Below are 119,024 nucleotides of genomic sequence, written 5' to 3' on the forward strand. Positions count from 1 at the left end.
CCTAAGTCGGAATCGACTTGAAGGCAGTACATACTGAAGCATACTACCTTTTCTTATCTCCTAATTCTCCTGCCATCTCTGTCCAGTTATTCTCCCTCTTCCAGCAGAGATGCGGCAGGCACCCTCTCACTTTTGACTTCCAGGCGTCTCTTGAAAGCCTTTTTATGCAGGCAGGCCGCCACAGCTATTCAGTTAGCCAGTCATTGTAATGATTATTTGTATTTTTTATGTTTATGTTTCTATATTGCTGTGCACTGCCCTGGTACTTTGTGAAATGGCAGCATCTAAATATAAATAACACATATAATAAAATGTAGAGGGGGGGGGAAACAAGTGAGTGAACCCTGTGTGAAAACCAACCTAGTGAAGAGAACAGGGCCAAATGGCCACCTTCTTCATGTGGGGGAATGGTTGCCTCAGGAATTTGCTTTTTAATAATTCCCTTTTCCTTTTTCTTCTAACAAGAGAAAAAAGGGAAATTTTCCTTTCGTTTTTTAAAAGAACATTTCCGAGGTAACTGCAATGCGTTGTGGGTAATCTTGACCCTACCCGTGACGGGAGGCAGGCACACTCGAAAGGAGATGAAAGACTGCGCACGCGCAGCAAATTAACGTCCTTCGCCAGAGTTTTTACTTTCTTTTTTTTAAACTCCCCCTCCCTCTGGACACATACGTCACGCCCTCCACCCTCAAATAGGGGGCGGAGCCAAGGTGGTGGTGGAGGGAAAAGCCTGGTTGAGACGAGGGAGATGTCACCGACGGCCTTTAAAGGTAACCCCGCCTGCTCGGATTGGAAAACAGCCAATCTGCCCGAAGCCGCCGCCTCCTAACCACACCCTTTCCCCTTGAGCTCTGGCGCCGTGACGCCACCGCGTTGGCGCCTGGCGTCACAGGCCGGCGACGAGCTAGAGCCCTTAACAGGGCGCGACCTGCTTGGGCCCGCGTCGTGCATCGGGAGGACGGGGAGGAGCCGGAACCGGGATCGCCCCGTTTCCGTTTCCAGGGCCGTCCGGTTCGCTTTCCGCTTCCGGGTTTGCCTCCCTATTCCCCCCTTCTTCCCTCTCCAGGTCCTCGGGCTGGGCCCGGGATGGCGCCGCGGCTGCAGCTAGAGAAGGCGGCCTGGCGCTGGACCGAGACGGTGCCGCCCGAGGCCGTCACGCAGGAGCACATCGAGGCGGCCTATCGCGTCGGCCTGGAGCCCTGTCAGCGCGGAGCCTGCAGGTGCGCGAGGGGAGTGGGATGGGGGCGCCAGAGGCTGACCCGTTTGGGCATTGGCCGGGGTCCCAAGGCCACCGCAAGGGTGCCTGCCCCTTCCACCCGTCCCCCTCCCCAAAGGCCGCTCTCATTCCCCCTGTGCGCGGAAGCACTGCGGCTCAGGTGTTAGAGCACCTTCTTTGCACGCAGAAGGTCTCGCGTTCAGTCCCTGGCAGCGTCTTCTGGTAGGGCTGGGGAAGGGTCTCTGTCTGGCCCAGTAGTGCAGTGGCGAATTCAGAAGTACAGGGACCCTTCATGATAGTCACAGCCACGCTGCATGTTTGTTCGTTTGTTTGTTGTTAGGTAGAGAATGGAATCCTTGTTCATGCCTTCTTCCACAACAACTGATGTATCTAGGAGCTAATAAGCATGAAAGGGGAGAGTCTTAGCTACTGAAAAGAGACTTCTCAGTGGCTGACTTACTTCCTTTCACTCTGATGGGGTGCAGACAGCAGGAAAGGACAAGGGAACATTTTAGAAGACTCTCCTCAGTGGCTAACACATTCCCCATGCATGCTGATTGGCTCATAAGATGCTGGAGACAGGGACCCTGCTCCCAAAAAAGTTAGGAGTCTAAGGCACCCCCCAGACAACTGCACCCTTGCTGTCTGCAGTCTTTGAGAGTTGCTGCCAGTCAGAGTAGACCAGGGGTTCCCATACTTTTTTCTCCCATGGGCCACTTAAAAGTTCCTGAGTGTCTTGGTGGGCCACTGAACGATATTTCTGCTTGTTGTAGCAATTATAAGTCCGCAGAACTCAAACTGTAATACAAGAAATGTATTGTTATTGTTATGTGCCTTCAAGTAGATTACAATTTATGGCAACCTTTTGAATCAGCAACCTCCAATAGCATCTGTTGTAAACCACCTTGTTCAGATCTTGTAGGTTCGGGTCTGAGGCTTCCTTTATGGAATCAATCCATCTCTTGTTTGGTCTTCCTCTTTTCCTGCTCCTGACTTTTTTTCAAAGCATTGTTGTCTTTTCTAGTGAATCATGCCTTTTCATTATGTGTCCAAAATATGACACTCTCCAAGAAATAGAACGAAATGCAATGTAAGAAACAAAAGAAGCGATAAGAATAAATTAAAAATCAATATGAACATTCAGTGAAGTCAGTGTGTCCCATCCTCAACCGCAAATCCACAGATGTGTCGCAGACCACCCAGATTAAGCTTGCGGACTGCTGCTGGTCCACAAACCACAGTTTTGGAACCCCTGATGTAAATGACACTGAACTAGATGGACTGAGGATCTGACTCTTAAGGCAACTTCCTGTGTTTCTGTCATCGTCATTGTTGTTGTTTATGCTTGTTACATGTCTCACAATGGAAATTGTTGTATGACACAACAGAGAGATCCATATGCTGTAACATCCTGCTTTGGGACTTCCCATAGACATTGTTTGGCTGCCATGAGAACAGGATGCTGGACCAGGTGGGCCATTGGCCTGATCCTGCTACAAGGCTCTTCTTATGTTCTTAAATGTGTTGTAATTTTTGAAAGAAACTTACATAGGTTAAAAGTCCCTCTCTTTGCTGTGTGGTAGGTGTATGATGCGAGGTAAGGGGGGGATCTACTTGCAGCTGGATCCCTGTTGGCAAGGGCTTGGCCTTGCATGGAAGCTGATTCCCCAGCTGTAGGGATTTTATTTTCATGCCATAGGAGTGAGTAGTACTGTCTAGCTGTTGAGAATCAAGCCTGCCAGCATCCCAATATCCTGGCTTCTTGGTGACTTTAGAGAGTGGTGACATTATGGGAACCACCTGTATTTGTGTATATGCGTACATATTGTTCTTAATAATGTACCTTAAGCTAAATGGCTTTTTCAGAATAATGTACAAAATCCAGCTTTCCCAGGAAACAGACTTCTGCTCCAAGGCTTTTGCAGTATAGACAACGGGCAAGGGAACAGTTTCTTCAGGGGAAAGATGAGTCCAGGGGCTCCAGGTGGATTTAAATGCATATTGGAAAAACTTGTCTTTGTAGTTTTCAGAACTGTTTTCTTTCGTCTGGTTTTTTCTCTCCTTCTGTTCTATGTTTAATGTTTGAGATTATAAGCCTAAGGGGGAGGGGGTCTGTCTCTCATTTGATTACTGTACAGCACCTCATTAAAAGTAGGTGCTCCAGAAATGGAGAGCAGCTCAAAGGTGAGAGATGGAATTACCTGTGCTTAGTCTTTGTTTGAATTAGGATGGAGGTTAAAGGGCAGAGTCAAAAGTTGAAACTTATTCTCTGTGGTGGGAGCAAGGGAGAGCCCCGATGTAAACAACCGCCTCATAGAGTAATGGCTTGTGGTGCCAGTGAACCTCAGTTTCACCTGACAAAGGAGTTGAGTTAGTGGCTGCATCTGGAATAGAGATTCTTGCCACCTCTACCTGTGTTCTTTAATGCCTTTTAACGTTCTGATTTGTAATCCCTTTTTCTGCAAAACGTCACTAAAGCTGATAGCTGGATGATGCTGGAAATGCAACCTAATTGGCAGGAGGGAAAGAGGAGAGGAAGAAGGGCATCAGGGAGCGTTGGAGCCATCTGCAGCTGCTCCAGGATTCCTCTGTGCTTGGTGCAGCCTGTGGGGCTTCTCGTAACCCATCCTTGTAGGAGAGGGGTGCTGGGAGCCATGCAGGTGGCATTAGCAAGGGGCAATCTTGGTTGGCCTTAGAGATGAGGATGGGATAGAAATGCGAGGAGGAGGAGGCAGTCTCTTCAGAATACTGGGCCCCATCTTGCTGCTTTTGCTTTTTACAGGAGAAACTGCAGAGGAAACCCAAACTGCCTGGTGGGTATCGGTGAGCACATTTGGCTAGGGGAGATAGACGAAAACACTTTTCATAAAATCGACGATCCAAACTTTGAGAGGAGAAAAAAGGTACACCGTTGTGGTCTTCTGGCATAAGCTCTGAAGCATAAAGGGGGGGGATTCGTTTCCTGAGAGGCATCCTCAATTTGAGTTTGGTTTTTAAGGCCCAGTATGGAGAGGCTGAAATTGCCATGACTCCACAAGACCTGGGCTATTGTGTCCAAACTGGTAAACGTTGTTTCATGAATGCTGGAAGATCCCTTTGCCAGTTCCTCAGAGTAGCTGTTAAAAAGAGGCACAGGGCAATTATGGGTGCAGGTGAAGCCTTACCTGGCTGTTCCATCCTGTTGCAAGAAAGGCATCCTTGGATGTAAAACTGTGAGCCATCCTGTGTACTAGGAAACCTCTAAAAATAATTTGGTGTTTCTGACTCACGCCTTTTTTAAGCAGTGTTGCTTTGATTTTATTTTGTGCTATTCTGGTTTGCTTGTTTACATGGTAGCACCTTGGGCATTTTGTGCAAAGGCAGGGTAGAAATGTGTTTAAAATGGTTACAGAGGAACGATGGATCTTCCTGTGAACCAGGAGAGGGGAACATCTGTGCCCTGCCCAGGTGTTTGCTAGACTCCAATTCCCATCATCCCTGACCATTGGCCGTTCTTGCTGAGGCTGCTGGAAGCTGGAGTCCAACAATACATGGAAGGCCAGAGATGTTCCCCATCCCTGCTATAAACTCCTACAAAACCAGCCTTCCAGCCCAGAGCAGTTCCACTGGCTAAGTGCAGTGAGTGTGGAGGGTATCCTAGATTATGATCTGAAAGTGCATGAGGCCACCACCCTGCTGAAGCTAAGCAGGTCTGGGCCTGGTCAATGCCTGCATGGGAGGCCACATGTATGCCACCTTGGGTTCCTTGATGAAAGAAAGGCAGGATATAAATATAAGAAAAGTAAATTAAAACGTAAGTAATCTTGAGAAGGCCTCTCTACAGCAGCTGGCTACCCAACCGCTTGATGGCTTGCAGACCTTGTGCCCTCCAGAAGTTTTTGGACTGCTGCTCCCTCCAGTAGCCCCAGACAGCTTGGCTGTATGATGATGCTGGGGCAGGTGGCAGTTGTAGCCCCAAAGCTACAATTGCTGTATTTTAAAAAAACAAATAGCTGTATTCTTTTCAGCACCTGCTTTAAAAATTCTGTTTAGACAAGTTAATGCAAACAAGTAGACGTTGACGTGATTTAATTGTTTCAGTTTTCTACTGTTTTCATTCTCTTGTTAAAGTTTTGAATTACTTGCTTTTATGGATAATTTCAATAAGTACAATAAATAAATCACCTGAGGGCATCAGATTGGGGAAGGCTGCCCCTTGTGGCATACTTGATGACACTTCTGTTGTGTTTCCCATCCCCCCACAAAAACAGAATGCATTCGTAGGCCTCACAAACCTGGGGGCCACCTGCTACGTCAACACTTTCCTACAAATGTGGTTCTTGAATTTGGAGCTCCGCCAGGCACTCTACTTGTGTCCAATCACCCGCACTGAATACGTGACCGCAGAGGGCACCCCGTCAGACAAAGGTCAGTAGGAAGACTCCACCCCCAACACATAGACATAGGCTTTTGATTGCTCTGGCTAGCCTTTGTCCATTTTTGAGGCTGCTACTGTTGACCACATGTGTGTGTCATGGTGGTTAATTGCCAAACTGCTTCATGCTCTTCAGATTTCAGTAGTGCTGCCTGGGCAGTTGTTCCCAGTTTACAGATAAGGGGCAGAGTTTTGAGGGAGGAGAGTTTTGCTGAAGATCATGCAGTGAGTTCCTAACACAGGCAGTGAAACCTCTAGAGGCCACAGTGAATTTCTCATGAGCGCCAGAGTATCTAAGCAACAGCAGGGCCCAAGGCAGAAAGGAAATCTAAATAAAGGGAAGATTTATCTTTCTGAAAAGGTTTGGTTTTTGTTACAGCCATTTAGAATGGCACATTTTGTGAATGTTCCTGTCGCAGATGGATGCTTCAGTGTATATATTGGTTCTATTGTGCAAAAAGCAGAGAGGGTTTTTTCCTAACACAGCCAAATCCCTCCCCTTCCATTGATAGGAATGAGTGCATGTCATGGTGGGTAAATCTCCCTTTAAGGAATCCTTTTGCCTTTTGCTAGATTACGAGCCTCAGACCATTTGTGAACACCTCCAGTACTTGTTTGCTTTGCTGCAGAACAGCAAGAGGCGTTACATTGATCCGTCAGGGTTTGTTAAAGCGCTGGGTTTGGACACAGGTCAGCAACAGGTAACGTTCGGGTGGGTGGGTGCACGCACATATTTTGTGTTGCTGTCCTATGGGAAGTGGCTGCATCAAACCACGTGCCACCTGTAATGCTAAAGCCACAGCTCCCTAGCTGAGGTAAACCAGGGGTGTTTACCCAGCTGAAGAGAGTGCTCCCCTTCCGTGCTTCCTCGTGTGTGGCTGAAACAGAGGGCCAGCCCTGAAACTACATTATTTTTAAAGATGTTTTGTTTTAATATGTTTTAAGGGATGTTTTGTAGTAATATATTTTAAAGTCTGTTTTTATGATGTTTTAGAGTGGTTTTAGTGCTTTTGTTTGCTGCCCTGAGCTCCTACTGGGAAGAATTGTTTATATCAAATAATAAATAAATAAATGTAAATCAAATAAATAAATAAATCAGGGCAATGAAGGGGTGTGGAGGGAATTCTCTCTTTGAAAGAGCTACATATCCTCAAAGAACTAAAATGGCATCTCTTTGTGTCAATTTCCCTGTTTGTTTTTGTTGTTGATTCTGTTTTTGCAACCTGTGCTGGTCTCCTAGGATGCGCAGGAGTTTTCCAAGCTGTTCATGTCACTGTTGGAGGATACCCTGTCATCACAGAAAAATCCAGATGTGCGAGATATCGTCCAGAAGCAGTTTTGCGGAGAATACGCATATGTCACGGTGTAAGTCTCCCTCCTCTTAGCTGTTTGGAGGTTTGTCTTTGAGTGTTCTGCATGTTGCTGCTTCCAAGGAAGTAATTCTTCTCCTAGTGGTCTTTTATGGTTTTTTTCAGTTGCAACCAGTGTGGCAGAGAGTCCAAACTTATATCAAAATTTTATGAGCTTGAGTTAAATATCCAAGGTCACAAGCAGCTGTCGGACTGCATCACAGAGTTTTTGAAGGTACCTGCTCTTCCTTGTCAACTCATTCTGTGGCTTTTATGCTGGTTATTAAGGTTTCGGGCTGATTTTTTAGCAGGGCTGTGGAGTTGGAGTCGGAAGCAATTTTGGGTGGAGTCGGAGTTGGTAGAAATGTTCCGACTCCGGCTTCAAAATAAATGTTGATTGACAATTTTTTTAAAATATAAATTCAAAATGTCAAAGAAGCTTCCCATGAAGTCAGCTGTAGTTGAGCATTTCACCAGAACTCAAGATGGAAAACATTTTGTGTGTCAGTGTATGACACAGGACCCAGATGAAGACAAATGCTGTGATGCCATAAGAACATAAGAAGAGCCTGCTGGATCAGGCCAGTGGCCCATCTAGTCCAGCATCCTGTTCTCACAGTGGCCAGCCAGGTGCCATATGCCAAGATCAGCGCATATTCAGGCAGCGATAAAAATGCTCCTATGAGAGCTTCCAATTTAAAAAGACATTTACAGCCCTTTCCAGGGCTGTGGAGTCGGAAACAATTTTGGGTGGAGTCAGAGTCGGACAGTAGAAAAATAGAGGAGTTGAAGGTTTGGCGTACCAGCTCCACAGCCCTGGTTTTTAGTAGTTGCTGTTGGCTTTACATTGAACTTGTTTCTTTGGAGAACTGAATAGAGGGGGTAGATCTTCATGCCCTAAACATGGCCTTAATTTCTGCATCAACTCTTCTGGGATTTCAGTGCCTATTGGAGACTTCTTAAAATTTCAACAGGGCTTCCCAGAAGGATTATCCTGGCCTGGTTGCTGTCAAATTTGGAACGATATCATGATCTTTTTAATAGGTTCACATGTGATTATTAATATACTGTGATTTAATTTTTGTTTTAAGTTTTTTGAATATAAAGTGATTAGGAAATGTGCTAAATAAGAACATATAAGAGCCCAGCTGCTGGATCAGGCCAGAGGCCCATCTAGTACAGCACTTTATTTAAATAAATGAATCCAAATGATGTTAAGGATTCTGAGTGTTTCCAATGTTGGAGCCTTTGTAGATTGTAATGTGCCTAGCTGTGTTAACTGAAGAATCAGCAGGCCTTCTGTCTCTGTGAAAACTCATAGGGTTACTGGACTGGAATGCTTGGGAGAGTGTCTCTTGATTCATGACAGTAGCGTTTTGCATGTCTGTCTTATAGCAGTGAAACAGAACAGTGATTTTTTTCATTTAGGTAGATAGCAAATTGAGTGCCTTCATGATATCTGGAGGTTGAGTAGACTGTGTCTGCTAGTGTGTTAATCTTTGGAAGAAACAATCCACAGAGATAGCTTCGGCGTCAGATGACTTGCAGAGGCACTACTTAACACCCATAAAAGCCTATTCATACACATTTAGTTTGAAGCGTGCCCTGCAACCATAGTTAGAGGCCCTGATTACTCCCGTCACAGATGGCTCTGATTTGGGGACAGTAATCATATTCCAGAAGGCATTGCATACCTTCCCTGAAACCATCTTGTCTTGCAGAGGGAGGCAGGAGAAATGGCCTGAAGGTGCCCTTTCTCCTGCCCCCTTCCTCTTCTTGGCTCTTCTTAGAGATGGACAGTTTGTTCCTAGCTTTGAAGACCTAGCACAGCCCTCCTGATTCAGATCTCCAGCTGCAGAGGCTGTCCAGAGTGAGCCCATTCCCACTGAAGGGGGGGTCTTAAGTCTCCTTCATGCTCTTCCCATGTACTGGGAGGGGATCTCTTTGCATGTCCTAATTTGGACTTTGGTGCCAGAGGGTCTGTTGCTCACATAGGTTAGATTCCAGCCCACCCCACCCCCGAGGCAGTCTGCTGACCTTTGCCTTTTGCCTCTCCTTTTTTTCCCTGGCCAGGAGGAGAAGTTGGAAGGGGATAACCGCTACTTCTGTGAGACCTGCCAGAGCAAGCAAAACGCTACCAGAAGGATCCGGCTCCTCAGTCTTCCCTGCACCCTCAACCTGCAGCTCATGCGCTTCGTGTTTGATAGGCAAGTGGGCTTCTTTCGTTCCAGCGCCGCAGGGTGGGAACCTCCAAAGCTGCTGTGGTCAAATCCCTGCCCTTCAGAAACCCGCCACCGCCTGACCCTGTCATATTTATTTATTATTTAATTTGTATCCCGCCCTTCCTCCAGCAGGAGCCCAGGAGTCATGTCTCTAGACTTCAAGGCACACCCGCCAATACAATCCACCTGACAACTGAAGGACCTGCTCTCGGCTGATACCCACATGCATGTCCCAAAGTTCTGGTTAAGGGTGCGCTGTGAGTTGCCAAAGTTAACCTTGTGCATTTCGCTTTCTTCCTTAGGCAAACAGGCCACAAGAAGAAGCTGAATGCTTACATTGAGTTCTCAGAATTGCTGGACATGGTGCCCTTCATGGAAGACAAAGGTGAGCTGTGTGTGACGCGAGATAATCTGGTGGCCTCCAGGCATAGTTGTGACTTGAGCTCCCAGCAGCCCGCCTGGCCACTGGACAAAAGAGACGTGGAGAGGGCTGCTTCCTGCCTCCGTTGCACTCAGGTCCGGCGTTTAGGCTTCCCAGAAGAGGCGTCTGGCTGGCCACTGTGAGGACAAGATGCTGGGCGAGGTGGGCCCCCTTTGGCCCAATACAGCTGTTGAAGGACTCTTCTTGCGCGCGCATGAGTTGTAGTCCAGCAGCACCTTGGCTACCTGCAGTAGACAGATTCATTTCCTGGAATAAAATGTGTAATTGAAATATTTATATCCCGCTTCCAGGTAGACCTCACAGGGCAGATCATAAAAGGCTATTACAGGCATAGATGGTTTTTTAAAAACAAAATTCTATAAAATGGAAGGACAAGAAGCTGTAACTGCTTCTGTGCTCACTTGGTCCTTCAGAAGCCCTGGGTGGGGGGGCGGGGGAGTAGTTGTGTTTTCCTGCAATGTCAGATTTTGCCCCCAAAATCTGTGGATAAGATTTACAGTATTATTTAGCCAAGGAGCAGGTTGTTATTGGGGGTGTGGGGTACTGAAGACTGCTCCTTTACGGCAAATGGAGCACTGTCCCACTAACCTCAGGCTGCCCTCAGCCAGCCTCCACCTGCCTGCCTTCCCACTTAGGCAGACCCATCCCCTCAACTGGCCCTATCGGCCACTGTCTCCTCCTTCGCTTCAGTGCTGCCCTTGTAGAACTCAGCAGGGAAGAGGATGGGGACAAAACTAAGATTAGCTGGCTCTGCCTCCCTAGCCCTGGCTGTATCTACTGTTGGGCTCCTGGCTTTCTACCCCACCAGTCCAAATGGGCACCAGCCACCACTGAAACAAAAAGGGGTGATCTTGGTAGGGATGGAGTGGTTGGCATCATAAACGCCACAGGGGCTTAGTCAATCAGTGTGATGTGGCTGCAAAAAAGGCAAATGCTATTTTAGGCTGCATTAACAGAAATATAGTTTCCAAATCGCATAAAGTATTGGCTTCCCTCTGTTCAGCACTGGTTAGGCCTCATCTTGAGTACCATGTCCAGTTCTTGACACCACACTTTAAGAAGGATGCAGACAAACTGGAAGGGCAGCGAGGATGATCAGGGGACTAGAAACTTAACCTTATGAGGAGAGATTGAAAGAACTGGGCATGTTTAGCCTGCAGAAGAGAAGACTGAGGAAAGATATGATGGGTCTCTTCAAGTACTTGAAAAGTTGTCCCAGAGGAAGGCCAGATCTCTTCTCGATCATCCCAGAGTGCAGGACACAGAATAATAGGCTCAAGTTACAGGAAGCCAGATTTCAGCTGAACCTCAGGAAAAACTCTAACTTCCTGTTAGTGGTACAACAATGGAACCAATGACGTAGGAATGTGGTGAGCTCTCCAACACTGGAGGTATTGAAGAGGCAGCTGGACAACCACCTGTTGGGGATGCTTTAATTTGGATTCTTGTATTGAGCAGCAGGGTGGACTCGATGGCCTTATCGGTCCCTTCCAGCTGTACAACTCTGATTCAGTCCACTCTGCTGTTTTATTCCAGCCAACGTCTTTGTCTATGAGCTCAGTGCAGTTCTTATACACCGAGGCGTGAGCGCATATTCCGGCCACTACATCGCTCATGTGAAGGACCCGCAGACCGGAGAGTGGTACCGGTTTAACGATGAAGAGATAGAAAAGATGGAGGGCAAAAAACTGCAGCTGGGGGCAGAGGAAGACCTAGGTAAAAACCTCCTGTCTGTAAGTTTTCTCTCTGCGCCGTCATTCTTCCCAATAAAATGTGCAGAGCATGCTTTGTCTCCTGTATTCATAATGTCCCTAGGCAATTGGGAGCCAACCATTTGCAGCAGGCATACAGTGGGGCGGGCGGGGGGAAGCCCTCTGGCCCTCCAGTTAAATGGTTTGGGCACAGCTATGCTGGCTGCCTGTGCATGCTTGAGCCCAGTTCACAAAGTGCTGGATTTCACCTACAAAGCTATATACAGGTCAGGACCCCAATATCTAACGGAATACCTCTCCCAACTTGATGAGTGCAGGATCCAGGTATATTCATCTCAGACCTTTCTCCAAGTGAGAGAGCTTCCAAGGGTGGGGACAACAGGGAAGGCCTTTTTGGGTGCACCACCACCCCAGTCTGTGTAATGCACTCTTTCGTAGGACCCACCTGGTGCTGACATTCTTTCAATGTATCCCTTCTCCCAGGCATTTGAGAGAATATGATCGTGGTGCTTAATTGCCATTTCTGTTACATCCTTTTTTGGATGATAATTTTATTGTTTGCTGGTGGTATTTTATTTGTGTACATAAGCTACCTAGAGATGTTTGGTATTGGACAGCAAATGAATCTAATAGCTCCCATCAGCCTCAGTCTTCATGGCTGAGGCCCAGGAAATTATGGGAGTTGTCCAACAACATCTGGAGGGCCACCAATTGGAGAAGGTCACCCAACTCTGTGCTGTGAGCGCTCTCTGGGTTGGCACACCCTTGACGACCTGGATATGTCTGGTACATTGTGACCAACAGTGGCTTAGCTACTTGGATGCCGTTCCACCAGCAGTAAAGCCTCTCGGGCCTTGGTATAATTATTCCCAGAAGAAATTGCTCCATTAGCGTGTTTACGCAACTGCTGTTTGGCCAGGCCTGTGTCTCCTGAAGGGTGTGCTCCTGCCATTCCCAGATTGCTGGCTCTCACGAGATTTTTGGAAGCAACTGCTTCTAAGTCTTTGCTTTGCTCACTGGGGCACCTGCCCTCCTCCCTCACGTGCTTGGCAGATGATACTAATGGCACATAACTGAAATATTCAGGGATATCTGCACATTGTAAGGAAACGTGCTGATGGAGGCAAGGACATTGGCTGATAGGCTGGTGCTGTGAACAATAGTGATCCCTTCTGTGTGATGCTTTTAGCGAATTGCCGACCCAAAAGAAAGATTTAATTCACCAACTGCTTATTTTACCCACTTGGTGGTGGTCTGTGACGGGGCCTTATTGGTGGTGGTTCCCCATTTGTGAAATTGCCTCCCTGGTGAAGTGTTTCTATCTCCCTCATCATTGGCTTTCAGGAGGAATTTAGAAACCTTCTTGCATTACCCAGACATTTGATGCCTGAAAAATACTCTTCCTGGCAACCCTGAAATCATTGGCTGAGAGAAAGTGATTTGTTTTTACAGTGATTTTTAAAGATAGTGATGTGTTTTGCCACCCTGGATTCCTATTGGAAGTGAGGGTGGGATATATTTGTTTTTGAAAAAAACTTCTTCCAAGGAGGTCAAGGTGATTTATTTGATTCTTCCTCCCTCCAAAAAAAAAATCTTACTTGCAATAACGCCGTCAGCTAGGTTGGGCTGAGAGACTGTGACTGGCTCATGGTAACCAGTGAGCTTCATGGCTGGTTGGGGATTTGAACCCAGGTCCTAGTCCAGCACTCTTAACCACTACACCACACTGGCTCTCACTGAGACTCTCTAGTACAGACCCACCCCACCCCCATCGCACAACTCAATTTGCAGTAGCAAGCAGTTTCGCTGGCTTCTTCGTTCAACTTGTGCAGAACTGTTTCTGGGGTGGGATAATGTTAAAATGCAGGTTGAATGTTGTGAATCCTGAAGGGCTGGCTGTTCTCCTGCAAGGAGAGGTTGGCTTTCCTGTTCAGTAGGAAGAAACGAGCAACATCAGTACAGACAACGGGAAGCCTCTGTGACCAGAGAAGGGTTTTTGTTGGGTTGCGGTGGGAGAGTCAGGAGAAGGGGATTCCAGACTCTGCCCTTCCAGCAAGAGAACGGATTCCCCAGTGCTTGCCTTCTGTTCTCCACTAGAGCCTTCTAAATCTCAGACTCGGAAGCCCAAGTGCGGGAAGGGGGTTTACCGCTCTCGAAATGCCTACATGTTGGTATACAGGCTGCAGACGCGGGAGAAGTCGTTGAGCATCAGAATCCCAGGTGAGGAGCCGCAGGTGGGGTCTCTTACGCTGGCCTGTCTTTGCCTGTCCTCTCTTCCCTCTCTGTACATGTGGGCCCCTGTGTCTGGCAAGTGCCATGCGCTGTGGCAGTTACTACGCTAAGCAGCACATGCCGGGCATCTTTCTCTCTACCCCAAATTCAGCCAGCCAGAGGCGGAATCCAGGGTGTTAGATGATGTTGCTTGGGAAGTGTATTTTGTGCTGGTAAGATACCTTGGTGGTTTTAACAGAATCTCTTCATCAGCTGAATCGTCCTCCAGAAGAAGCCAGCCACCTAATAATCAGGAAAATGTTGTCTGGGCTGGGTGGGGTGGCCTTTACTAGCCTCAACAGCTATGCTCTCCCTCCCCTGTCGGAGGCAGCGTGCCTCTGAATGGCCATTGCTGGGGCTTGCAAGTGGGGAGAGAGTTGCTCTTCTGCGCAGATACTGCTTGTGGGCTTCCCTTGGGAGCATTTGCTGGGCCTCTGTGAGACCAGGAGGCTGCACTGTGGCCTGATCCAGCAGCCAGGCTATTCTTAGGTTATCTCAAGTGTCTCACTTTGTTGAGGGGCACCTGTGTAATTGCTCTTAGGGTAAAGAACTCCCTTCTCGGGGGGGGGTCTGTTCATAATCCTCACACTAATTCTGCACCCTCCCCCCTTTCAAACCATCGGCTAGCTTTCCTGCAGCAGCTTGTAGAGCGGGACAACAGCAAGTTTGAGGAGTGGTGCACTGAAATGGCCGAGATGCGCAAGCAAAGCGTGGCCAGGGGCAAGATCAAGCATGAAGAGGTGAAGGAGCTCTACCAGAAGTTGCCCACTAAAGCTGGTCTGTAAGATCTTCTGTTCATTTTTTTTTTAAAGCCACCATTGCAGAATCCGCATGTTGTTGGGAGTGGGGCTGTTCTAGGCAGGTGGGGGAAATGAGCTGCAAATTGGGGGGGGGTGACCACCGCGTATACCAGGAAGAGTGGCTCTAACCCGGCCTTCTCCCTTGTGTGAGCTTTTCACCTGCAGGGAGTTGTCTTACGTGAAGGTAGCATGCATAGGTGTGTCTTGCCGCCTTCTGCACAGAAAGCAGCTTTGCTTTGGCTCTTGCAGCTGAGGGGTGGAAGGGGAGGACTCTGAGGAAGCCTCGGTGTTGCTGTCTGTACGGCCGGCAGTGGGGAGTCAGAGCCCTGTGCTGGGGAGGGGGTGTACGTTGCGATGTAACTACACTTCAGGTGGCCGGAGCACCTTTTTCAGTAACCCTCCCAATAGCTGGGGAGGCCTCTGTTTGAATATATGGTGTCCTCTTGGGGCCGTGGGGACCGCAGTTAACTTTCTCCTTGTTCTCCTCAAATGTTTCCTGCTGGGTCGTATCCAGTGCTAGTCCCATGCAGAGTAGACCCATGGAAGTTAATGGGCATGACTGACTTAGGGAGCTGCCTTGCAGCGAGTCAGAGCACTGCTCCATCCAGCTCAGTTTTTGCTGCACTGGCTGGCAGCAGCTGTGCAGGGTTTCAGACGAGAGTCTTTCCCCAGCCCTACCTGGAGACGCTGGTGGGGGGCGAAGCTGGGGCCTTCTGCATGCCAAGTGGGGGCTCTGCCACTGAGCTCTGCGGCCCTTCTCCATTAATTTCAGTGGATCTGCCCCGAGTCAGACGTCTTTGGATATGATCCAGTATCTTTTTCTGTTGCCAAGCAGAAGTTAGATTGCTTAAACTTTGGGGGGGGGCATTGTTTAGGTCGGGGTAGGGATCCTTCGGTCCTCCTCCGGATGTTTCTGAAGTGCAGTTCCTATCAGTTGTCCAGCCAGTGTGGCTAGGGATGACGATGGGAGGAGGGCCAAAGGTTCTTGCTTTACCTTCTGAGTTTCACTGGAGGTCGGGGTGGGTGGGCAGGCATATGACCTTTTTAAGCCTTGCAAGCCAAGGCCAAAGTTTTGGTGAGTCGACGGAGAGGGGCACTGGCTTGTGGCGCTCATGCCCTGCCCTGGCCCTCCTGTCCCCCCCTCCTTCCAGGCTGCCCCTATGACTTCGTCTCTCTTGACTGGCTGCAGCAGTGGCTGGACGAATCGACTCCTCCCAAGCCCATTGACAACACGGCCTGCTTGTGTGCCCACGGCAAGTTGCACCCAGACAAGATCCCGACCGTCAAGCGGGTCTCTGAGTACGTCGCCGACTACTTCTACAAGAGATACGGAGGAGGCCCCAGGCTGACATGTAAGCAGAGCCACTTGGCTGGCTTTAAAAGTGGGCTTAGACACCTTAGAAGGCGCTCAGGGGCCACTAGCCCTGACAGCTGGGTTCCACCTCCACTCTCCTCTCCCACTTTTTTGCCCCCTCGCGGTCCAGTTTCTCTGTGATGGTCGTACGCCTCTCCAAAAAAAACCTTGTCCCAGTTGCTTTCCAGGTGGCGGAGTTTACCTTCACAGCATACTGTTTGTGTTAACACTCCCCCCCCAATGCACGCTCTCTCTCTTGCAGTCCTGTTGCGACTGATAAACTGCTTTCCGCTCTGGCTGGCAGACTCCTTTTCCCCTTCACGCCTCCTCTCACGCTCTTGCCTGCCAGCTGCCGTTCTCAGGGCTGGCTCTTGAGATGTAAACTGCTAAACCTGAGAGGTGCTGATTCACAAAAAAGTTGAGCGTGAAGCTGGTGAGGGGTGTCCCTCTCTCCTTCCCCCCCCAGTCGGAGACCGCCTGGCCCATCCCCAATTTGTATTTATTAGATTTATATCCCACCCTCCCAGTAGGAGCCCAGACTGGCAAACAAAAGCACTGAAAACACTCTAGAACATCATAAAAACAGACTTTAAAACATATTACAACAAAACATCTTTAAAAATATCTTTTTTAAAAAAGATTTTAAAAACGTATTAAAAAGCAATTCCAGCATAGACACAGACTGAGATAAGATCTCTGCTTAAAAGTCAAAACCATAAGGTCTTCAGTAGGTGTCGAAAAGATAACAGAGATGGCGCCTGTCTGATACTTAAGGGGAGGGGATTCCAAAGGCTAGGTGCCACTACACTAAAGGCCTGCTTCCTAGGTTGTGTGGAATGGACCTCCTGATAGTATTTTATTTGTGTTTAAGTTGCCAACTCATTAAATAGTGTGGCCGTGTACAATAAATTCATTAAAACTTCATAAAAGGTTGTGTCCATTGCTAGTCCTACTTGGAGTAAGCCCATGGAAATTAATATACGTGGCTAATGTAGGTCTGTTAATTTTGGTGGACCAACTCTGAGCAGGGCTAACGTTGGATATAACCTGAAATACACAACAAATGACCAACCCACCAAATTGAATGGTTTCTCTAAAAGCTTGGTGAAATGTTTTCAGCCAGTGATGAAATACCACAATTATAGGTGCCTTGCCCAATTCAGGAACGATGGTCTAAAGTATTGGCACCCAATACACTGAAAGCTGTAGTTGGCATAGAAACGGACACCTTTTTCGTAGGGCGATGAGGTGGCGAGGGGCGGGTGGTGACGTCTCCAGGTTTTACAGGCAGGAGAAAGGGCAACTGCGTGTTCCAGTGGGGAAGTTTAGAGGGTCTGATAAATGTTTCCCAACGGCAAGGATGCTGTATGAAATGGGGCTTTGGAATATAAAGCAGGCAATATTGTGCCAAGAGGTGGTGGTGGTGATGGTGGCCTCTTGCTTGGCCTTTCCTCTTTCCTCAGTCAAGGCGCTCTGCAGGGAGTGTGTAGTGGAGAGATGCAGAGTCCTCCGGTTGAAGAACCAGCTCAATGAGGACTACAAAACTGTCTCCAACTTGCTGAAAGTGACCATCAAGGGGTAAGCAAGGCCTTTTCGAGGGCACAGAGCGACTGGGGTGTTGGCATTGGTGGTAGTTGGTTGGCGACCTTCTAAGAGAGCAGATGGCCTGGCCTACTGCCACCCCAGGAAATTAATGGCTGCTTTTCTTTTATGTAAAAGGCTTTCTGGGCCACTTAATATGTAAAGAATCCCTAAGCGGCATGCAAAAATAACATGGAAACCATAACACAGCAAAGACGTGTTTCCACAAGAGGTCTGCAGCAATGGGGAGGTCCAGACTCTGCCCTCCCTGACCGTACGCGATGATGCAGCTGGTGGCGCTGTGCCCAGCGTAGGCGCAGAGAGCAAGTGCTATGAACGGTCTCTCGTCTTCCTCCCAGGAACGATGGGTTTTGGGTGGGGAAGTCGTCCGTGCGGAGTTGGCGCCAGCTGGCCCTGGAGCAGCTGGATGAGCCAGATGAAGATGCAGACCAAAGCAATGGCAGGATGAACGGCGATGCAAAGAACAAAGGTACCCCCCATCTCTGCCTCCCCCCCGAGCGCTGTTAATCCCTAAGGAATGAGTTTGTCTGAAGGGCCCCTGCGCACCACAGCCCCCATAGCTTATCCTCCTCTGAGCTGGTGAAATCTTAAGTGCGCAGCTCCTTGCGTACAGGAGTCCTTGGGCGTGAAATTAGTTTTTGCTTAGAGTGTGGGTTTGAGACTTCTAGACGAGGGAGCCTGTTGGACTCCGGCTGCCATCAGCCCCAGCCAGTCTGGCCCATGGTCAGGGATTGTGGGAGTTGTAGTCCCAACACCATTTGCAGAGTCCCATCCTTGCTCTGGCAAGCAGTGGGACCTGGATGCTGACCAGAGACAATTTTTACGCGGGACCCAAAGAGAAACAAGAGTCAGCTGTTGGAACTGTCATCTAATGGGGGTGGAAGTAAAGTAATTTTGCCAGGCTTCCCTTTGCCCACTGTTGCTGCTGCCACCTTCTAACTGTTGTGGGTCTGTTCCCTCCTTGCTTTCCAGAGGAATCCAGTGCAGAAAAGCGAGAGGAAGAAGACCTAAAGTTCAACGAGGACATTGTTTGCCCACATGGTGAGTGGCCAGAGGGGGGGACAGTAGAGGTGCACGCATACACAGAGGGGCACACTTTCTGTTTGTTACTTTTATGCCTCACCTGTCCTCCCATAAACCTAGGGTGGCATGCATAGTTCGCCACCCACCCACTGCGACTTTCTCTTCACAACAGCCCTGTAAGGTAGGTTTGGTTGAGAGAAAGGAAGCTTCTGCTGTCCAAGGTCCACCCAGTGAGCTTTCAGGGCTTAGTGGAGACTTCAGCCTGGGTCTCCCTGTTCTAGTCCAGTGCTGGAACCACTACACCATGCTGGGTCTTTCCTGCAAAGGTGGAAGGCAGGCAAGCAGTTTGTGGCATGGGACACTTGCCCCTTCCACCTTGTCTTGCAATGCAGTGCTTCTAGAGAGCTAAAGTAAACCCAAGGCAACTTGGTCCTTTTGGTCAGTTTGACATAGGAAGAGGATCCACGTGTTTGGAGGGGGCTCAATTTGGGTAGCAGCGCCCTGAAAGCAAAAGTGAGTTGGAGTTGAGTCACTGTCTAACAGCCTCAAGAGAGGATGAACAAACAGCCAAGACAGGGGCCTGTGTTTTTTCCCTCTGCAAACTCCCATCCATGGCTCAGCTGGTTAAACAACAATTTCTGATTCATCTTTCTGTGCTCTTAAAAATGTTTATCTCAATTGGGAATTTATGTGTACCTTTATAACCTTGGAGGGGAAAAAAAGAATTTCTCATCCAGGTCTTGCAAGTGTGTGGATTTGACCTAGTTGGTATGTGGGCACCTAGACTCAGGGCAATATCTTTGGCGGACGATTGGTGGATCAGCAGAGCTGGGATGGTGCCAGAAATTGGTCATCTGTGACATCTGGACCACAGCAAACCCTTATTTTTCCCCCTCTCTTTGCTTTAAAAAGCAGTGTTCCAGCTTTGCAGTTAGAGTGTGACTTGTGGGGCAGGAAGTGTTCAGAAAGGGATGGAACGGTATGAGAGTTTGCAGTTTGCATCCCAGCCTGGACAACTTGAAGGAAGAAGCCCAGATTTCACTGATGATACCCGCACGTGCAACAGGGATTCCTGTGCATGACATGAAAGCCATTTTTGGGCTGTAGATTAATTGAGTTAATTAATTGAGTTAATTGTGGCCCTACCGAAGGTGCCAGTAGTAAGAGTTAAATCCTCCCAGGGTTTTGAAGCTACCCAGCTTAATCCATCAGCTGTGGTAGAAGAGGAAATGACTGTGGTGTGGGGCTGTGAGAGGCTGGGCTGTTTTATGTGGCTGCAGATGTAAAGCCAGAGAGACAAGCATACAAATACCTCCTATCTCCTTTCTCTTACAGCTCAGTTGCGATTAATAAGGCATAATTGTGTCCGTTACATGTATTTTGAAGTAAATAGAGTATACCATTTAGGAAAGTAATTTGAAGAAGTTGGAGCATGATTAGAGGGGTAGGGAGAGTGTTCAGGTAGATGCCACTGCCGTCACAGTGAGTGAATTCCAAGGAGGCCTGAGTGTGTGCACATCTCAGATTTCAAGGCACTGCAGGTTCTTCAGCCAGGTTTGCCTCTGCTTAGTGCACACCCATTTCCTGCTACTTAGATCCTCCCTGGAATAGGAGGGTAAAGAAAAGCATATTCTCCTCCCTCACTTAATTGCTGGCTACGTCTTTATAATTGGCCTGTAACCTTAGAGACTTCTTAGACAGGAGCTTTGTTAAAGAGGCAGGGAGCAAGTAGCAAATCATGTACAATGGCCTCCTTGCAAGCTTCCTGCTCTGCAGTAGGGGCAGTAAGAGGTGTGCTCTGCAAGGAGCCCTCAGTCCAGTGGGAAGAAGGTCCTGATCCTGGCTTGCTTTCAGCGTCTGATCCTCCTCCTGTGAGCCTCTGATGCTGCCATGCTTGCTAGCTAGAATAAGAGCCAGGGCGGGGTGGGTGGGCGCAGAGGGGGCGTGAAGCTCCTTTTAGGCTGAGTTAGACTAAAGGCCCAGCTAGCCCAGTCTTCTATGGCAGCAGCTCTGCAAGGTCTCTGGTTAGCCAGATCTAGACTACCTTGAATGTTTTTAGAGATTGAACCTGGGTGATTGTTGTTGTTAGTTTATATACTGCTTAATCCAGTTATGCAGTTCTGATTGCCTCACCTCAACAACAAAAAATATTGTAGAGCTGGGAAAGTTTCAGAAAAGGGCAACCAAGATGATGAAGGGGATAGAGCAACTCCCCATGAGGGAAGGTTGTGGCATTTGGGGCTTTTTTTGTGTAGAGAAAAGGCACATCGGAGGCAACATGACAGAAGTGTGTAAAATTATGCATGGCATAGCAAAAGCAGATGGAAAAATGTTTTTCTCCCTCATAACATTAGAACTCATAGACATGTAATGAAGCTGAATGTTGGAAAGTTCAGGACATACAAAAGAAAGTAATTCTTCACCCATTGCAGAATTAAACTATAGAACTTGCTCTCACAGGAGGTGGTGATGTCCAGCAACTTAGATGGCTTTTAGATAAATTGATGGAGGAGCAGACTGTCGGTGGCTGTTACCCCTGATGGCCATGCTCTGCCTCCGTGGTCAAAGGCAGCATGCTCCTGAATGCCCCTTGCTGGAAACCGCAGGAAGGGAGAGTTGCTGTGGTGCTCAGGTCCTGCTTGTAGGGTGTCTGGCCGGCCACTGCGAGGACAGGATATTGGACTAGGTGGGCCGTTAGTCTGACCCACCAGGCTCTTCTTGTGCTCTTCATGCCAAAATAGGCTTCTAAATGGTTGTTACGTATAAAAGGCCAATGACAAAAACAAAAAAATATAAGCATCTGTAACTAAAACATGCTGTAAAAGAATCCCTTCAAAGCAGGAGACTCAGCTAGGGAGGCTGAAGGGAACGTCCGAGCAGACAGGTCCACCGTCATTTCCTTCTGTGTGTCAAGATGGTCTTCTCTCACTGGGCTTTTCCTACTTACCCATCCCGGCAACTATTTATTTATTTATTTGTTATTTGATATATATCCCACCCTTCCTCCAGGCAGGAGCCCAAGCTGGCCAAATACCAAGCTAGTATTTGGAGGCATATTCTGCCTCGGAGTTTGGAAGCAGTAGACAATTATCATGGTCCATCCAGCTCAGAATTGTCTACAGGCTCTTTGCTGACTGGCAGCAGCTCTCTGGGGTTTCAGGCAGGGAACATGACCCAGCCCTCCCTGGAGATGTTGCTGTTGGGGATTGAAGCAGGGACCTTCTGCCGTCGCCAGGCGGATGCTCTGCCACCTGAGCTGTGGCCCTTCACCACAAACATTCGCCTTCCTGCTCCACTGCTGTCTAGCAATGAGAAGTCCCTGTTCCCAGAAGCTTAGCAAACAGTTTGTCAGAAGCTGGTTTCGTTGTATTTTCTTTTTTAAGCCAGTCCTCTGACACGGCTGCCATTGAACCTTACCGTTGGGCAGGGCTTGGCACTGGTGAAGGATGCTGGCCTTGAATGGAGTCTGCTGAGCAATGGTCATGAAGCATTTCCCCCTCGGGGGGTGTTGGGGCATTCCCTGCGAGCTCCCTGTGCTTGTGAGCTGGTTCCAGAAAGCTGCTCTTCTCAGAGAGGCTGCTTAAGGAAGGGAGCCCCGCAGTAGTGCATATTGAAAAGCAATGTCCGTTTGGGATCACTTGGCTCTTTCCGACTCCCATTTGACTGTTTACGCAGAGTTCTTAAAAAGGGCCACTTGAGTTCAGTTGTGCCTCTTGGCTGCCAGCCCTGGCCCGATCAGGCCATTGGCACCAGCTCTTCTGTGCTCTGCAGAGTAATCTGTGCAATCTCTCTTGTTATGTGGCTGCTCTCGTCCCCCCCCCCCGCCCTTCTTTTATTTTATGACCGCAGCCGGAGCCCAATGCATGCCTCTGCTGTTTCTTTTTCCCCACAGGCAACTTGTGCATTTCAGAGAATGAGCGGAGAGTCGTCTCTGGAGAAACCTGGAAGAAACTGCAGCAGTATTTCCCCAATGCCCCAGAGTTCCCAAGCAGCAAAGACTCCTGTTCCCAGTGCAAGGTATCTGGATGGTGTTTTTCTGCATTGGGCAGAGTTTAGTTGCCCAAATGCTAAGAAATTCTGCAGGCAAATGAGCCAGGCGGGTGGGGATGGGGAGAGAGGGAATGCTGACAAAGCATGCAGGGCAGTTCTCGGTGCATTTGCGCACTGCACAGGAAGTTGTGATGCTTTGGTCAAAGCCACAGAGCTTTCTGGCAATGGAAGCTGCCTTGCACTGAATCGCACCCGGACTGGCAGTGGCTGCTCAGGGTTTCAGATGGGGGGGAGTCTTTCCAGCCCTACCTGGAAATTCCGGTAACTGAACTTGGGACCTTCTGCATGCAAAGCAGGTGCTCTGCCGCTGAGCAACTGTCCTTCCCTTAAAAATAAAACAAGCTTCTTGTCCTCATAGTTCCGAAGAAAGGGCTGATTTAAATAGGAAGCCACCTTCTGCTGAGCCAGACCCGTTGGTCCATCTAGCTCAGTATTGTCTGCACTGACTGACAGTGGCTCTCCGGGGTTTCAGGCAGGGAGTCTCTCCCAGCCTTTGCTGGAGATCCTGCCGGGGATTAAAGCTGGGACCTGCTGCATACGCAGATCCTCTACCGCTGAGCTACAGCAGTTAGTTATATATATATATATATATATATATATATATATATATATATATATATATATATATATATATATATATATATATATATATATATACACACACACACACACACACACACACACACACACACACAGAGAGAGAGAGAGAGAGAGAGAGAGAGAGGGGCAGGGGTTGTAGACCCTCTTCAGGCTGCCCCCCCTTTCCCTCCCTTCCTCCCCGTGACGAGGAAAGTAGGAAATAGGTTTTAGGACCAGTGAGTGTCAGTTGCTACAGAAACATTTCCCAGCCTCTGCCTTCTCTTGTCCTGGGCTCATCAGGGGAGGTAAATGGGAGGAAGGAGTTGCGGTTGGCAATCTGCCGCACGCAGAGCGGCAGGCGGCCCAGTGAAGCCTGGAGGCAGCTGAGCTTGTCTGTTAGGGACATGCACAACCCGCTGCTTGTAGGGGTAGACTGGGGAGCAGCTGCACTGGTCTTCTCGGGAGGGGTGTGGAGGGGAGTTTTTGTCTTCCCCAGAACTGCCTCCACCTTTTATGGCTCATGTAGCCAGCATGGCAGGTATTTCTCCGTGCCACTTCAAAGAACCGCTGTTGCCCAAGCCCTTGACTGTAAAAGCGGGGGGGGGGGAGAGCACCTCTCGGCTCCTCGGGCAGTGAGCTCCGTGGGCGTGACCTGTGTGTGTGTCTCTGCAGATTCTGGAACGGGAAGGAGAAGAGAACGAAGCCCTCCACAAAATGATGGCCAGCGAGCAGAAGGCGCATCTCCCAAACCTCTTCCAGGACAAGAGTCGGCCTTGCCTCAGCAGCTGGCCTGAGGTAGGAAGAAGAGGAGAGGATGGGGGGGGGAGGTTGTGTCTTAGGAGGTGGGGGAGGAGCAATTATAATAATAGTAATAGTAATAATAATAAAAATTTATTTCTGAGTTGCCTATCTGGCCAAAAAACGGCCACTCTAGGCGATGTACAATCCATTAATTAATGTATAGTACCTGCTTGTCAGGATTATTTTATTTTTAAGGATTTGTAGGCTGCTTAATCACTGAAAATCTCTAAGCACAGTTATTATATTAATTGTTTTATGTGCCTCCAAGTCGATTTTGACTTATGGCGACCCTATGAAGAGGGTTTTCATGAGGCTGAGAGGCAGTGACTGGCCCAAGGTCACCCAGGGAGCTTCATGGCTGTGTGGGGATTCGAACCCTGGTCATAGTCCAACACCTTAACCACTACACCACACTGTATAGGTTGCGCATCAGGACAATCAGATGCTGTGGCACCCCCATTTCTTTTAAAGCATTCCATAGTTTTTCATGATCTACACAGTCAAAGGCTTTGCTGTAATCTATAAAGCACAGGGTGATTTCCTTCTGAAATTCCTTGCTCCGTTCCATTATCCAACGTATGTTTGCGATATGATCTCTGGTGCCTCTTCCCTTTCGAAATCCAGCTGGGACATTTGGCATTTCTCGCTCCATATACGGCAAGATATGATATCTAGGATACACACCTTAACACAGTGAGGGGGTTTGAGAGTGTCAAAGAAGCTGGGACTCCTAGCAGTGTCACGCAAGGCACAATGGTCAAAGCTGAGACACCAGTCTAAGATGCGTCCAGACTCAGAGGACGGCAATGGTGAACCACCTCTGAATACCTCTTACCACGAAAACCCTGTGAACAGAGTTATATGAATTACTCATTGTTAAAACCAGGCTGGGTTTCAGCAACATAAGTAATGCAGTTTTAAAGCAAATAAAAACCACATGGCATACAGCGAAGTCAACACCTGTGCAGAGTTGAATGCAGTCAGGGCTGCGTGAGCTTCTTCTTGGTCATAGAATCCTAGAGTTGGAAGGGGCCTTGTAGGCCATCCAGTCCAACCCCCTGCTCACAGCAGGAAATCCACAGCTAGAGCATCTCCCGCAGATAGCTGTCCAGCTATGTCACATGGTAAGCACCCAGTAGGGCTCCGTTCAGCCCCCCAAACCAATTGCTGGGTTCTGCGTCTGGGCAAGAGAGCCTCTTGCAAAGTTAATTAATGCAGACGTTGTGGTCTCCTCGGTCAGGCGGGCCATGGCATATGAGTGATGCAGCTGTCCACAAGCTGGTGACTACAACTCCCATCTGCCTCAGCTGGCACACACTGGTTGGGGCTGATGGGAGCTGTAGTCCAAAACATCAGGAGGGCACGAGCTTAGCAGAGAAGGGTTGTCCAGTTGAACGCCCGGTCCAACAGCCATGTTCAGTGAGGGGTGTGCATAGGATATCACATGAAGCATTGCCACGTTCTTGTGTCAATAAATCCACAGCCTCTGTCTTTGAAGGCCTGGATTTCACAAAACTCGATGAACTCTCTTTCAGGAGCTGGATGAGCTCTATGTCGTCTCAAAGTTCTTTGTGGAGGAATGGAGGAAGTTTGTGAGGTAAGAACACAACTGCTGGAGCAGACTAACAAAGGCAAGCCAGATGCCTTCGTGGCTAGCAGCCACCTGTGGGTGGAAGGGCCTTCTGTTTCATGGCTCTGGTTGTCCCTCCCTCGCCATTCTATGAATGCAGGGAGACGTCTGCTAAAAAGGTCCTCAGTAGCTCCTCCCACTTCCCCTTTAACTTCCGAGTTCGAAGATTGCTCAGCTTCCATTTGACACAGTCATATATATTTTCTCTCTCTTTTTCCTGCCTGTTTTAAATAAAATCAAAATAGCAAGCCCCGATTTCTTGCTTGCAAAATGGCTGTCGCTGCACAGTGGCCGCCATCATCTTCTTTTCTTTTGACCTCCAACCAGGCGGCCTACACGTTGCAGCCCCGTGTCCTCGATAGGGAACCGGGATCTCCTCTGTCCGCATGGCGGCCTGATGTTCACGTTTGCTTCCATGACCAAAGACGACTCTAAACTGTGAGTTTCTTCCATTCAGCAGTGGAAGCAAGTGGAGCAAGGAGGATTGTGTGGCATGCAGTTCAGTGTGAAACTGCCAGGCATCCCCAGGGGGAGGCCTCAGGCAACCCGGCTTGCATTTTCCACTGTTTGCATGGGGGGAGGGGGGGCTGAGGCTTGTTGAAACCCCTCTTTCCAGTGGGGTGTTCCTTGCACCTGCAGCACGCGACCTAAGTGTTGTGGGAGGGAGGATGCTCCAGCCTTTCTAAGTCAGGCAGCACATTCTGCTTCTTTGCACAGTATAGCTCTGATATGGCCCAGCGAATGGGAGAAGATCCAAAAGCTCTTTGTGGTGGATCACGCCGTCAGAGTAATTAGGAGGCGACCCTCAGAGGCGAATCCTGAAACGCCGCTCTTCATTACCGAACCTGGTGAGTGAACAGGCTTCCCCCTGGCACCGGCATCGTGGTCGTCTCACTCAGTTCCGGTATTAACTTCCTCTCCCCCACCCCCTTGGGGCTACAAGCTCAGAAGCCTACTTTATTTTTAGATGACCTGCTATTGCTTGGGCTGTTTTGCTTTATAACTGTGCCCCTCAGATGACACTCGCAATTCTTTGCAAAGACTTTTGCCTTGTTGATTCATGCGTGTGAGGTTTGATCTGCATTTTGGGTTCATCAGGGTTTTTTTATTGGGTGCTGCAACCCAAAGTTGCAGTGTATGGGCTCTCCAAAGAGGACTGAACTGCAAATAAAGCATGCAAACTTTAAAAAAACCATAAATGCTTTTTTAAAAAAATGTCTTGCAGGATAAAAATAGCCTTAAGTCAAAACTGGGGGGCAAAGTGGAGGACAGAAACACCTCCTCGAGTGGTTCTGTCGCTTTGGAGCTACAAACAAAAGGCTTCACACTGAGAAGTGCAAGACCATGTAATCCTGTTGTGGGGGTGGGGAGCCTTTTTTCATATCAAGGGCCACATGCCCTTCTGGGCAACCAGGCCTGGCCAGAGGCAAAGTGGCCAAAGCAATGTAAATTTTACAGCCCGCTCCTTTCTACACACACTTCTCTGTCCTCCATCCCAATAAGCAAGAGGCCTGCTCAGAGTCCAGGGGCACATTCCAGGCATACCAGGACACTCGAGGGCCAGTGAGGGGTGTGGCCTGGAGGGTCCCAAAGGCCAGGTGGAGAAGTAGCCAAGGCTGCGTTTTGGCCCCCAGGCTGGAGGCTCTCCAGTCTTGCCCCTGTTGCGTCACGTTAAGCTGCTTGGAGGAAATTTGGGATATGAATATAACTCTTTTGGGACAGATTTATATATTGTTGATTTTATTTATTTATTTAATCTTATATACCGCCCGACTAGCAACAGCTCTCTGGGCGGTGAACATTAAAAATACAATAAAAATAACACAAAACTGTACAGTCTAAATGCTGGTGACCATCCTGGATCTGGGCCCAATTCGAGGTGGCTAGTTTTGACCTGCAAAGCCTGAAGTCGCCTGGGTCCTGAGTGATTTGCGGAATATCTTCTGTATGTGGAATGGGGATGTAGCCGTTGCTGCAGGGCTCCTACTCCGCTGTTCCCTGACCATTGGCCATGCTGGCTGGGGCTGATGGGCACTGGAGCTCAGCCCACGTCTGGAGGGCCTCAGAGGCTCCCCGTTCCTGCATCTGGAGATGGGCCAAATATGTGTCTGTACACCCAGAATCTCTCTGCCGATCTCTATTTTGCATATGAGCTTTGAGGTTTTCTTTAATTTCAAGTGCTTTTAGGACTTCATTACTGCCTTATGTTGCAAACCATATTGAAGACGACAGCTGAAAGATGATCTGTAATTTTCAATAAGTAAACAAAGAACACGCTGCCTAGTTAAACTATGGAATTCACAAGAGGTAGCAATAGCCACCAACTTGGATGGCTTTAAAAGAGCATGAGACAAATTCATGGAGGAGCGTAAGGCTCAGGTCCTGCCGGGTGCTTCTTCCCATATATGCTTTCCCCCCCTTCTGGTTGGCCTCTTAGAGGACAGGATGCTGGACGAATGTGCCCTCTTGGGCCTGATCCGGCTGTAGGGAGGGTCGTCTTACCTTCTTGGGTTATGCTCTTAAACGCTTGCAGCTGTCCTTGGGCACTGGCTGATGTTGCGCAAAGAGCCCCACTGCTGCAGCACTGGCCTACCTCCTCCTTCTCTCTCTCTCCCCCTCCCCTCCACAGAGCTGTGCTCAGACTGCAGAGAAGGGTTGTTGTGCCAGCAGCAGCGGGACCTGCGGGAGTACGCCCAGGCCACCATCTATGTGCGCAAAGTGGTTGACAACAAGAAGGTAGAGGCTCCTCTCACCTGCTCCCCCCGCTCTTTCTCCGCTCCATAGGCAACCCTGGCCTCTCCTCCTCCAGCCTTAATTGAGCTGCAGTGCCCCATTGCAGCAGCATACTTTGGGGGGGGGGAGCTCCGCTAACGTAAGGTCTCCAAAAGCTGGTTAAATAAATGCAGGGAAGGGACTGTTTCAATGGCCATGAGCTGCAGTGGAACCTCCACGGCCAATGGCAATATGCCTCTGAATAACAGAACTGGCAGGTGACAGCCCAAAGGAGTTGACTGTCATCACTTTGCCGGGCTTGCATGCCTTCCTCACACACCTTGGCTGGAGGCAGGAGTATCAAACTACGGTCATGGGAAGCTGCCTTGTGTGGAGTCAGATCTATCTAGCTCAGTACTGTCTGCTCTGACTGGCAGCAGGTCTCAGGTGGGAGTCTTTTTTTTTTTCCCCAGCCGTGCCTGGGCACTCAGCTGGGGGTTGACCCCTAGACTACATGCGAAGCGGGGGCTCTTCCTCTGAGCGACGTCCCTTCCCCATAAATAGGGCACTTTGGATGCTCTTGTACTCCGTCACGCCCCAGAGTGAGTGTGTGTGTTGCTGTTCTGCTGCCTTTGTGTGGGCAGCTGCTTTTAGAACATGCTTCTTAGGAGGAACTTCTGTTTAAAAGACAGGTCAGTTCTTCTGATGCAGAAACTGTTCCTGGTCCGTAATAATGTCCTATATATATAAAGTCAAGAAAGATGGCGAGGTTTTATTTACCCACGATGCGTTTGAAATGCCGCTGAAGGGAGTGCACGCAGCCCCAGGTTGTCCTTGCCTTGTTACATCATAGGGGGAGCCATAGGAAAGCTGGGGAACTGAAGTTGCCAGTGAGGGGCCATGAGTTCATGGTGCTGGGGAAACTCAGGCAGATGCTGAAGGAGGCATAGGGGTGCTTCCTTCCCCCCCCCGCCCCTGTGAGCTCAGGTCGGCCTCTCTGGAGACTCTCCCCTGGCAGATGTCTTGGTGCCTCCACCAAGGTGCTGGAAACCAGCTGCCTGCAGCAGAACTGACGTCCTGGTGCGGGAAGGTCATGAGATTCTGTTGAGCAGGATTTTGCAGAGGCTAAATATAGGACCCTCTTCTTCTTTCTGCTGCTGCTGTAGTGGAAGGGTGGGGGCAGAGGGAGGGAGGGAGTGGAAAAGGACGGGGCAAACTTCTGCCCGGCTGCGTGTTGGTGAATTGCCTTGGCCTGCGTGACAGAGAGGCCGCGTTTGGGATGCTTCCTGGTGGCTCCCGTGAGGATCCATTCTAGGCCTCCCTGCTATTCTGTGGCCTCTAACAAGTTCTTGGGGAGGGAATAGCAAACTTTAGTAAACGGCAGCTGCTAAAAGATCAGGTGCGTCCGTGGGCCTTTGTGTATAAGATCTTATCTCAAAGTAAGTCCCTGAAGCTGATTTGGCTTCATGTTCCCTTTACACAGTCCACATTCAAACACGCACACAGAGCTTTTCCATCTGCCTCTTTATCCATAGCCAAATCAGCAGCTACCAGCAGCTATGTTACGCACCTGCAATGTTTTTAAGCCTTCCGTGGCCACAGTGAACTTCCTCAACCTGTCACTTTGGGTGCCTTAAAAAAAAGGCTCACAGGAACGGGTTTAATTTGGCTCCCCCTCCCCCCAATGTCTTGGCTGGCGAATCCAGGTCATGAAGGATGCTGCCCCGGAACTGACCGTGAGCAGCTCAGAGGCAGAAGAGGAGAAGGAGGAGGCCAGGCTGGAAGGGGAGCAGGATCCAGATTTTAACCAGGTAAGCGGGGAGGGGGTGGATTGGCTTTTTGGGAGCAGTGGATTCTTGTCTCAGGACTCTGTGGATTGGGACCATTGGTTTTGCCTCTACATCCTGGATAGGGTTGCCAGGCTCAGGGCCTGAGACTGATCCTGTATCTTTAGGAGAAGAGAAAGTCAGCCAAGTGCAGGTGTTCTTGCAACACTGTAATGGGAAAAACCACAAGGTGGAATTCTCCCTTCCCCCTGCACAACTTTTAAAGATACAAAAGACCTCTTGGTTGCCAGGCCCAGCCTCCAAGAGGTCTTCTGTATCTTTAATAGTTGTGCAGGGGGAAGGAAGAATGCCGTTGTATAAATCTATGGTGTGGCCACATTTGGAATACTGTGTACAGTTCCGGTCGCCTCATCTCAAAAAGGATATTATAGAGTTGGAAAAGGTTCAGAAGAGGGCAACCAGAATGATCAAGGGGATGGAGCGACTCCCTTACGAGGAAAGGTTGCAGCATTTGGGGCTTTTTAGTTTAGAGAAAAGGCGGGTCAGAGGAGACATGATAGAAGTGTATCAAATTATGCATGGCATTGAGAAAGTGGATAGAGAAAAGTTCTTCTCCCTCTCTCATAATACTAGAACTCGTGGACATTCCAAGAAGCTGAATGTTGGAAGATTCAGGACAGACAAAAGGAAGTCCTTCTTTACTCAGCGCATAGTTAAACTATGGAATTTGCTCCCACAAGATGCAGTAATGGCCACCAGCTTGGATGGCTTTAAAAGAAGATCAGACTAATAATTCATGGAGGACAGGGCTATCAATGGCTACTAGCCGTGATGGCTGTGCTCTGCCACCCTAGCCAGAGGCAGCATGCTTCTGAAAACCAGTTGCCGGAAGCCTCAGGAGGGGAGAGTGTTCTTGCAGTCGGGTCCTGCTTGCAGGCTTCCCCCGGGCACCTGGTTGATCACTGTGAGAACAGGATGCTGGACTAGATGGGCCACTGGCCTGATCCAGCAGGCTCTTCTTATGTTCTTATGTTAAGAATTCCACCTTGTGGTTTTTCCCATTACAGTGTTGCAAGAACACCTGCACTTGGCTAACTTTCTCTCCTCCTAAAGATACAGGATCAGTCTCAGGCCCTGAACCTAGCAACCCTAATTCTGGAACTGCTGAAAGCAAACGGTTGGAGCACATGACCTATAGTTAAATGATGGAATTCGCTCCTGCAGGAGGCAATGATGGACATCCATTTGGATGGCTTTAAAAGAGAATGAGACAGATTTGTGGAGGAGGAGAAGCCTAAGTTCTGCCTTCCCTGACGGAGGCAGTATGCTCCTGAGTGCCAGTCCCTGGGAATCACAAGCGGAGAGCGTTGCTGCTGTTGCCCTCAAGCCCAGCTTCCTGGTTTCCCACTGGAGTCCCTGGCTGGCTGCCGGGGTGGCAACAGGACGCTGGACTTGATGAGCCCCCTTTGGCTTGAGCCAGACGCAAGGCTTTTGTGTCCTAAGCATTTCTGCTGGCGCTAAATGCCAAACCACTCCCCTTTGTGACTAACTTGGGCTTGAAGTCAGTGGGGAAGAAATGGCAGGAAGTCTCTCTTCACACAACGCACAATCAACCCATGGAACTGTCATGATTTAAAGATTTGACAGCCCTAAAAGGGGTTAGACAAATCCATAGGAGTGGGATGCCTTTCAGTAGCTCTTATCTGTAGTGGTGTTTTAGAACCTCCAGCTGCAAGGGCAGTCTGTCTCTGAATACTAGTTGCTGGATAGGCTGCTTGGAGGCATCTGGTTGACCACTGTGAGAAGCAAGATTTTTGGAGTAGATGGGCCTGCTTCGGTCTCCTCCAGAAGGCTATCCTTGTGTTCTTATGTTAGTGATTTTTTAAGAGCCTTCAGATTCTTAGTCTCTGCTGCTGTGTTCAGAAAAATGCATTAACAACCAAATAGTAACAAAAAGCATTCTAAAAAATTAAACCTTTTAAAAAATAGCTAGTTAAAATATACTGAAAACAGTTGCAGATGAAAACATCCTTGTGTCTAGTGATCTCTGGGTTCCTAGGAATAGTCTCCTTCACCCATCACATGCCTGGGTAAACAGGAATGTTTTCAAATTCCTCCTAAAAGTCAATAACGATGGGGCTGGTTGCACCTCACTGGGGAGGGCATTCCATGCATAGGGAGCTACTGCTGAATTTGCTCCCTTAAATGGGAGGTCATGTATAGCAGAAGGATTGGGGACCCTGTGGCTCTCCAGACGTTGTTGCTGGTCTCCAGCTCCCATCATCCCTGCCCTTTGGTCATGCTGACTGCTGAGGCTTATGGGAGTTGGAGTCCAGAAGCACCCTGAAGGCCACAGTTCCCCATCCTGGAACTAGGCCGTCACTTGCCTTCACTGCCCCCACTGACCTCCATTGCCACTGTCTGCTCTTAACGTGGGTGGAAAATGTGTGATCCTCCAGATGTTGCCAGACTACGAATCCTATCATCCCTGAGTGCTGGCCATTCAGGCTGGTGGTTGGGGCTGATGGGATTTGGAGTCTTGACAATACCTGGAGGGTCACTTAGGCTTTCTCCATTCCCTCGTAATGCAGTTTGTTAAACCCTCATAACTTAAAAAAATTGGGGTCGTAGGGGGTTTGCTTGCAGACAGGACAGCAAGTCCAATAAGCCTCCTTCCTGCTTCCAGGCCAACAGCAATGCAAAGCGGCAGAAAGTGTCGCACCCAAACTACGTTGTCTACCAAAAACAGGGGATCCGACGGAGCGCGAGGCACAGGAAAGTCCGCGGAGAGAAAGCTCTCCTGGTGTCGGCAAACCAGACCCTGAAAGACCTGAAAATCCAGGTGAGGCAGGCTTTCCCTTGATGGTTCAAGGGGGCTCACCTTGCTGCTGCTGCTAATTAATGTGGGGAGACCTCCCTCCTCCCCAAAACCAAAACGCTTCACTTGGGAATCCAGTTGGAAAAAAGAGAAGGGGGTGGTGTGAATTCCAAGGAAAAGATGCTGCCGGGATCTGTCTTGCCACTGGGGCGTAAGCCCTGTTTTCAAATCCTCGTCTTTGAGGCATTTTGTCCCGTTTTCTCCCCATACTTGAGAGTGCATCAGTGCTCTTTGGCTGACTGGATTGGGGCTGAAAGAAGCGGATAGAAACAGGGCTTCTGAGCCAGGGTAGCACTAATGGGGGGGTAAACTGACGGAAACAGAACTTTTTGCTGAGAGGAGGAGGGCTGGGGGGTGCCCTTGGTTTGTAAGCTGCATGTGGAATTGCGTTGGTTTTGCCGCTGCCCCCAACAACGCGTCTCTGCCTTGTTTGGCGCTCAGATCATGCACGCCTTCTCGGTTGCACCGTTCGACCAGAACCTGTCCATTGATGGGGCGATTCTCACCGATGACTCGGCCACCCTCGGCAGCCTTGGGGTCACTCCGGAGTCGGTTGTTTTATTAAGGGTGAGCGAGAAGAGCTTCCTGCCAGCAGGGCTGGCTGTCCTCCCAGCAGGATATCTGCAGATACAGCCCGGCTTTTCACGGGCCGTAACCTTCACCAGCCAGTTGTGCTGAGCCCAGGGAAGGGAACACTGATGGCCCTCCAGATGTTGTTGGGCCATAATCCCTGACCATGGACCATGTTGGCCGAGGAAGGGGCTGATGGGAATTGTAGTTCCCCACTCCTGCGTTAAGCCATCCCTGGGAAGTGTGAGCACGCCACCTGTGAACCATGCCATGACGGGAGAGTGGGGGTGAGTAGCTTGGTTTGACATCCTTTTGTGGGATAGTGAGCCTGATTGGTTGGAATGCTGGCCTGAGGTCGCCCTTGGCTTGGGTTCAGATTCACCCACCTACCCACCCCCAAAAAAGAGCCATGCACTTGCTGCCTCAGCTTCATTTCTCCCCCCCAGCAAATCACTTGGATATTTGGCCAGCCTTTATCTCCCCCGCCCCCTCAAGTTCAAGGTGGAAAACAATGGAAGTGACAGTCATTTCAGCAAATGGGCCAAATTCGTATCTAAAAACCCTTGTCATCATCCCCCCCCCCCCAATTGCCATCTGCCCTGACCTCGAAATGCATGGCCGGGTGAAGGGGACGTGGCGTCTTCTCTGTCTGAAGCTGTTGCAGACCCCTTGCCAGAACCCCAAAGCCCTTGTTGCAGTAGGAACAGGAACAGTTGGCATCACCGAAAAGGGATGAACAAGAGTCGGTTGCCAGTTCTTGTCCTTCTCTTTTCTCTCTCTCGCTCTCCTGGATCTGGAGTGCTTGGCCTGGAAATGTTGTCTGGCAACCGAGCCAGAGCCTCGTCTCCTTTTTGAAAGGGCGTCTGCTTAAACGAGCTTGCGTGGCTGCTCTTGTCAGGCTGGCCTTTTTTCTTTTTTGTCCCCTCCCGACAGGCTGATGAACCAGTTGTGGACTATGCAGCAATAGACGATGTTATGCAAGGTAAGGAAAGATCTCTCGCGCATGCACCCCGTTCTAGAGCGTTCCTCCCTTTGTCCAGTCCAACCTTTTCACCTACTGTGCCCGGCTGTAAAACAAATGGCAGCCGCAATTAGTGTGTGCGCACAGATAGAAACCCACTTGTAAGGGGGCGGGTGGAACATGAGGCCCTTCCACTTGGCCTCCCAAGTGCCGGCAGAGGCTGCCAAGAAGTTAGTTGCTGAAGCTGTGGGGGGAGGGCCATAGCTCCGTGGCAGACCCCCTGCCTTGCACACAGAAGGTCCCAGATTCAATCCCCGGCACGCACCTCCAGCTGGGGTACTGCACTGGACTTGGTTGCAAGGCAGCTTCCTGTGACCCTAAGCTGGCCGCTGAGAGAGAGTGTTCTGACATGCTTGCCTTTCCTTTCCAGTTTGTATGCCCGAAGAAGGATTTAAAGGTAGGTCCATTAGTTGCTTCCTCCTCTCTCTTCTTCCCTCGCCCGAATCTTGGTTCTGCATTCATTTTTCCGATTGGCTTCCCTTTCCTCTTCAGGCACTGGACTCCTCGGGCACTAACATTTTCGACAACCGCCGGCAACAGAAGTAAGCAGGGCGGGGAGATTTTAAAAAGCATTTGAGATCTGGATGGGCATTCCAGGAACGGTGGACCTAAAAGAGAAAAACTGCCACCCCCCCCGACCATCCTGCCGCTCGACCCCTTCCTGATGGTGGGACCTCATTGTGAAGGGCTGCCCTCAGGCGTCTTGTGTTGTCACAGATGACTCTGGCAGGACGGAGGGATTCTCCTAAGGAGAGCTTCCAACCTGGCACAGCGAAGGGGCCGTTGTTGAGGAGCTTCAAGGAATTGGCTGCCCCTCTTCATTTTTCCCGCGGAGGATGGAGGTCTCCTTGTTGTGCTGCTGGATCTTGCTTGCCTTCCATCCTGCAGCCTTCTTTCCTGGATCTGCTGTCAGTGAGGCGGACATTCAGCTCCCCAGCAGAGTTTTGGGAACTTGCCGGGTCTGCCTCTGGTATCTCCAGCCCTCGTTTGCTCATGCAGGTTTGAAAGGCCCAGTTTCTCTGACGCTTCGTAAATCAGCCTGGACAAGCCCCTTCCATCAGCTGTGCCTAAAAAGCCAGGGGGTGGGGAGAGGGTGGCACTTATTCATTCTGTTATCCAGCAACAAAACCTCCCACCCTTTTTAAAAAGTGGCTTCACATATGAATATGGCCCCTGATAATTATCAATGCTGTTTATTTTGAACAGCTTTCTGCAGTGGACAGAAAGGGGTGGAGGCAGCAGGGTTGGCTTGATTGTGGCTGGAGAGAGGAGTTTCAGCTCTGTAAACTTTGTACCCGTTCACGCCTGTTGGATTCTAGCGCCGAAGTGAGACTCTGTTGAGGGGGGGCATTGGACGTCCTTCGCACGTGCCTGCTTCTTGCAGCTGTGGGGGGGCGTCTCTGCACGAAGGTGTCTTTTAGAACTTCGGGCACTTCTCCAAAAGGGCTCTTTAAATCATCATCATCATCATCCTGCTCAACCTCGACAGCAGGAGTGCGGAAAGCAACTTTAGCATTTCAAATGGGTGGGTTTGGAGGCGAGGGCAAGTTTATTTTCTTTTTGTGACCAAGAGCTGTAAATTTCTTGACTTGTCCTACTTAGGATCTCAACTTGCTGTTCAAGAGAAGGTGGGGAGAGCCAGCAAGGGGTCTTGTCAGGTTTCGCGCAGAGGTTTGGCGTGCTGAGGTTACTTCCGTGTCTCCCTTTGCGGGGTTTTTGGGGGGAGGGGGCCTTGGATCTGGTGAGTAGCCTGGGTCTTTTTTTAAGAGGTGAAAAGTGGAGCTGACCAATTTTATTCTTTCCCAAGGTAAAGAGTACAGTAATAATTGAGTACACCATTGTTAGTGCTCTATGAAGCAGTCTGTCTTTCTCTTCGTCTTAGTCTTCCATTTTGAAACCAGGCCCGGAAGGAGGTTTTAATTGATCTAGATGGAAGCAGCCATGCATGGACTTGTGTAGCCCTTGGGAATTCTGATGTTTTATTTTCTGTTTGCTTTTTCCCCTTCTCCCCCCCCCGGGGGGGTTCATTGTACTTCCTTGATGGGGAAAAAGTGTCTTAATTCACAAGGAAGGCTGATCGCCCATGATGTCTATGTGCATATCTACAGACTGACTGACACGTGACATTGTACCAAACAGCCGTTCCTGACAGTTGCCGCTGAACAGATGACACCGGCTCAAGCTGTGATCACAGTGCTTGTCACCTTTTTTTTATCTGCACTCGCAAAATGTTTTTGGACTAGTTTTCAGAGCCTTATTAAAAGCGTGTACCCGTGGTCAGTCCTTACCTTTATTTGTACTGTATTGCATAAAATGTGGGTTTTTTCATTTACCTGCTCAGATAATTTCTTCTGTATTTTTTTCATTGACCTTACTGACCCGTCACAATGGCTTTTTTCCATTGAGCTTTAAGTGCTCCCTCTCCACTGGTTGGTGTGGTCACAGCCTTTGCCCTGGCTCATCCCCTATCACATGGGGGGGGGACTAGTTAAGCATTCAAAGGCATTAAAACTGCAGCTGCCTGCCTGTGTTTTTCTTTAAATGTTCTTAAATGAGTTTATACCCACCTCCATCAGAAAACTTCTGAGCAAGCTTCAAGCATTTCTAGCTGCCAAAGCTTAGGAAAGGAAGGTGCTGATTTTCCTCACATTAGGGGGGAAAGCCCGTTGCTAGTAGTGAGTGAGTGTGGGCTGCCTTCTCCAAGGAATCACTGGCTAGATTTTGAAAGGAGCATTTTGTTTTACTTTACATAAATAACTCTTCAAAATGGCACTTTATTTTAAGTTGATGATGCCTGGTAGAAGGCATGCCGACTAACTTCCTACTCAGAGACCTCCTGCAGATAGCATCTCAGCCGGAGCGCCGCTCTCCACAACATGGTAAGCGGACCTTTAGTTTTGTGGCACCAGCATTTTAGAGTTCCCTCACCCCTTGAATATTAGACAGGCGCTGTCTCTGTTGCCTTTTCGGAGCTTATTGAAGGCCTGACTCCAGCTCCCTTAAAATTTTGAGTCTCCCTTGTTGCCGCGTGTGTTGGTAACTGCCCACCAGACCATCCATTTCATGCTCTCATTTCCTTCAGAAGCCATCTCCATGGTGCCTTCGCCACAGCTCCCCTTACCCTAGCCTCTGCCTTCCAGATGTTGGGCTACAGCCCTCACCATTGGCTGTGCTGCCTAGAGCTGATGGGAGTCCAGGAACAGCTGGGGCTACCCAGGTTGGGAAAGGCTGCCTTCCTGGCATCCTAAACCTGAGCATATCTAACTGAAATATTTGCATATTTCATATCTCTCTATCCCTCTCCTATCCTCAATTTTCCCTGTGTTTTAACTTGTAGTTGTAATCTCATTGGCCTGCAGGATCTGCCACCTGTAATGCTCTGCATCCACTGATGATTATATAAAGAATACCGGGAGAATTTATATGCTAGAGAAGATAGTATTTTGTTTGTACCTGTTCACTGAAGAAGAAATTCAGTCTGTTTTCTTAAGCCAACCTGCTGCCCCTCCAGATGTTTGTTTATTTATTTATTGAATTTATATATCACCCCATAGCTGAAGCTCTCTGGGCGGTTTACAACTGCCCAGACAACTGTTGAACTGCCAACTTCCATCAGCTCTAGTCAGCATGGCTGTAGGATGCTGAGCTTAATGGGAACTGGTAGCTGAAAATTTCTGCAGGGCACCAGGTTGGCAAGGACAAATTCAAGATATCTTGATGCTGTTTCTGCTATCGGTGGGTGAGGAGGAGTCTGGATCCCAGTTTCAAATCTATGCAGCCTGTCTCTGAAGAAGTCTTTTTGACTCCTAATTAAGCTGTCTTTTGTTGAACCATTCAAATACTTTCTTTTAAAAAAAGGCAAGACAAACAGCTTATCCTCCATGAAGATCCTGGAGGAAAAATCAAAATGACGGATGCATCCAAAAGCTCTTCTGTGCTGCTGCTGATCAAAGCAGCACCCCCCCACACAAAGATACAGCTTTAATGCTCTGATCCCTCTGCAAAAATGTACGTTTCCCTTCTGCCACATCTGCCAAATCAGAAATTGCAGTTCGTGTTACATGTTTCATGCATGTTTCAGATACCGGAAGCAGCACTATGCTGTGGCAAAGCCTCACTCCTTACCATCCTCCTGCTGCATCGCAATGGTGGGTGAGCCTGCGTTATCAGCCGCTGTGGGGCAGCAAGGCAGTTGGGCAGCTCTTTGCAGAAGCAAAAATGCCTCTCGTACTGTAAATGAATCTTTTGAGCATGAAGGTCACTTGCCTCTCTATCCAAGATAGCTACAAGTTGACAGCAGAAGCCCACAGGGGCCTTGTGGTCTACAGGAGGGAAACACACTTGCCCACCTTTTTAAACAATATCCTCCAGCTGAAGAAGTGCCATTTTGCCATCTTAGAATCATAGAGTTGGAAGGGGCCTATAAGGCCATTGAGTCCAACAGCCGGCTCAGTTCAGGAATCCAAATGAAAGCACACCCCTCTTGAAGGCCTCCAGTGTTGGAGAGCCCACCACCTCCCTAGGTCATTGGTTCCATTCTTGTACCGCTCTAACAGGAAGTTTTTCCTGATCAGTTGAAATCTGGCTTCCTGCAACTTGAGCTCATTATTCTGTGTCCTGCACTCTGAGATGATCGAGAACAGATCTGGACTCTCTTTGTGACAACCTTTCATGTACTTGAAGAGTGATATCCCATCTCCCCTCAGTCTTCTCAAGGCTAAACATGCCCAGTTCTTTCAGTCTCTCACAGGGCTTTGTTTCCAGTCCCCTGATCATCCTCGTTGCCCTCCTCTGAACGCATTCCAGTTTGTCTGCATCCTTCTTAAAGTGTGTCCAGAACGATGCAGTCCTCAAGAGGAAATTAGATCACTCTCTAGGAAAACTTTCTGATGCCCAATACAAACTGATTTTTTTCTGATGCTAATTAGCCAAAATTTTCTAAATGTTTTCCAGCTGTATAAAGCATGCAGGAGGTCCCAGGTTCCATCCCCAGGAGCTCCAGGGCTGGGCAGGTCCCCTGCTGGAGCGCTGCTGCCAGGCTGAGTAGACCATCCTGAGTTAGATGGATCAGTGGTCATCTAAAGCAGCTTCCTGGGAAGAAGAGATTTGCTGGCGCATCAGTCCACAAGGCCTGATCCTTGAGGGTCCAACCCTCGCCAGCAACAGTGCCTGCTCTAGCTATGAGGAGCAACCCAACCTGCCAGAGGGTCAAGGCCTTGTGGAGAGCTATGGGGGGCAGCTGCGAAGCTGGAAAGGAGAATAAGAGCTGGTTGGTTGGAGCAAGTAGATCAGACCCCCACACACACTAGAGGGGGCACTAGAAGGCACACCTGGCAACTTCACTCTGCAGCTTTAGGGAGGGCTGAAGGTACGTATCAATATATGGACTTCTGTGATTGTAATTTGTTTTAAACTATTTTTAATGCTGTCGTGTAGTGGCCATTTCAGAAGTGCAGGGTCCCTTCATGCTAGTCACCCCTCACAGCCACACCTTCCTCACTGGCTTGCTCCCCATTGTCATCTCCACACTCCTCAGTTCTTCCCACGTGCAACTTCTCTGGCAACAACAGATGTCCCTAGGAACCAATCAGCATGAAAGTGGGAGTGTGTTAGAGTGTGTTAGCTGCTAAGAAGAGTCTTCTTGGGCTGTCTTAGCTCCTTTCACTCTGACTGGCTACAATCAGCAGGAAAGGAGAAGGAAGCATGTTCGAAGACTTTTCGGTAGCCAACACACTCCCCTTTGGTGCTGATTGGCACATAGGACGCTGGAGCCAGGGGGACCGTGTTCCCAACAAAAGACAGGGTCTAAGACTCCCTGAGCCCTTGGACCACTCCACCCCTGGCTGCAGCCCCCTTTGGGCCCTTAGGGTGATCGGGTGCCAATGACAATGGCGGCAGAGTAGCCCCTCCTGCGGCGGGGGCGCCTGGGGGCCGGCGGCCAGCTCGGGATTTGCCTCCTCGGAGCGCTGCCCCTCCCTCTCTGAAGCGAGGGAGGCAGCCAATGGGAGCGGCGCAGGGGCCGGGGAGCCGCGTGACGCGCTGCCTTGCCTCGCCCGGCTCGCCAGTGCGGCGGCGGCGGCGGCACCAGCGGCAGCGGCGGCGGCGGCTCTGGTAAGCGAAGCGCGGCGCCGGGAGGGCGCTTCGCCACCTGGGCGCTGCGTGCGGCTTCCCCGGCTGGGCTGCTGCGGGCAGGGCGGGGGCGTGCTGGCCGTGGCCCCTGCCTGGCCCCTGCCTGGCCCCAAAGCGCGCTCGGGATGGGGGGCGTACACTCTCCGGCTCCCCTTCGGAGCTCGAGCGCGGGAAGGGTCCACACGCCCCCGCCGGCTGTCTGTTTGGAGAGGACTGGCGGGGGCCTGGCTCTGCTCCGGCCCGGTAAGTGCGGAGAGGCAAGGTGGCGGCGCTACCCGGCTCCTCCTGGTCTTCCCAGTGTAACGTGAGCGGGCACCGTCGAGGCGAGGAAGCCGCCGGCCTTCACCTTCCCGCCCGCCTCTGTTGGGGCTGCGTTTGAGCTGTGGTGAACAGCGAGGATGCGGTTGGGAAGGCGAGAGTGTTCCTGAGCATGTGCCATTCTCCTGCCCTAGGGAGCCCTCTTCCGTCAGGCGCTCTCCAGGTGCTGGAGGCTAGCTGGGGCTTTGGGTTCTGTCTAACCAGGCGCTCCTCAGAGGCAACCCATTGCAATGAATGGGCCTTGGGTAGTCATGTCGTGGCCTTCAATGAGTCTGCCCTTCTGGTGGAGGCGAGCTGTTGGCGCCTTCCCAGAAACTTGTGCCAACCCAGGTGTGCAGCCGTGGAGCCTACCTGCAGGCGGAGCGTTTCCGGTGCTTGGCATGCGCCGTGTCAGTAAGGAGCTGGCTGCGACCATGAGGGGGGTTGCTGGGAGGGGGGGGTTGCCTGTTCCCTTTTTAAAATTCCCCCCTTTCCCCCCAATTGCCCCCATACTCTGTCGCATCCCGTTGAGAGGAGGCCTTGGGAAGGGCTCTTCCGGCCCTCCCCAGCTGGGCTTCTTCTGAGCTGCAGTCTCCTTGCTGCAGGGGAGGATGGAGAGAGCTGCAAGGGAGGAGGGCGAGGGCTGGCTGGCAGGCATACAGGATGGCTCCTGGTCCCCTCTGGGGGGGCTTCTCCTGACCTTCACTGGCCTGCCGGAAGTTGGACAGGTCTGCCTTGCCTTTTTGGACCTCTGGCCGGCCGTGGGACTCTTTGGATAGATGCCTGGGGAAGAGTTGGCTCCCAGTGAGATGCCTCTTGGCCAGCAGGCAGGGAGGCTGGTGGACCTGTCACCAGAGACCAAAATGTGTGTGGTGATATCGGTTGAGCAAATGGCAGCTGGGGCGGCGTGGGGCAGGGGGAGAGGATTTAAGTTCAGTGGTCTCTGGGTAACGGTCCCCCGTGGGGAGGAAACGCGAGAAGGGAGCCAAGCCGCCGGTCGCCCCCTCCCCGCTGGGCATTGTGGTTGCTGCAAAGGGCCCTTCTGTATCCGCTCCTTTGCTCCTTTGCTCTCGTGACCGCTGTGGTTGTGCCAGCTTACAGGGACCGTGCGGGAGCGGCATGGACGATGCTTGCTGGCTCATCGAAGCCACGTGTGGCCTCTGTGTGGGTTGGGCCCTTGGCTTGCAGTGGTAGCTGCTCCCCCCTCCCTTTCTGGTGAGTCTGTACAAGCCCAGAAGGTAGGCAGGGCAGGCTCTGTTGCTGGTAGGACCATAAGGAGCTACCTCATACAGAGCCTGACCATTGCTCCATTTAGCTCAGTATTGTCGGCACTGACTGGCAGTGGCTCTCCGGGGTTTCAGACTGGGTTCCTTCCTAGCCCTGCCCAGAGAGGCTGCTGGGGATTGAACCTGGAACCTTCTGCTGCTGGCACAGCAGGTGCTCTGCCGCTGAGCTGCGCCCCCTTCCAGCTTCATGGGGCTGCAGAGTGAATCTTGGCCTGTGTGTACGTTTGTTGTCTTGCTGTGAAAGTAGCTGTGCTGACAGACTGCTAACTGGAAGGGTTTTGGGGCAGAGAACCATGTGAAGAGTGATGGAGTGGGGGATGGATGCAGCCCTTGGAAGGTGGAGGGGCCATGAACGTGCCACGGGTGGGATTGAATTGCTGGGGGGCCCTCACAGTGACTGCTGTGGTACAAGCAGGGTTTGCATTACAAGCTCTTTAGAGGCACATTATTTAACTGCAGAGATGTCGCTTTCTGACCCCGTTTCAGTACTCCCTGGTCTTATGCAGGCCCTTATCAAGGCAGAGAACTGGGGGTGCCATTCCTAGAGAGCCCTTGCTGTCAGCAGGGATTTTGCCAAGGCCAGGATTGAAGATCCTCTTTGAACTCTGTGTCCTCTAGATAAGGCAGATGCTTCTTCTGAGCAAAACAACAATACATTGAGTAGCATCCACGTCTTCCTCGGGCTGGTTGTGGGAAGGCCACAGCTGCTGCTTTGCACGTGGCCCATTGCTCATCACTTTTGTGCTGATCCGTGTGTGGTGTGTTCTAGTGCCGTGGGCCCTTTTGATCAGCCTAGTTGGGGCCTGAATCAGCCCTGCTGAGGGGGCTCTTCCTCCCACAATGGGCAGGGGCAAATCCTTTCTGTTGGACACTTCCAGAAAACAGTAGTTTCCATATGGGTAGTCTGGGCGCCTTGGGAAGGATTTGTCTCCCATTCCTGTGGCAGGTAGGGTCTTGGCATGCACATGCGTGTGTACAAGCGCCCGCCAGGGGCATCAAGGCGCATATGGCCTATATATAGTTGGCATTGTTTGGCCCTCGGAATTGCAATTATCCCCAGTGACTCATATCTACGGTGTGGGTGGGAGTGGGAGATGCGGGGAGGGCTTGGGGGGCGGTTGTGATTGTTGGAGCTGATGGCAACTCATGTGGGAGGCGGCAGCAGGCTGGAGACGGTGCTTGCGAAAGAGGAGTGTGCCTGTCTTTCCCTCCACGTGCTGTCGCTGGCTTCAGTCTGCCAGCCAAATCTGAGCATCTTGCTCTGACCTTAGAAGCACAGTCAGAGGGGGCTCGCTTTCTGTCCCTCCCGCCCGCCTATGTTCTCATTTTTTCCCCCATTTCCCCCTGCGGTTCTGAGCGAGAGCAACTCTGCAGCCTCATCGTTGCATTTCTCTATGTTGCCCTTCCTGTTTGTAAGGACATGGGGAGTGGCCGTATTCTGACTCGGACCAACAGCCCATCTAGCTCAGTACTTACTCTCTGCACTACCTGGCAGCCTCTTTACAGATATTCCCAGACCTGCCTGGAGATGCTGCCATTGGGGAGTGCACCTGGGGCCTTCTGCATGCCATGCAGCTGCTCTGCCCCTGACCTGTGGCCCTTCCCGTAAGGAGGATGGCAAGAGTATGATTCCCGCATCTTGGAAATGGCTGTTGTCACAAGGCCTGTGGCCAGCCGTGGTGGCTGCCTCTCGCCGCAGTGCCGTTGCGTGGCTCACCCTCACAGATTCCTTCTGCTGGTGGACTAGATCAGTGCCACTGCCTGCCTCTCTGCCGCATGGCTGCATTTTGTGGCCCATTTGCCCCTGCCTTTCTGCCGGCTGCTCTGAGTTAGTTCCTCCTCCTAGTCGTCCTCTGAATCGCACACTGGGACATCTTAGGCTATAATTAACAGCCAGATCCAGCTTCCAGCTCTGCCAGATTCCGTAATCTGGCATTCTTCTTGGTGGCTTCGCACCTCCTACCACCCCACCCCCGAGCATGCTGAAAATTTGTTGCCTGGTTTCTTTTCAGAAAAGCCAGGAGGAGCCCTGCATCCTGTGGTGCGCCCACATCCCGGGGGAACTGATGCAGTGTGGTTGTTCAGCGTGTGAGGCCAGAGTTCCCTGGTCCAAATACTCCTCAGCCGTGAGCTCAGAAGGTGTCCCTAGATAAGCCTCACTCCTTGTGCCTCAGTATTCCCGTCTGTAATACGGAGGTGATGATACCAACTTACTTTACAAGGCTGTTGCTCCAGCACGTTTCATCCATGTGGTTATATCTAAAGAGAGCGGTAATGCTGGTCGTTGGTCCTGCATCTTATTGGCGGTCCCTTGGAGAATTGTCTAGACTCGGGAAATGGCCGTGTGTGTTGTGTTAGAGAGGAAAGATAGCTAGAGGTGCTGCCAGGGACTGAGTCTGGGACTTTCTGCATGCAAAGCAGGCGCTGTGCTGTGGCCTTTGAGGCCTTTTCCCTGGTAAGAAGCTACCACCTTCTGTCTCAAGCCATTTCCCCATCTAGTCTGGTACTGTCTGCTCTGACTGGCAGCAGCTCTCCAGCAAAGAGGGTCCTTTCTCCATCACCTTCTGCCTGAAATCCTTTTAGCTGGAGATGCTGGGGACTGAACCCAGGCCCTTCTGCACTTGCTGTGGCCCACTTCCCAATACTAAACGCTTCTTGGTTGGTTTCCTAGCCAACGCAGATGCGGCTTGATCTTCCGATATCGGCAGCAGAGCAGATGGCTGCTTTTTCTCTGCCTGTTTTTGCCATCAGAAAGATGCTCATTGCAATCACTCATCGAGCCCACGGATTCCGAGATGACTGCTGCGATTGGGGGGTTTGGGTGCTGGGGAGAGTAACGCTGTGCTGAGTATTCAACAGAGCACTGGGGTGGGTGGGTTGGTTATGGACTTTGGTGACGGCTGTCACTTGGCCGGGCAGGCATAGTGTGTGCGATTGTAGGGAGGTGAGGGCTTGCCTTGTGACCTTAGCCAGGTCTTCTGGAGGAAGCAGCCAAGAAGAGCCGGCCTGCTGGATGAAGCCTAAAGCCCGTCTTAGTCCAGCTCCCAGCTGGATGCCTCTGGGAAGCCACTCGGGAGGACCTGAGTGCAACAGCAACACTCTCCCCACTTCTGACCCCAGCAACAGTGGGCATGGGATGTATTTAATGGCAACCCTACAAGGCAAACTTCCTCCGTGTGGGGGGGGGGAGATTCCAGGCTCGCTGTCCAGGTGCTGGATGACTCATAATGCCTATTTCCTGCCTGGTTAGGTTAGTGCTGGACACTGCCCAGTAGGGGGCACTTTCCGGCCATGGGACAACCACCCATCCTCTCCTCACAAACCTGTTGGCCAACAAATCCAGTGGAGTTAGCTGCTTTGGTCATCCACTGAGATCCTGGGTAATTCCTGGCGCTCGTGTGTGTCAGGGCAGGATGCGGCCACCATTTCTGCGCTGTGGCCACCTGAGAAGAGGAGCCTGGTCCTCCTCCGCTTTCAAGTCTGCAGAGGCCTTTAGTACCACAACATTGCCTGTTGACGGGAAGTCCTCTGGGCCACTCTGTCAAGCTGCAGGCTTGGATTGGGAAACCATTGATCGTTTCACCTTTGGGCAATGGCCCTAATTTACTGCAATAGGAGGCACAAGGGCTAGAGGCCACTGAGAAGACGTGCCCTTTGCCTTCGCCCACATCTGGTGCCCTCCAGACGTTTTGGACTGAAACGTGCAGCAGCCCCAGCCAGCACAAGATGAGAGCTTCAGTCGAAAAACACTTAGAGGGCACTAGGCTGGGGGAAGACTGGTGTACACTGGGCCGGTGTTGTTGGTAGCCGTTCACTGGTGAAGGAAAGGCACTCTGCACATGTTCCATGATCTCTCAAATGCTATGTCCGAATCCTGGCACTGAACACAAGCTCTTCGGCTGAGTCCCGATCACGTCTGGCTCCGATTCAGATCTGTATAATGTTGCCGAATAGTAGTGGGAGGACCGTGCTCTCTTGGAATGGGCACCTGCCCCCCAGGGCAGTCAGGGAGGCTGATGTTCCCAACTTCTGGTTATGGTGATAGAGTTACCCTTCTGCCAAGTAGTTCAAAGTGGTGTCCGTGCTTCTCCCCCACTTTATCCTCGCGACAGCCCTGTGACGTAGGTGAGGCTGAGATATAGGGACAGGTTCAAGATGAGCTTCATGACATAAGGGGGATTTGAACTGTGGTGCCCCCAGTCCTGGCCCAGCATCTAACCCCGAGGTCCCTGATGTGGCACCTGTTGGCACCACAGTCCCCTTCCAAAGGACCCCTGATCCTCCCATTTTTTAAAAGTTGAGGGTTGCTTTTGGGGGGGGCTGCCTGGCTTTGGGGTGCTGTCTGCATTTCTGGTCTGTGTTTTATTTGCCACTTTTGGGGGGTCTGAGCACACACCCTAGTTTTTTTCTGTGAAATTGGTATTTTATGGTGCCTGCGGCATTCCCCTAGATTTCCAAATGTGTCCTCTAGCCACACACTGGCTCGTGTTGAGGGTGGCTTGACCAGCAGAGCTAGTGGGCCTGGGGTTGTCTTCAACTAAGTCCAACTCAGAGTATACCTATTGAAATTAATGCACCCGAGGTGGCTGTTATGACGCTTATATCCCACCTTTGCCCCAAGGAGCACGAGGTGGCATACAGTCATGGTTCTCTCCCCCTCCTGATTTTATCTTCACAACCATCCTGTGAGGTAGGCTAGGCTCAGAGACAGTGACTGGCCCAAAGTCACCTAGTGAGCTTCATGGCCGAGCGGGGGTTTGAACCCAGGTACTATTTGCGCAACTCATGTGTGCACCCTTTCTCAACCCCACCCCTCCCAGAATGTGGGTGCTCTGGAACGTTGCCCATTCTGTGGCTCAGGGCCTCTCTCCGGGACCCCTGTAGCTGGATCAGGCCAACAGGGGCCCATCCTGTCCAGCCTTCGGTTCTCACAGTGGCCAACCAGGTGCCCCAAAGGGAATCCCACAAACAGGACCTGGGCGCAAGTGCAACGCTCCCCTCCTGCGGTTTCCAGCAACGGGTATCCGGAGGCGTCGTGGAAAAGGCGCCTGGGATCATCTAACTGAAGAGACTGTGCCTGGGAGCTCCTTGTGCCCTTGGAGGAGCCCGCCTGGCCCCTCTTGGCTGGCACCCGCTGGCTGGCTTCTGGCGCTAGCAGGTCCCCAGGCAGACCTTGGCACCAGCTGGAGTCAGGGAGCGTTTCCTCGGGGCACCATTGATGATAAGGCAGGCTAGCTGCCCCCCCCACCTCCCCAGTTGATTTCCTGGGCTGACACTGCCAGCTAGCACACCTGCAAGACAAACACGGGCCCAGGCTTAGGTTGCTGGGGCTTTTCCAAGTGCCCTTGGGGCTGGCTGCAGCATGCTGGATAGGTTTGTTCCGGAGGAGGGCAGCGCAGCAGGCGGGGGAAGCACAGGGCCCCTCCCTCCCGAGAAGCGCAGGAGCCTCCCTTTCTTCCTGGCCGGCCAGCTCTGTGGAACTCTGCCTCCTGTAGACCCGCCCAGGCCCAGGCAGGCATCTCTGCTGCAGCTGTGGGGGTGGCCACACGCACGCCCTCCCCAAACTTTTTCGCAAGGCAGCCGCCGACATGGGCTCCAGGAAGCGGAGCTTCACCTTTGGGGCCTACGGGGGGTGAGTGAGTGGGGTGCTGGGCAAGGGGGGCAGCTTTGAAGGCTGGGGTGGGAGGCGGGGTCCTCCTGGCTGAAGTAAGGCGGGTGCATCTGTCTGTGAGTGCCCAGAGGTGTTCCCTATTTGGGCTCTTGTACGGCTGCATGCACACCATACCTTTACAGCATGTTATTTCCCCCAAAGAATCCTGTGATTTGTTAAGGATGCTGGGAATTGTAGCTGTATGAGGGGTAAACTTCTGTTTCTGAGGATTCTTGGAGGGAAATAATGTTCTTTCAATGTATGGTGTGTGGTTTGCTGGAAGCCTTCATCCCAGTCTGGATCTCTTTCCCGCCCAGCTTGCAGCTTCCCCCTTCCTCTGCCTCACCTTTCTAGCACCTCAGACACCCTCCCCCTTGCTATCCCCATTTCCAGTGCTGTCCCCCCCCCAGCGCCTTTCTTGGTGGGGCTCAAGCGTGTGATTAGAAAGAGAGGGGGCAGCGTGTACTTGGCCTGAGCACCAGGATGGGCAGCCACTGTGGACGGCAGGTGTGTGCTCCGGTGACAGCGTTGGCAGAAGCGGTGAGGGGCCGGGTGCGAGTCGTGCCCTCCACAGAGTGCCTGTCTGCCGCCGCCTCTGTCCACCCTCTGTTTTGGATGGAGTGCAGACTTGGCCGCGTAAACTTATGAAAGCTGTCTTGCACAGAGTCAGTTTTCTAGCCCAGTGGGGGGAACATGGGGGCTGCTGGGAGCTGGACAGCACCTGGAGGGCCTCAGGTTCCCCTCCACCGGGCTAGCCCCAAATTGTCTCCTTGGACTTGAAGCAGCTTTCAGATGTCCCAGGCCAAGAGGGGCCTTCCTCATCACCTGCGACCAGGTCTCTGTTTAACTAGAGATGCCCTTAGGGGTTGAACTGGGGGCCTTCTACATGCAAAGAGATGTGCTCTGCTACACTGAGCTACAGAGTCCTCCCTAAAGAGACTCCTGTCTGCTGCTTCCCGAAGCATTTGGCATCGGAGGCAGGATCCAGGGCTGATGGGGCCAGGAGAGGAGGCTTCAGTGTGGCCGTGCTTCCTTCCACTCTTAGCCGTTATGAAGACGCTGGCTCTGGGTGGGAGGTGAGTGTTGAAACTGAGGGGCTTGGATGGTGGGGATCCTGGGCTTGAATTGCACCTCCGTGCTGGTCTCCCCACAAAGCCTTGGGCGAGTTCTGTTCTCTGCCTCTGTGCCGCCACCTGTAAAATGGGCACTTCGCTCATGGTGCCATCGAGACGGTTATGGGTCAGACCTCTGGTCCATCTAGTCAACACTGAATGTCAGCGGCTCTCCACAGTTTTAGGCGGCGGGGGGCTCTTCCAGCCCTGCCTGGAGATGCTGCTGGGGATTGAACCCAGGACCTTCTGCGTGCAAAGCAGGGGCTCTGCCACTGGGCTACAGACCGTTCCTTCTGCTTTTAGGGCAGAGAGGCAATTAATTCCACCCAGTGTTGTTGTCGGGGGGGGGAGGGGTGACAGGAGCATGCAAATGAATAAATAAAAAGGAAGTCTTTTAAAATGCAAAAAGAAAAGCGCATTCTGCAAGCTAGAAGTCTGTACTATTGTCCATTCTGACACACACACACCCAAATTGCCTACCTGGGCCCTGGGAAAATGCCCCTATTTGTGCCGCTGTCAGCAGTCTCCAGCCTTCTGCCCACCACCAGTGTGGGTCTTGTTGGGCTTTTCTGCATGCGCATGAGCACTGCCCACCCCCATCGTTTTGCTTTTCTCTGCCCTGTGGGGATGCCTGTCATCATCCCCCCCCCAGGGGGCTATAACAAGGCCGTCACTGTTCCCTTGCCCTTTCTGCTGCCTGCTGAGGTATTTTTCCCCGTGGGAGGAGGTTGCAACCTCGCTGCTGCTGCTGCTGCTGTTGCTGCACAGCTAGGAAGGAAAGTCCATGCAGAACGGCCACTGCTGCCTGGGGACCCCAAATGGATTCATGTCCTGGGAATGGCAGGGTTAGGGCAGTAGTTGTTTGGTCGGCTGGCCAACTTTGGCCTAATGCCACTGTAGGCCCTCTCCGGGCCACTGCCAGGGACTGGCGGTCTCTGCCCCTCTGAGGGGGGGCCAGCATGCCACCAGTAACAAGCCTTCTTCCCTGCCATGTGCAGAGTTGGGTCATTGTCACTTGAGGTTCTTGCTGTGTCTTTTGCAGACGGTTCTGGGGCAGAGGCACCCATGTCCTCCAACCCAGGCAGGCCAAGCAAGTTGAGATCTGTGCATCGCCTGCTTGCACACTTTTGCATGCTGTAAGGTTGGGCCAAGGAACCCTTTTTGTGTGTGTTGGGGAGAGGGCTGCCCAGTTCCCCTCCCTCCTTCCTTCCTGTTCCTCAGACTTCTCCAGTTGATGACCACACAGCTCAAATCTGCATTGACTGCCATGAGAACTAGACCTTTGCTTTTTCCAAGAGAGAGAGATGGTTGAGATTTTCAGGTAACTGCCTGCAGTAGGTACCAGGCTAAGCTGTTCTGTGCTGCACTTTCCCATTCAGAGGGTGGGTCCAGATTCTTTTCTTCTCCCTCCCTCTCGCACAAGCTGGTGTGTATGCACAACGCACACCACCCTTCGTGCACATAACTTGGTTTCAGGATAAGCCACGTTATGCCTGTGTTGGGCCCACCACTTTTCTTCTGGGCCCACTTCAAGGTGCTACAGATTTATTTTACTTATACAACCCTAAGTTAGCCTTCCCCCCGCCCCCCCCAAGCTGGAGACCTCTGGGTGTTTCACACTACAACCCCCATCAGCCCCCAGCCGGCACAGCCTCTCACTCCCATCAGCCCTCAGCATCATTCGGCCATGCTGGTTGGGGCTGATGGGAGTTGTAGTCCAAAACATCTGGAAGGGTCCTGCTTGTTGGGGAAGGTTTGCCTCTTGATTTATCTCGGGGTGGCCCTCCAATATGGCAGTGCCCCCCCCCGTGGCTATGGAGCAGCCAATATGACCTTGTGGCCACACAGCAGCTTCTTTGGAGATGAGCATTCAACGGATCCTCCTCAGGAATTGTGTTTGCGGTGGGTTATGTGGGTGACACGCTAGGCTTGAGGAGACGCTCCAAACCTCAGCGGGTGCTTTTCTGAGAAGCAGGAGCCCATCTCTATATCCCCACACACCCCACACACATCCTTGACTTCCTTGGTCAGCATGAGGGATGCAATGCCAGGCGGCATCTTTGCCGCCCTCCCTAGCTCTTCCATGTCACCCTCCACTCTCGCCGCCAAAGCTGCGGCCTGTGAAAGGCTCCCCTCTGGGGCCACAGTGCCAGGTGGGAATCACGACCCCTTGAGGGCTTTTTTGTGGGGGGGCAGGAATTGGGCTCCTCCTGAGCATTCATTGCGCCACCTCCTTCGCTCTGCAAGGCTGTTTGTTTAGATGGAGCAATTCAATTAGGGGCTGGGCAGAGGCGTGCCTGGCACCAGGCTGGGGGAGGGGGAGCCTCACAGCCACCACCAGCTCGCCTGCCTGACGGCAAAGGCTCACGTGGCATGCTGTTCTGGGTCAGGCTTCCGGGGCGCTCTGCTTCTCTGTTCCTCCTCAAGCAAAATGGGGGACCGTCCCGGAAGGAAGTGGTGGCAGGAAGTGCCTGGATAGCTTGAGGTGAAGAATCTAAGAGGAGCCCTGCTGGGTCAAGCCAAAGAGGGTTTCTCTGGCCCAGCATCCTGATGTTGGCAGGGGACAGCCAGCAGGGCGTGAAGGCAACAGCCCTTCCCTGTTCTCTGTCCCCAGTGGCTGGCATTCAGAGGCAGAGAACCTCCATGCGGTGAGGTTCTGTTCATAAGTGTCCCATGACACTAATAAGGGCATCCTTGCGGAATCAGCGGAAAGGTCTGTCTATCCCAGCTTCCTGTTCCCAACAGTGGTGGTCAGCCAGATGCTTCCAGGAAGGCCCCAAAAGGGCAGGACTGTTGCCTTTGTTTGTCTTCAGAATGTAGAGACTAGAGGTGTACTGCCGCCGCACATGGAGGTTCTATATTGCTTGCTTGGTTGCTGCCATGAATTTTTTTATCCCCCTTTTAAAGTGGTGTGTCTGTCTAACCCAGTGTCCTGCTTCCGCCCTCGGCCAGCCAGCAGCTCCTGGCGAGGCACCAAGGCAACAACCCTCCCCCAGCAAGCGAGAGGGCTCAGTGCTGCTGCCATCCCCTCTCCTGTGCTGCAGTCTGGAGGCTGCTGCACCCCAGAAGCAGCTGTATGTGGGTGCAGGGGATGGGGGCGTCTTTTACCCACTAGCCACAGAGAGCCGGGCAGAGCTGTGGGTGATGGCGGTTTTATCTTTTTTGCGGCCAAGTGCAGACCATCTCCCGGTGCAGGAGGAAGAGATCTGCTTCACAGGCTGCCTTGTTTCCACCCCAAACACAGCAACCAGTTCCTCAGCTGGCTCTTCAGGTTTCGGGTGGTGTGGGAGAGTCCCAAAACAAGCCTTGTTTTTCACCTGCTGTCCACATGTGGCTGTGGGTGTGTTTGACGGTATGGAGGGGGGAGCTCAAGGTAGAGACGGCAGTAGAAGCTAAGGGCAGGTTTGACTAGCCCAGGGGTAGCCAACATGGTGCCCTCCAGAAGTTATTGGGCTACGGCTGCCATCTGCCTCAACCAGTCAGTGACATCATCTGTACCTTCCAGAACTGCACCTTGAAAAGCTTGTGCTTGAGCTCCCTTTTTCCTCCTCCTTCCCTTTCCCCTTTCCTTGCGTGCCATGTCTTTTTAGATTATGAGCCTTTTGGTTGATTGATTGATTGATTGATTGATTGCTAAATGGTTGGGGGTGTAAATACTGTCCAACAGCTTTCTGGAGGTCACCAAGTTGGCAACTCCTGGACTAGCAAAAGCCGTGGGTGCAACCCCAAATCACTGGGGGGAAGGAAATCTCTTTATTCCCCTTATTTTGTACTCAGGTCTCCAGTATTTTATTTTAAAGGATTTATATCCCATCCATTCATACAATCACAACACGGCCGTGCATAAACAGCAGCATTTCCAATGAAACATAAGATGCCATAACAACAGTAGAAAATTATTTAAATGACTGGTTGATAAAAAAAAAATAGAACAGTTGCAGAAGTCTCTCCCTGCAAATACATTTATCAGTTTGGTTTTTTTTAACATTTCACATACTCTTTCCCCCATTCCCCCCCCCATACTGGCCTTTCCTCTTAACAGAGCCAAACAGGCCTGAAGCACATCAGACTGTAAAGACTTTGTGCGTGTGTGTGCACAGGTGAAAAGGTGATGCGTGGCTGCCTGATTATTAATCTGCCACCATCTTTTCTGTCTCCCCCCCCCCCCCCGGTCTCTCCAGCACAGACAAGACCTCTCTCTATCACTGGGCCCTGCGGTGAGTGCAACCCTTGCCTGTTTCATTGGGGGGGGGCAGGGAAGATTGCCAATGGTTGCGTCGTGCATCTCTGTCCATGGGGTGGCTAGCGAGGGCATGTGGGTGGAAGGAGATTTGTTTCTGCCGGCAGGGAGGGGGGAGAGAAAGAGAGAGAGAGAAAATGTTACAGCATCTTTTGTTTAAAATAATAGTTATTGTTCAGCAGAAACGTAACTAAGATAAATATTGGAGGGTGACAAAGCACTCAATACAAACTGAAAAAGATTCCCCTCCCACAATCTCTAAACCTAATTGATGCCCTTTGGAGCAGATGTCCGCTGCATTCTGATCATGCCTTGTGCAGAAGACAGTGCATCCCCGTCCCAGAAGTTTTGGACTACAACTAGACTAGATTACTGCAATGCATTATATGTGGGGCTGCCTTTGAAGACAGTTCAGAAACTGCAGCTGGTGCAGAATTCAGCAGCCAGGTTGCTCACCAGGGCAAGATGGTCCGAGCACATAACACCAGTTCTGGCACAACTGCCTTGGCTGCCATTTAGTTTTGGGCCCAATTCAAAGTGCTGGGTTTGAACTATAAAGTCTTACATGACTCAAGACCCCGATACCTCAAAGGGTGCCTCTCCCCACATGAGCCAACCCGGACTCTGTGTTTGGCATCTGGGGCCCTTCTCCGTGTACTCCCACCGAGGGAGGTCCAGAGGGTAGCAACATGAAAACGGGCCTTCTCAGTGGTGGCCCCCTGCTTACGGAACACTCTCCCCAGGGAGGCGTATCTATTTTTAGGCGCCAGGCAAAAACAGTTCTTTGTGGCATTTGGCACCTAATTTTGGAGGACTTTGATGCTGTAGTCTCTTTTAGGGGGTGGGTGGTGTCACTGCCTTTCCATTTATGTTTTGTGTGTGTTTTGAAAAAAAACCTTTTTATTTTGTTTCAATTTTTATACTGGTTTTAATCTTTTATTGACTGTAAATTGCTTTGGGTTCACATTGTGAAGAAAAGTGACTGACAAATTTAATACAAATAAATAAACTCCCCGTTGTCTCCAAAGCACCTGGTTGCAGGGAGGCTGATATAGTGGAACATTTGCATCTCTTGTTTCTTTTAGATTTGCTCCCCTGGGGGTGGAAGACTCTCCCCACCCCCCACCCCTCTCTCTTTCTGTGTCCTGCTATTGGTGCCCATCGCTCAGTCCCGGTCAGGTGCTGCGTTCCCCCTCCTGTCTCCGTCTTTGTTCTTCAGTTCCTGCTCATGCTGCATTTGGTTTCATTTATTTCAACAGTTTACATACCGCTTAATTACAGTCGCTGCTAAGCAGCGTGCAAGGAACTCAACACAATGGAAATAAGAACTGGTTGAAATGGTAAAATCGGAATTCAGTGAAAATGGCTGCTGGATATATATATATATTAAGTATTCTTTAGGCAGATGGAGTGCAACAGGGAGGGAGCCTGGCTGACTAACTGGAAGGGAGTTCCGTACAGTTGGGCCCACAAAACTGGACGCACATGACTCCTGGAGGATACAAACCATCCTGAAGACCTCGGTGATCGGGCTGGGATATAAGGGATCAGGCGGTCCTTAAAGTATCCTGGGACCCAAGTTGTTAAGGGCCTTGCAAATTAATACAAGAACCTTGAACCCACCCTGGTAGCACATGGGCAGCTAGTGCAAGCTTTTAAGCACTGGAGTTGCGTCCTGGCAGTAATCTGTCCCCACCAATAGCCTAGCCCCATCTGGAGCTTGCACAAGGGTAGAGTGCATTGCAACAACTGAGTTTTGTATGTGAGTTTCTACCACCACCAAGCTGGGCCCTGGAGCTGCAGATTCAGCTCTCCCTCTTGGCACATGGCACATGGCACATGACTCTAGGCCCCCTGGTGCTGGAGGGGCCGGGCTGGCGTGGAACAAAACAATGGGAGCCACTCAAGTTCCTTAATGGCATGGTGCCTGCTTCACTTGCTCTGCCTGGTGCTCTGCTGGTTCCGGGCTGAAAGAAGTGTTTGTTGTTGCCCAGGCTCCTTGTATCAGGAGGGGCGCTGAAGAGTCCCACCCTCAAGGGATGGAAGGTCCTCCTCTACAAATATAACTTCCCTCTGAGCTATTTAGAATGCTGTTGTGGAAGGCCTTTGCCAGCAAGCAAGCAAGCTCCTAAGTGACTCGAGTGAGCCAGCCAAGCCATGTGCCTAAGGAAGGGAAGGTGGATTGCCAGGCCTTGGCCTTTGTGCCAGTCCCCAGAAGGTGGTGGAATGGAAATGTTAGTAGGGGGAGCCCCTCCCCATGGCCTGAGCTTCATATTGCAGGGAAGGGAGGAGCCTGAGTGACACTTTGGGGGTGACTCCTTTGCGTTGTTTTTGGTCACCCAGCTCTGAAACTCTGGAGAGCTGCTGCCAGTCAGTGTAGACAATACTGAGCCAAGTGAACAATTGGACTGACTTTATTTAAGGCAACTTCCTCTGTTCCTACGAAGCATGGAGTGAACCTCTGAGCCCCAGGCCAGCGGAGGGACTTGCTCCGATAACATCCCTGCTCTGTAAGCAAATCTGGAAAGATGAGTAAAAGCAAAGACTATAAATAAATGCCGAAAGGGAAAGCCCTCCCTGCGAGGTGCGCCTCCAGGTGTTGGCTGTTGAGAAGGAGCCCCTGAGGCAACAGTCTGCTTCTGGTGCTGAGATCTGCCCCTAGGAGATGGCAGGGCCTCTGCACACGTGCAGAATGCATTGCCCTTTCCTGCCAAATAACTCCACCTCCCCAGATCTTGTGACTGAAGAATAAGGCCCCTGGCTCAGAGAGCGTGGCTTTTTTCCAGGCAGAAGCCCCTTCTTCCCCTGCCTCCGCCTAGGGATGACATGCTCATCTGGATGCCTTGGGGGGCTGAATCCAGAGCCCCCAAACCCATGGCACCTCTCCCGTGTGCCTCCCTTCTTCCAGCCAATGGCTGGCAGGTGCGTTGAGCCCTCTGAACATCCCTTGCGAGGCTGGAGGCGCACTCAGTGAGTTCTGTGGGGCAGGGAGGAGGAGAGCCCTGCAGGTGCCCACAGGAAGCCTGCTCTGAAGAAAAGGCCTCTTTGCTTGGGATGCCAGCCCTGCCTTCCCAAAGGAAGGTGCCTTGAGGCTGCCGTCCTGCTCTGCAGGGTCTCTTCTGCTGTGCATTGTGGCCCTTTTAACCTTCATCCAATGTCGAGGGGGGGGAATCATACTAACGGTTTTGGGGGTGTATTTTCTACCCCAATGAGATTTCCAGTATATGGTGGGCTGATATCTTTGGGGGAAGTCATGTGCTATAAATGCGCACTGGTTGTGCTTGAAGTGTATGGTGCAGACCTGACCTTGTGCATCCTGCTGGTGCTAAAGCTTTCTGATGCGATACCCGGCTGCCTTCAGCACTATGGACAGCTCCTCTCTCAAGCGCTCTGGGACTTGCACAGCATCTGCAGAGAACATTTGCAATTGTGCTTTGGAACATTCAGCACGCTTTCTGCACGTTATCTCTGCAGTCCTCACAACAACCGTGTAATGTGGGCCAGTGCTGTTTATCTCCATATTACTGGGGGGGGGTGCTACTGAGTCTGCAGCTGAAGTGAGAGTTCAGTCAGAGACCTCCTGCGCCCACTGTCAGAAACCAGCTGCCTGGCAAATGAGTTCTGTGTGCATGAGGAACACTTGGTGTCATTTTCTAGATTAGCTCATTGGGTTTTTCTGGACAGCAGCTTGCATTGTGACATTCTGCATTCTCAGTCTTATTTACATGGGCAATTGGATGTTTGAGGCTCACTGCGGCTGCAGCGTGACTGATTGCATGTGCTCCCCTCCTCTCTGCGTCGCTTCTGCACAGAGGCACTCGTGTATGCAAACCAAGCTGGCTAGGCTACGCGTGGCCTTTCCTGGAAGTGTCTCTTTGCTGTCTCTGCCACTCCCCTCAAGCGTGTGGGGGGAAGCAGAGGGCCCCCTGCCAATGCCTCACTACTCTGCCTCCCACTGCCAGCCTTGTGGCGAGGGCCATTGGCTTATGCGAGTGGCCTCTGTCCCACGGAGTGGAAAATCATCGGCTGCTGCACTTAAAAACTGAGGCTCTCCGATGAATTATTCAATGCAGGCATAAATAATGGACTGGCTACATGACTCACCCTGTTTGTTTAATTTTGCAATTTGGTTCCATGTCTTTGCTGGTTCCTCGACTGCTCCCAGGTCTGGCGCAAGGGGCTTTTGGGCCCAGATCCGTGACATCCTCGAGAGTGAGTCTGGGAATAAGGAGAGCAGGTACCTTTGCACTCAGAGCCGTGGACAAACGTGGCATGGGGATCAGAGCGTGTTGTGTGGTGGGATCTAATAAGCTACCAGGCTAAGTTCAAGGTCCTGGTTTTGGTGCACAAAGCCCTACGCAGCTTGGGACCAGGATACCTGACAGACCATCTCACCCCTCATATACCCAGTTGATCACTGCGCTCTGCAGGCGAGGGCCTCCTGCAGATACCATCTTATCAGGAGGTCCGTTCCGCAAAACATAGGAAATGGACCTTTAGCATTGTGGCAGCACCTACCCTGTGGAATTCCCTCCCCTTAAATATCAGACAGGTGCCATCTCCGTCATCTTTTTGGCACCTGCTGAAGACCTTCCTCTTTCAAGAAGCCTTTTAAGTAGAGTCCTTATCCCAGTCTGCATCTGTGCTGGAGATGTTTTTAAAGATGTTTTGTTTTTAAGATGCTTTTAGTCCTTTATCATTTGTTTACTGCCCTGGGCTCCCTTTGGGAGGAAGGGTGGAATATAAATTTAGTTAACAATAATAATAAAAAATTTCAAGAAGGCCGCCTTGGTTGGAGAGGAACATTCCCACAGTTCCCACTGGTGGACTCGCCTTGATAACATCCCTGCTCTGTAAGCAAATCTGGATGGATGGGTAAAAACAAAGGCTATACATAAATGCCAGAAGGGAAAGCCCTCCCTGCGAGCTGTGCCTCCAGGTGTTGGCTGTTGAGAAGGAGCCCCTGACGCAGCAGTCTCCTTCCGGTGCTGAGATCTGCCCCTAGGAGATGGCAGGGCCTCTGCCAGCCTGCTCCTGTGTGGAATGTTCTTCTCCTTAATGAGGCACCCAGCAGCAGAAGGATTAATGGCGAGATCCCTTACGTGAATAGAAGTGAAAAGGACAACCTCTGGCCAGTGAGTGGCACCACTGGGGCGCTGTGTGTGGGGAGATGGTCCCGCCACTCACTTAGACCCGTTGCTCATGGTGGATTCGTACGTAAACGGGATGCAGCAGGGCTGCCACCTCCAGCCAAACACCCTGCCTTGCTGCTTCCCTATTTGTGTGGGGCAAGGCTGGATTTGGTTCCCGGTTCTTTACTCGCAGATCATAGGAATGTAGGAAGGTGCCTTGCACCGAGTCAGACCATTAAGGTCCGTCTGGCTCAGTGTTGTCTACACTGACTGGAAGCGAGTGGCTCTCCAGGGTGGGGACATTCCCAGCCCTACCTAGAGATGGGGCCTCCTGCATGCAGAGCAGGGGCTGTACTGTTGAGCCACAGCCCTTCCCCAATTCAGGGTTGCATAAGAACCTGCCTCTGCATCTCACAGTGTACTTTGACCCACCCCCAAATTGCATTTGTACATGCACACACGCTGTCTTTGGGAGACTGCCCCCCGCCACCCCTGCGAGATGCCCCCAGCCTCCTCTCTAGAGCCAAAACATTGGGTTGGATCCAAGGCCACTCAGAGTAGGCCCACTGATGTTAATGGATAGGAGCAAATCAAGTTTGTTATGGGTCTTCTCTGAGTATAGTCCGTGGCTCCAGGGCCAACACTTGGAAGTAAGGTGCTGGGGATTTTGAACCACAAAATAAGCCTTGAGATGTGCCAGTTCATACACCTGCTGGGGCCCTCAGGAGACGAGCATGGTCCAAAGCTAGTTTGTTTGTTGGCTCTTTTTTATTACACAAAGAGGTCAAGGGTGACATTTGCAGTTCTCCCTGCTGCCTCCATTTTATCCTCACAACAACCCTGTGAGGTCGGTTAGGCTGAGAGACTAGGACAGGCCAAAGGTCACCCACTGAGCCTCAAGGCCAAGTGGGAATTTGAACCCGGATCTCCCAGGTACTGGCTCAATCCTTCTTTAACCACTCCACCACACTGACCCTCTATGTCAGTTGCGCCGACGCAAGGCCCCCTGCCTCTTCAGGAGGAGAATCTGCTGCTGTCATTAAGGGAAATGGAGAAGGTCTCCTCTGCTCCTTTAAGAAGAAAAATTATCTGCCTCTGAGGGAAGAGCGGACTTTATCCTTGTTAATGGGTAACGTTTGTCCAGAAGCATTTTTTTTTATGGGCAAATTATGATGCTGATTATAGAAGATCAGTAGGCGTTCCACCCCGACCCCATGCAGCTTAGTCTTTGGAAGACAGCAGAAATGGCTAGAGATGGCGTGAGGCTTGGATTTAGGATGTTTGAGCGGGTGCAGCTCCGGCCCACCCAGCCCAGTTCCAGAATTATTTTAGGTAATGCCTGGATGGCACATGCGCGCACATGTGTATTTTCTAGTTCTTTCGTCAATTCTTTTACCAGAACTTCCTCTATTCTACACGGTGTGATTTGTGTGTGTGTGTCGCACAAATCACTGACTGTGAAATGCATTGTGGCCAGGAGCCCTCGCATTAAAGACAGCTTTGCATACACTTGTGCAGGAGTGCACAACTAATTGAAATCTGTGCTCCTGAGCTTGGGGTGTGTGTGTGCTGTATTTTGTTGTTTTGCCAGCATCCTCCTTCCTGAAATGAACTCCCAGCGCCTTCCTGAGACAAAGATGGAGCATTGTAGGCAAGTAGGAAGCTGCCTTAGACTGAATCAGGCTACTGGTCCCTCTAGCCCAGTGCTGACTGGCAGCAGCTCTCCAGGCCTCCCAGCCCTACCTGGAGACGCTGCCAGGGTTTGAACCTGGGACCTTCCACATCAATGCAGCTGCTCTTCCCCTAGGAAGAAGCGGCCTTATAGCTGAGTCAAGTGGAGCAGCCCTGCAGTGAATGCCCAAGCTCCCGTGTTTGGCTTTCGGATGAGAAATTGCTGCTAACATTTGGAAAATATGGGGGGCTGGGGTGTCCCCCCCCCCCCGCGGCAATGGGAGTTTGCCTTTTATTTCCATGTTCTGTTTTGGGGTAGGGGAGTGCCACCTTCTGGCCACCTGTGGCAACTGCAGGCTGTAGCCGATTCCTTTAAGCTGCCCACCTGCTTTTTTGTGGCTGGTTAAATGTCATTGTAGTTGTTGAAAGATAAACAGGTTTACAGCGGCTGATGCTTTTGTGGAGTTTTCGTTTGCTTTGTCAGTGTTCTGCCTCTGTCAGCAGAAATAAACATACGCATGGCTCTAGAGTGGGGGGGAATTGTAAGCAGGGTGCCCAGCAAGGCACAAGATGTCAAAGAGGTGCAGCCTCCAACGTGGCTCTGAGGCCAGGATCCCGGTTCTGCCATCGTCCGTGTCTGTTTCTCCTTGGCAAGATTTCCTCTGATCCTGAAATTGTGTGTGTGTGTGTCATTTTTTAAAGAGGCCAGTTGCGCTCTCTGTTGGGCCTGGCTCTTGTCTCCTGTGAGGTTTCTCCCTGTAACAGCCTAACGCTGGAGAGAGGAATGTGCCTTATACTGAGTCAGACCATTGGTCCCTCTAGCCGAGTATACAGGGAAGGGCGTCGCTCAGTGGCAGAGCACCTGCTTTGCATACGGAAGGTCCCGGGTTCAGTCCTTGGCACCTCCAGCCAGGGCTGGGAATGTCCCCTTGTCTGACACCCTGCAGAGCTGCTGCCAGTCAGTGTAGACAGTATTGAGCTGGATGGACCAATTGTGCTAACTTGGCATAAGGCACCTTCCTATGTTCCTATTTAAATCAGCCCTTTATTCAGAACGTTGAGGACCAGGATCTTTAATTTTAGGGGAACAGCATCTGCTTTTCATGCCTGAAACACTGGAGAGCTGCTGCCAGTCAGTGTAGACAGTACTGAGCGAGATGGACCAATGGTCTGATTCAGCATGAGGACAGCTTCCTATATGGTCTCAAAGGGCCTTTCGCCATCTACCGCTACTTGATCCTTTTTTAAAAGCAGAGATGCTGGGAACTGAGCCTGGGGCCTTCTAATTACAGTGCAAGGGCTCTAACCACTGAGCTTCAGCACCAGAGGCTCCGCACTCCTGCAGATGGAATGTGCCGGTCTGCACTGAGGAAGGCATAATATATATATAAGCCTTGTTGAAGGTCTACGTCACCTCCTGTTTCTTGGCCTTTGCTGCTGTCACCAACAGTAAGTCTCCATCTCCCAGCTGCGCTTGCATCCGAAAGCCTTCCTGCACATTTGAATTCCCCCCTCTGGGAGTCTTTTGGGGGTGGGTGAGTAGGTATGTGCCTGGACAAACATTTCTAACAACAGCTGTTTGAGGCCTTTACAGAATTAGTTCCCAATTTGCATGAAATTTTGTATCTCTCAGACTGGTGTATGAATTTTATTTATGCAAATTTAAGTAGCTCCATGATGTCTTTTCAGAGTTTTTTGTCCTTCTGCCAGGGGCTTTGTTAGAGTTTCCAAATGCGTTCCCCCCATCAAAACAAGACCCCTTCCATTTCTCCTTCATTCTGTTTTCTTAATCTCCAGCACCATTTTGAATCTTATGTCACCATCACTTTTATGGATATACACTAGATTTATAAAGATACCAGGCTGTAGTAGCCAATTAAGTCCTACTCAAAGTATACCCACTGAAATTAAAGGACCTCAGTTAACCACGTTTAATTTCTATAGGTCTACAACTCGCAGTAAAGATGATTTTAGATGGTATTTTGGAGGAATGCTGCAAGGTATCTTCTGTATTGTTTTAGTCATTATCTGATTCTATTTTTTGTCAGTTGTGGGAAGCAATTAACAGATTTAATATACTAATCTACTAAATGCTTTCCCCCTCCTGCCCCCCCGTTCAGATGTGCAGACATTGTCAGAATTCCCCTCTTATGAGGTCAGTGGCCAAGAAGGTTTAAAGTGCTCCTTTGCAGCCTCTGAATTTGCCCCCAAGAATGTTTGCTTTTTTCCCCTACCCACCTTTTGAGACAAGGGAGGCTCATGGATAGCTCAGGATGTGCCTTTCCTGTCCTGAAGCTTTTCATCCCCTTGGGAGGGGTTGGGCCAGGCCTGAGAGCACTCTCGAGAAGGCAAGGTTATGTGGGGAGAGAGGGGCTGGAGGCAAGGCGGCTGATGAGCTGATAAGCCTCTGCAAGGGTAGCCAGGCTGCCTCTTCCGCTCTAGGAAGAGGGACTGTCCTCTGTGAAGGATGGGGAGGGAATCTTCTCCAGGGCTTCTGTTTGAAACCTGGAGGCTGGTTTTTCTTTCCTCCCCCCTCCCCGCCCCACTCCCAAGGCCATATTTGGAACATGCAATGCAGTAATAGCAGGGTGGCCCTGAGCATGTGCAGAGAGTCTTTTGTTTGCAACTAAGCCATCCTACAGATCTCGGCCCGTAGCTTACAGAGCTGACAAACTTTGCCCCAAGTGTGTTTGCTAGGCTGCGTGCACACCGTCCGTTAAAAGCACGTGGCTTCCCCCAAAGCATCCTGGGAACTGTAGTTTGTTAAGGGTGCTGGGAATTGTAGCTCTGTAGAGGTAAATGACAGCTCCTGGCATTCTTTTTGGGGAAGCCATGTGCTTGGAACGTGTGTGAAATGTATGGGTAAGCTTGCATTTGCTCGCAAACCAGCAGCGGCCCATTTTTCAGCCTCATCGTAGAGTGAGAGGAAAGGAAAGGGCGCGACCCACAGTTCAAGGTCCGGTGGGAGAAGGCGGCGCCATGATGGATGTGAGGGCAGCAGCGCTGGAGGCACCCTGGTGTGTTTTATTCTTCTTCAAGGACACCCCTTGCTCTGCTGTCACTTTGCACCCTGACAGCAAAAGCAAAGAAACAAGGCCGTTGGTTCATTTGCATCCATTGCACATGCAGATCAAGCAGCCCTCATCTCCTGTTCAGAAAAGAGAGAGAAGGTTGGATGGTGGAAGCCAGCAGAGGCTGGGAGGGGGAGCCCCACTAGGGAGAGGGTCTCTGAGGGAGGGAGGCTGGCTGGCTAGCTAAGGCCACACGCAGAAAAACTGCAGCATTGCCTAAAAAGAGTTTTGCAAAGCAATGCTGCAATAACAGAGAGACAAATCAGTGGAGGTTAAGGCTATCACTGGCTACTAGCCACGATGGCTGTGCCCGAACCTCCTCGCCTCAAAGACCAGGTCCCTGCCTAAAGCAAAGCATTAGCTCTGAGCCCAGAATAAAACCATTTGCCCAAAAGAAACCACCTGCAGGGTTGGCCCAGGAACAGGGTCGCTCAGATGCCTGACATGAGACTCAGGGCTGAGGCTGATGGGCAGAAGGGGCTGCAGAAGGATTCGGAAGGCCACCAGCTGGCCGCTGCCCCATAGGACTGAGAAGAGGGTCACATCTATAGCTCCATCTGCTGCTGGAGGGATCTGCCTCATGGGAGGGCCGGCCCTGCCGGTGGGAATGTGGGATGAGCAGTCGGAGGCCGCAGTCGGCGGATGGATGCGTGCCAACCTGGGTCCTGAGCTGGGACTGTCAGGATTGCTTTCCCCTCCCTCCTGTGCATGCGCTTTTCCTCAGCCTTCCCATGCGCGGGCAGCTGGAGTTCAGAGCACAATTTGTCACCATAATTACGTGATTACCCAGTGGTAATTGCCAATCAATTATTTGAGCCACCGCCTCGGCAAATATGTCCCGTTTCCCCAGTATCCCGTTGCTATGGAAATTGTTTAGGCAAGAGGGTGTTTTCTGCAGTTTTCTGCTGCTCTTGCAACACCCCAGGGGGCGTGCGGGGGGTAGATAATAGTGGGCCTGGAAAAGCCCCCAAAACGGCAATCCAAAGACAGTCCATCCTGGTCCTGAGTATGGTGGGAGGGTTGTTTAATTCTGAGCATATGCGTGAGCTTCACATTAACGGAGAGCCTCTGAACATATGCAGAATGTTCTTCATTTGTGGGATCACCCCTGACAGCCCCCCCCCATATGTGCACAGCTTCCAGTTCTCCTGTAAAGCCGTGCAAATTTGAGGGTCCATTTCAATTCCACCGGATCCAGCAATTGGGGTTGATGCCCACAGCACTCTCTCAAAATTCCAGATGTGCCCAGAGAGGTTGGTGACCCTCAGGGGAGCCAGTGCCAGGAACAGAGTCTTCCGGGGGGGGGGCGCTGGCCTTTAAGATAACCCTAAAGACTTCACAAAGTTATTACTCTAATCTGCAGTCGGGTGATTTTATGTTGAAAGAACTGTGATCTGATGCTCCTTTTTAAATGTTGTGAATGGGGGGATTGGGTGGGAGGCGTTGTGCTGCAGTTTTAAATGTTGGGATTTGAAGGCTGTATTGATTTTGTTAAAGTCCAGCTTTGGGAGTGCTGTTGCGTGCAGGTCCTGTGTTTGGGCTTTCCGCTGGCTGGCAAGACCAGCCTTTTCATGCGACCCAGCAGGGCTCTCCATAGACCACTTGTCGCCTTCAGTCAATGATGGGTTAACCTGCGGCCATCCAGATGCTGCTGAACCACAGGTCCCCCTTGTCTCTGACCATTGGCCGTCCCTGGTTTGAATCCTTATCTCGTTTCAACACTAAGGGTCTTGTGTTTCGAAGCAGAGACCTGGAGTGTGTGACTGGTTGTTCCAGTGTGCGTCTGGGCATGTGCAGAGTGCCCTTTCACTTAACTCCTGCAAGCCTTACGTTGTGGTGGCCTCCTCTTTTCGCATAGCCCTTTGCCCCCAGCTGCAGCAAGGCTCCGGTATGGACAGGCTGGCGGCAGCTGCAGAGGATTCTGGGAACAATGTATTGGCGCATAGGCCAGTGGCCACTGAGGCCTGTTGAGGCCTTGGTTGGCTCGCTGCCTGCCTGGCTCCTTTTCATTTTATTTCTCAAACTGGGCCTTGCCTTGCTTCCCCCACACAGCTCTTTAAACTGCTTGTAGTTGGGACAAGAACAGTAGAAGCGACATTTTTAAAATGTCCAGCATCAGAATCAAACAGTCCGTGGGAGTCACTCCCGCTCTGTTTGGGGAAGGGGAGAGGGGCCGCGTTTCTGCTCCTTTTCCCTCTCTGTCTCTCCACCTGGTGACAAGGGGGCCATCTGGCGAGGCCAGTGGGAGCCCCTTGGTGCATTGCAGGCGTTTGGCTGCTTGGTAATCACCTGCCCTCTTTGGAGGCTCGCCAGCTGCCACCGCTGCTCCCTCGGACTCCATCTTGGGACGCTTTTATTAACGGGCTCTTGCGTCTTGCGTGTGCTCCCAGGAGGCGCAGAGGGCCGGATTCCACCAGAGAAACTGCTGCTGCTTACCAGTTGTGATCAGGGCTCGCAGCGGCGCCTTGGAAATCCACGGCAGGCTTGGGCCGCTGGCGTTGCGTTGCCTGGCCATTGTTGCAGTTTGCGCCAGGCTGCCTCAGCGCAGAGCGGCATTTTCCAGGGTGGGTATCAGGAGAGACCTCCTGGCCAGTTGAGCCTGGCTGGGAGGAGGGAGAAAAATGCCCATGTCAGGTCATCGTTCAGGGCATCACTAGATGTCTGGAACAATTAAAACTATCCTCGATATACTCCCCTTTAACTCCCCTTCCTGCTTATCCGAAAGCAGGAGACGACTTCTTGAAAAAATATATAGGAATAGGGGAGGAGAAAAATTATTTTAGATTGAGAGATTTTTTCCCACAGGGTAACCCATTCACTATTCAACAACTAAAAATTGATATCTCATCTTGGAAATTAGATTGGTTACATACACATCAATTACAAACTATTCTAAAGGACCCTCAAATCAAAACATATGCTACTAAAAACATCACACAATTTGAAAAACTAGTATTAGATAATGGTCACTCTGGTAAAGGAATAGTTTCTGTATAAAATATTATTAGAAATTGATATGGGGAAACTGACAGGTCTGAAACACCAATGGGAAAAAGATCTGGGATATCAACTGGAAACATCTGAATGGACTTCAATCTTTCAGTCTAAACATAAGAAAACAATATCTGCAGTACATAAAGAAACTATGCTGAAAACCATTCATAGATGGTACTATACACCAGCACAACTTTCTCACATATCTTCATCAACATCTCCCTTGTGCTGGAGAGGATGCAATCAGAAAGGAACGTATTTCCACCTATGGTGGAGTTGCCCACAGATCACCAAATGTTGGACTTCAATACAGACTGAACTCAACAACATCACCAAAGAAAAGATACACTTAACACCGGAACTATTTTTATTATCTTTCTTTAAAAACGAAAACAAATCATTAAAATCAAAACATCTGATATGCAAAGTACTTACGGCAGCAAGACTAACAATATTACAGCACTGGAAAAATCAAGATGGACTAAACTTGCAGACCTGGTTCAAAAAAATCTGGACGATAGCTATACTGGACAAAACCATGCTGCATCTTCGATTTCTAAGAGGTGCTGCGAAACCGGAAATGTTCACGTCAGTATGGTGGAACTACATGGAATACACCTCACAACGAGACCTACATAATCAGCTTTCTTCAACTGCAAAAACTATCTGGTTTTCATAAACAAATAATAATATCCTTACAACTTGAAACTATTACATGTTTATACTGTACTCCATTTTTACTCCCTAAAATAATCACTTGTATATCAATACTTACCTGTATATTGTCCATAACATAGCATATATACTGAATCAAAACAAGCATTGGCTCTAAAGAGGGGGGAGGGATTTAAAGTTAACCTGTTGTATTTTTGCATTATTACATTACCCATGTTAAACTATTGTAAAATCAATAAAAACAATTAAAAAGAAAAACTAGATGCCTGGAAGTTTTCCAGCTCTGCGTTTGAGGGAGTTGGTTTTTTTAAAATGCCAGCAACCGTCCAACCTGTGGCACGTTTGGGTTGGGGGTCCCTCTGGTGTCTTGACCGTCCCCTCTCTAAACTGGGCTTTCTTTCTTTCCCCAGGAAGCACGATGGGCCCGCCCAGTGTTCCTTCAGCGGCCCCTTAGAGCTGCCCCACCTGGGCTCGCTCCCCCCCCCACTGCTCTCCGCTACCCCAAGGTAAGAGTCTCCATTGCTTGTGTCGTGTGATGGGGCCAGAATGGGCCCGGATCTTCCTCTGCTGGCGCTGCTCAAATTGTGGGGTGAAAGACGGCTGACCCTCTCCCCAAGGCACCGCTGCCAGCGCTGGGCAAGTGGTGCTTGCAGCCACCGAGTTGCATGTGTGTGCACGGTAGCCTGTGGGACCTCTGGAGCTGGGATTGGGGCCTGGGCATCCTCTGGAAGTAGCAAAGGAAGGTCTGAAAGATGGTGGGGAGGGAGCGAGGTGAGGCAGGAAGCAGCTCAAGAAGAGCAGAGGCGGTTGGTGGCTCCATGCACCTCAGCAGCTCCTTCAAAGTTCGGACTAAAACCCGAAGCGGATTCCGCTGCCCCCCTGACGTGGAGCCACCAGCACCACTGCCGGTCAGTGTAGGCCTGGGGTTCCCAAACTGTGGTCCAGTGTGGCCTGCGAGATTCATCCAAGTGGCCCGCAGCATGTCTGTGGATTTCTGGTTGAAGGCGGGAGGTGGTGCAGCCATCGTGTTGCCTATTCTTACTGATTTGTATTTTCATTGCTTCTTAGTTTCTTACAGTTATTTCGTTGTATCGTAGAATTCAAACTTTGCATTCTGTGGATTCCATGAAATAAAAGAAGCAATAAAAAGCAATTAAAAATCGAACAGTATCTAGGATAGTGTATTACAATTGCTTAGAGCAGGCAAACAAAATAAAATTAAGTGGTCCGTCAAGACCGTCAGCCATAAGTCGTCCACGGGTGGGGGAGAAAGTTTCTGGTGTGTAGAAATCATGCTGTAGACAGTACTGAGCTAGATGGACCAATGTTTTGACTCTGTACTAGTCAGATGAGTTTGCTCCTATTTAAAACAGCCCTTTTTCAGAACCATGAGGACCAGAAACTTACTTTATTTTTAGCGGGAGGCAGTAGCCCTGTGATGGAACACCTCCTTTGCATGCAAAAGGGCCCAGGTTCAATCCCTGGCATCTCCAGGCAGGGTTGGGCAAAGACACCCCACAACCAGCTTCGCCTGACACTCTGGAGAGGGGCTGCCCGTTAGTGTCGACAATATTAAGCCAGATGGACCTGCATTCGTGTACAGAAATAATAGGGGTCTGTCAGAGGGACTTGAAGCAGGCAATGGCTTATGCTTTGTGACAGGGTCAGTCCTCCGTTCCGTGGTAGATACCAAGAGCCACATTTGAAACCATGGAAAGCCACTGCCAGTCAGTGCAGACAATTCTCATGTGGGTGGATCAGTGGTCTGACTCAGTCTAAGGCAGCTTCCTGTGGGGAAATGCCATAGCTCAGTGGCAGAGCACCAGTTTTGCATGGGGAAGGTCCAGTGTTTACTCCCTGGTAAGGCTGGATGAAGCTCCCGCCTGAAACCCAGGATGGCTGCTGCCAGTCAGTGTTGACAGTACTGAGCTAGATGAACCAAAGGTCTGACTTAGTATACACAACTTCTTAAGGGGAAGGGCTTGTAGCTCAGTGGCGCAGCATGTGTTTCGCTGGTAAAAGGTCCCCGGTTCAATCCGCGGACCTGCCTGAAACCCGGAGAGTGGCTGCCAGTCAGTGTAGGTGAAACTGAGCTAAATGGGCCACAAGGGTCTGTCTCAGCATTCGGCGTCTTTCTGCGTTCCAGTCATGAGCCGGGATGGTGGTCTCTGCATACGCTGCCCCCGCTCTCTTGAGGCCAAGCCTCACTTGTCACCCTGGGGACGGCGGGGCTTGTTCTTCCCAGAGAAGAGCTGCTGCTGGTAGCAGAGCCCCGACCGCGCGCCCCTCAAACAGCTCTACTTCCCTGCAGCCTGGCCTCCACCCTGCCCTCAGCTGCAGGAGCAGCACCCTGTCCCCTGCTTCCCTGCCCGCGCCCCAGAAATCCCCCCACTGCAGCAGCTATGGGCAGGACCCCTGCACCAGCAGCACCTCCGCTGCGCCTGAGCTCCTGCCCTGAGGAGGCAGCGGTTCACCAGGCAGGCGGAGGACGGGCTTTGCCGGTTTGCGAGGAGGCTTTGAGGTCCTCTGCAGGGACACCAACCACCTGCCCGGCCGGCGTGACACATCGCTCCTGTTCGTGTGCAGACCTCCATGGCAACATGCGTGTGGGTCTCTGGGGGTGGGAGCCCGACTCGTGGGGGCTCCTGTGGCATGGCCCGCTGACCCCCGCTCAGTTGCTGGGGAGTGCAGGAGCAGAGAGTTGCTGCTATTGCGCCCACATCCTCCTTGTGGATTCCCTTTGGGGGCCTCTGGTGGGCCCCCTCTGGCCTGATCCAGCACTGCATGACGCTTCGTAGGTTCTTGGCCACCTTTTTACTATTACTTATGCACACGTGGCGTTTATCCCGAAGGGGTGATGTGGAGCTTAAGGTGGGAAACTGCAATATAAAAAGCCAGAGAACAGAGGGGGGACACCTGAAAGTCTCGTTTGCTGAGTGCACGCATGCTGCTTGGGCCCCAAGGTCTGACCCCCTGCCCAGGCTGTTACCTCTCATGTATGGGATCCTTCCTTTCATCGTGAACTCGCTTTCCCTCCTCTGTGGACCAGGGAGAGTGCTGATGAGTGCTGGGAGTGCAGGAAGGTCCATGGTGGAAACTGCAGTGGAGGCCTTGTTGTTCTGCTAAACGAGGCGGCGGCAGCGGAGGAAACGTCTGCAAAGACCCGGAGGGATCCCGCTCTGGACTCCTTCCTCTGCCTGCCGCCCCTGAGATGCAAATGAGGCGCAGAGAGGTGAAAGGGCCCCTTGTTTTCATTCTGGCTGCCAATCACGGAGCCACTGCCAATTTCATAGGAGCAGAGTCCTTTGGCAAAGGAAGCTGGCCTAGAGTTTCCCCTCACCCCTTGCCCCTCTTGGTACTGGCAGGGAGGGAGGGAGGGAGAGATCAAGCACAGGGCCTCATGTGAAAAGCCACCCGTGAAAACACAGTGGAGAATCCCAGTGTCCATCCCAGCCGCCCTGTCGAGAGGATGCTTGCTCTCGCCACCGGCAATCAGGATTCGAATCCAGATCTGCTTGGAACTAGCTTGCCCGGGGCTGGCAAGGGCTCTGTGTCTGAAACCCTGGAGAGCTGCTGCCATTCAGTGTGGTCTTCAGCCGGTGGGTCAGGACCCACGACCCACGGCTTGGTTTAGTCCAGAGCTATGCTGTTAACAGCAGCGCTACCAACATACGTGCATATGGGTCCCCAAATGCATGTTTGGGTTCAGGGTGTGTTCCAGGTCTGAAAGATTTGGAGACTGTTGGTGTAGAGGCAGTAGTGGTCTGATTCTGTACAAAGCAGCTTCCTGTGTCCAGTGGTAGCCGAGTTTGTTTGCTAGTGATCAGGAGGCACTCAGCACATGACTGTTCAGTTTTGCCAAGATTGAGAATGCCAGCCTTCAGAAAAATTCTGGACACGAGCTGGATCAGGGTTGCATACAGGGGTGGAGGGGGTCAGCTCCGCTCTGAGGGCAAAAATGAAGGAAGGTGGGGGGTTTTCGCGGGGGGGCAGGATTGTGCCTGGAATTTGCTGCTGAGCTTAGGGGTGCAAAGTAATTCTTGGGCTACCCTAGCAAGACACACCCTCCTCCTCCTCCTCCCTGGGTGTCTATGGAAGATGTGCTGTACTCACTTTTCCACATCAATGAATGGATCAATTAACTAGTTAAAGAAGCACACTTAACACTCTTTAATTAACTGGCTGATGGCCTTAATTGCAGAGGCAGATGAGGGGGAAAGGAAGAGAAGAAGGGCATTATTTTCCTCAGTTCTGCTTTTCCAAACTCCTAGCATGGCTGAGAGATCCAAAATCTTCAAGGGAGAGGCCTTCCAGCCACCCTATTCCTTCCCACCCCTCTTGTGGCTACTAGACATGATAGCTACGCTCTACCAGTTGATGGAAACGGCAGGAGGGGAGAGGGTTGCTGCTTGCGGACTTCCCATTGGGGGTGTCTGGTGGCCCCTGTGAGAACAGGTGGCGGGACTAGATGGGCCCCCTTGTTTCAGAGACTGTAAGTTCCCTGAGGGCAGAGGCCTGTCTGCGTTCCTTCCGCAAGGAATAAATCGAAGGATGCATGATGAATAAACCAGTTGCTATTAATGATAAATTCACTGGGTTGTGTCCAACATTGATCATGCTCGTAGCACTCTAGACCCGTTGAAGTTCATGGGCAAGATTAACTGAGGCCCGTTAATTTCAGTGGGTCTCCTCTGTGTAGCTCTGCAGTTGGGTGTATGGTGCCCCTGACTCCTTTTTCAACTTGTGTTTTGCAAACTTACGTTTAGACATTGGAACGTGGGTTTTTTTAAAGGAACTTGCCTTCTTTATTGTCACTATTGTAATATTATGTTGTACGCTGCCATATTTTTAAATGGAAGTGCATCTTATAAATATTTAAGGGCTTTAGTCAGCTAAGCCCTACTCAGAGTAGGTACACTAGAAACACAGGAGGCTGCCTTATACGGAGCCCAGCGCAGTATTGTCTGCACTGACTGACAGCCGCTTCCAGGGGCCCAGGCAGAGATCCTCTCCCAGCGCTCCCTGGAGACGCTGCCGCTGGGGGCTGAACCAGGGACCTTCTGCATGCAATGTGGGCGCTCTGCCCCTGAGCTGCTGCCCCATCCCCTAATTGACATCCACGTCCCCAGGTTAGCCCGTGAACCTCAATGGGTCTGCTGTGAATAGGACTGGCCTTCAAGTGAACGTTAAAGACTATTACGGTTAAATAATGACGACAAATGTTCCATGGGGAATCCCGGCCACCCCTGTATAAGGAAGGCCCCCTTCTGTTCAGATGTGAGTCCCAGAGAGAGAGTTCTTTCCTTGTTTGGGAGTGTGTGTGTGTATGGGGGGGATCCTAGCAGCCCAAGAGAGCGGCTCCCCCTCCCTCATTTGCATCCATTCATCCCCCTCAAGTGTAGGTCAGTTGCCATGGCGACCCCAGCCTGCCTCCCTCCCTCCCTCCCTGCTCAGGAGCTTCAGGCAGTGCTTGCTGCCTCGCTGTCTGTCACACACACACACACAGAGCCAGGGAAGGGGTTGCAGCAGCCAGGACCTGCCTCTCCTTGGCTGGGCTTCCTCCTCCGGCACCTGGCTCCACGCCCAAAGTGTACACACACACAGCGTACACAGAGGTGCAAGGCAGATCTTGGAGCAGCCCCGGCAGCTGCCGCTGGGGGAAGGCAGGCCGGCGAGAGCCCCACTGCTGAGGCTGCGGAGCTGGCTTCCCTCCTCTCCTGCCAGCCAGGAGGAGACAGAGGAAGGGGGCCTCTGCTGCCCCGCAGGGGGATGCTGGCGGTCCCTCGCAAGCCCAGAGCCTCCAGCGAGCCGGGCCGGGTGCCGGGGGGATGTGAGCAGGAGATCAACGGAGGAGGAGGAGGAGGACAGATGGACGAGTGGCAACCCCCCCCAGGGCTGCCCCCCAGAAGGGGCTGTGCAGAGGGTGCCTGGAGCGTGAGTAGCCCTTCAGGGCAAGCTGCCTTGGCGTGGTGGTGGTGGCGGGAGCCACAGTGGCCACGCAGGCCCACTGGGACGCTCTCTGTCCCTGACCTATTGGCCCTGGAATAGGTGGAGCAAACAGCATATAAGGGGAAAAAGATGGGGGGGAATGGGGGAGGAGCGGGGAGGGGACCCCAAAATGGCTAGGAAGGCTGGTGGCTGTGGAACGTGGCAGTACAGCTGAGGGGCAGACGGGCACGAGTGGAAGTTTGCAACTCGGACAGAACCGGGTCCCCCTGCCCCTTCCCACCATCTGGGTTGAAGCCCAGTGCCCGGCACTCTGCCTCCTCTCTTTCTGTGCCAACCACTGCCCTCCTTTCCAAGGAAAGTCATTAAGCCAGCGGGGAGCCAGGCCCTTCTCCTGCGGTGGTGCGCTAGGGAGGGAGGCGGTTAACTGTGTGCATGCCGCTGCCCTGCCGCCGGTGGGCTCACCTGCTGAGGTGCCACGTGCTTGGTGGGAGGGTGCAGGAGGGGGACTGCACTGAGGTTGCTGCAGCGCCACCACCGCTGGGTGCTGGAGCATTTGACCGCAGGCGTGCGCCGTGCTCAGGGCCCTATGGGTTTGACAGCCATGGGTGCTCGGGAGGTGGCCTTGAGCTCCATCCCAGCTACCTCAGATTCGCTGCATAGACACCTTCTCTCAGCCTCAGTGTTTTATCTGTGAAATGGGGAGGAGGTCAGCCTACCCTATAGGGTTGTTGTGAAGAATTGTAAAGCACTATTCTTCCCAGGGTTGCTGTTTGGGGGGAGAGTAGTCTGAGCCCCCAGTTTGTTTGTTTTTTGCACTGGGGCCCGGATCCCCTTCTTTTCCGCTCCCCTTAGCGTACACTCAGCCACTCACCATTTTAAAATCTCCAGGGCGCCTGCCCAGAGCCTTTTAGGTACCTAGCAGTGCCCCGATTCTTGCAGTTTCCCAGCCTTTCCTCCCAACTCCCAGGGGGGTTCAGCCTCTGTTTAGGCCTCGATTTGGGGGGTGGGGGGCTGTTTCTGATCCCTCCCAGGCAGCAGTCACAATCTGCCTCCTTTCTCCGTCTCTTGCAGAACACAGAACTGTTTGAAATGATTGAAAAGATGCAGGTGAGCGGATCTCCTTTTCAGGCCTGCCTGGACTTGCACCCGTGTCTGACGGAGCAGTGAGTGGGGTGACCAGACATCCCCGGGGCAGTCTGGGGGAATGTGGGGCGGGTGGAATGGGGATTCTTCTTCCTGGCCCAGAGGCAAAGGTGGGGAGGGCTGGGGGGCGGAGAAACAGCCCTCACGGAGAGCCTGCCCAGCCTGCTCTTTTGGACTGCAACTCCCATGAGCTGCAGCGGCCAGCAGGCTGAATGGTCAGGATGAGGGGAGCTGGAGTCCAGCACCCTCTGGAGGGTGCCGGATTGGCAAAGGCTGCTCTAGGGACCTCTCCTCTTCCCCACTCCACTTTTCTGGGATTTAACCTGTGGAAAAAGGGAAGGGGTGCGTGTGAGGAGACTTCATGCCTGCTGTGAAATCACACCTTGCGACCCAGAATCCCTCCGCCTGAGCATCTTGGCTGCGGTGACTCAGAGGCGTTGGGAAAATGCGCTCTGTGTGCGCTCAGAGATGTGCCCTCCTTTCAGGAATGCGCTGAGGGATTTTTTTAGGCAGGGAAGAGACGAGCCTTGAAATGGATTCCAGGTCTGAAGCACTGGGAACTTTGGCTCAAGACAGACAGACATGCACACGCCCTGGAAGCTGTTTGCTCATCTCTGTGTCGTTTTCTTCCAAATGGGTTAATCTGTGGCGTCACAAGCCCCATGTGCAGACAAATACACACACGGGGCTAGTTGCGAAGCGGCCTCTCTGTCAACATGTTCCTCTGTCCTGCACATATCCTCAGGGCCTTGCCCAGCCTGTGCCAAGCAGGATGTCTCCTCCTCCAAAACAAAGGTGCTCTTGGCTGGCGGTCCAGGGTGGCTGGGGCTGGGTGCTAACTCTGGTCCTATCTGTGTCTTGCAGGGCAGCAGGATGGACGAACAGAGGTGCTCCTTCCCTCCTCCTCCTCTGAAGGTACATGCCGCCACCTCCCCCACTCTGGGACCTGGCCAGTTGCCCAATACTCTCTGCGACAATGAAATGATCTGGCTGAGCTGAGTTGCCAGCCTTTTTCTCTGTCTCCCCACTGGCCTAACTGTCGTCCGGGTCTCCGCACTGACCCGTTGGGCATTTGGGTGAAGGGGGAATAGTAACCATGCCCAGGGGCGCAGGCCTTTCCAAACCCCACTCCTCTTTCGGAATAGGGGCTATGGACTCTGGGATGCATCATTTGGGCGTTTCTCCAGCTGTAGCAGGGTGCGCACAGTGGGGGGGGCAGGCATTGAGGAGGAGGCAGCTGCCATCCTTTCATAGACCCTCGGAAAGGACTTCCGTTTGGCTTGGGTTTCACAGCTCTGGCCAGCTCCCAGCAATTCCTCTTGTGCTTGTCCTGAGCGCCACAAAGTGAGCAGGCCTCTCTGTTTTCCCTCTCCCGAGGACACCTGGGCTGTGTCCACACTCTACATTGAAAGCACATTATTCCCCCTTAAAGAACCCTGGGAACTGTAGTTTACCCCTCACAGAGCTACAATTCCCAGCACCCTTGACAAACTACCGTTCCTGGGATTTGGGGGGAAGGGGGGGAAATGTGCTTCAAATGTACGGTGCATAGACAGCCCTGGAGCCAGGAAGTGCACCGTGTGCGTGGCAATTCTCCCACTGCCCAGAAAGGGCAGGTAAGGCGTTGGCTGTGGGTCCCGTCCCAGAGAGATCAGTCTTGCATTGAGGACTTCCACAGAGTGGGGTGAAGTGTGTGTGGGGGGGTTGCTCCACAAAACTCCTGTGCTCTGGAAAGCTTTTCCTCCATGGCAGGAATGTTGGGCCAGGGTTGCCCTGTCTTGTTCTCGAGAGGAGGGTAGAAGGAATGCCTCCCTCCCTCCTCATCTCCTCCTGGCTCCTTTTGTTGATTTGTAGACTGATCAAGGCCTCCTCTTTTCTGCTCCTTGCCTCCAACACACGGCTACACACAAGGCGCGTAACCTTTTCGCTAGGTGGAGCACAGCTGGCTTCTCTTTCTGCTTTGTTTCGCTTCCAAATGTGTGGCACAAGTCGAGGTGCCCAGCACCCACCTGAGTGGCGGCTGCAGACATTTTCTCACACTGCTTTGGGGCCGCTGGGGCCTTTCCCCAAAATTCTGCAGAGGACCAGTTTTTTGGAGTGGGGGGAGATGGGTTTGTAGGCATGCGGAGACATACACACACACACCCTTCTCCTTTTCCACACGCCGGTTGACACAGCTCCACTTTGTGTTTTGCAGACGGAAGAGGATTATATTCCCTACCCCAGCGTCCATGAGGTAAGGAACAAGCCTGCCCCCAGCCACTTCGCAGTGGGAGGAGAGGTGTGTTGGCTGTGAGCTGCGATAGCCATTCCACATGCAGGAGCAGTCTACCTCTGAAACAGGAGCTGCCAGGAGCAAACAGCACCCAGGGTGTGGAGGGACGCGTGGAAACTGTTGCTTTCATGCCCAGAAGTCTTTATTTGGACAGGAGATGGGGTTGGATGGGGACCCACTTTGGATCTGAAAGAAGTTCATGGAGGACAGGGCTAATCAAGAGCTGTCAGGCCTGAAAAATAAAGCCTCCACTTGCAGAGGCACTCTACCCCAGAAATGTCAGTTGCAACAAGGAAGGGCTGTTTCCTTTGTGCCTTGATTGCGAGCTTCCAAAGAGGCATGTGGTTGGTCACTGCTCAGTGCTCATGCTGACTCTTGGGCCTCATCCAGGACCACAGTTCTTATGTTCTTAAGTCTGTTGGGCTCTGCTTATACCTGCCCTGAAGGGGTGGCGTCATGGCATGGGGCACTGACCTGTGGAGTCTACAGTTAGGAGAACAGCTGTAAGTTGCCACCACCCCTAGCGACCTCCAGCTGCGCACAGCGCCATTCACCAACCTTTCGCTAGAGCTTGGCTGACAGCAAGGCTGAGGGCTGCCACTGTGCCACTCCTGAGTGCTGGAACAAAATTTCACATGCATCCACTTTGGAATCCAGGCTGCTTTGATTGGGTCTTTTGCTTTGCACTTCTTCAGTGAGAAAAGGTTGCATCCGATTAAGTTCTACTCACAGTAGACCCACTGAAATCAATGGGCCCAAGTTAGACATGTAACTTCAGTGGGTCTACTCTGAGCAGGACTAACACTGGATACAACCTAAATATCTGGAATATTTTAAAGCAATCAGTTACTAACCATCTCCAGTTATGGCCAATTTGTTATTTATTTGCTTAAAAACACTTATAAGGCTGCCTTTATTTATTTATTTATTTGGACAATTTCCATACTGCTTATATTTAAAGAAGACTCTTAAGCAGTTTACAACATAAAGTTAAAACATCTTAAATGAACAGCATTTGCATTCTAAATAGCTCAGAGGGAAGTTATTACAAAAATACAATAACAATTCATAACAAACATTGAAAGAACTAAACAAAATATTCTCTAGACATCAGGAAATAAAATTACTAATAACAATCAAGTGAAAATGTAGCATTTTTTTCCCTGAACAAAGCTGCCCCCAAGGCAACCTACATAAGAGAAATTTGCAAAATGCAACACTGGCAATACAAAATATAAATGCAGAACAATTTCTGCAAGCTACAAGTTAAAAGGAAGCCCCGTCAACGTCACCGCCTCCCTGCTCCAAAGTGGACTGTTCCCTAGTCTACAGGTGCTCCAGCCTTCTCTTCCCCCTTCCAGGTTCTGGGCCGAGAGGGCCCCTTCCCCCTCATATTGCTGCCCCAGTTTGGGGGCTACTGGATCGAAGGCACCAACCATGAGATGACGAGCATCCCTGAAACGGAGGTCCTGCAGTCTCCGACCTGCAAAGTGAAGCTCGAATGCAACCACATGGCCAGGATCTACAGGAAGCACTTTCTGGGCAAGGCAAGTGAAGCACCTTGCGAAGTGTCTCGCTTCTCTTTATGACTTCTAACCCCCCCCCCGCCCATTTCCTTCCCTGACAACGGTGTCTGGACAGTTCTGATTGGCCAGTCTCCATTCAGTCTTAAGCTCCACACAGTCAGTTTCTGACGTTCCAGTTGGCCGTCCTCCAGCAGATCTGAAATATTGGTTGGATCTCTGCTGCGTTCTGTAGCAATGCTGCCCCTCCACTGTCTGAAGCAGCGTGCCTCTGATAGCCAGTTGCTGGGAATCACAGGTGGGGAGAGTTGTTGTTGCGATCAGGTCCTGCTTTGGGGCCTCTGGATGGCCACTGTGAGAACAGGACGTGGGACTAGATGGGCCTCCTTTGGCCTGACCCAGCAACCAGGCTCTTCTGATGTTCCTATGGATGACTTTAGAAAGGGATTAGACCAATTCATAAGGCTGTCAGTGGCTGCTAGCCAAAATGCCTGTGTTCTACCTCCAGTGTTGGAGGCAGTAAGCCTCTGAATGCCAGTTGCTGCCTGTTGCAAGTGGGGAGAGGTGCTGTTGCACTCAAGTCCTGCCTGTGGGCCTCCCAGAAGAGATATTGGGAGGAGAGGAGCAGAGGGGCCACTGGCCTCATCCAGCTGCGGGGCCCTTCAGATCTGCTGCTGTTGCTGCTGCTTGGCTGCCATTTTGTCATGCCCACACTTTCCTACCATTCCCAGAACAGGCCTGGTCATTTGGCAACCAGTCTCCCGCCCTGGCGGATTTTGGCAGTGTAGCCTCCTTGCATCAAATGGGTCTAAGGTCGCCTTAGCCATCAAAGGTGTCTCTGGACCATGGGCATCCATGGGGGTGTGTGGCAAATCCCCCTCCCCATAATACCCAGCTCTCTTTTTTAAAAACACTTCCTCACATTTGTAGAACCTGAGTTACGGGGCTTTTGTTATGACTCTTTTCCCACCCACCTGCTGGGCCCTGCCAAGAGGGAACTGCTCAGTGTGTGCCAAGGGCGAGGCTCCTGGCTGTGCCAGGGACGGCGGGGCATTATTGCCAAGCTTTCCCTTCCTCCTCTCCTTGCCCCTTCCTAGCAAACGGGCAGGGGGCAGGGTGCTGTGCAAGGCCAGGGCCCAAGATTTAGAGCTGGCTGGGAAATGCTGATAAGCCTGTCCTCCCCATGTCAGCCTGCTGTGTGCTCGGGAGCGATGGGGTCGAAGGCGAGAGAGCAGAGAAGGGAACGTGTGGAGAGGAAGGTGTGGGCACATGCGTGTCCCTCGGCACTCCCAAGTTGCAAAGCATGCATGGTGCATAGTTGAAACTGTAAGGTTCGCTCCCACAGGAGGCAGTGATGGGCACCAGCTTGGATGGCTTGAAAAGAGGATGAGGCAAATCCTTGGAGATAACAAGGCTGTCAGTGGCCAGTAGCCATGTGGCTGTGCTCTGCTTCCGTGGCCGCAGCGTGCTTCTGCACAACAGCTGCTGGAAGCCACAGGAGAGGAGATTGCTGTTGTGCGCAGGTCCTGCCTGTGGCTTTCCTTTGGGGCATCTGGTTGGCCACTCTGAGAACAGGAGGCTGGGCCTGATCCAGCTTCGGGGCTCTTCTCTTGTTCTTACATTCCTACGAATGATATGCACAGTTGCTTTCAAAGGCTGTTGTTTAACCCTCTTCTTCCTCCTGCTTCCATGAGGTTTCTTTCCTCCATGCAGCATCCTCCCCCAGCACATCTTTACACAAATTTGGTGTGCCGTTCTCCAAAAGGCTATTGTAGAGTTGGAAAAGGTTCAGAGAAGGGCGACTGGAACGATTTGGGCGATTGAGCGACTCCTTTGTTGAGGAAAGGTTATGACGTCTGAAGCTTTTTAGTTTAGTGAGGGGAAAGGCTTATAAGATTATTCATGGGGTGGAGAAAGTGGATAGGAATTTCTCTCTCTCTCATAATACCTGGATCCAGGTATTAATGGAAGCCAAATGTTGGGCAATTCAGGGCATGCAAAAGGAAGGAGTTAAGCTACGGAGTTCAATGCCACAGGATGTAGCAAAGGGCACCATCTTGGACAGCTTTAAAAGGGGCTAGACAAATTCAGGGAGAAAAAGAGGTCTCTCAGTGGCGTTCAACCACAGTGGCTGTATCATTATTGTTATTACGATTGTTGTTGTTGTTAGAATTTATTATGGATCCTCCATGTCCAGAGGCAGTCTACCAGCTGCGGGAGCAAACGGCAGGGGAGGCCTGCTTGTTGGCTTCCCAGAGCCATCCGCCTGGCTCCTAGGCACCCAGACGCTGGATGAGATGGAACCCACCCCCTCGGGGGTCTCCTCCGTCCTCCCATTCACCTGCTTTGCCTCCTCCTCCAATGCAGGAGCACTTCAACTACTACACGGTAGACACGGCTTTGGGGCACCTTGTTTTCTCTCTCAAGTATGACGTGATTGGGGACCAGGAACACCTGCGCTTGCTCCTGCGGTAAGTGGCAGGGGGCGGGGGGGCGGGGAGAGCTGCGGGGGTGGGTGCACCCCCTGATAGGGGATGCAAAGAGGAAGGTCCGGGGCTCGGCGGCACAGCACCTGCGTGGCATGCAGGAGGTCCCAGGGCCAGTCCCCAGCGGCTGGGAGTTCCCCTCCGGCCTGAATCCCTGCTGCCAGCCAGTGTAGCTGGATGGGCCAAGGGTGTGAGTCAGTATAGGGTAGCTTCTTGCACGTCATGTTGGGGTGAGGCCCAAAGGGGAGTCCCCCCTCCTCATGTCCTTCCTCCATTCTCCCTTTTGTTGGGGGGGGAGACCTCCTTCCTTGCTGGCTTCCAGCTCCTGTGCCCTCTCCCCCCTCAGGACCAAGTGCCGGACGTACCACGATGTCATCCCCATCTCCTGCCTGACAGAGTTCCCCAATGTCGTCCAGATGGCAAAGGCAAGTCTATGGGGGGATGGATGGGGGGGGCTAGAATAAGAGGGAGAGAGGAACAGGGAGGCCTTGGGGCCCTGCAGGTGATGCTTGTGTTGTGGATCTGGCGAAACAGGAGCTGCTTCCCCTGGTGAATGGGGGTGGGTGGGTGAGTGGAGGGAAGGAGGGAGGAGGAATGACAATGGGGGCTTCCAGCACTGGGGCCTGCTGTCTCCCACCACCACCAACCACCAGCACTGCAGCACCGTGATGGGAGAAGCAACACCTGTTGGACTTCTTCTCTCTGCCCCAGAAAGGGATCCGTCTGTTCCATAAGCAAAACAGACGTGCTGTTGACCCAGCAACGCCAGGCTCTGTGCAATAAGTGTGTTGGGAATTCCTTTCGCCACTGGGGCTGGAGCAAATGTGCATCTGTAAAGCAAGGGCAGTTGCATGCGCACGGATGAGTGCATAGATGTACATGCAGATGAAAGAACTCTCCCATGTGGCTCCTGGAGCTGAGTTTCCCACCCCTCAGAAGGTGGGGGATGCATCTGTGCAAAGAGAGCCACATCACCCTCTTGTGATGTGCTAGTGAGTGAGTGTGTGTTTTTGTTTCTCTTGGCTGCAGCTGGTGTGTGAGGATGTGAATGTCGACCGCTTTTACCCTGTGCTGTACCCAAAGGTAGGAGTGGGGAGAAAACGCCGTCGATTGTTCAGTTTCTAGAGTATCTTTAAGGGAAGGCATGTTACAGTGTTCTGGATTAATTAATCCAATGTGAGAAACTGCCCTGATTCACTTTTCACCATGACTGCCTCAGAGTAGAATTCCCAATTCTGTGTAAATCTACTCAGAAATAAAGCCCATCAGGTTTGGTGGGGTGACTCTTCAACAGAGGTGTTTTTTTTTTGTTAGTATAGCTGGAAAGCAAGTGACAGTAATTCTTTCTGACTTTAGTGCGTGCGCTCTCCCTCCCTCTGTCTTCCCGTACTCTATGTGCACAGGCGCGCACACACTAGCAGCCTCATACCCAGTGTTGTTTGGGAATTCTAAGAAACCAAAAAATCAGTGCCGTTCTGAAAGGGTCAGTCCTGCCATCTTGATTCAAAGTGGCGCCCAGTTGTATCCAAAGACAGGCGAAAACTGGCTCCTTTGAACCATCATGAACAATTTTGGTTATATCATAAGAGGTGTCCAAATACACGGTGAATAGACAGACAACTTTCCCAAATGTATACTGGACACATTACACACATATGTACACCTGAAGCCTACAAATTTGTTCTTGGGCAGCTGGTGAGGGAAACTTACTAGGTCAAGGCCATAAAACCGGGGATATTATTTGTAAAAATAAAACTAACTTATTTTTATCTAATAAAATACTGCTCCTACCAGTTGTTCTTAAGCTGCGTGGAAGGAAGAGGGAGGGGAGACACTTTTAAACAAACACGGAGGCGTGGCCCCTGGTGGGGTGGGGAAATGGGGTACCTTCAAGAGGTGTTGGGAGCCCCAGGACAATGGGGTTAGGGTCTGCATGTGGTCCGTGGGCTGCAGGTTGCCTACGTGTGTGCTACAGGGTCTGGGGGTCCCCATTTCCAAGGACCCCTTGGGGAAGTTTTGCACCAGGGAGAGGCTGTCGATGTCCAACGTGCAGCTTGCTAACCCCACTGCCGTTCTCCCCTCTGCTCTGCCTCCAGGCCTCTCGACTCATTGTGACCTTCGATGAGCACGTCATCAGCAATAACTTCAAGTTTGGTGTCATCTACCAGAAGCTCGGTCAGGTGGGTGGGTGTCGTAACGGGGGGGGGCAGGTGAGGTCATGGGGAAAACACCCAAGAGGCACTTCCTCCTAGAACGAGGCCCTGGCAGGAGGACGTGAGAGCCTGTCTGCTGGGTCACACCAAAGGCCACCTAGTCCATCCTGCTGTTCTCACAGTGGCCAGCCAGATGCGCCAAAGGGAAGCACAAGAGCAACTCTCCCCTCCTGCAGGGGTATTTGGGAGCATATTGTCTCCAACTGTGGAGGCGGACATGGCTAGTAGCCATTGCTAGCCTTCTCCCTCCTCCGTGAGTTTGTTTAGTCCCCCATCCAAGTTGGAGACCATTGCTATATCTAGTGGGGGTGAATTCCGCAGTCTAACTATGTGCTCTGTGAAGATGTACCTTTTTTCCGTGGAGGCTGTTTAGTGGAGTGCAGAGGGGGCCTGGGTTTGGAAGCAGGAGGCTTGGATTCAAATCCTTAATGAGCCAGGAATCTCTCTTTGTCTCTGGAGGAAGCCCCTCTGAGCAACAAGCAGAAATCCCACAGTGGGGTCCTGGCAACTCTCAGCATCATCTGCCAAGGACAGGGAAGCTGTAGCCCTCTGGATGCTGTTGGGAGCACCATGGCTCTGTGGCAGAGCACCTGCTTTGCAGGCAGAAGGTCCTGGGTTCGATCCCCAGTGGCAGACTCTCCAGGTAGGGCTGGGAGGGACCCCCTGCCTGAAACAATGGAGAGCCTGTGCCAGTCAGTGTAGGTAATACTGAGCTAGATGGACCAATGGCCTGGCTCAGTCTAAGGCAGCTTTCTATGTTTCTATTTAAACCAAAACGTTACTCAGAACAATGAGGACTAGGACCTTACTTATTTTTAAGGGGAGGACCATAGCTGAGAGGCAGAGCAATATGCTTTGCGTGCAGAAAGTCCCAGGTTCACTCTGCAGTGGCATCTCCAGTTAGAGCTGGGAACTCTGGAGAGCTACTGATGGTCAGTGTAGACTTTCGTAGGCTGGATGGGCCAAGGGTCAGACTCTGCATAAAGCAGCTTCCTGTGGACTACCCTGATTGCTGGCTGCAGGGAGTCGGAGTCCAACTGCATCTGCAGGGCCACAGATGTTCCCCATCCCTAAAGGCACAGGAGTGGCATCCATCCCTGAATAAGCGTTGCCCTCTTTCCGTCCTTGCTGCTCCAAAGATGCCAAATTCCACCTGCTTCCCACCTGAGTGATCAGCACTGGCAGGCCCCCCCAGGGACCGCACGCCACTGCCTCCCCCTCCAGAGCGTGCAGGGTGGCCTTTTCCGAAGTAATTGCTCTGTGCCGCCCTTCTATCCTCCCGCGCAGCTTTCATCCTGAGGAAGTCATGACAATGCTCCAAGCATCTGTCAGAGAGGCATAAAAGGCGCCATCATTGACAGGCGATTCTCAGGGGATGAAAAGGGAAGGGGCAAAGATACCGTGATCCAGCTTTCACAAAACCACCTACCAGTTTTTCTATTTAAATATATATATATATAAAAATGCCTGTGAAATCTATAATTTTGCTAGAGGGTGGGAGCGCCACCTAGTGGCCCAGGCTGGGATCATTGGGTTGCATCCAAATAAATCCTGCTCAGAGTAGACACACCGACATGCATAGGAGCTCTCCCCATCTTTCCTTGGGTTATAGTGTATTTGACATTTCAGCCAAAAGGGGGGGGGAGGAGCTCACAAAGGTTGCCACACATACAGCAGAAATTCAAATACCATGAATTAGAACAGGGATTGGCAGACTTCACATTTGTGAGATGTACTTATGTTTTTTTTTTACTAGAATCCCCCAAGAGCTACCAGCCACAGCTGGGTGCAAAAGGCATAGGATTAAAGAGGAGGGGTGTGCCTCTGAGCACCTTCTGAGCCTAAGGATTTTGTTTTCAGCATTGGTACAGAACTGAACTTGCAGTTCTCTCATACAAAAGTCCTCTCCTGGTTGGCATTCTTCATCGCAGCAGTCCAGTTGGGGCGGGGAGAGAGCCTTTATGTTGCTGTTGTGAAACCGTTGTGAGCCGGTGATACCTTTGCTGTGAAGCACCCTGAGATCTACCACTTGATCCTGGCCTACTGTCTGCCCACCCCTGAATTAGAGCTTAGAAAAACGTCAGGCAGCAATCTCTCATTAACATCTTAAAAAAAAAAAAACCCTAAAAGCCAAGCACATCCTTCCCCAACCTAAAAGGAAAAATGGTCCCTCCCCCCAAAAAAAAAAATTCCAAAGAGGACAGGAGTAAATCTTCCTCACACACACCCACACCCAAAAGGGTCATGCCCCTAAAGAGCAATATTGGAGGTGGTCTGCCTCTCACAGCAGGAGGGGAGCTTTGCCGTTGCACTCAGGTCCTGCTTGTGGGCTTCCCATTTGGCCGAGAACAGGCGGCTGGGTTAGATGGGCCCTCGTAGGCCTGATCCAGCTTCAGGGCTCTTCTTAGGTTCTTCGCGTTCTTGCAAAACCAACATGAAGAATGAAGAGGTGCAATGAAGAAACAAATGCAGGGATAAATAAAATAAAACGCTGTTCTGTACAAAAGTGCGGGCAGGTAAAGCTGTTTGGACCTGGAACGGAAAGCTTCTTAGGCTTGATGCCAAGCAAAGATCCCTGGGGCGCCCCAGCGTGTGAGTTTCTCAGTGGTATCCGAACAGCTGGAAAGGGGATGTTGTGGCTAGATGGGCCCATTGCCTAATCTAGGAAAGCTTGAGGTTGTAATGAAAAGCAATTTCTCTAGTGCTACCAAGGGAGTTGGTGTGTGAACACGACAGGGCTTCAAGCATGGCCTGTTTGCAGCCAACCAATTCTTCTTCATGGTGCTTTGGGTTGGGGGCGCAAAGGCGTACATGCAGCAAACGGTGGCTGTTCCGAGCCCTCTTCTTGGTTCATCAGGGCCTACCCCCTCTGTCTTTGCAGACCTCAGAAGAGGAACTCTTCAGTACCACAGAGGAGAGCCCAGCCTTCGTGGAATTCCTTGAATTTTTGGGCCAGAAAGTCAAGTTGCTGGAGTTCAAGGGGTGAGTCCGGTGGAGGCAGACGGGGGCGTACGCTTTCTCTGCAGTTGCCCTAGTGGAAATGTGGCAGGAAGGGGGGGCACCCATGCCACTCCTGCAGCCATCTAAACCTCTTGGCCGCACTGAGGAAGGCATGGCGTTGAACTGGTCTGAGGCCTGTCTCTATGGGCACAGGTTTCGGGGAGGCCTTGATGTGGCCCACGGGCAGACGGGGACCGAGTCGGTCTACTGCAACTTCCGAAGCAAGGAGATCATGTTCCACGTCTCCACCAAGCTGCCCTACACGGAGGGGGACGCTCAGCAGGTAAGACAGTGCCCCTGACAGCAGACGGAGAAGTTGGCCTGGATCCTTTGCCTTCTGGCCTGAAACCTCCCCTTCCGTGTGAGGGCTGTTGGGGTCACGCTCTCCTTTCCCCTGGCAGCTGCAGAGGAAGCGGCACATTGGCAACGACATTGTGGCCATCGTCTTCCAGGACGAGAACACGCCCTTCGTCCCCGACATGATTGCCTCCAACTTCTTGCACGCCTATGTTGTGGTGCAGGCCGAGAACCCCTGCTCGGACAACACGCTCTACAAGGTGCTTTTCTTTCCATGGGCAGTTGACGCCCAGCGCTGGCTCAAGGGGCAGGACATGGGTGGGCTCCACAAGATCTGCCGGGCACTCAGTGTGGCTGTTAGCCCTCTGGATCCTCTGCCCAGCCCTTGGGAAGGAGTGGGACAGAGGAGGACCAAAGCCTGAGTCCAAAGTCCTGGCAATTGGGCGGGCTCCTCCGGAGCAGCCCTCCCTTAGCGTTTGGCCATGCTCTCCGGCACAAAAGGGGGAGTCAAGGCAGAGAGTTGGCTAGCCTGGCTCATGCGGGATAACTCCAAGGCCAGCCTTTTGAGCTTTCTGGATTCCTCTCTCTGTGCAGGTCTCTGTCACTGCCCGGGATGATGTGCCTTTCTTTGGGCCCCTGCTGCCCAGCCCAGCTGTGTTCCGAAAGGTGAGTTGGGCAGCTGCTCGCTTGGGCAGCTGCTCTCCATCCTCCTCCTCCTTCAGACTGTCCTAGAGTTGAGGGATGAAGGGAAATGCCCCCCCAATTTCCTCTGCCAGTCAGTGTAGGCAGCACCTGAGCTAGATGGGCCAGTGCTCTGACTCCACATAAAGCAGTTCCTGTGTTCCTTTCCCCCCTTTCCTACCCCCTTTCCTTGTTCAGGGGCCAGATTTCCAGGACTTCCTCTTGACCAAGCTGATCAATGCAGAGTACGCCTGCTACAAGGCGGAAAAGTTTGCCAAACTGGAGGTATCTGTGTTTGCGCAGCGACTGCTGCCACTCTGTGCCCTTTTCTGCCAACCGGGGGCGGGGAGAACATGTAGCCAAGGCCTACGCACCCACCCACTCCCTCCCATACATCACTGGCCTTCCACAGTCTCTTTGGTCAGCTTAACGGCCCCCTTTCCCTACCACTGCAGGAGCGCACGCGGGTGGCCCTGCTGGAGACGCTCTATGAGGAGCTGCACATCAACAGCCAGTGCATGATGGGCCTCGGGGCAGACGAGGACAAGGGGGAGAACGGCAGTGGGAGCAGCGGGGGCTTCTTTGAGTCCTTCAAGGTGTGTGTGCGTGCCCGGGGGGGGGGCATTGCTCAGGGCTGAGAGGGGCCTTCCAAACATCCAAACTCGCTAGCACATCCATGCCTCTCACAAATCAGCTCTGGCACGTACGACAGGGGCAAAATCCGGGCCGTGAGCTCTAGTTCCCTTCCATCCGTGGCTTCTCCCATTCTCTAGAGCCCTGAGGTGCCCCTTTGGGAGGGGGAGGTTGTTTAGCTGGCCGGCTGGAGCTCTGCAAGCAGCCCTCCGAGGCTCGTCCACACCCACCCTCTTCATCCTGCCAGTTGCAGGGCTGGTGCTTTGGGGAGGGGCTTGTAGCGCTGCAGGAGAGCAGCGCTTGAGAAGATTGGGACCGGCTGGACAAAGCTCCTGCCTGAAGCCCTGGAGAGCCACTGCCGGTCAGTGTGGGCAGTCCTAAGCAAGATGGACCAAGGTCCTGACTGGGTGCAAGGCAGCTTCCTGTGTTCCTGTACCTTGATGGGAGGGCCGTAGCTCAATGGCAGGGCCCCTGCTTGCCGTGCAGAAGGGCCCAGGCTCAATCCCCAATGGCGGCCTCTCCAGGCCAGGCTGGGGAAAGTCTCTCGGCCTGAAACCCCTGAGAACCGTTGCCAATCCTGAGCTAGATTTGGACCAAGGTTCTGAGTCGGGATGAGGCACCCCCACCCATCGCTTTTCCTTATGAAGCTGCATCCAGTGATGTTCTACTCAGAGTAGACCCATTGGAGTTAATGGGACTAAGTCCATCCATGTCAGTGCGCTTACAGAGCTAATGTTGGAGACAACCGTAAGTCTTAAGCGGGTGGCTAACGGAGACCCGAAGAAAGGGATGGAAGGATCCCCTGTGGCTGGGCAAAAAGGGTACATCCCTCCAGACCAGGCGCTGGGCCTGCCCGACAGGCCTCTTGCCCCATCGCCCGAGGGGCAGTAGGGCCAGGGGCCTGCCCGAGAAGTGGGGGAGGAGGTGACGCAGCGTGGACCTTCCTTGCAGCGGGTGATACGTAGCCGGAGCCAGTCGATGGATGCCATGGGCCTGAGCGGCAAGAGGCAGAACACCGTCTCCACCAGCCACAGCGGCAGCTTTGGGCACAACAACCCCGACATGGTCAAAGCCGCAGGCATAGTGAGTGCCCCCCTCTCTGCTTGCCTAGTTGCCTCACAAGACCCTCTCACCCACCCACCACTTTGTGCATTGCTGGCTCCCTCCTTCCCCCCCCACGTCGCCTCCCTGGTAACTCTCCTCTCTTTCTTAACCTAGCCATTCCAGTGCCTCAGTTGCCTCCTCCTGCCCCCAAAGTCACTTCCCTAGGCGACCTCCCTAGAAACTGCACGTAACTTCCTTGAAATGATTCATTTGCCAAATGAGGCTCTGCAGCTTGATTTTTCAGCAATGAGCCCCAGCCCCAAATCCAAGGGAAAAGGTGCCTTCCCCAATCTCACCACCACCACCCTTGGGAGTGAAACTGAGTACACCAGACAAGAAGCAGGCTTCTTAACCCACCCACCCCAAGTGGAATTGACTGAACTGGATTAGAAGTAAGTTTCTTAACTCCCACCCACCCCAAGTGAAATTTACTAGACCAGAAGCTCCTTGTTGTCCAGTCCAATCAATTTCACTCTTAAGAGGGGAGGGAATATGCTTATGATCTGGACCAGTCAATTTCACATACGCACATTAATTTGACTGCTTTAGACTTTTGTAAGGGCAGCAGCTCAATGGCAGAGCACCTGCTTCGCATGCAGAAGGTCCCAGGTTCAGTCCCCAGCAGCGTCTCCAGGTAGGGCTGGGAATGTCTCCTGCATGGAACCCTGGAGAGCCACTGCCAGTCAGAGTAGACAATACTGAACTAGATAGACCAATGGTCTGACTTGGTGTAAGGTGGCTTCCTCAGTATGGGGACGCTCCTACCCGAAAAATGAAAGGGGGGAAAAGCACATGTGCTCCTCCTCCTCAGTTCCCCAGATTTGTTTGTCATGCTCAAGCTGCTGGTGCTTATTAGGGATATATTCTGCCCAAGGAGGAACATTTTGTGTGCAGTGCCTAAAAGTGGCCACAAGGTGGCACTTGCGCTCCATGCTGAAACAGAGGGAAGACTTGAAAACAGCTGGGAATCACCAGGCAAGACAGCAATATTTGCCTCTGTGTGTGTGTGTGTGTGTGTGTGTGAGAGAGAGAGAGAGAGAGAGAGAGAGAGAGAGAGAATAAAAAGAAAAGGCAGAAGGAGGTGGTCCATGTGGTTTTTATTCTGCCAAAGTCTCTCTGTGCAGGAGTATGAAGTGTTTTCTTAGTGCGAGAGACATGAGATTTGCATGTCCCATTCCTCTGAATTGATCAGCATGAAATAGTTTAAACAGAACCCTTCAACACACATACACAGAAGCTATTATTATTATTATTATTATTATTATTATTAGCCTGCCCTGCACCTAGAGGTCTCAGGGGGGGGTTACAACAATGTATGTATTTTATGTATTTGCAATTGCTAACTCAAACCAGCACCCTCCTGAAAGGTGCAAAAGATCATTATTCCATCTGCCGTGTGTGTGTGTGATTTGAACCCAACATGACTTCTGAGTCCCATGCTGTGACGGGTTGGAGGCAGCATGAGTGAGGGTGCTGGAATAAGACCGGGGGGGGGGGAGGCAGCAGTGGTCAGATCAGGGAAATGGGCTTAGTGAGGGGAGGGCAGGAAGGGAGAAGAGTTGTTCTTGCTGCCCCCCTCCTTCAAGGCCACTTCTGCTGCTCCCAGCCCACAGTCCTTGGCTTTCTCTCCAGCTGCTGGTGGGAAGAGTTGCTGGCTACAAAGTAAACAATTACCACATGCATGCCCCAAACGCTCACTTGCAGCAGGGCCCCCAAAGTCTCTGCAGCTTGTTCCCCCCCCCCATTCTCTTGCCATGCTGATTCCACGCCCACCTCCATCCAGGGAACTTGGCCGCGCAGCTGCCTTTTTATTTTAGCTATTGTTAGGATGACCAGGCGCCATTTTGTTTGGCATGACTTCTTTTTCTTTCTCTCTCTCTCTCATTCCTTTGTTTCCCCTCCCCCTCCTATCCCCGTCTGTCTTCTCCCCCCCCCCCTGCTCCCTGCCCACTCGCCACAGTCATTGCTTGTCCCTGGAAAAGCACCAAGTAGGTTCGGACGTCGAGGCAGCGCCATAGGCATAGGAACCATAGAAGAGGTGGCTGTTTTTTTTCTCTCATTCTCTCTCTCTCTCTCTGCCTTTTGCCCCATGGCCGCCCCCTCTCTCCACTCCCACCCTCCTGCATGCTGGAGGGACACACCCAACCCCTGGTTCCTTCCTCTGGACCTCAGGTGGGGATGGGGGGGGGGAAGACCCAGGTTAATAATTGCTGCTCCCTCCTGCAAAGACTGGGGAGAATGAATGATTTATTGCAGGGCCGGCAAACATCTGTGGCCCTCCAGGTGATGTTGAACTGCAGCAGGGATAGGCAATGTGGTGCTCTCCAACAAATGTTTAGGACAGACCAAAATGAAAAAAGAAAATCTTCACGCGGTGCATAATTAAACGATGGAATTTGCTCCCACAGGAGGCAGTGATGGCCACCAACATGGATGGCTTTAAAAGGGGATTAGCCTTGCCCTCCATGGCCATGCTGGCTATGCTGTGCCTCCTCTGTTGGAAGCAGTATGCTTCTGAATGCCAGTTGCAGGGAATCACAGGTGGAGGGAGCAGTTCTTCTGCACTTGGGTCCTGCTTGCGGCCTTCCCTTTGAGGCATCTGGTTGGCTGCTGTGAGAACAGGAGGCTGGACTACAGGGGCCCCTTTGGCCTGATCCCACAGGTTGTTCTTACGCGCGTGTGACGAAAACCCCCAAAGCCCTCACTAGTTTGGCCCAATGGTCAGAGATTATGGGTGCTGTAGTGCAGAATATCTGGAGGGCGCCACGCATGCCTGACCACTGGCCGTGCTGGCTGCTGGAAGCTGCAGTCGTAGCAACATCTGGAGGACTGCATAGGTTCCACCCCCCGGCCAACGGGAAAGGCTCGATGGGCGGATCTCCTTCCTACAGGGCTCTGGGAAGGTCCGGTAGTGAATCTTTGCCAAAATGCTCAGACCATCTCAGCTCATGCCAGTGAGAAGATCTGATTATTCTGCCTTGCAGTTTTCTCTGGTAAACCTGCTTCACTCCCTTTGGAGAGACATTTTTCTTTTTCTTTTAATTTGTTTTTATGTTTTGGAGGGGGAAACTATCCATCCATCCCAATGGAAAAGCAGATTTGCTTATAGTAGTATTGAAACCTCCTCTCTCTGTTTCACTCTCTCTTTCTGTCTTTCTCTCTCTCTCTCACACACACTCCAAATTCAAATTATACTGAATTTTCATACTTTTAATAGAAAACTGACAAAATGAGCAGGAGGGCTATGCTCAGGGTTGGGTTTGGGTCTGCTTTTTTTTTAAAAAAACCATTTTTTTATCCAAGTTTAACAAAAATATTAAAACTCCATTGAACAACAGTATTTCAAAATATGTGGGGTTTGGGGGTGGAGAATCTCCCCCTGCCCCAGATTCTAGTCTTTCAATGCTATTTTATTTCTATTACTATTGGAAGATAAACTAGGATTGCAACAAACAATCTTCCTGACCAGTTTGGGACATGGCTAGGATGTGGGGATCTCCTCCTATGAAAGTAGGTAGTATTTGCCTGCGACAGGTGTGGGGAACCTTTGGCCCTCCAGATGTTGCTAAACAACAACTCCCATCAGTCCCTGCAGCAAGCAGGACTGGTGGCCAGGGATGATGGTGGAAGATGGAGTCCAACAACATCTGGCCTGAGGTTCTCCTACAGTATGGGTTGGAATTCAGCCCCAGGGATTTCTCTGGGGTTTAAGAAGGGGGAAGAACCCACTGTAAGAAAATGCTAGGTTGCATCCCAATGTTAGTTCTTCTCAGAGTAGACCCATTGAAATGAATGGACCTAAGTTAGTCGCGTCCATTAGCTTCAGTGGGTCTACTCTAATTAGCATTCGTATTGGATACAACCCATTATTATTCTTGCTGCTGTCCTAAAATGAACCCAATTTCCTTGGGTTCTTTTGTTTGTTTTTAATAAATAAAAAGTTATGTAAGGTGATGGTGGGGTGAGGAGTGGGCCAGCCCCACAGAATGCCCTTGACATCCCCCTTGTGCTTTCCATTCACCCCCCACTCCATCCCCCCAGCCCCTCATTCTCCCTCTTCCCCCGCAGCACAGAATCGCTGGCTCCCAAGGGAGGGACTCTTCCTGTGTACCATAGAAGTGAAGTGTAACCCTTCTTGCATGACTCCCTGTGCCCCGCCTCATAATGTCATGGAGGGCGATAAACAATTCACGACTGCCCTCACTGTCTGTGCAAATCCTTCTCCGTTCCTTCTGCGCTGCAGCAACTGAGGAATCTTCCTTATGGGGTTGCTGCTCGCTGGGGGGGGGGCTATCCCTGAGTGTCCCAGGGTTGGATCAAGCAGACACACACCTGTATTATAGCCTTAATCTGGTTAAAAATTTAGTTACCATGGCTCCCATAACAGGGAGCCATGGGAACTGCAGTTTTGGAAGAATATCGTTATACTGCTTTCTTCCTCTTGGCGGAGGTAACATCTCTAAGCATCCTTTCTGGGAAACATGATGGTAGCTAGTTAGCTCTGCTTATATCTATACATGGAAACACCCATGGTGGCACCAGCCTTTTGCCCACAAGCTCCTGCCACTCACCTATTTCAGCAGCAGCCACACCCATCCCCAAGTCTTGGTCTCTCTGCCTGATGGGCTTGCCTCTTTTCCAGTCCTTGATAGTTCCTGGAAAGAGTCCGACACGGAAGAAATCGGGGCCTTTCAGCTCCAGGCGAAGCAGCGCTATCGGCATCGAGAACATTCAGGAGGTTCAAGAGAAAAGGTGGGGTGCAGAGGGACAAAGTGGAGGGGGGGAAGGGAGAAGTTTTCCTTCTGTGCCCACACTACCTCACTGTTCCAGCTTGCCAGTGCCAGAGCCTATTTCCTCATTCTAGTTACATACCCTGTGCGTTCGGTAGCGATGGAAAGGTCTGTCAGTTTTGGTCCTCTTGGTTTCTATTTTTTTCTGATCCGAAATTCGGTTCTCCACATTTCTGCTGCAATTTGTAATTTATTTATTTTTTTATCCTTGTGAAAATTCTTCAGCACATTTCTCCGAATAAACACATTTTTGGATGCAGATTTGGCTAACGTACCCGTTTTTGCAAACTGTTTTGCAAGCAGTTGCTGGAAACCTCAGGTGTGGAGAGTTGCTGCTGTGCTCACATCTTGCTTGTGGGCATCTCATTGGCCACTGTGAGAACAGGATACTGGACTAAATGGCCCGCTGGCCTGACCCAGCAGGTCTCTTAAGTTCTTAGCAGGAAAAATCACCTACCCAAGAGTTTTGCTTCTGGGGCAGGCTTAGGGAAGTGTACTTGCCCCAGAAGTGATGTTCTCTCATCTTGGGTATGTGTATATATTAATATTTACTTATCTTTTTTTTTTTACAAAGCCTTAAGACCACTAACTATTGCAAACTAAAAGCAACTGAGACAGTAGGATTGCAATCCCATACAAACTTAGTTACCTGAGAGTAGGTCCCATTTCACTCAGTGGGATGTCTCAGTAGGCTTGCATCAAAGGGGAGAAAAGCAAGCCCTCGGAGCAATTGGATGCCATTAAATTAGCCTTTGCTAACATGGTGCCTTCCAGATGGACTACAGCCCGCATCAGCCCCAGCTAGGGATGGGGGAGAAATTGGATTCAGTTTGCATTTAAAGGTGGACCTAATTAATTCACACTTTCTGAAATTATACAACAACTGAAATCCAGCCATGTTCAAAACTTGCAATTCTCCGAATTTTGCAAAGCAGTTCTGCTAAGTCTTGTGTACAAAAAGTGCATAGTCACTGGGCTAAAGTGTGCGTAGAAATACATATTGGTGAAAATAACATGCAAACATGTGTTATATTAGGGGAAATTGCTCTGCAAAAAAAGTGTACATTAGGCAGAATTGCATACAGACATGTATGTGTATATTAGGAGAAATTCGCACTCAAATACTGAAGAATTTTCATGGGAACTTTTTTTGATGAAAAAAAATCCAAAATGATGTGGCAATGTGGAGAACTGAATTTGAGACTCGAGAAACGAGTAACGGAGAGAACCCAAAGTAGACAGTTTTGCCCCATCCAGCATGGCTGTGCTCCTGTCAGCCACAGCAACTTACAGCAGTGCTGGCCATCATCCTGCCCCCAAGTTCTCTTGACTTGACCTGCAAACATTTAACTCTGTGTTCTCCGCAGGGAAAGCCCAAATGGGACCCAGAAGACCCCAGACAGTGGCCACGTATCCCAGGAGCCCAAGTCTGAGAATTCGTCCAATCAGAGCTCACCAGAGATGCCCACCACCAAGAACAGGTTGGCACCCGACACCCCGCAGTCGGAGTTTGTCATGTCAAAGGCTGGTTTGTCCAGGTCTAGAAATTGCTGAAAGTTTCCACTCCCTGCAGAGGGGGCAACTCTGTTGGGAAAACGAGAGCGTTGTCTAATCCTGGGCCAATGTTTTGGATCTCCGGCAGAGCTTCAGCTTATTTCTGAGTGCATCTCTTCTGTCCCTGCAGGCTAGATCTTGTTGCCCAAAAACCAGATGCCCTGCAGGATTTCTCACGCTCTTCGTCCAGCGCCAGCAGCTTTGGCAGCGTGGTGGAAGAGCACGAAGGTGGCCATGATGAAGACACTGGTGTGGTAAGTGGCTCTTGAGGGGCAGAGCTTGGTAGCCAGTGCCTTGAGCAGGAGAGGATGGGAAGGGGGAGGGCAATGCTCATACAGTCCTCAGTTAATTTACTTGGGTAGTTTGAGGCAGCTTACAATAAACTGCAGTGCCCCACTAGTTGTTGGGTGTGTGTGTGTGTGTATAGTTAGTTAGTTAGTTGCAGGCAGTGCTATTTTTTGGCAGAAAACGAGGTGCCAGTACTTACATATATGCCATGGTACCCGCACAAAATGAGGCGATGGCACTCCGTACTGGTAAGTGCCATCACAAAAAAAGCCCTGTTTGCAGGTATATAATCTATGCTAGCAGCTTTGTGTCTGGCATTGCTCGGAAATTCACAGAAACTCAAAAATTGGTGCAGTTTTGAGATCAGTAGTTAAAACTAGTGCAGCTTTGAAAAGTTCAGTCTGCCATCTTGATTCAAAATGGCACCCAATTGTATCCAAAAACAGACAAAAACCTGCTCCTTGACCTGGGAAACTATGATGCAACATTTGGTTACAATGTCTTAAGAGATGTCGAGATGCATAGCGAACAGGCAAACAACTTTCCAAAATACAGAAACGCACAAAATATAGAAACGCTTATAACGCACATGGTTCTAAGAGAGAGAGGTGTGTGTGTGTATGTGGTAAGGAAGCTGTCAGAGCAAAGGGAAAGGAATTGCAAAAAGTACAGGTAGTGACAGTTCCATTACAGAATCAGCACAGCCACCCTTCGCAACAGCAGTGACAGGCGATAAAGCAATCAGCTTAGCAATGCTGAGAGAATTCTCATCTCAGGAAAGGAGGTGACAGTTTTCTCTCTAGTACCAGGAGAAAGCAAGACGGGGTCTCTGCTGTTCAGTCCCTGTCCGTGTTCAAACACGCACACATGGTCTTCCTTTCTGTGTTCCCCAGGAGAGCCAGTCCTCATCAGGCACTCCCCACAAGCGAGACTCCTTCATCTACAGCACCTGGCTGGACGACAGCCTGAGCACCACCAGTGGGGGCAGCTCTCCAGGTATTGGATCCCCTTGACCTTGTCTTATGTGCCCCTTTCTAATCAGGGAAGAGCTGTGTGCAGTCGTTGCTTTATGTTTGCAAGCTAATATACTCCACTTTTGCATGTTCTTTTCCTTCATGTGTATATGCATTTTGATGTACATGCCCCCCCCCAATACACTTGTTTTTATACACATTATTCTGTTGGAGAACCACATCACAAAATTTGAAGGGCACATTTCAGAGGATAGATGTGGGGTTTGGTTTGGTTTGTGGGAAATGTAGATGAGGTTCACAGTAAAATGCAAACTGAACTGAATTTCTTCTCCGTCCCTATTCTGGATAAATTAATTAAGTCTACGAAGAAAGGAAGTCTGCATAGGTGCGTGATATGTTACAAACAGATGTTAACAAGTCCTGATGTCGTGGTTGCCTCTCTGAGTCACCTGGCCCGCCTCCACTCCAGTCACAAACTCAAAAGTTGAGCTGCGTCTTTCGGATTCCTTTCCCAAGGATCGGGCAGGATGTTCCACCCACCTCAGCTCATGACTCAAACCAACTCTGGCTGCCTCTTAATTCCCCCCACCTTCTTTCTCCATCTTAATAGGCCCTTCTCGCTCTCCCCAACCAGACCCCAGGAAATCAACAGATCCCTCTTGTCCAGAAATCAAAATCCAGCTGGAAAACTCAGAGCTGCAACCTCCCCACCCGGTGAGTGCTTCTGTCGGCAACAGTTGTGTTGACAACTTTTTGGTTGCAAACACAATCTTCAGGTTTGTTGGGTGGGGGGTGGCTGAGGCCTCTTGGTGCCAGGAGCTAGGATGCAGACCACTGGGAGAAGGAAGAGGCAATGATGTGAGACACGGGGGGAGGAGGTGACTGGGGTTGCTTTGCCCACGGGTCCTTTTGGAAAAGGACAGCATTGGGGTATTGGGGAGGTGACTGATTTTATCCATGGCAGTACTTGCCACGGATATGGAACTGTAACAGCAAAAGCAAGGATTATGCAGGAGTTTGTATCCTGGAAACGCTTGTCAGTCAGTGGGGAGGGTGAGAGTTGGGGCAGGTTGGGAGGTGACCATGGTTGTGGACATTGGGTGCTGGCACCTGGGATTTCCCTTGCATGAACTGATCCATTCTGTGGTCATGCCCCTCCCCCTGCATATTGCGGCCGTGGTTTTAATGTTGTCCTTTCTGTGTGTCCCGTGCAGAGCTGCTAGCCCTCCCCGCCCAGCCTCCATGGATGTGTCTCCCCACAAGGTCAGACCCTCTTCTGCTTCTCCGGGTTCGCCCTGCCTCCCAACACAGGGCATAGAGCAGGTGTGGGGGGGTGAACCTTTGGCCCTCCAGATCTTGCTGAACTCCAACTCCCATCATCGGTAGCCATTGGCCGTGCTCGCTGGGGCTGATGGGAGTTGTAGCTCAGCAACATCTGGAGGGCCAAAGGTTGCCCCCCACACCTGGCACAGAAGCACTGAGCAAGCCAGGACTTTGGGCAAGTCTTCCTGGTGCCCAAACAGTTGAGAATGTGCCCTCCATCTCCCAGTTCACCCTGGGGTGTCATGGTACCTCAGAGACTTCTGAATGGGAGGAGGAAGAATCCTGGTGGTGGGGCTGCAATTTCCTATCCTGAAGAATTCTGCCTGGGGTGGGGGAGAACATCCCACAAACCTCTAAACCCTTCCTTTATAGCTCCGTTAATGACTCTCCCTCGTGAAGACAGTCTCTGTGGGACAAAATTCATGTAACACACATTCCCTTATCTTTTGCTCCTTGCTTTCTTCTCCCTATTTCTGCACACACACACGCCCTCCCCAGCAAAAAATGTGGCTCCAAAAGTGGTGTGTGTGGAAAGAGCCTGGAGCAGCTGATTAAGTCAGCGGGGGGGGGGAGCTCCATATTGTGCAGTCACAACAGTGCAGTCCTGTTCGTTGTGGTCCTCCCTGCTCCTGTCTAATTGACTCACCTTCAGTCTTTCAATCCCATCCCCATCCTAAAAGATTCAGGACGTCTTTAGGGATTGTACTGTGCACTCGCCTTGCCCAGACTGACTTTCTGCTCCTCCTCCGCCCTGCCGTACAGCACACAGTGAAGAAGCACAAGCTGAGGGAATTGCGGAAAGCCCCCATCTTCATCATGGCACAAACAGACTGTCTGGCCGGAAATACATCCTTGCCGAAGCCTCCACCATAAGCAGGTGCCTCCTCCCTCTCCTTCCGGTTGCTTCTCGTGGGGCAGCAAGGCATGCTGGGAATGGAATTGCCCCAGGGCGCTGGAGGCAGCAGGGGGAAACTAGTGGCTGGGCCTTCAGAAGAGGCTCCTGATGAACCCACCTCATCCTCCTCCCTTCCGTGAGCTGTGCTCAAGACTTCCCTAACCAACTGAGAGGCCTGCAATGGCTGCCGGGCCTGATTGGAACTGAGTGGACATCAAGACACCCTTTGAGTCAAAATGTAGACAATCACACACAAAGACACTAAATGCCACCTGGCTCCCTCCCACAACCAGATTTGCCACCCCTTTTCCTTGGTGGTGTGTGTTTGGCTAGTCTGAAGGAGGAAGGGGCAGTGGTTTGTTTCTGTATCCCTGGCCATTGCATCACACGGAGAACCATGGGCACAACTGTTGCATGGAGCTACCTTGGAAGAGGGAATCTAGCACAGCAAATGGAGCTCAGCTGTCTGCTCGTGCACTGCAGAGGACTTATGAGACTTTGGTTCTCTAAGCCAGCATTTCAGCATGCATGAGGGGAAGGCAGCAAGAAGCAGATTCCCCGGGCCCTGTTCTGGAAGCCTTGTGGCTGTGGATTCTAAGCTGGCTTGTGGTTCGTGGAAGGCCAGCATGGAGCAACGATTCCACTTCTGCTTCTCCAGTTGACTAACCATTTGTAAAACAGTCAGTCCACCGTGCACCCAGTTCGTTGTCTTGTGTATCCTTGACCTCCTGCCAGTGGGTGCCAAGCCCAGAGCATCAGCTACTTTCCTTCAGAAGCAGCTGCCTCTGGCTGGGGGCACAGCAACATCTGGCATTCCACACACACCCTCTGTCTCCAGCTGAGCCTCATTGCTGTGTCCATCTATCCATGTCTGAAATCTTTACTTTCTAGTGGTACATCCAGCAATAACGGGAGCCGGGGAGAGTTGGAGGCTGGTGTGCAAACTTGGGGTAACTTTGTATCATAATTCCCAAATTAAACTCCAACACGGGGGTTGACTAGCAGGGTATGGGGGAGCCCTCCTTCCAGGCAGCACCTGGCTCTTCTCCCCATCATCTTGACGTTTATCCCAAAGAGCTGACAATCATTGGAAACTCTCTTATTTACTTAATTTTTGCCATATGTCAATTGGCATCCAAGGCACTTGGAACGTCATCCGGTGAACTGCTTCTGTCCAGTTTATCTTTTGGTGGTGGTGGGAGCTGGCCCAAGGCAGCCTGCATAAGCCACCACAGCTCTTTGCATGCCACATCCTCTTTATTGAGAAAAAACGAGGAGACAGGTGGAGGGTGCCGTAAGCGAAGTAGGGGGGAGGATGGGGCTTGACAGTTGTGCATTGCCATATTCTCTAGTGGGAGTTTATCATTTGTGGCACAATTCCAAGCTGCCCTTGGCCCTTTCTCCATGCAATGGCCAGTCTGCTTCCATGCTGTACAGTTTTTTGGGGGACCGCACTGTTAATTTGTGACACACCTTGATTGGCTTTCTGTCCGCCTGAAGCTGCCAATGTGTGGGATAGGGAAGAGTGTGCCCAGGTCCCAAAAGTGTCAATATATTATTTTAAACTGCCTTCTGTAGGTGTGACTAGATACAGTTCTGTGAACATCTGGGCCCATTTTTCTGTCTGTACTGTGTGTATCCATCCCTTCCCCCCTCTGCCCTGCCCTCTGTTTTTGTTACTTTATTTTTTAAAATATGCACAAAAATCCATGAAATTTTAAATTAATGTTCAGAAACTAAGGTTTCCTTCTCCGTTTTTTTTTTAATTTTTAAACTCCAAGATTGTGTTGGTGTTTTCAGTGACATATGTATAAAAAAAGTTCTATTTATCGCTATTGTAAGAAGATTCTATTTGTAAAATGCTTTTTAAGATATACAGGCTGGAAAATAAATGAAAAACCTGTGCATCCCTTTTCATTCCCTGACAGAGGTGGTGTGGGATGTGGGGCGTGGGCTTACTTTCATAGGATTTTGCAGGATTATGTCAGGCTGCCACAGAAAGAGCCTTGTTGGATCAAACCAACATGTGGAGAAGCAGTGGCCCCAAACAAGGCTGCACATAGGATGATAGCCAGTCCCTGTAGCTTGTCCACCATGGCTGATAAACTGCCTTTGAAACGTGAGGGGAAAAATGTCTCTGAGTATATGAAGCATTATTTTCCTCTGCATTGGATACCCACATGCATCTTAATCATTATGACTGTTGGCAGCTTTGTGTAAGATACTACAGTAACCTTGCTCCAAACTGGGGTTCTCCAGATATTTTGGACTACAACTCCCATCAGTGCCAGCCAGCACACTTCCTCTCACAGTGCATAGTTAAAATATGGTATTTGCTCCCTCAAGAGGCAGTGATGTCTGCCAATTTGGGCGCCTTTAAAAGAGGTTTAGACAAATATATGGAGAAGGCTATCTTCCTATATCCTTATGGTTGTATTAACCTGGGCTGAGGATGGAAGTTTTAATCCAGGTTGGCAAAGGCTGGTTTTGAGGCACAGGTTAGCCTCTGGCAGAAGGGGGCAGGGAGAAAGTGGGGGCTCCTTTCATACTATTGATAGTGTTTGGGGGGGATCCAGTGCCACCCACAGGCCTGCAGCAAAACCACCCACCCTTGGCTTCCATTGCTTTGAAGTTGCGCCTGCAGAAAAGTTTGAATCTTGACAACAGAGCAGCTGAAGAAAAGCTGTCACTGAGGTAAGCATTAAAATTCTTTCGGCCTGAGGGCCACGTTCCTTTCTGGGCAACCTTCCAGGGGCCACATGCTAGTGGTGGGCGGAGCCAGGGGCAAAAGCAGGCAGAGCAATTAATGTAAATTTTGCCCTTGTATAGTAGGCTAGTTTCCAAACACGCCCCTCTCTCTTCTCCATCTAGGGAAGCACGAGGCATTATTGGTGTTAAAGGACACGTTCCAGTCAGGCAAAAAGGGTTATGGCCTGAGAGTCCCAAGGGCCAGATAGAGAAGGCTGGAGGGACACATTTGGCCCCCAGCCCTGAGGTTCCCCGTCCCTGCATTAAACATTGTATAAAGTACCATTTCAGCCAGATGCAGGGCTTTTCTTATACATATGAAGACTGCCATCAGCTTCCACACCAGCTTGAATTAGCCAGGGCTCTGCCCCCAAGAGGCTTACAATTTAAGATCTCAAAAGAGCTTTGCAATGACTTCCAGAAGGGTAGTTGTGTCTGTTAACATCTGTTGTGCCAAAATCAACAGGCTTGTGGGCGCGTCTTAAGAAGATGTAACAGGTTTTATTGTGACATAGTAAGCTTTTGCGGACTACAGTCCACTATCAGATGCATGGAGCGTTATTGTGAGTTTTGTTGTTTTTGCTACAACAGGCCAAACGCTTCTGCCCTCTGGACATTCTTACAGTTTCAGATAATGGGTGAGAACAATGGAAAGAGGAAGAGACCAGGATAGGGAGAGAGACTGAGAAAATGCAGTTGCGGAAATTCACATTCCTTGCCTTCTTGCCTTCTGCCCCACCATCTCCCTTCTCTTCCTCTCTTGCCTTCCATCTTCCAAATTTTACATGGGACACTCTGCAAGGGCCAGGGAACAGTTGCCAAAATTTCTACTCTCTAAAACCACCATGCATATTTGTTAACTGGTACAAAACAGTGCTTTTTTTTTCTTTTTGTAAAAAATGAGGTGCTGGTACTCGTACCTTCATAAAAATGCCAGCACAAAATGGTTGCCCTGGGCTGCCAAAAAAGAGGTGCCTGTACTCAGTACCGGTAAGTATCACTACAAAAAAGCCCTGTTACAAATGATGAGGATAAAGTTTGGTTACAGTTGGGATTGGAATGACTCTTCAGTTGGGCAAAAAAGCTAGTATTGAACAAAAATGAGTATTATTTGGGTTGTTTTTAGTGTACCAAAAATAGTTGCCATTTTAGACATTTATCAGTGATTTCAGAATGGCTGCTGTTTTGCTCCTTTATCAGTGATTCCAAAATCTGTACTGAAGGAAAGCTGTTCACCTCAGCCTGAGAGAAACTGATATTGACAATTAGCTGGACGTTTTCCTGCACTGAGTGGTGTCTATTTGGGCAAGGGTGTGTGTGTGTTGTTTTGTTTTTAAATACAGAAATTCTGCCCTGTATGAAGGAATGGCTTATTCCTGACAGGAAAGTTCTTTCATATATCAAGTGAAATATTTCTAGAAGGAAGAAAAAAGCGGATTTTATTTACAAAGAGAGACACTTTTCTGGGAAACAACAAGCAGGTGTCAGTTTTGCCAGTTGCAGTATAGCAACCATCATTTTGGCCTTGTGTCTTTATAGAGAATCCAAAGTGTTTTCTGAGGAGAAAGGATATTAGGCCTCCCCTTTTATTCCACACACATATTGTGTGTCAGGTGCTGTTCTTCACCTCAGATTACATGGCTTAGAGATTTTTGAAATATTAAGCAGAATATAAAAAATAGAGGTTTAAGCTGAGGTGCATAGTTGTTTACCTATGGTTAGGACTGCACTAGCTAAGTTTGGGCCTCATTTGTTGTGAAAGTCCCACTTTCCTGTGGGATGTATCTTTGGCCTTCTCTTTAATTTGCTTTTTCAACAGGGCTTACAGACCTGTTAGTTTGTTTCAAGTTGCTTTAAATTAATAATGTCAGGTCAGATTTTTAAACTGCCATTGCTTATTTTCTTCTGTGCTTTCTGTGGATTGCTGGTCTGGGAATAGCATTAATTGGGTTGCATCCAATGAAGTTTTACTCAGAGTAGACCTGTTGAAACCAATAGTCCTAAATTAGCCATGTCCATTAATTCCAATGGGTCTGTTCTGACTAGGACTTAAATTCAGTACAACCTATCAACAATAATTTGATTTATTAACTGCTCTTCATCACAAGGTCACAGGGTAGGTGACAGCAATTTAAAATACATTATACTTGTTTTGGTTTTTAAATTGTTTATGAGGGGTGGCACATGCACACACACACACACACACACACACATTATTTTGTGAGCTTCCTTGAGAAGGCTTCTCTGCCCCAAAAGGTGGCGTAAAAATACTGAGATACATATTTTGCATTTTGGGCACACAACATTTGCTCCAATAACTATCTTCTCAGTCTTTCTCTGACACAATTTTTTTTCTGAGCTGCCTTGACTCTTGAGACGTCCCCCAAAAGACAGCATAAAAATACCAAAGTAAATAAATATTTTTCCATTTTGAGCACACAAAATTTGCTCTGTTTCATGCTTACACACACATACAGCTTATCCATGCCTGGATGCTAATAATTTACTTCAGATTTGAGAAACAGGCTGATTTTAGACTCATAGTGAGCACAGGCCTAGTTTTTTGCCTGTGGTGAGGCGCTCTCAAAAGTCAAAATTTAGTTCCAGTTACTCATTCTTGGTACTTAAAACCTGTTCTGAGAACGTTAACATGCAAGTCTGGATGTGGAGATAGATATAGATACAGATAATATTAAGATTTATATCCCACCCTTCATCCCAAAAGGAGCCCAGGAGGGCAAGCAAATGACAAGGCACGAAAAACATCTATAAACATTAAAAACAAAACATCTTTAAAATCATTTTAAAAAACTTAAACATCTTTTTAAAAATATTACACAGAGGAAGGCCTTCAGCAGACGCTGAAAGGCATCAGAGATCTCTCCCCCCCCCCAAAAAAAATAATGTTATAGATTGTTTTGATGGGGAGGGTGAAAGGCTATAAATAAATGCATATGCTTGTAGAGAAAACTTTCATGAGGAAAGTGAAGGAATACTAATAATGGTTTCTCCTTAGACACATTTTTGTCTCTTTCCCAGTCTTCTTGAGTAGAGAGATAAGAGGCTGATGAGGAGAGAGACTGAGGCAAAATTAAAATTGTGTTCCACTCATACCTCAATTTTAAGAGTGCGGGAGAAGTTGGGAGGGAACAGACTGGAAGAGAATACCATTTCTCTCTCTGAACTATAATACAAAGTTAAGACAATGTTTTCTTATGGTTTTTCCAAGCAAAAGGAAGAGGGGGGTGATATAGGGGAAGGGCTGTAGGTCCGTGCTCCATCACTGGTCCACGTTAGAAAGCCATCTTTAATCTCTCCCACCCTTTTCAGTAGCACATGAAGTAGCCTTAAATCATAAATGGGAATGCCCTTAACTTACAACCCACTTATTAAAATTTGGCTATGCTGATTTTAAGCACTCTCTCATTTAAACCTTGTGGCCCTATCAATAACACTTGAGGACATCTGAGCTGACAACCTATTAAAGTGGGCTTGGCTACACTGAGAAAAGTGTTCTCCCTTCCTTATGAGGTTGACTGTGAGTCAACGTTTTACTGGAATACTGCAATGAGGGTTCTAGATTCTTGGCCAGAATCAGCAACAGCTGCAAGCTCAGTTTTTAAAAATTGTACTTCATCCCTTCCCAAGGTTACATGTCTCTTAGGCACACGGCTCCTTGCCCTCTGACTTTCCATCAGTCAATTGCTTTGTGGACATTCCTTCCAGCTTCATGAGCAAAACAGAGAACAGAAAGCAGCCTTTTCTGGGCACATGGGCTGGAGAAAATGTGGAAACAGCCTTTTCTTCCAACCACAATTGCTAATCCCTTGACACAAAAATTCGGAAGGAGTCAGGGATCCATCCCTTGAAGTCTCTTTCTGTGACCACCCACTGCGCCAGGAGTTTCCTTCCTTTGACCTTCTAGTTATTTCACTCACGTTCTGATTAAGCCCACCGGCTACAGGCAAGTGTGTGGGGGGGGAGCTGAAGAGTTTGTTTCCATTAGATCTTCAAAGCTTTCTCAAATCAGCGTGGATGGGACTACTGTTGAGTTGCCAGAGGGCTTTATTTTAGAATCATAAAATTTAATGTATTTTTTAAAAGAAGGTCAGTTTTTCCAGAACATCAGTTGCTTTAGTACACCTCCAAATGGTTTTACAGAATTTACCCTGCAGTTCCTAAAGCATGTGTGTCTTTGCTGAAGCACTGGCATGGTCTGAATTCTGGTGCAGACATTTTATTTTCTATAATTTTACTAACAATCCGCTTTTAAAAAATAGTTTGTGGTCCTGGTGAGAGAAAATTGAAAACATGCATTGCAATGCTCAGTGTGTGTGCAGGCAGGCTCATAAACCAAAGGGTCTGTGACTTCCTCAGGGATTGTGGCTTTGATATTCTATACACCTCCCCTTCATCTTCCATCCTTTGGGACTTGTAAATTTTCTGAATATATTAATGCAAATTGAACATATGCTTCGAAGCTCAAAACTCCTAGCCTCGGGTCCTATGATCTTTTAGTGCAGTTGGACACTCCTAGATGATGTTGCATTAGTCCAAATAATCTCACTTCTCCACACTTTCAAGGCCGTTAACACATAGATACACTCAACTCTCACTCAAAACAAACAAGCTAGTCCAGAATGCAGCGGCCAGATTGTTGACGCGGACCAGAAGGTCCGCTCATATAACACCTGTTCTGGCCCGTCTGCACTGGCGTCCTATTTGTTTCCGGGCTAGATTCAAAGTGCTGGTTTTGACCTATAAAGCCCTACACGGCATGGGACCGCGATACCTGGTGGAACGCCTCTCCCAATATGAACCTACCCGTACACTACGCTCAACATCTAAGGCCCTCCTCCGAGTACCATCCCATCGAGAGGCTCGGAGGGTGATGACTAGAACCAGGGCCTTTTCAGTAGTGGCCCCCAAACTGTGGAACAGTCTCCCTGATGAGGTGCGCCTGGCGCCGACGCTACTATCTTTTTGGCGCCAGGTGAAAACCTTTTTATACTCCCAGGCATTTTAAAGTGTATTTTAAACAGCATTTCCGTATTTTGGATGTTGTTTGGTTCGTTATTGTTTTTATTATTATTATTATTATTTATTGTATTTATATATTGTGCTTGTTTTTATCTTTTTGTACACCGCCCAGAGAGCCTTCGGGCTTAGGGCGGTATATAAATTAAACTAAATAAATAAATAAAATTAATAAAAATTGTGTTTCTCCTTTCACCGGAATGGATGGGTCTCTCTTCATGATTTTTGCGTAGAGTAAGATTAGCCATTATAATTACATTTTTATTATTACTATGGACAGAATTTATGTCCTGCCCTTCCTCGCATAAGAGCATAAGATAAGCGTGCTGGATCAGGTCAAAGGGGGCCCACCTACTCCAGTCTCCTGTTCTCACAATGGCCAACTAGCACATGCCTCAGAGGGAAGGCAGCAAGCAGGACCTGAGTGCAAGAACACTCTCTCCCCCCTCCGTGCAATGTCTAGCAACTGGTATTCAGAAGCATGCTGCCTCTGCCTGCAGAGCATCATGGCTAGTAGCCTTTGATAGCTTTATGCTCCATGAATTTGTCTAAACCAATTTTGAAGCTGCCCAAGATGGTGGCCATCACTGCTTCCTCTGGGAGCGACTTCCATAGCTTAACTATGCACTGCATGAAGAAGGACTTTCTTTTAGGAAAGGAGCCCAGGACGGCATTATAATGACATTATAATTTGTGAACTTGTGAGTTGAAAAATTAACTCATTTGAAATGTGGTGTTGGAGGAGAGCTTTGCGGATACCATGGACTGCGAAAAAGACAAATAATTGGGTGTTAGAACAAATTAAACCAGAACTATCACTAGAAGCTAAAATGATTAAACTGAGGTTAGCATACTTTGGACACATCATGAGAAGACCTGATTCACTAGAAAAGACCATAATGCTGGGAAAAACAGAAGGGAGTAGAAAAAGAGGAAGGCTAAACAAGAGATGGATTGATTCCATCAAGGAAGCCACAGGCCTGAACTTACAAGATCTGAACAGGGTGGTTCACGACAGATGCTCTTGGAGGTCGCTGATTCATAGGGTCGCCATAAGTCATAGTCAACTTGGAGGCACATAACAACCACTGCTTGAGGGGCAGGGGGAATACAGGCTACCACCTTGGCAAGGTGATCTGGGCATTTTACAACCCTAATACAGGGGCCTTAAAATTAAAATCTTTAACATTATTTAAAATCTGTAACATTACATGGGCAATGGGAAAAGAGTGACTCCTGAGGGAGTGTGAGATTCTGATTAACTTCTGCTCCTCCTCTGATATCTCTCCTGCCCCCATCCCAGTTTTCCCCCTTGTGCTGGCAGAGTCCCAGCGGACAATTATGCCAGAGTATTTGGTGTGGAGTCCCCGCCACTGCTGCCGCCATCATAACATTGTGCTTCCAAGGAGTTTTGGGAATGATTCTGTCTTCATCCCACAGGCAAATGTTAGGGATAGGACCGCTCTGTTCAAGGAATTTAAAATTCTGAATGGAGAATTAGGAAGCTGCTCCTTCCCTGCGTGAGAGCAGAAAGTGACTCTTGACCCAGCTGCACAGAAATTTAAAGTCCCTGCAAGCTGTGCAGAATGAATGAGGAACAGAATAATGCCAGGTTCTGTACTGAGGCAGATTTTTTTTCTTGTCTGAACGGTTTTTAGGTGGCTGTCTGTTGCTGCTTATTTATTTTATTTCATTATATTTATATATACTGCTTAATAATTTTCAATACACAATATGTATAGATAAAACAACTAAATTAAGAAACTACAATGTAATGAAATATAAAACATAACCACAATGCAACCAAGCCATGAAGTTCCAAAAATAAACACCTGGCAGCACATGTTGAAACATCTTTAGAGTCAGAGATCCCTTCTTCAGCCTTCCTCTTGCCAAAGACATACATCCTGACTCACAAACTACAATGCTCAACCCATAAATGCATACACATCACACCCACATTCTGGTGTTACATCTATGCAAATCATACAATGCCTACTAATTCATCATCAGTCATCCCATTCTGATAGCCCACACCTCCACCAATGCACACACGCACAGTTTTAATCCTACTTTAATCCTTGGAAAACTTTCAGAAAAGGTGCAGATTCAGCTCTGCTTGTTATCTTTATTTAACTACAAAAATGTCTTCATGTAAGCACATTTTAATGTAGTTTTGGTAAAGTTTGCTTCTTTTATAGAGAAATCAGTCTCCTGTTTTCTGTCGTCAACTGTTTTTTATGCAGGGAGGGGGGACACACAATTTTCCTCAGTATATGACAGTTTTAATCATGATGAAACACATTTTAATTCCAGTCCAAACTAGCCCAAGTGCTTTTGACATGTCCAAGATACATTGCACTGCGTGAGAATGATATATTTATTGGAATAAAAGCTTTCCCAAATATATTTTATTTTTTAAAAAATATTAAATAGAAGCCAGCTGCCTCTGGAAGCTGGCCCTTCTCACTGAGGGTGACATCATAAGTCAGCTTGGGACAGGCAAGTGGTTGACAGCCAGGCCCCACTGTGGCTGACCTGTGGGTTTTCAAGCACACAAAGAGCTTTGCTCTTGTGCTTTGAAGTGTGGGCCCCCTCAACTTTGCCTGCTATTTGTGAGTTCTCTGTGCACATGGTTAAAATAGTCTTGGGAGAGTTGAAAACACCTTTGTTCTGACCATCCTCACCTGGGCACCATTAACCCTTCAGTCTAGCCCCTGCAGCCTTTTCTGAGTGATGATTGATTTTTCAGTGTAATTAATATATGGGTGATTCTTCAAGGTGGCATTTCTATTGCAGGAATAACACATTTTTTCACCCACCCACCCACTTTTGGGAAAGGAGCTGGGGAAACTTAAATGGGTCTACTTTGTGTAGAACTAGCATTGGCTACAACCATATGTATGTATACGTGGTTTTGGCCAGCTAGCTTGTCAACAGCAGGTGTGGAATATGGTGGCCTAAGTATAATGATCAGCTATTACCCATGTAACATTCTATCTTATTTAGCAACTATTATGCTTTATGTACGAGGATTAACTCCAGTTAACTAATTTTCATAGGCCAAACATGCTTGGCTGGCCCAAGACATTTTGTACCTTGAGATGAAGAACAAGACAGCTGAACAGGAAGCTGCTACTTAATGTTGCAGTAGGCCTTTGTAAACATTTGTACAAGGATTTTAGGAAAATAACATTGCTGAGTAAAATAGCACGATATTAGTGCAGTGTGGAGCCACTGTTTTAAATCCACTTTCAGTTGCTTTAGGGTCATACTGCGAAAGTACCACTAATGATAAAACCTACATTTTAACATCTAGGTATGTCTTAATAGAGGCATCAACATCTTTTGGGAGAGGAGATATCAGAAAACCGCACAGCAGGCCCAGGTTGATTGACTAAAGGAGCTTATGAATGGGATTGGCCCCATCTCTCCTTGAATTTGAGGTGCACAAGTTGCTTTGAGGCTTGGGAGCCAATGACTTTGTATTTTATCTTACACCCTGATGGAACTTCAGGTTGGATCTGTGCTGTCAACCATTAACCAATAAAGCTCCTTCCAAGATTATTCTGACACTTTCGTTGAAGAAAAGTTCTGAGAAGCCAGATCTTAAATCTGCCATCCTGTGCACAAGCCATTTTGGGTTTTAGACAAGGGGATATGCTGAAAAAGAGGAGCCATTTATATTAGTCAGCAAGCCTGTGTCCCTGGAATAGATTTTCAGATACAATAATGAGTGATGGGCTGTAGTTTTGCATGCAGAAGGTTCCAGGTTCAGTCCCCAGCAACTAGGTAGGGATAGGAGAGGTGCTGCCATTCAGTGTAGACAAGGCTGAGCTAGATGGACTATTGATCTGAGCTAGTATAAGGCAGCTTCCTAAGTTCCTAGAAGGGCTGTGGATATCGTTACAGGAAGGTTGGTCAAACATTTACAAAAGAGCATAAGAAGAGCTTTGCAACTGGATCAGAGCAAAGGCCCAGCTGGTGCAGTATTCTATTCTCACAGTGGCCAACCATATACCTTTTCGGGGAAGCCCACAAGCGGGACTTGAGTGCAACAGCACTCTCCTCACTTGTGAATCCCAGCAACTGGTACATCAGTCAGAATTGTTTTTACACACACACATGAAGAAGTCCCATCCACACCATACATTTAAATCACATTTATGGCATGTGGCTCCCCCCCAAGAATCCTGAGGACTGTAGTTTGTTATGGGTGCTGAGAAGTGTAGCTCTCTGAAGGGTAAACTACAGTTCCCAGGATTCTTTGGGGGAAGCCGCATGCCACAAATGTGATTTAAATGTATGATGTGGAAGTGACCTGTGTGTGTGCATGTAAAAACTATTCTGACTGATGTACCAGTTGGATGTGACCACACACACACACATATGCACACACCTGAGGCATAAAGAGTGCTTGATGCTCCCCTTAAGGGACTTGCAACTCTACATCCAAGCTTCACAGGAATTCTTTTTCTCCCAGGGTGATAACTGTTCAGTTCTAATATTTGATTATATGAGTTACTGCAAAAGCTAACAGAAATCTACTTCTCCTGGTCCCATGTGGTATGCATTCAACCTCCAAACTGGAGAAGACTCCTGTTTTGTTGCTCCCAAGCCCTAATGGGGCACTTCAACAGCAGAGTTCTATTTATTCACTGCAGCTATTCACGCTTGGCTCAAACAGGCAAACACTTACTGGTTTTGGCAGAAATCACTTGGGCACAAAAATAGCTGGTTGTGTGCTTCCCACTAGGTAGCTCGTCCAGATTCAACAACTCTCAAGCCCATCATCAGCCAAGAGCGGCTGGGAACTTCTCCACTCCTTAGTGGGAAGCATGCCTTAGGTCTTCAAGATATGACATCAGCTTTGTTACTGGAGCAGCTGGAAAGGGGCGAAGCAAGGTTGAGGGGGACGGAGGAAGAAAGAGAGGATTCCTTGTTTGTTAGTCTTAGGGCAGAAGGACTGGCAGAGCCCCTGGCACAATCTTTCTTTAGTCCTGAGTCTGTGTCCTTAAAATGTCCCTTGCTCTTCCTTTTGAAAAAAGACGTTGGGCTAACATACTTCTCCCCCCCACCCTCCATTCATTTTACTTATTGGGAAATGTCCAAATCTTCCCAGCCAAGATGCAGGGATGGTGACCATGGAAGGACCATTGCTTATTGTTTTAAGATTTCCAAAAGAGCAAGGCCTTTAGGAAAGGGGTGTGGAACCTCAGGCATGGGGGTTGGATATGGCCCTCTAAGCCTCTCTGTCTGGCCCTCAGGATGCTCCCCAGGCTACATGCCTCACTGGCCCTTCTCATGCCCTCCTTTGAGAGCTTTTGCCTGGCTGGGATGTGTGTCCTTGCGTTGTGATCACACCTCTTGCTTGCTTGGATGGAGGATAAAGGAGGGGGGTATGCAAGTGTGTATAAAAGCCAAGCTACTCTACAAAGGTAACGTTCACATGAGTTGCTCTGCCCACTTTCACCTCTGGCCCCACCCTCCCCTGGCACTTGGGCCCGGAAGGTTGCCTAGCAGGGAATGAGGAAACTGTTTCCCCATCCCTGCTTTAGAAACTGCAAGGTAAGCCCCTATGGCAGGTGATCAGACTTTACACTGAAGCTCCATCTTTGAGCTGTCAGCAATAAGTTTTGGTTTTTTGTTAAAAGAAGTTGGGCAGGCAGAAGCAGTTGCTGGGACATGCCGTGACAGGGGTGGGAATAAACAGGCATGTTGCTCCACCACGCTTCTACCAATGGCGTTAATCCAATCCTTTCCCACCCTAGGTCTGTTATTATAAGATAAAGCCAGGCGGAAAAGAGGATGTGAGGGAGGGCACTAAGGAAAAAGCCAAACAAAAGGGGTTTTGTGGTGGCAGCTGTGTGTCTCCTGGTAAATTACATGGCCACGCACTATGATAATTTCCAGCCAAATTACCCATTAGTTGCAAACTTGATCCACTCAAAGTCAGTCAAAACAAATGCCAAGCAAGGGGAAAGGGGTGCCTGGATGGTAAAGAGTCTTCCTTTCCCAGGCTGCTATGAGAAAATGCATCTGGTGGAATTAGAGATCGGAAATGGCTTTTGTGGAAGGGTGAGGTGCGTTGGGTATTTGAATTTCTGTTGCTGCCACTTTTATTTGTAATGGGAAGTCTGCCCTTTTACTGTTAATTTTGGTTTATACTGAGTATTATTCCCACCCTGAGACCTTCTCGTGAAGGGTGGATTATATCTGCTTCTAATAAATACTGTGGCTGCCTTAATTACCCACAGAATAGAGAGACTTCTCTAGCCCACCAAGATATGAAAGAGGTCTTGTTTGGATTGCTAATATTATCATCATCATTATCTTTTTGCTGACTTGTGTTTTATGACCGTTTTGTGGTAGGTGATGTCAGGAGAACCACAACTAGGGACCACCCAGTGGTGGTGTTTTCTCCCTGACCAACCACTGACTGATGGAACCTCAGATTTTCGGGTTCAATGAGGAGCGTCTCATAATATTATCACCCTGCCCTGTCTGTTTGGCTAAGTGTTTTGACACTTAATCTGTATGTTTTTGACTTGATTCCTTTTTTGTGGTTGGTGTGAAATGTATATGGCACCCACACATCAGAAATGCCAAGTAACTACTAGGTTTTTGTTCTTAGCTGACACGAAGCTCAGCTTTTGCACTTGGTATGGAAAACAACTGAGCATAAGAGCATCCCTGCTGGATCAGACCAAAGGGTGCCCATCCGGTCCAGCGTCCTGTTCTCACAGTGGCCAGCCAGATGCCCTGAGGGAAGCCCACAAGCAGGACCTGAACACAAGAGCACTTGTGTGGCCCCAGGTAACTGGTGCTCAAGAGTCATGCTGCCCCAATATACCTATCATGACTAGTAGCCATTAGACCTGGGAAAGGTTAATAAAATGGCAACCAAAATTATAATGGGGCTAGAGCAACTCCCCTATATGGAAAGGTTACAACATTTGGAACTTGCTTAGAAAGAACGGAGTAAGTTGTAGGGATGGTCAAATCTGTCAGCTTCTCTGTTTCTCAGTTCTCCATATTGCCAGGTCAGTTTGCAATTTTTAAAAAAAAGCCCTTATGAAAACAGCAATTTAGTGCAAATTTCTCCAAATATACACATTTTTGTTTGCTTTGCTTCATATCTTTTTCAAAGCAGTTTTGTCTAACATAATGCATTTTTGTGTGTTATTTCCACTAATATATGCATTTATACACACACTTGGGTGTGCACATGTGCATTGGCTGGAGAACTGCAACATTTGGAGAAGTATGGCTTTTGAAGGATGGCTTGTGTTTCAGTTTGTGTGTTTCAGAAAGTGCAAATTTGGAAAGTTCACCTTTAAATGTGAACTGAATTGAATTTCTCCCCCATCCTTGGTAAGGGGGATGGGGTGTTATAAAGGTGTGTAAAATTATGCATGGTGCGGTGAAGGCGGTGAATGGGTTGTAGAATAAAGCCATGGCATCCTAAGTTCTCATGTGTCCAGGTCCTTTTTTCCCCACAACAGTGGCTACAGAGGTTTTTTTTCTTCTTCCTCTCACATAATACCAGAACCCAGTGGGGATTGCTCTTTTGGACCTCTGTCCTGAGTCTGTCTAACTCGAATGACCTCCTAAAGCCATCTAAGGTGGAGGCCACCACTATTTCCTATGGCAGGAAATTCTACATATTAACTATGTACTGTGTGAAGAAGTAAGCTGAACTTTCAGAACAGGGTCACCCTTAACATTAAAAAGAAACCACAACCCACTGTTTTGCCCTTGGACCACTAAGTAGCAAACATACCCCATGAAATACTCATAATCTTTCACTCCCAGTGCTGCAGCAGTGCATGGGCAACTGCTGCTAATATAGAAAGAGACAGAGAGATTTATATGCACTGTCCGCTGTCCATGAGATTGGACTATAAAAGCGCAATTAGAAATGGTTTTAAACAATAGCAATTTCTTCTACCTCTTGGTGGTTTCAGAGGTGTGGGGAAAAATGAGGCAGCAGTGAATTCCCCAGAGCTGGTGCGGTGTCATGTAATGCAATCGTGTGCCTTTTGTTATCCTTTTTACTGGATCTCTGACTTGAGGAGTACCATATCTACACTGGTGAAGAGGGACCTTGTGGCTTGGACGTTCCAGCCTTAGGGAGGATTGGTTTCTCTATCCTGTGGGAGTGTTCCCTCTGAAATATTATGTCAGTGCTGGTTGGAAATTCTGGTTTTAATACAACCAGTTTTGTTTTCTTTCAGAATAAATGGTATTTCTGGGAAATGGATTGTGCTGAACTCCAGATTTGTGAGTCATTACCAAGAAGATGGGGAGGCTTAGTACCGAGGAGGTGTCAGAATTTCATACGAGAGACCCCCTCCCCTCAACTTGTAACTCATTCCCACTAAATTAAGATATAACCTCTGCTAAATTCCTAATATCCCCACCCCACCCATCCAATTCCCCACCAAGCTAGAGGAGAGACTTTAACTGATTACTGGTTCATGATCTAGGGGGTGGGTTTTTTAGTTGTTTACCTGGTTATTATGGGATGAAAGAAAACAGCTCCTGTGAGTTGCTGCCTGCTGGGTTTCTGTTTTGTTTTTGTTTCTTTGCATCCTCCTCAGACAAGTTTAGGTCACCCAAACCAAGATCAATACCTCTTGCTGTGTTGCCAGGGTGGAAAAGAGACCGAAAAAGGGCAAAATCTAGTGGGGCTTGATGTGCGTGTACTCCACATAGCACAACAGGAATTAAAACAGGGCTTGCATTTGGCTTAGCAAAGTGCAAAAGGAACTGAAGTGTTTTTCAAACCTTCCCCATCTCCCGTCTCATCGTGTTGCTATTATGAGCACATAGAGCTGTCTCAGGCCCATTGCTCAGGGGAGGACATCCACCTCACAGATCCTTCCGGTGTACAGGCTGTTGCTTGCCAAAGCTCCACAGTGAAGCTGAAAGGTGTTGGATACAAACCCCTCTCTATACAGATCTTTTTTTGAAATGAGCACTATTTTCCTTCTCACTCTGGTCTGCGCTGGCTAGATAACAATATAGAGCATCACCACCTAATGGCTATCCTCTGTGCCATAGATATCTCATTTATTTATATTTATTCACTTTATATCCTGGCCTTTCTCCAACACACACATATTCTGGATCAAGAAACACTCTATGCTGTCGCCTCAGTTTAAATTATGCAGATCAAGAAGACGTGACTATGTTTTCTTATCCGCATAGTTCAGCCTGCATTTACGAGCCATAAGGAAATTTACAGATCACAGGGGCTCTGTTATCTTCCCACCACTAAAAGTTCTTGCTCCTCTGCCCTCTCATCTTCCTTGACTTCCAGTAAACCACAACTATCATACACTTTCACCTCTGCAAAGAAATGTTAATCCAAGTCACTCTGCTGAACAAGTATTCCCCATTGAGACTGGCAAGCACTGGCTGGCTAGCGTCCTCTGGGGACAGCCTAGGGCCTGGGGTAAACCTGGATCATAATGAGGGATGAGAGAGAAACTGCAGTTCACATTTCAATGAAAACTTATAATTTGCACTTCCTGAAACATCATGAGAACCGAAACACAGTCATCCTTTGCAATTCACACATCTCTGAACTTTGCAATCTACTTCTCCAGCCAAGCAGTGTCTACAAAAATGCACACCCTAGAGGTAAATGTGCCTATAAATGCATATTTCAGTGGAGACAACATACAAATGCACATTATATTAGGCAAAACTGTTTTGCAAAAAATGCGCACGTTAGGAAAAATTGCAGGCAAAAATGTGTATATTCTGGAGAAATTCATCCTAAAATGCTGATCAGTTTTCATGAGGACTTTTTAGGGAGAAGTGGAATTGCACTGTGAAAAACTGAATTTAAGACTGGAAAAAAGAGAAACAGAATCCAAAATTGGCATATTCATCCATCCTTGTTCACAGTGTCACCGAGGCCCTCATGCCCTTCTTTCCTTAATACTTATTTATTTATTTATTGTATTTATATACCGCCCCATAGCCGAAGCTCTCTGTGCAGTTGACATTATGGTTTCTCTCCGTTTCCTAATCAACAGCTGAGTGCCTCAATCTGGTCCTGCCTATGCTGTGCAGCAAACACCTGCCAACTCAGACAATCCTGTTACTGAGTTATCTCTGCTTTGGGATTTGCAGAAGCACCTGCGGCGCTCTGGTGAGTGTGAGGGATGAAAGAGAGGGGCAAAGGAATAGTTGGAGGGCTGACTGTCTTCCATTCTGTTAAGAGTTTTTGGTAGATATATATTGCAACAGAGTGTAGGAATAGCTAGTCTGTTAAGACTGGTAGTTGAAAGTATAAAGAAATTTAAGGTTTATCACTACAAAGACATAAAGCTATACATACTGAAGTAGCCATACAGCTTCCACTCATTAACTGAGAACACAGACAGGAAGAGAAGGGGAGGAGCAAAGCCTTCAAAAAACAGCAAACACTTTAGAGGAGGAATCAGCAGAGGGAATAATAGATTGCCTTTTGTCTATTCCCCCACCCCACTAGTTCAGGTCACTCCTAACATGCATTGATGCTTTACTCCTAGCACAGTCAGGAATGACCACCTTTCTAGATGGGATTTGCCACATCCATTATGACCTCATTGTCCAGAGGCAAGGAAAAGGAGAAGCGGTGTGAGGCAATCCAGGAGAGACACTCTCCTAACAGCTTTCATGGGCCTTGGGGTCCCATGTGGGAAATTGGTCACCTATGTCAACCACAGCAATGCCCCCAATAAATTCTACTGCCCTCTAGAATCCCCTTTCCATTTCCACGTTTTAACACAGTGTGACCAGGAGAGGTGGTGGTTATCTTAGGCTGCACTCTGTATTATTACGACTATGGCTTACCTGCCTGCCCACAGCCCTCACAGCTCTGAAAATACCCAGCGGTCTTAACACTGGCAGCACCCTGAGTGTGTGCCAAGTGCAGACAGGCTCCTTTCCTCCGTCTCCTGCTCAGGTGATTATGGGGGGAGGCCAGAAGTACATGTTCCCCAAGAACACCAGCGATGTGGAGTATCCAAACGAGGACAAGTACCGGGGGACCCGGCTGGACGGCAGGAATCTCATTGACGTCTGGAGGAAGAAGAAGCCGGAAGATAAGGTACGGCGGTTCCGAACTAGGCGGTGAGCGGCTTCGTGTGCTTAGGAGGGGGACAGCTCAGGGCGAGGCCACGTGGCTTGCATCATGTTGCCAGATGATGACCTAAATAAGGTTCAGCCTCCGATATTTCCATTTAAAAAGTGTCGCTGCTAGGAGGGGCGTCTAGGGTGAGGTCTTGAGGGGCTGCTGTGGATCATCTGCCATGAGGCAGCTCTTAATATATATTAATCCTTGTGTAGGAACATAGGAAGCCATCTAAGGCTGCATGCAGATCATACATTTAAAGCATATGACTTTCCCCAAAGAATCCTGGGAATTGTAGTTTACCCCTCCCACAGCTACAGTTCCCGACACCCTTAACAGACTACAGCTTTCGGGGTCCTTGGTGGGGACCAATGTGCTTTTGGTGTATGGTGAGTACAAATCTAGCTAAGTATCGGCTACACTGACTGGCAGCATCTCTCCAAGGCTGTCAGAAGGGATTTTCTTTCCCTGCCCTGACTGGAGATGCTGCTGGGGATTGAACCCGGGACCTTCTGCCTGCAAAGCAGGTGCTCTGCCATTGAGCTACAGCCCTTCCCCAAAAGCAATGAGGTAGTGAACCTCAGAGAATGCTGGTGCTCTATGCCGAATGTTCCTTTCCTCTGTCCTCCTCCGCTCCATTTACACTGACAGTGAAGCTCTGTCCTCCTTAGATAATAGACTCCTCACTCACACAGACACAGAAACACACAGTTTGTTAAACTACGTAGCCAGCTCCTGGAGAACTCGCACTATCCAATAAATATTATGATGGAATTGTTAAGATAAAAACACCTAAGAATAAAAATAGGTTTACAAGGGTCCCCCTTTCATCCACCTCACAGTGTGCTTTCTATGATGAATACCAGCCATCCGATCATGGCTAATCTCTCTAGGCGACTGACGATTCCAGCACACGCCACTCAATGCCATCTGGAAACTTAGCCTTTCTGACCTGGACCCCAAGCTCAAGTTTTATGCGTGGGTGAAGAAGCCTCATTAAGAAAAAGGGCAGAGGAGGAGAGGGAGCGAGTCACTCCAAGCTCAGGCCATGTCAAATGATGTTGGGTGCAGGAAGTTTGCTGAAAGGATATTTCAAGTGGGTTCATGTCAGTGGAGTAAGTTTCATGTTTTTAAAAATTGGGCTGCATAAATAAAAGAGGCTGAAAGCGCATGCTGGCCACCAGCCATCCCTGGCTGCCTTGATGCTTGGCTTTTCCTTCTGTGGCTTCCCTGTTTATTCTCAATGTATTCCAGTATCATCTTCCCCCCGCCCGCTGCCACTGCTCCCCCATAACAGAAAGCTACTTCATGCTCTGCAGCCTCCAGGGCTGGACTGGAGCCCTCATGGAGAAAACCACAAGACCCACAAGGAATTCTAAGGGCCAAGCTATTCCAAGATAGCTCAGCCGCCGGGAAGACCCGTCATCAGGGTGGCCTGCTGCCTGTTGGGGGGGGGCAGAGGGAGTGGAGGCCCGGCAATGCAAGCCAGGGTTGAGTCTCTGAGTCCAAAGCCAGCCAGCCAGCCAGGATCTCCCGAGGGCACATGGCGGCAAATGGAGGAGGCCCCTGGAGGCTTCCTGACTCCACGTGGCTGCCAGAGCTGGCTTGTTATTTCTGATGTGGAAGGAGATCTGTGAGAGGTTATACTTTTTCTAAGCATCATAGTCTTGCATGGGGATATAGGAGGCTGCCTTATACTGAGTCTGTGCAGCTCAGTCTTGCCCACACTGACTGGCAGCAACGCTCCAGCTTTTCAAGCGGAGAAGGCTTTCCCCACCCCACCTGGAGATGCTGCCAAGGACTGGACCGGTGACCTTCTGCCTGCAAAGCAGAGGCTCCACCACTGAGCGACAACCCTTCCCCAAACGGTTGCTTCCTCCTGACCATCTGTTGATGGCTTCTCCTCCTCCTCCTCCTCCGGACTCTTGCCAGTCACTGCCCCTCATCAGCCCCTTTTGCCTGGCTGGGGTGTGTCTTTGAACTGTCATAATGCTTCTTGCTGGCCTGAACTGAAAGATGTGGGGGGTGCGGGGGAGAGATGTAGAGACTTCTGTGTTTTTGCCCGGCTGGAATGTAGCCTCCTGTCCAAAGGTAAGAATTACATCCACTGCTCCACCCACTTTTGCCTCTGGCATGTGGCCCCTGGAATGTTCCCAGTTCTTCACCTCTGCCCTTAAAGAGAACATAGAGAGCTGCCTCATGCCAAGTCAGAGCAGGAATTATTTAACTCCTTAGAGAGCAGCTCTCAAGGGTTTCAGGCAGGGAGCCTTTTCCCATCCCTCGCCTGGAG

General features: G+C 50.1%; 2 protein-coding genes across 13 annotated transcripts; both read left to right on the forward strand.

Annotated features, from left to right (window-relative positions):
- The first annotated feature begins 694 nt into the window (after positions 1 to 694).
- Positions 695 to 36,765, forward strand: USP48 (ubiquitin specific peptidase 48). 3 transcript variants are annotated; one of them, XM_061600837.1, is made up of 29 exons: positions 695 to 770; positions 1,067 to 1,220; positions 3,999 to 4,119; positions 5,467 to 5,623; positions 6,204 to 6,331; positions 6,871 to 6,995; positions 7,106 to 7,214; positions 9,053 to 9,186; positions 9,504 to 9,586; positions 11,180 to 11,359; positions 13,453 to 13,575; positions 14,254 to 14,403; positions 15,578 to 15,778; positions 17,244 to 17,358; positions 17,721 to 17,851; positions 18,355 to 18,423; positions 22,298 to 22,422; positions 23,707 to 23,829; positions 25,371 to 25,432; positions 25,793 to 25,903; positions 26,183 to 26,313; positions 28,095 to 28,201; positions 29,884 to 29,988; positions 32,651 to 32,806; positions 33,284 to 33,409; positions 34,346 to 34,394; positions 34,804 to 34,830; positions 34,926 to 34,975; positions 35,151 to 36,765. In XM_061600837.1, the coding sequence occupies exons 1-28, from the start codon at positions 749 to 751 to the stop codon at positions 34,946 to 34,948; spliced, it is 3,147 nt and encodes a 1,048-aa protein (XP_061456821.1). In that variant the 5' UTR covers positions 695 to 748; the 3' UTR covers positions 34,949 to 34,975; positions 35,151 to 36,765. The 3 variants fall into 3 exon arrangements, with proteins under 3 accessions (XP_061456821.1, XP_061456822.1, XP_061456820.1); XM_061600838.1 differs by having other exon boundaries at positions 14,254 to 14,366; positions 15,616 to 15,778; positions 34,926 to 36,765; XM_061600836.1 differs by having other exon boundaries at positions 696 to 770; positions 34,926 to 36,765.
- Positions 36,766 to 40,495: 3,730 nt separating this feature from the next.
- Positions 40,496 to 99,715, forward strand: RAP1GAP (RAP1 GTPase activating protein). Of its 10 annotated transcripts, none has more exons than XM_061601078.1 (26): positions 40,527 to 40,544; positions 53,089 to 53,124; positions 67,101 to 67,196; positions 73,711 to 73,746; positions 74,647 to 74,697; positions 75,980 to 76,018; positions 77,419 to 77,604; positions 79,948 to 80,051; positions 80,413 to 80,491; positions 81,096 to 81,149; positions 82,163 to 82,246; positions 85,161 to 85,261; positions 85,433 to 85,562; positions 85,681 to 85,836; positions 86,171 to 86,242; positions 86,456 to 86,542; positions 86,713 to 86,853; positions 87,842 to 87,973; positions 89,955 to 90,032; positions 92,637 to 92,746; positions 94,152 to 94,265; positions 94,469 to 94,592; positions 95,520 to 95,622; positions 96,211 to 96,314; positions 96,815 to 96,863; positions 97,686 to 99,715. In XM_061601078.1, the coding sequence occupies exons 4-25, from the start codon at positions 73,729 to 73,731 to the stop codon at positions 96,821 to 96,823; spliced, it is 2,076 nt and encodes a 691-aa protein (XP_061457062.1). In that variant the 5' UTR covers positions 40,527 to 40,544; positions 53,089 to 53,124; positions 67,101 to 67,196; positions 73,711 to 73,728; the 3' UTR covers positions 96,824 to 96,863; positions 97,686 to 99,715. The 10 variants fall into 10 exon arrangements, with proteins under 10 accessions (XP_061457064.1, XP_061457062.1, XP_061457060.1 ...); XM_061601076.1 differs by lacking the exon at positions 40,527 to 40,544 and adding an exon at positions 40,760 to 40,805; XM_061601080.1 differs by lacking the exon at positions 53,089 to 53,124 and having other exon boundaries at positions 40,496 to 40,544.
- The last annotated feature ends 19,309 nt before the right edge of the window (positions 99,716 to 119,024 follow it).

Source organism: Rhineura floridana, chromosome 18 (genome assembly GCF_030035675.1).
Source record: "Rhineura floridana isolate rRhiFlo1 chromosome 18, rRhiFlo1.hap2, whole genome shotgun sequence".
Classification (NCBI taxonomy): domain Eukaryota; kingdom Metazoa; phylum Chordata; class Lepidosauria; order Squamata; family Rhineuridae; genus Rhineura; species Rhineura floridana.

What these genes read in the sequence shown, in the direction of transcription:
- RAP1GAP (XM_061601080.1), top strand. An exon ending in TCCCTCCTCCTCCTCTGAAG is followed by an intron (nt 74,698 to 75,979) that starts GTACATGCCGCC and finishes TGTGTTTTGCAG; the next exon opens with ACGGAAGAGGATTATATTCC. An exon ending in CGGAGGGGGACGCTCAGCAG is followed by an intron (nt 85,563 to 85,680) that starts GTAAGACAGTGC and finishes TTCCCCTGGCAG; the next exon opens with CTGCAGAGGAAGCGGCACAT.
- USP48 (XM_061600837.1), top strand. Translation starts at nt 749, where the DNA reads ATGTCACCGACGGCCTTTAAAG. An exon ending in CTGAAAGTGACCATCAAGGG is followed by an intron (nt 17,359 to 17,720) that starts GTAAGCAAGGCC and finishes TCTTCCTCCCAG; the next exon opens with GAACGATGGGTTTTGGGTGG. An exon ending in AATAGACGATGTTATGCAAG is followed by an intron (nt 34,395 to 34,803) that starts GTAAGGAAAGAT and finishes TTTCCTTTCCAG; the next exon opens with TTTGTATGCCCGAAGAAGGA.